The sequence below is a fragment of the Pelodiscus sinensis genome, chromosome 2, assembly GCF_052426305.1.
Source record: "Pelodiscus sinensis isolate ZL-2025 chromosome 2, ASM5242630v1, whole genome shotgun sequence".
Lineage (NCBI taxonomy): Eukaryota > Metazoa > Chordata > Testudines > Trionychidae > Pelodiscus > Pelodiscus sinensis.
This window is the reverse complement of record NC_143053.1, coordinates 201,423,629-201,540,925: the sequence shown is the minus strand read 5'-3', so window position 1 is coordinate 201,540,925 and position 117,297 is coordinate 201,423,629. Positions and strand designations below refer to the sequence as shown.

At 43.6% G+C, this 117,297-nt stretch overlaps 3 protein-coding genes and 1 long non-coding RNA gene across 14 annotated transcripts; 2 read left to right on the top strand and 2 right to left on the bottom strand.

The window, feature by feature from the left end:
* Positions 1–21,677: 21,677 nt before the first annotated feature.
* TRA2A (transformer 2 alpha homolog) lies at positions 21,678–66,939 on the bottom strand. 3 transcript variants are annotated; one of them, XM_075922207.2, is made up of 9 exons: positions 66,763–66,931; positions 50,990–51,123; positions 42,804–42,969; positions 39,198–39,389; positions 37,187–37,375; positions 23,760–23,875; positions 23,166–23,282; positions 22,473–22,540; positions 21,678–22,258 (listed from the first exon to the last, which is right to left on the bottom strand). In XM_075922207.2, the coding sequence occupies exons 1-9, from the start codon at positions 66,796–66,798 to the stop codon at positions 22,248–22,250; spliced, it is 1,029 nt and encodes a 342-aa protein (XP_075778322.1). In that variant the 5' UTR covers positions 66,799–66,931; the 3' UTR covers positions 21,678–22,247. The 3 variants fall into 3 exon arrangements, with proteins under 3 accessions (XP_075778322.1, XP_075778323.1, XP_075778324.1); XM_075922208.2 differs by lacking the exon at positions 39,198–39,389 and having other exon boundaries at positions 66,763–66,927; XM_075922209.2 differs by lacking the exons at positions 21,678–22,258; positions 22,473–22,540; positions 23,166–23,282; positions 23,760–23,875 and adding an exon at positions 31,513–31,693 and having other exon boundaries at positions 66,763–66,939.
* Positions 66,940–78,702: 11,763 nt separating this feature from the next.
* CCDC126 (coiled-coil domain containing 126) lies at positions 78,703–96,258 on the top strand. 8 transcript variants are annotated; one of them, XM_075922203.2, is made up of 5 exons: positions 78,703–78,822; positions 79,575–79,681; positions 85,941–86,081; positions 86,626–87,020; positions 89,536–96,258. In XM_075922203.2, exons 4-5 carry the CDS (start codon positions 86,783–86,785, stop codon positions 89,715–89,717), a joined length of 420 nt encoding a protein of 139 aa, XP_075778318.1. In that variant the 5' UTR covers positions 78,703–78,822; positions 79,575–79,681; positions 85,941–86,081; positions 86,626–86,782; the 3' UTR covers positions 89,718–96,258. The 8 variants fall into 8 exon arrangements, with proteins under 8 accessions (XP_075778318.1, XP_006138424.1, XP_075778319.1 ...); XM_075922204.2 differs by lacking the exon at positions 79,575–79,681 and adding an exon at positions 79,383–79,505 and having other exon boundaries at positions 78,707–78,822; XM_006138362.5 differs by lacking the exon at positions 85,941–86,081.
* On the top strand, positions 78,732–115,090 carry FAM221A (family with sequence similarity 221 member A). Of its 2 annotated transcripts, none has more exons than XM_089776657.1 (7): positions 78,732–78,822; positions 107,077–107,250; positions 108,176–108,366; positions 110,603–110,809; positions 112,426–112,536; positions 113,266–113,354; positions 114,843–115,090. In XM_089776657.1, exons 1-7 carry the CDS (start codon positions 78,743–78,745, stop codon positions 114,903–114,905), a joined length of 915 nt encoding a protein of 304 aa, XP_089632783.1. In that variant the 5' UTR covers positions 78,732–78,742; the 3' UTR covers positions 114,906–115,090. The 2 variants fall into 2 exon arrangements, with proteins under 2 accessions (XP_089632783.1, XP_075778317.1); XM_075922202.2 differs by lacking the exon at positions 78,732–78,822 and adding an exon at positions 99,272–99,542.
* LOC102452292 (uncharacterized) lies at positions 89,466–99,801 on the bottom strand. Its single transcript, XR_012901997.2, has 4 exons — positions 99,529–99,801; positions 99,086–99,177; positions 91,713–91,814; positions 89,466–89,594 (listed from the first exon to the last, which is right to left on the bottom strand). It is a non-coding gene; the product is annotated as an uncharacterized LOC102452292 (long non-coding RNA).
* Positions 115,091–117,297: the final 2,207 nt, after the last annotated feature.

Below are 117,297 nucleotides of genomic sequence, written 5' to 3'. Positions count from 1 at the left end.
AGGGGGCACCAGCCCCTATCTAACCCCATGTGGGCAGTATAGAATCACAGAACACAAGCACTGGAAGGGACCTCGAGAGGCCATCGAGTCCAGTCCCCTGCCCTCACGGCAGGACCAAGCACCCAGGGTACTCAACACACAACCCATTGGCTGCATGCTGCCCACGGCCCGTTTGTTTGCAGCCCGCGATGCGGTTTGGGTTCATGTGGGGATCAACACACAGCCTGCAGGTGGGATCCAAAACAAAAAAGGAGTCAATATAATGGTCTTCTGTTGAGATGCGTTTTAGTAGTTAAATTCCTGGACTATCATTGCTCATTAAAAGTGCTGTCATATGAGTAGAAATCAGGTAAATGTTGCGTTTTGTTAATATCAGCAGAACTGACTTAAATGGGGCCTGTGTGTTGTGTAGTCTTGCCTTAATCTTTGTATTCATGCCTGTCAGTGTGAATCTATTTGCATATATATTTGTATGTATATGCAACCACACTTAAGTTGCAGCCTTTGGCATGTGCTGTATGTGTGTGTCCTCCAGAGCTTCCAAAGTTGAGTTGCCCTACCTCATCCCTGACAGGTGTCTGTCTAACCTGCTCTTAAATATCTTCCACAACCTCCCTAGGCAATTTATCCCAGTGTTTAATCACCCTGAAAGTTAGGAAGTTTTTCCTAATGCCCAACCCAAACCTTCCTGGCTGCAATTTAAGCCCATTGCTTCTCGTCCTATCCTCAAAGGCCAAGGAGAATCATTTTTCTCCTGCCTCCTTGTGACACTCTTTTAGATACTTGAAAGTTGCTCTCATGTCCCCTCTCAGTCTTCTCCTCTCCAGATTAAACAAGCCCAAATACTTCAGCCTTACTTCATAGCTCATGTTCTCTAGACCTTTCATCATTTGTGTTGCTCTTTTCTGGACTTTCTCCAGTTTGTCCACATCTTTCCTGAAATGTGGCACCTAGAACTGGACACGATACTCCAGCTAGGACCTATGTGGATGACTCATTCCCTGCTTAGGGGACGTGAGATTGGGTGGGTTAATTTCCAATTCTCCTGTTTATTCTCCTCCTGGCCTAGCAGGTCTGATAGGGGCTCTGCAGGAAGGCAGCCTGCGCTGCCCCCTGCCCGAAACCCCTTGTGCAGGTGTTAACAGTTGTCCTATCCCACCCCAGAGGTGACTGCATTTCAGCATGCCTGAAGTAACACAGCACCAGAAATGGACAGGGGAATGGTTCCTGGGCATGGCTTGCTCATGACTGCTCCAGTCTCTTTGGATGGGCCTCAGGCCCTTTATTTCCTCTCCCCCGCTTTGCAATAGGGCTGTAGACTTGGAGGGCGTGGGGGTGGAGGTAGGCAGGGGTGTCTTCCTGCAGCAGATGTAGACACGTCTCTGTATTAATAGTTCTCTCATTGAAGTTTTTAGCTTTGTATTGAGTCCTTTTATATGGAAACTTTGTATAACATCTTGGTAGAATAGTCCCTAAAACAAGTAAGGTAGAGATTGCCCTTTGGCGTAGGAATGAATAAGGCGGAAGGCGAGACCTCTGGGCAGTTGCAAGGGTTGGAGAGGGGATGGAAGCCAGATCCAAGACTAATGAGCCCTGGGAAGCGGGTCCATTGAAGGAGACTGGATCTGTGGACGCCTTGGAGGTCAGCAGGAAGGGCCTGCTTTGGGAAGTCCCCTCTTTGGAGGGGAATGTGGCAGCATCGAGACACCCCCCCAGAAGCAGGCACCACAGACACTAACTGCAGATGCATGGGATGGCTCTCACAGATCTTGCACATGCAGAAGATGCTAGATCTGCAGGAGTGGGGAGCAGTTACCCCCGGGCGCTATGCTAGAGAGGTGCCAATTTAGTCCCCCTCTGCTTCCCCTGTCATCCCTGGCTTCCCTGCTCCTTCTCCACCTGCCACCGCCGGCTGGAGCCTCCTCCCCACCTCTGACCCCAGCCCAACCCTCCTCCATCTCCACTGGCAAGTTAGTGCGTGCGGGGCTTGGCCCCAAACTGTAGGGGGTAGGGGAAGACGAGGTACAAGCTCCTCCCCTCTCCTTCTAGGGTCGGGCTCAGCCATGTGCCAGGTTCGGGGCCCTGCCACGCGGCAGCAGGGGAGGGAGGGGCATAAATTTTTCCTTTGCTCCCAGGTGCATAATGCCCTTGCTACGCCTCTGCCTGGAGACCTCTTTAAAAAAAAATCCTCTTCCCCATCCACACACGCCTTTTTCCGAAAAAGGCTTCTTCTCGTAGAAAGAGGTTTACCGCTGTTGGAAAACCCCCTGCATTCTTTCAACTTCCTGTCAAAAGAATGCAATTGCAGTGTAGATGGAAGTGTAGTTTTTCCAGAAAAACTCTGCAGTATAGACATATCCTGTGACGCTGGGAACTGCCGAGGACATAGTGGCTAGCTTTGCTGAAATGGGCTTTCCATGCTGTGGTGGGGGCAATCAATGGCACACATATTCCCATTACAGTGCCACTCCACCTTGCCACAGAGTATATCAGTTATAAAGGGTAGTTCTCCATGGTGCTTCAGGTGCTTGTAGATCACTATGGGTGTTTCACAAACAATGCAGGGTGGTCTGGAAAGGTGCATGATGCACACAACTTCAGGAACACTGGCCAGTACAGAAGGCTGCAGGCAGGGACTTTCTTTCTAAATCAGAAAATTACAGTGGGGGATGTGGAAATACCCATAGTGACCCTGGGAGACCCAGTGTATCCCTTACAGCCCTGGCTCATGAAGCCTTACATCAGGCACCTAGACAGCAGTAAGGAGCAGTTCAACAACAGGCTAAGCCAATGCCTTTGGAGGAATGAAAGATAGAGGGAGGTGTCTGTGTGGCAGGTTGGACCTTTTGGAGGACCATATCTTCAAGGCAGTGGCCACATGCTGTTGCTCACATACTTTGTGTGCGAGTAAGAGTGAAGTGTTTGGCCATGGGTGGAACAATGAGACCTAGAGCCTGGGCACATACTTTGAACAGGCACTTGTGCTGTCAGGCTGTGTCTAGACTACATGGCTCCATCGACGGTGCCATGTAGATGAGAGTTGCAGGCAAAGGGAAATGAAGCTGCGATTTAAATAATCGCCGCTTCATTGAAATTTACATGGCTGCCGTGCTGAAACGACAAACAGCTGATCAGCTGTTTGTCGGCTCAGCGCGCTAGTCTGGACGCTCCCCTGCCAACATCAAAGCCCTTTGTCAGCAGCCCCGTTATTCCTCGTGGGATGAGATTTACCGGGGCTGCTGACAAAGGGCTTTGATGTTGGCAGGGGAACGTCCAGACTAGCGCGCTGAGCCGACAAACAGCTGATCAGCCGTTTGTCGGCTCAGCGCGGCAGCCATGTAAATTTAAATGAAGCGGCGATTATTTAAATCGCCGCTTCATTTCCCTTTGCCCAATAAACAAATCTACATGGCTCCATCGACAGAGCCATGTAGGATAGACGTACCCTCAGAGTCACCCATGCAATGGTCATCACTATCAGGGAGGCTCTGAGGACCACTTTGACAACGTGGGGCATTGACTTTTCTGTATTTTGAAGGTTGCTTCCCTGCCTCATCCTCCTGCTCATCCTGAGTGAGGCATTCCCACGAAAAAAACAGTTACTTACCTCGTAACTTTTGTTCTTCAAAATGTGTTGCTCGTGTCCATTCCAATTAGATGTGTACATGCCATGTGCACGGATTCCGGAGCTTTCTCCCTTACCAGTATCCTTTGGGAGCCCCCTGGAGTGGCGCTGGTACAGTGGCGCATATATACCCCTGCTGGCCCCTCACCCACTCAGTTCCTTCTTGCCTCAGTCCTCCATTGAAGGGGAGGTGGGTGGGATTTGGAATGGATATGAGCAACACATCTCAAAGAACAACAGTTACAAGGTAAGTAACCGTTTTTGAGTGCTTGCTCATGTCCATTCCAATTAGGTGACTCTCTAGCAGTGCCCTAGGAGGTGGGGTTGGAGCCTAACACTATATACATTGACACAGACTGCAGCACAGCCCTGCCCACGATCAGATCTATCTTGGCTTGATGAGTAATCGCATAGTGCTCCGAGAAGGTATGCACGGAGGACCATGTGGCTGCCCTACATACGTCAAGGATAGGCACCTGTGCGAGGAACGCCGTGGATGTTGCCTGCACCCTCGTAGAGTGCGCCGTCAGATGGGGCGCTGGCTACCCATGCTGTCATGGCACTCCTTAATGCATGAGATAATCCTGGAGGACAGGCATTGGGCTGAAACTAGTGAGCCCTTCATCCTCTCGGCTGCTGAAATAAAAAATTGTGGAGATTTACAAAAATCTTTCATCCTCTCTCTATAGAACATTAGGGCCCTTTCTAATGTCCAGGCCATGCAGGGCCTGTTCCCTAGGTGAGACATGAGACTTTGGGAAGAATACTGGCAAGTAAATGTCTTGTGACATATGAAATTGAGAGACCACCTTAGGGAGGAAAGTCGGATGGAGACGTAATCGAACCTTGTCCTTAAAGAAAACTGTGCATGGGGGCTCCGAAGTGAGGGCCCTCGGTTCTGCAACCCTCCTTGCCAAGGTGATAGCAACCAAGATGCCACTTTCCACGACAGGTGTTTCAGAGAGCAAGTGGCTAGTGGCTCAAAAGGTGCCCACATGAGACCCATGAGGACCAGATTAAGATCCCAGAGTGGCACTGGGGGGCGTGTATAGGGAAACAACCTGTCCACCCCTTTCATAAAGCGTTTTACCATTGTATTGGCGAACACGGACTTGTGACCCGCCCCAGAGTGAAAGGCTGCAATCGCTGCTAAATGCACCTTCAGCGAGGAAGTCATGAGTCCCTGGTGTCTGAGGTGTAGCATACAGTCAGGGGCTATTTAACTTGGCGCCCAAGGCGACCGCCTAATTCACCTATATGGACAGGCCGCCTTCCTTCACGTAGCGAACAGGTCCAGATGGGGATAACCCCACCTCCGGAAGATTTCCCCTGTAATATCTGTCCAGATGGTCCACTCGTGGGCCCGAAAGGACTGACTGAGCTTGTCCACCAGAACATTGCTGGGCCCCAGAAGATAAGTTGCCTCCAGGTGGCTGTTCTGGGCAATGCACAACTCCCACAGTTCTAGGGCTTCTTTGCAAAGGGGAGAGGAATGAGGTCCACCCTGTTTGTTGATATAATACATGGTGGTCGTGCTGTCTGTCAACACCGTGACCACTCTGTTTTCCAGCTGAGAAAGGAAGGCCTGGCACACCAACCTGAACGCCATGAGCTCTTCGACATTTATGTGTAGGAAATGCTCCCCCGGGGACCATATACCTTGAGTCCTGAGAGTTCCCGTGTGGGCCCCCCAGCCTATGTCTGATGCGTCTGTATACAGCTACACCGATGGGCTCCGCTTAACAAATGGGACCCCCGCACAGACCTCTCCCTCCTGCAGTCACCAGTCCAAGGAGTGGAGCACCGTCTCTGGCAGTGTAACCACTGCATCCAGAGGTGACCGTGCTGGGTTGTGGACACTCCTCAGCCATCTCTGTAAGGGTCAGAGCTTCAACCTGGTGTAGCTTACCATGTAGGTGCACGCTGCCATGTGGCCCAGTGATCTCCTACATGTCCTTGCTGTGATGATGGAGGACCTCTAGAGGTCTGTGATCATCAAGCCCATGGTCATAAACTAGCCCCTGGGCAGGGACGCCCTTTCAATGGTGGAGTCCAGGCGGGCCCCCATGAACTCTATTATTTGCATAGGGTCCAGTGTAGACTTCTCCTCGTTTATAAGGAGGCCTAGCTCAGAGAACAACCTCCTGGTTATCGCAATATGGGTTATCACTTGCTCTTAGGAATACCCTCTTAATCAATCATCCAGGTAGGGAAAGACCTAGATCCTGAGGCACCTCATAAAGGCTGCTACCATGGCCATACTTTTAGTAAAGACTCTTGGGGCTGTGGAGAGGCCAAACAGCAGGACCGTGAACTGAAAGTGATCCTGACCTACTGTGAATCTGAGAAACTTTCCCGTGGTGGGGATCACTGCAATAAGAAAATATTCGTCCTTTAGATTGAGGGCAGCATACTAGCCTCCTTTCTGTAGGGAAGGGATGATGGAGGCTAGGATGACCATCCTGAACTTTGTTTTCTTTACAAATGAGTTTAGGTTTCGCAAGTCCAAAATAGGGTGTAGTCCCCCTTTTGCCTTGGGAATAAGAAAGTAGTGGGAGTAGAAACCCCTTCCCCTGAATTCTTTGTGTACGGGCTCAACCACACCCAGCTGAAGGAGTGTAGACACTTCCTGTCTTAGCAGAATCTCGTGAGGGGGTCCCTGAAGAGGGACGGGAAGGGAGGATGGGAAGGAGGGAGGGAAAGGAAAGGGATAATGTAACCCTTTACTACTAAGTCCAAAACCGATTGGTCGGATGTTATCTGGGACCAGGCCCAGTAGAAAAGGGACAAACGGCAAGCAAGAGAGGGTGATGGAGGTGCAACTGCTGTGCTGTCCTCAAGCATACCCTCAAAATAAAGGTTTGGGTTGTTGACTTGGAGGCGGGGCAGGTCCCTTATCTGAGTCGGATCTCGAGACCCTATGCCTGCTCCTAACTGGGTTGTTCCGACCATTATTATGGCCCCTCCTCCTTCCTCGGTCCAAACTGAATCCATGTTGGAAGGGCCTAGCGTTTGACCTGGGATTAAGAGGCCTTCTTTGAGAGGCTGGGGTGTGGATCCCCAGAGACTTTAAAGTCGCTCTGGAATCCTTAAGACTGTGCCGCTTTGAGTCTGTCTGGTCTGAGAACAGGCCCACCCCCTTGAAGCGAAGGTCCTGTAGTGTATTCTGCACCTCCAGAGGGATGCCCGACACTTGCAGACACACACTTCTCCTCATTACTGTAGCCGTGGCCATCGTTCGGGTTGCTGAATCAGTGGTGTCCAGGGCTGCCTGTAGCGCTGTTCACGCAACTGTTCTGACCTCCTCTGTTATAGCCCCAAATTCTATAGCTGTGACTGCTGTGGGAGACGGTCTTTAAATCTGTCCATGGCTGCCCCAGGTATTGTATGCGTTATCTACCCAGCATCACCTGCTGATTGGTGATGCAGTGCTGAAGACCCCCCATGGCCTAGGTTTTCCTTCCAAGGAGGTCAAGCTTCTTGGGCTCCTTAGATTTGGGTGTGGGCCCTGGGGATCCCTGACACTCAATCTGCCCAGCAGTTTGGACTACTAGTGAGCCAGGGGGACGGTGTGTGAAGAAGTGTTCGTGACCCGCCTGGGGGACAAAATAGCGCCTTTCCACCCCCTTTTGTGTGTGAGGGATTGTGGTCAGGGTCTGCCACAAGGTATTAGATAATTTGTCAACAGTTTCGTTGAGTGGTAATGCCACTCTGCCTGGAGTGGCCTCCGAGAGGATAACAACCATAGGGTCAGACTCCTCCTGGACCTCCTCTACTTGGACCCCCAGGTTAGCTGCCAATCTCCTAAGCAGATCCTGGTGTGCCCTAGCATCCATTGATGGAAGAGGCGGGACAGGGTCCACTAAGGCCTCATCCGGTGAAGACAATGACTCTCTAACTCCCAGTTGCTCCTCTCCCAATTCTGCAGCCTGTGATACTGCTGTCACTGGGGATGCCATCTGGCCTACCTCTGATGGAGGCTCCATGGCTCCAGGACCTTCCCCTATTACTGGGGGGGTCTTACTAGGTCCTTGTCCCCAGATGCATGGCCTCCAATGGGGGAGCTCTGTGAAGGGGAGTTGCTGGGGGGATGTTCCCTGACGTGATGACCCCGACACTGACGCCAGGGGAGGTGGACCTTGAGCCTGGTGGTATGCCCAGGGAGTCCAGAATGGCCACTGGGGATGTGATGCCAATGGGGTAGCCAAGTGCGTGTATCTGAAGGGCTCCTGCATCACAATCTATGATTGGAGCAGGAGCGATGCTGGGACCTTGACCTATCTGAGGATCTCACCGACCATACAGATTCGGCTTTTGACTCCGATGAGTCATCAGAGGCTGATCATGGGGGAGCTGTTGACATGTGCTCCCACTGGTGTTGGGCAATGGCTGTTGGCTTCCCTCTGTGCACCGGGCCTGGTGCCAGTGGAGGCATTAGCAGTATTGGATGCATTTGTTTCATTGGTACCAGACAGTGTGGCATTGCCAGGGTTGAGCACACCGATGGCAAAGATGGCAGTTGGGAGGACGCATACGCTGGTGCTACCAGAGCAGTCTGCAGTGCCGAGCCTCCCAATGCTGTCTACAGAAGCATGGGCATTGGCAGTGCCAGTACCAGTGCTGGTATTGGCACCAATGTTGGTATCAGTGCTGGTATCGGTGCCTCCCATTGACTTAGTGCTCGTGTCGATGTCGGTTCAGACAATCCCAGGCTACTTGTGGTGCTGGAGATAACGGTCTTGTCACCTGCAGTGCTGAGGCCTCTGCCTCTGGGGAGGTCAGTTCGATGAGCTCCCATGCCACATCGAAGGTCTCTGGGGTCGATGGCTTTCTCTCTGTGTAGGGCAATGTCTTTGTCTTGGCAGTATCGGGACATCCTGGAGCACCCTCGAGGCCGAGTGCCCCTCTTAGGGCACACCTTGTGGCCACACCTCTCCAGGGATCTTCCCCTGGCATCCTTAGCTCTACTTAGTGCCTCCAGGGCTTCAAGGAGGTGGTCTGGTGCCTGAACGGCACCACCGAGGATGGTGCGCTGCACACTGATGGAACCCACTCTGGAGCCGGAGGCTGTAAAGTAAACTCTATGAAGATAAGCTTGAGCCTAGAGTCTCTCTCATGCTTAGTCCTCGGTTTAAAACTCTTGCAGATGTTGCAGCTTTCAGTATGGGGGGCCTCTCCCAGACACTTAAAGCAAGAGTCATGCGGATCCCTGAAGGGCATAGGCTTCAAGCTTAAGGCACACAGCTTGAATCCCTGCGGCCCTGGCATTCCCTCTCCAGCCGGGGAGAGTCCAGAGAGGAGAAGCCCTCCTTATCTAAAACTATTTACAGCAACTAATGAACTACTAACAAACTAATAAGTAGAACTATATACAGGCTAAGGGTAAGGACTATCAGTCTTAACAGTGCTCCAGGTACCATCTGGGTGGTAAGAAGGAACTGAGAGTGTGAGGGGCCAGCAGGGGGCTCCTTGGTATATCGGCGCCACTCCAGGGGGCTCTCTGGCTGGCCCAATGGATACTGCTAAGGGAAAAAGCTGCAAAATCCGTGCATGTGGCACACGCACACCTAATTGGAATGGACATGAACAAGCACTCGAAGAAGCAAACAATATTACAGGCTTCCACAGGGGCCGGAGCGACTGGCGTGGGCTGTCACACAAAACAAGCTAATGGAAACCTGCATCACTTTTGTCTGATGCTGATCAGTTAATGGTGTTGGTTACACTCAGGCTACGTCTACACTGGCCCCTTTTCCGGAAGGGGCATGTAAATTTCAGCAGTCGTCGTAGGGAAATCCGCGGGGGATTTAAATATCCCCCGCGGCATTTAAAGAAAAATGTCCGCCGCTTTTTTCCGGCTTTTAAAAAAGCCGGAAAAGAGCGTCTAGACTGGCCCCGATCCTCCGGAAAAAGCGCCCTTTTCCGGAGGCTCTTATTCCTACTTTGAAGTAAGAATAAGAGCCTCCGGAAAAGGGCACTTTTTCCGGAGGATCGGGGCCAGTCTAGACGCTCTTTTCCGGCTTTTTTAAAAGCCGGAAAAAGCGGCGGACGTTTTTATTTAAATGCCGCGGGGGATATTTAAATCCCCCGCGGATTTCCCTACGACGACTAGTGAAATTTACATGCCCCTTCTGGAAAAGGGGCCAGTGTAGACGTAGCCTCAGTGTCTCCTGGGGAGGTGGCTTTGCTGCAATAGCAGAGCTTCTTCCCTGGGAGTTAGGCAGGCAAGAGCTGCCCACTCTTCTTCCAGGCAGGCAGCCTCACTCCTAGGGAAGTTTTGCTGCAGGCTCTGCAGTATAAAGCTTATATACATTATACTGCAGAACCCTTAGTGTGACTTGCAGCAGTTACATGGTTACCTGATTAACCGAATTTTAACATTCTGAGCTATGGGACATAGCTACACTCTCCTTGGGGATGAATATGGTGTCCTCCCCCCTACCCCGGGCTGTGTCCAGTTCTTCATAAAAATGGCATATTGTGGGCACCAGACCAGCTGTTCGCCTCCTTTGCCTTCTGCTACGCCTGCTGTAGCTCCTTTATCCTGGCTTTGCATTCTAAGGTGTCTTGTTCATATCCCTTCTCACACAGGACTCAGAAATATGACCATACGTCACATTTGGGACCATACAACACAATTCCTATGGGTCACTTGCAGCTGTGATTGCACTAGCTCTTCACCCCACACACTGATAAGATTCAAAAGCTCTGGGATGCTCCAAGCAGAAGAGTGTCTTGAGCGATAGCCACCCCCGTTTCCCAAGACGACGCTCTGAGGACTACACTACACAATGAATTTTAAAGTTCCCAGGATTTGCAGGTGGGAGGGACACATCTTTATGCAACTGCAGAGCAGTGGTGTTCAAAGTGCTGGTCAGAATGCTTAATCAGGCATTGGAGGAAATATGTTGGAATTCAATAAATTTGACAAAAAAAAACAACTACTGTAGTATACAGTGCATGACTATGTCTAGACTGCCACCTTTTTTTGGCAAAAGGTTCGTGTTACACTTTGGTACGGTGATGTGGTGGAAGCTTCAAGGGTTAAAGCCGATTACTCAGTGAAAACTACTGGATGATGGTGTAAAACAAATGATCTTTATTAAGTGGAATGATTCTTTTATCAAAACTAACAATTAGAAAATGGTCTTTTTAACTAACAATTGCCTAATGCTTTTACAGGGTAGAAAACTTGAACACAACTATACCTAACCGATTACAATTCCTAGATTACAATTTACTTATATTAAATCACTATCTCTAATTCGCTTAACAAAAATACAAAAACAAAGACAATATAATGATAATAAAAACTCCGTCTAAAGCCAGCCTCTCTATGGTTATTTTAGGGCAGCTGGTGGAGTTAGTCATAAATCTACTTTTACAACTTAACAACTCTTGGGCTTCTATTTCTAACACTTATACTTAACCTAAATACAACACTACTACGCAACACAAAATTATACAATTTACACAGTGTGGTTAACAGAGCTTAGATACACTTTACAGAAATACACAGTGAAATTAACACAATATAACTATTAATTAAACCAATAACTAATACATTTAAACAATACTTACAAATCCAGCAACGATAACAACACAAAGATACGTTAGAACTCGGAGCATGCTCAGGACTCGTGCACCTCTATATTTGACTCGAAGGGTGGAGAAGCAGCCTCAGGGTGATCAATCCTTTAGCCGGGCAAAAAAAGATATGTGCCCTCAATACACGGAACCTCTGTCGAACAAAGGGGTTGAGGGTCTTTTATAACATAACCTGATATCCGGTACCTTATTAGGGTTAGTTCCTTGGCTGGCCTGATAGGCTGGTAATGAGGTAACATGAAATACTGCCCTATAGGATTTTTCATGATGCCCGCCTGATGGCCCCGTGGACAGTGCTGGGTGTGGGCATGGTTAGTGTGCATGGCAGTTGCGTCTTATCTCCCTATGCCTACCTCCCTGCCTTCAAGGACTGGTCAAGAGAGTCTTATTTATCTCTTGCAGCTTGTGTTCTATTTTTTCATGCTCACCTCCCTGTTCTATGATGCCTACAAGGCCAAATTCCGTTTTACAGAAAGCTGCATTGTGCTTCCTATGCTTCTCTGAATATCTCACAGTCTGAGGGGCCTTGTGTGGCAGGATGGGCTATACGCGAAGGCCATGGACAGAAAAAGCCTGCTTTACAACAGTTCGCAAATTGTGCTTCGCAATTTGTGATCCTTTTTCTGATAGTTTTGTTGGAAGAGGCTTTTCCAAAATTCGGCCTGTCTATACTGGGCCAAATTTTAGAAAAACCTCCTCTCTCGGAAGAGCCCTTCTTCCTCGTGGCACGAGGAAGACAGTTCCGAAAGAGTGCGTCTGCTTTTCTGCAAAAACTGTTGGAAGAGCAGACGCAGTCCCTGGACGCAAAGAAGTTTTTCCGGGATACCTGTGGAAAAACTTCATAGTCTAGACATAGCCTATGACTGTTGGCAATAAAGGGAGGGGAAGAGACAAAAGAACCTTGCAGGGCTATAAGTTTTTTGTAGCCAAAACTGTGCACTTATGACTTTTGTCATGTTGTAATGTGAACACTCTCTAGGGTTTGTTTCCAAAAAGGATTACTGTCTTCCCAGGTCTGTTATACCACTATATGGTACTCTGGGGAGAGTACACACCATCTTCCCTGTTTATTCTTCTTGCATCAGCAACTGCCAGCTGGATGAGGTCAATGAAGGAATGGAGTGAAGTAAAAGGGCGGACAAATCACCCATTCCTCAAAGCTGTGTGAAACTGCTTTTACACAAACTGAGGCAAAAGGCCAGTTAATGAGTGTACCCAATTTGTTAGTTATTTGTATTACTTTAGCAGCACATAGGAGGCCCAGTCATGGATCAGGACCCAGTTACATTAGCTGCTGTACAAACACTAACCCAATAGTGATACATTTCATTTGCATTGCTATTCAAACTACAAATACCATGTTTCAAGTGGGGAGGAGAAGGATTCTGGTTGGCAGAATGTTGGCACTGACATTCTGGAAGGTTCTGGCCATGTGGGATGGAAAGAGAAGCAGAATGAAGGCAGCAGATTTCCTCTCCCCTCCCCCTACCCATGGAGCAGACATAGGAAACAGGCAGTGAAAGAAGGCTCAAAGGAAGTAGCGTAGTGTGTGTAGAGCAGCTGCATAAGGGGAAGTTACAAGTGTGTTGTAGGAGGGGGAAAATGAGAGGGACTACAAAAGAACCAACAAACGGAACTAAGGAGGAAAGGACACAGAAAGGAAACCAAACTGCCCTACCTCCTCCCCCACCTCCAGATAAGTGATCTGCTCTTTGTTACTGCTGGTTCCTTGAGCATATGAAAGGGTTGAACTGCTGCATAACCACTGTTACTTAAATATGAAGAGTCAGCCTTAACTGCAGCGTTAAGCGATTGCAGATACTATTATAAAAACCTCACTGTTTTTTCACACTTGAACAGTCTTGAAGGCAATCATTTATTTTGTGAGGGATAAACAGGTTTAGTGGTTATTACTACATATTCTGAGGTATTTATGGATTGTGCTGTGGTTATTTGGTGCTGCAGCAATGACTCCTAGAAAAAGGGACTCTGCATAATCTGTTCTTTAATTATCAGCCCTGCTTAATTAAATACATGTGGAATTCTTAAATGCAAGCAGGCAGCTTTTCCAGAAGGTAGTAAATAATCGTTGTTATCGGGACTAAGTTTTTGAGCTGCCAGGCAGTAGTCTACTTCTATGCCACGCCTATCCAAAATATAGATTTATCTCCTCATCATATAGTCCACTTGGTATTTAAAGGAAAGAGAGAATGTCCACAGCAGACTGAAACATGTTTGTAATTTGCACTCCACTCCATGATTTGACCCTATCCCCAGGCAAAATGAAGTATTATTTGGAGTATGGTCCCTCCTCAGCCTGGATATGAGAAAGCCAATCAGGACAAGACATAGGTTAAGCAATTGCTGGAAGGCACAGGGCTCTGGTGACAGGGCTATGCTGTTTGTGACCTGTCAACTAGTCTTCCCCTGCTAAGAACCCATTGGTCTTGAGAAAGAGGAACTACTGAAAATAGTCCCAAGGAGTCACACAAATATGTGTATGTCTACACTGCAAAGTTAATTTGAAATAACAGCTGTTATTTTGAATTAACTTTAATAGCATCTATACATACAAACCGCTATTTCGAAATTAATTCGAAATAGAGAGGCGCTTAATTTGAATTTGGTAAACCTCATTCTATGAGAAGTAACGCCAAATTTGAAATAGCTATTTCGAATTAAGTGCTGTGTAGACACTTAATTCGAAATAGGGGGCCTCCAGCCCTTCCCACCACTTTGGGTACAACCAGGAAAACTTACTCTCCTCTCCTCCAGCCCCGGAGCCAAAAAAGGGGTAGACCCTGCCAGCCCAGAGCCAGCAGTTGCCACCAGGACGCCCCTGATCCAGTGGACCCAAAACATGAGCCTGCAAGCCACTCGCAGCCAGCCCTCCACAACTCCCCAGTAGCAGTCTGCCAGCTCTCAGGAGACCGACAGGGGCTGGAAAAGACGGGCACCGTCCTGGTCCAGGGTGGAGATCATGGACCTTATTCAGGTGTGGGGATGCCCCACAACGTCCATGATCTCCACACTAGATGGAGGAATGCGGCCGTCTATGGCAGGATAGCTGCCAGCCTGGCCACCAAAGGCCACATGTGAACCCAGGAGCAGGTTTGCATGAAAATCAAGGAGGTCTGGCAAGACCCCCAACCCTGGGCCTCCCCTCCCCCTTCTTCCCCTTGCTTCCCCCTTCCAGTTCCCTAGAAGCTTTTGCGCAAAAGGGCCAGTGTAGACAGCTCAGATATGCTTTGTGCCAAAAAGCCCCCATCGCAAAAATGGCGATCGGGGCTTTCTTGTGCAAAAGCACGTCTAGATTGGCACGGACGCTTTTCTGCAAAAAGTGCTTTTGTGGAAAAGCATCCATGCCAATCTAGATGCTCTTTTCTGCAAATGTTTTTAACTGAAAACTTTTCCGTTAAAAGCATTTGCGGAAAATCATGTCAGTCTAGATGTAGCCCTCATGTGTAGTGCCTTCATAGAACCATGCAGTAGGATTGTATGCCTGGTCCCACACATCTTTTATAACTGGACAGCTAGATACTCAAATTCATGAAGCTTAAGATTTCATTGACCACAGATATATCATGAATGCCTTCTAATCAGCCTTCAATCCCTCTCTCCCAATTCAGGACCTCTAGGGGTGTAAGAAAGAAGCAAAGACAATCAGTGTGGCTCTGTGGAGGTGATGTTGTTGAAAAATGCATGATGTGATAGACAATCCTTTTTTGTTTTCATAACAGTGCCTCAACAGCACTATGCCAGAGAACTATCTGGCAGTGACAGTCATTAGGAGATGGGCTGAGACTATCACTTGTTAAACAGTAGCTAAAGCCCTGACCTTTTTGAAACTAGCATGTTGTTATTTGTGAAGGTGTGAACCACACTCCATAGAGTAGCCCTACAGACTTATGATAAGGGCATACTGAGAATGAATATTATTGAAGCAGCCATCCTCCAGATTGTTGATTCCTTCCTGATTTAGAGGAGAATGGCCACTAACTAAAAAGAATAACCAAACTGTAGATAAGTCAGCTCTTCAGAATCTGAGCATTTAACTTGAACATTGCAGGGCTCTTGGCATAACATAGGGCCCCATCTCAGAACTTATGTGCAGGCTTGAACTATCCAAGGTGCGTATACAGATATATCCATGAAGTAAAAGAATCACGTGGTACCATAAGAACACAAGGCAATAAAAATCTTTTAGCTCAGTCTGCTCTTCTGAGCTACTCATGCCAACAACAGACATACACCAAATACAGTAAAACTCCAATAGTCCGGCATCCAATAGTCCTGCACTCCTGGTAGTCTGGCATCAAAATGGCAAGAGCCTAGTGAGTGAGCTTTGGCAAAAAATGAGTCACAAGGTAACAGCGGCAGCAGCTGAACTGAGCAAAAAGGGTAAAAAAGACTTAAAAAACTAAAACATTACAGTATACTGTATACAGTATGTACAATAAAAAGGGTTAAGAACACTTTATATACAGTATATAATGTATACAGTATATATATATAACCATCTTACACTACCTCCTGATAGTCCGGCATATCTGATAATCTGGCACCACCTAGGTCCCATAGGTTCCGGATTATCGGAAGTCTACTGTAGTATATTTGATTGAGCATGTGACTCTCTGTGGTCGCTGTATCTTAGAACCTCAGTCAAGAAAAATGCAGTTTGATAACTGTTTGAGACAAGTAAGTTGGTCTGATGGGCTTCTCCCATCCGCACTGTATATTTGAACTCCAGCTCTCTTGTGGAGAGAGTTTGGTAACTCTGCAAGCCAATGTGACAGCTGACCTAGTACTAGACACGGGTATCCAACACAAATTTTCCCTCACAGAGAGGCTACATCTAGACTGGCATGATTTTCCGCAAATACTTTTAACGGAAAAGTTTTCCATTAAAAGCATTTGCAGAAAAGAGCGTCTAGATTGGCAATCTAGCCAATCTAGACGCGCTTTTCCGCAAAAAAGTCCCGGTCGCCATTTTCACGATCGGGGCTTTTTTGCACAAAACAATTCTGAGCTGTCTACACTGGCCCTTTTGCGCAAAAGGACTCTTGCCCGAACAGGAGCAAGAAGCACTGATTTTAGACAGTAGGAAGTCAGTGTTCTTGCGGAAATTCAAGCGGCCAGTGTAGACAGCTGGCAAGTTTTTCCGCAAAAGCAATTGCTTTTGCGGGAAAAACTTGCCAGTCTAGACACAGCCAGAGGGTTTGAAGAGAATAAAATATGAAGGATTAAGCTGGCTGAGTTGTTGACCTGAAGCAGAATAGTTAAATTTCATTTGAGGGTAAAGAGTCTCCTACAGCACTGACCACTGTCTCAACTCCAATTTTTAATCATGCTGTTTCTTCCTGGGCCACTTACCATGATGTGTCGAGACCCATGGAGGTACCTCACTGCAACACTGGTACATCCACAGTTATCTTTGTAGGGAGCACCTCTTGCCAGCACTTCCCCCTGGGAGAAGTTTAACTTGTTCCAACATATCAAGGATTATAGTTATTTGTGAAGAGCATTACTTTCTGCCATGGCTTCCTCTCAGCAATCCATTTGATTAGGATGGATTGCTCATCTGATGAACAATGCTAATTGAATTGTGTCTGCATGCATTGTGTCCAGAAATGTCAGCAGCTGACAAACTGGGGCAGTTGGGATTTTGTAGCACATCTGCAGCCTACTTCTTAATAGCCTGCTAAGAGGGACACAAGAGCTCAATCACTAGGGCTGTGTCTAGACTGGCCAGTTTTTCCGGAAAATCAGCCGCTTTTTCGGAAAAACTTGCCACCTGTCTACACTGGCTGCTTGAATTTCCGCAAAAGCACTGACTTCCTACTGTAAGAAATCAGTGCTTTTTGTGGAAATACTATGCTGCTCCCATTCGGGGAAAAGTCCCTTTTGTGCAAAAGGGCCAGTGTAGACAGCTGATTTGTTTTGCGCAAAAAAGCCCTGATCGCGAAAATGGCGATCGGGGCTTTTTTGCGGAAAAGCGCGTCTAGATTGGCCATGGACGCTTTTCCGCAAAAAGTGCTTTTGCGGAAAAGCGTCCGTGCCAATCTAGATGCTCTTTTCCGAAAATGCTTTTAACGGAAAACTTTTCCGTTAAAAGCATTTGTGGAAAATCATGCCAGTCTAGACGTAGCCTTGAAGTATTGTAAATCCACCTTTAACTTGTACTTAACGTTGTAGCCTCTTATATACTTTATAGGCTTTAGTAACATTTTCTATTTTCTTTCATTTTAGCTGTCACCTTCCTTAGTTTTTCCCCATAGAAGAATGTTCATTTGGATGTGCAGATATTGGGCATCACTGCCAACTATCTGTGATACAGCTCTATAGCTTCCAACCACATGGCTAAGAAGCAATCATTTTGCAGAGGGTACAGCTGTTTATCTACCTTACATCTGCAACTTACACATTTTAGAAATTGTGTGTTTTTGTTCAACCATTATGTTATTCTAAGTGTGAATTTAGATCTCAAAGTTGTGGAGAAATCTGCAACAATCCTAGCTTGCATAATAGGAGACTTACCCTTGCTTTTGAGACCTTTCCTCTATTACTAATTAATGTATCAAAATAACTGGATGGAAAGAATCTGACCTGAGTATTTGGTTCTGATTTGATGTCTGATTTAGGTAACTTGACCTGCACATGGGCAGAGTGTATGTGTGTGTAAGAATGACTGCCCACTTTTGACTCTTTCAGTACCATTGCCTTTTAGTCTGTTTCAGCAACTATTACTCTGTCTAAAAAAGCTTGTGGGGAAATGCAAGAGTGGTATATTATGTACAGACATGATTTTCTTAATTGTTCTTCCATGGGGCAACTGTGTGTTGCACATCCTCAACTGGGAGCAGACTAATCCAACAGGCATGTGGTAGCATTCCTTTGTTGTCAGAAAGAATTGTAAGGAAGTCCTGGAATCTGAGTCTACTTTCCTAAGTTAGTTAAGCTCCCCGTTAGGAGGGACCCTTGGATCTTTCCCAAGTAATCTGCTTTTCTTGAGTGTCCTGGGATGAAAGCTAGTTCTTTATGTATCTGTTTTTCTGGACACAGGCAGCCCTGAACACTCCCTGTGTCATGTGAAAATGGGGGGAGGGAAGGAAAGACTCCTCTCTAGCCTTTGAGCCCTTTTGCCAGCTTGAGAATAAAACAGGTATAGACCCCACCCCACTTCGCAGATGAAGAATGGCTTGACTCTAAGCTTCTTTATACTGTCTCAGAAGGGTAGCTGTGTTAGCCTGTTACTTTGCAAACAGGTAACCTTGAAGCATCTTAGAGACTAACAAAAATGTATATACAGTATCCTGACTCACTTTGCTCATCTGAGAAAGTGGGTTTACATATAGTATCATACAAGTTTACATAATCTGAGGATGTAAGTTTTGCCTACAAAAGCTCATGATACGAGACATAAATTATTAGTCTCTAAGGTACTCCAAGACTACTCCTTTATATTTGAAGCCAACATTATTGCATAGAGGATTGTGTGCCTGAAGAGAAGTTGACTCCTGCCATGTCACTTAAGACTTCAAGTTAACTGTGACCAAACACTTCAAGTTAACTGTGACCAAACAAAGTAATTATTAAGTAACAGTTGGAGCCTTCCTCTACAGTGAGACCACAGGCCAGTATGAAGACTAACGGTGGCTGGAAACAGACATACTTGAACTACTGATCCCCTTAGTAAAACGTAACATGAATAACAAAGAACTTAATAAACAGAAGAGGAGATGGACATACCAAGTCAGTCCCTTTGGTGATCTCAGAAACAGAAGATCTTAGCCAAACATTTTTGAAAACGTTGAACAGCTGAACACTTAAGACTATTTCATAACTTGCATGTTGCTTGTTAAAATTAACGGGTGCATCTAGACTACCAAGATTTTGCGCAAAAGTGTCTGCTTTTGTGCAAAAACTTGCCAGCTGTCTACAGTGGCCGCTTGAATTTGTGCAAGAGCACTGACATTCTAATGTAAGAATTCAGTGCTTCTTGCGCAAATACTCTGACGCTCCCACTCAGGGATAAGCCCTCTTGTGCAAGAATATTTGCGCAAGAGGGCCAGTGTAGACAGGCACCTTAATTTTTTGCGCAAGAAAGCCAGATGGCTAAAATGGTTATCAGAGCTTTCTTGCACAAAAGCACGTCTATACTAGGCACGGATGCTTTTGCGCAAAAGCACTTTTTGCACAAAAGCATCCGTGCCAATCTAGACGCTCTTTTGCGGAAATACTTTTAGCGGAAAATCTTTTTCGTTAAAAGTATTTCCGCAAAATCATGCCAGTCTAGACGCAGCCAACAAGTTTAAGAAATATAATTTACATGCTTCACATGTGGTGAGACTCAAATTTTCAAGCATAAAGTATGGATCTACTATGTAAGGCATTTTCAAAATGGTAGTTTTAGTAAAGCTATTTCCCTTGATAGCAAACATTTAGACACAACCACCACCATTTTTCTGAGAACTTGGTCCTGCCTCAAAGTCACAGATTAATGATCAAGAACTCCTCATGCAATGACTGGTAATGCATAAGCATTATACCCAGAAAAACTTCCAATCAATACTCTATGAAAGCATCCACTCCTTCATTAGTGTCATGTCTGCTTACTTTATAACAATTCTTACGTTTTACTCTTGTTAGCCCTGTAGGACTAGCCATAGCTATTGGAAATGGATTTGATTCCTTGCACATCAGAATTATTCCACTATTACAGCAATGTAAGTGCAATGAGAGTTTCACAGGTGTCACTAAACTCTAATCTCACTTCCTTTTCTTGCAGGCAACCTCCACCCCCCATCAGTAAAATGGCTTATTACTTCATTTCTTCACAGCAGTGTTTGAGGTTTAATTCAATTTGTTAACATTCTTTTGATAACCTCAGTTAAGGCACTGTGCACATAAAAGTAATTATTGTGGAAGTTTCTGACAGTTTTGGAATTAAAAGGAGAGTTAATTTCAGCCCAAAATTTAGACAAGTCAAAACTCCAAAAAATGAAGTAAATTAATTTCCTGTGTTAATTAGTAATTGTAAGTTTTTAATTACTTGAATGGGGAAAAAATTAGCCAGGTAACACTTCTTTCAGAAATACCAAGTCAATGCAAATAAAGTGAAATCTAAATCTAGTCATGAGAGCTTAATGATTCTGCTGATTCTTGGCATATGGATCTTCCCCATCTCTAGCTCACTGATTAGAATTTAGCCAATAGTAGCTGAAAGCTGCTTCAGTGGCCCGACTGTCCAAAGCCTGGTTTTAAAGAGAAAGGTATCCAAACAGCATATATGGCATCCTTCTGTGTGAAAATGGGAGACTGAATTCTCCTCCTCTCTGATTACTCTTCCAAGTTAACAATGGGGTCAAACTTGAATTGCAATTCACTAATTTATCTGACCTGCAGACTGAGCAACATTTTTTTTTGACCAACACAACACTTTTCAGAAATAGAATACCAGCTCTTTCCATTTCACAGGCATCGTAGATAGGGAAACTCATGGATATTGGAGGAAGCTATATGCACAAGGGGACATCACCGAATAACTGTTTTATGCATAATGTGAAAACAACTTTATTCATAAAGTTAAGGCCAGAGAAGACTACCTAACTGAGCTCCTGTAAAACAGTCCAAATCTCAAAAGAATTTCACACAGTTGCTCCTGTACTGAAATTGGTAACTTGTTTGACTACAGCATGTTTTCCAAAAGATCAAATCTTGATTTGACAATTTTAAGAAGAAAATTCCATTAGACTTCCCTGGTACTGTAATTTGTTGCAATGGTTAATTATCCTGTTAAAAATCTGTGTTTCCTAATCTGAATTTGTATTGCTTCATCTTCCAGCCATGGCTTTTGATGCATTTCCCTGCCAAATTAAAAATCTAATCTAATTCACCACTCTTTGATAAATTAAATCTCTTAGCATAACAGTAGGTTTCCAATTCTCACGCAAGACAATGCAACGTAAGATTCTGAAAATGCACATGAAAGCAAATTATAATATCCTTTATCAAATGGTAACTTGTCTGATTATCTTTTTATATCCGGACAAAATGTAAATGCAGAACAGAAGACATGGAAATCCATTTAGGTGTAATTAACTTTATTCTGAGGAAGAGGAGCTTTATATGTGTAACTGTAATTTTTCTATCCTTAATGGCAACTCCAGAAGGGCTGAAAACTAGAACTTCTTTAACCATCATTGCAATACCAACCTGAGTTTCACTGAACAGCAAATTATAGAACTAATTGCTATGTTCAATAAATATTTTTTCTGCACTGATTAAGGGGAAATATTACTTTGAGTTAAACAAAAAAAATCAGAGTTATAGATCTTAACTTCAAAAATTATCTACTAAATAGAAGTCTAGAAACTTTCATCTATAAAACACAACTTTATCTTCAATGTACACGAATCTGTTTTGAAAGAAGTTGAACCAAATATGGAATTTTACTATAGTTTTAATATTGTACACTCAAAGCAATTTAACCAAAACCTGTTGGGTTCATGACTATCTAGAAAAATTTGTCATTACAGAAGAGGTTCAGAGTGTTGCTGTTTTTCAAAAATTAACCACCAAACATTAACAGAAAAATTAACAAGTTATTTGGAAACACAGGTTTATATTCAAGTATCTAAGTGTGTATATTACACACCACACGCACGCTTTAAAAACAATCAGTGTTTTCTTCTCCTCATTAGATTAACCAAGAGTACAATAGTTTTAAAAACAAAAACAAAATGACTTTACAAAATGTAGTAACACTTTCGGATTTCTATTTAATTTTGTTTAAAGATATTTCACTACACAAATCTACAACCATTACGACTTTAAGAATATTACAATAAAAAGGGGTGGAAAACAGCAATATTTCAACTGAAAATATGTATCTTCTAAATGAACCAAAGATCTTATGAAAGAGACTTGAGGGGAAAAGAAGGAGAGACCAAAGGGAAGCTAAGGGAAGAACTTTATTTAAAAATCAAGTCCACAATTGTAATTCTTCCTTTCTTCAGTAACGTCCTAAAAAATAATAAAAAAAGACAGTATTAGTATAAAAATAATTTTACCATATAAAAACATTTTAACTTGCAATAGCCCAACTTATACGAAGGTGAATATTCTGTTGCCGTATTCAAGATTTCTCAATGATCACAAATCTATTTTCCATTAAAACTAACATATCAAGTCCAGATGCACTAGAATGGTTCATTACAGATTAATTTCATATACTTACTTGGGCTATAGGAGCGGGATCTTGACCGTGATCTATATCGGCTATAATAAGGTGAAGGTGATCGTCTCCTTTAAAGAGAAAAAGTTTTAACTTTGTTAGGACACCTTATTTGCAATCACTTCTATAGGATACACTTGTTCCCCATGATGCTGGAATACTTGAACTGTATAGTTGATTTAAATCTGATTTGGTAGTGATTCGCAATGAAATATATACGGCACTCCTAGCTTTAGTCTCAGTATTATATTTAAACGTATTCATTTATTGAGACAATGCTTATTATCTTCTATGATGCTCCAAGTGTTTATTGAACTTCTGCAGACATGTAAAAACAAGTCCTTATCTCCACAGAATTCAGTTTAACTAAACAACTCGACGAAAGAGAAAGACAATATTTTTAAATGGATTTAACCTCATACTTAACCATCCCCTTTGGTGGCTTTTATTTTCAATAGGACATTTCCCATTTTGTTTTAATCCCCATTTGACTTTTATTTACACCCTTATGATTTACATCCATTCATGTTACCTCACCTATATTAGCCTATTCTCCAGCTGCCTAATGACATTGTTTTCTTTTCTCCCCCACTTATTTCTCTAGAAATTAGTGAGTTGGAAGACTCCCCATGGCAACTTACTTTTATTAAAACTTTAATAAATTGCAAGAATCAAATGATGAGCCAAACTGGTTACCTGTACCGGTAGTCATATTCTTCATATCTATCATACCCTCTATCATATCCCCGATCATAATAGGAATCACGACGTCGACCTGCTCCTCCACCACCGCCGCCACCTCCACCTCCACTGCTATTTAAAAAAATAAAAAGGAAGCATCAAGTCTGAATTTGTCTTAGTTTTAAATTCTAAAATTATCTTCAGCATCCTCTCAAGTGACAACTATTCCCTTTGTAACTCAGATGCACTAGATTCTACATTTAAAGAAAATCACTAAGTGCATTAATTGAACAGAGAGGGGTGTGGTTTAGACATTAAAGAACCTTGGAACAAATTTTCCCCCATTCTGTTTGCTTTTAATATATTCTTCAATCAGTAAGCTATTTGTCTCTCAAAGATATGTTAATCTTGAGTAAAAATCTAATAAACCAGGATTTAGTAGAGTACTTCAAGAGCAACTGCAACAAACCCATCCGGAGTGCATGCAAATATATCAGAGATAAGGAATAGCTTTAAAAAAGGCAAACAAGATTTAAATCGTCACAATATAGTGCTGGTAGTTAGTTAAACAAGTTCTGAGGTCCGTTTACAGAGACAGAAATTGCTTACTGGGTTGGTCTGCCCATGTAGATTCCCGGGGTGGGAGTGTGCGCTCTTTTAGTGATGGAGTAATCCACTCGAATCCTCCTGCCGTCAAGTTCCATGCCATTTGCATGTTCCATCGCCTGCAGGGAAGACAGGGGCACGGCCATTAACTCGCGAGCTGCTACGCTAGTTAATGAACACGAGATAAAATGAGAGCGAAGCTCTCCAGTAAGCGGCGCAAGCCTGAACAAACGGGCTCTCATTGAGGCTAGTCACTACCGCCCCGCTGTGGCGAACAGCGGCTCCCGGCTGCGGACGCGCCCGTCACAGGCGGAGTGTTGCAGCGCTCTGCCTGCACTGGGGCGCTGGAGTTACGTGACACGCGATCCCTGTGCTAGCCATTAACACACTGACGCTTTCCTCAGACTTCGACATGTAGCCAACAAAAAAGTTAAAAAGCAACAAAGCAGCTCTCCCTACAAACTGCATCTTTCCCTGCTCCTGTCCCGAAGCGGAGGGGAAAGCTCATTCAGAAGCCGCGCGCGCATAGTGACTTCCTACGGGGTGCATATGGCCGGATTACTGTTAGTCGGCTGCCATTTCATGCTCTCTCTGCCTCCTGCCATCTCCCTTACAAGGACCTACTCCAGCATTGCTTAATAAAATGGCGGGTTCAGCCTACATGGATACCTAATTACAACCTGCCTCTCCACTCGCATTCTGCGTAGCTCGCTAAACGGGTACATGTCAGGGTCTGTTCAGGAAAGCTGCGCCCCCCTACAAAGGGCTTTGGAACCCGTGCACACAGGCATTGGCCCCCCTGCTACTCTGGGTTGAATCAATACAATGGCCCCTAACCCTACTCCCAATCACGCAAATTGGAATGCAAAATTGCACTTGAAAGAACTACGTGACTATAATCTGAATGCTTCAGTCAACACAAGATCAGAATTAACCACCACCGTTTAAATATATTTATTATGTTATACACTTAAATGTTATTTGCAGTAATTTATGTCCACTTACATCTAGGGGCGTTCTGAGATGCTATAAGTGGTTTTGGGCTATCAGTTCATAGTAACAACTAATTTACCTGAATTAGATTATATTTTCCTTCTCCTATGTGAGTTAAATAAATTAGCATGCCACACATTGTATGTACTTTAAGTTAAATACATGCCACACTTAAAACGATCTTAAATTATATACAAAAATTTTTACTGACCGAAGAGAACTAAAATTGTAACCATTAAAACAAAATTAGAATACAAAATGGTTCCCTTTCCATACAACTCCCCTCCCCCATTCTTGTTTTTTATAATTTAATGTTAAATCGGTGCAACAGGAATCTCCAAGAATCCACATGATTGCTGTTTATATCCCTACTAAACTGGAAATAAATATCCACTAACCTATTTAATTCCATTTAGCTAGCTCATTTATAATATGCTGTTTACATCTAGAGTATATCGCCACCTAGTGATATCTATTTGAGTTAAAAAAATAATAGCTAGATTTAATACACTAAACAGCAGAGTAAAACCAAGAGAGGAAAATGAGCAAGATCTCACTCTTTCAATATCAGATTTAAACATATAAACAGTTCGGCTACGTCTAGATTGGCATGATTTTCCGCAAATGCTTTTAACGGAAAAGTTTTTCTGTTAAAAGCATTTGCGCAAAAGAGCGTCTAGATTGGCACGGACACTTTTGCGCAAAAGCACTTTTTCTGGAAAAGTGTCCGTGCCAATCTAGACGTGGTTTTGCGCAAGAAAGCTCCGATTGCCATTTTCACCATCGGGGCTTTTTTGTGCAAAACACTTTTTAGCTGTTTACACTGGCCCTCTTGCGCAAATATATCTGCGCAAGAGGGCTTTTTCCCCCGAACGGGAGCAGCATAGTATTTGCACAAGAACGCTGACAATCTTACATTAGATCGTCAGTGTTCTTGCGCAAATTCAAGCGGCCAGTGTAGACAGCTGGCAAGTTTTTCTGCAAAAGCAGCTGCTTTTAGGGAAAAACTTGCAAGTCTAGACGCAGCCAAGGGTTTGAAGTGGGCACAAAGTCAATCTTTTAAATTACTCCTGTACAGACATAAAATCAAAATGCTGTTTACCAAAGATGCACAACCATACAAAAAAAGCAACACATTAGAACTCAACTGGTATACATTTTGATGGCGTATCTCAGACACTTGATTAAATTATAAACAGTGGGGTTATTTTATATTAAGATGGAAGACATTTTAAAAACCCAGGAAATATGCACCAGCAATTTTGGTCAACTCTTACAAAACAAATATGGTTGAAGTTACAGTTCACAAATACAGTACAGAGTTTTGATTGGGGTTTTTGTTTAACTGAAGAACTCTACAGAAAAAAGAACTTCTATTTCAAAATGGTGCCTCTCCTTTCTGGAACAGATCGGGAACTTTTTTGGATTGGGGGCTCCTGACTTACAGAAAAATAATTACAGTTTAATTTTTAATTCTACAGCTCTTCAGAAAACCTGAGTGGCCTGTGTAATGTTTGCAAAAAAAAGTTATCAAAAACAAAACAGACTCCTACCCAACACCTCCCTGAAAAATAACTACACAAAAATTATGGTTGAAAGAACTGTCAGCATCAACTGTCAGGATTTTAAATATAATTTTAAAGCAATTTCCTTTTTTAACTCTTCTTAAACACTATCAACAGCACAAAGCAATTAACAGAAAAACTCATGCAATGATAGTTCATGAAATGCTTTTGGCATGTAAGGATCTTTGCAAAATGAGTTAAAGCCCCTTTGAAAATCTGTTTCCAATCCCTGCTTCCTCATCCAAAGGTGAGTGTCTTAAATTTGCACAGGCATTACTACCAGGGACACACATTAGGAATACTAATATAATATTTGTTGATAGTTTTGCACTTCTGTATCTCAAACATCTATTTGTACTGTTATTTTGTATCTGTTCTCAAAATGTACGTTCATTTACTAGTTACTGTGAAGTATATAATAAAGTATGTTAATTTTACTTTCCCAAAGTTAATCATTCTTTAAAACACTTGGAGTAATAACATTTTCATACAGGACTGTACATCTATACAGTACGAAATCTCAAAAAACAAATCAGAAATTTGTTTTCACGTTTCTTGTCAAAAGGAGGGAAAACACTGATTTGAATGTTTGGAAAATCTTTAATAAGATGACCAAATTTAAGGAGGAATTTTGTTAAAAATGAATTTTGGATTTAAGCATCACTGTTTACTGCTCTTTTAGAAGGCGGTTTTCCCCTGCTGATTTTGTCCTTTATTTCAACACTGATTTCTCTCCAAAATGTTTCTAGAGGACCTGAAATCATCAAGGCTTTTAGAAGATAATGCAACAAACAGAGCACCATTCTACAGAAACAAGTTTTAGTAGTTTACTTGCGTAGATTCCATGGGAAAGTTTAATTTTGTAGATCACTATCTTCACCAAGGGAGAAAGAATGGAAGCACACAAACACTGGTAACCCGCACGTGAATCCTTCAATTCTAAACTACAGTAAAACTCCATTAGTCCAGCATCCAATGCTCCAGCACCATCAGGAACCTGGAAGTGCTCAGGGCAGCCGGACAAATGGAGCTGCTCTGTGCCTGGCTTCCCCGATTCAGCAGCTGCTGAAACTGACCAGCAGCAGCTGAATCGGGGATGCCTGGGGCAGAGCCAGACTATTAGAAGGGAGGGCATGAGGGGTCTGGTGTGGCATCCTCCCCACCCCACCTCACCCCAGACCCCTCATAGCCCCCCCTTCTAATAGTCCAGCCTATCTGATAATCCAGCACCCCATGGATCCTAAAGGTGCCGGATTATCGGAAGTTTACTGTACTACCTTAAATCTGGATCTGTTTAGTACAGAGGTGTGGACCCCCACTTGCCTGGAACTGGCCCCCAAGGCTCAGCTCTGCTCCTAAGTCCCCCCATTGGGGAACCTGTGCTGGTGTTCCAGCATACAAAGTCTATTAGGCTGGGCTTCCCTAGGCTCTGGGAGGGAATGAAGTTGTTTTTTTCTCCTCTCTTGTGTGCGGCTCCAGACTGATTTTTCTATTGGTCAGTGGCCCTTGGCCCAAAAAAGATTCCCCACCCCTGGTTTAATAGCTGTTCATATCCCTATGGTTATTCAGTCACCTACTGACTTCAAGTTGGTAGTTTGTGTAGATCCTCCTACGGGACTGGTATACACACCTTTACTCTAGGTTTGGTGTGGGCAATAATTTTTGGTGGGGGGCCACTCCAAGATTTTGGTAAATGGTCATAGGCCGCACTTTTCTGTAGAGCTGGTGCAGGGTCTAGGATGGAGGCTGGGTACCGAAGGGGGCACAGGATAAGGGACTGGGATACAGGAGACAGTGTGGGGTCTCAGAGGGTGTTTGGGTGAAGGAGGAGCTTGTGACATGGGGCAAGGGTGTGTGTGCAGACCGCTTGGATGGTAACCTGGGGGAGGGAGTTGGGGTGCAGGAGGGGCAGGGCTGCCAGATACAGGCTCTGGCTGGGAGGCACTTACCCAAGCATCTTCTGGCCTGTAAGCACCCCCAATACAGGCTGGGCTCCCTGCCTGCTGTAGCCCCAGACTGCTTGAAAACATAGGCTGTTCCCTTCATGTGGCTCTCAGTTGGGATGGGGGAAGAGGCTTACCAGGCCAATCTCTCAGCTCTGATTGGCTGGATGTTTCAGCCAATAGGAGCTGACAGACTAACTGAGGTCAGTTCTTATTGGCCAGTTATTTCTGGCCAATAGGAGCTAAGCATTGGGCTGGGGCAGGAAATCACACATGAAGTCCCCCCCCCAGCAGAGAAACATAGCACTTTAAACTGTGGTAGCTGTGTGCCTGAAGACCAGTGGGGTGCTCTGTGGGCCAGATCTGGTGGCTTGGCAGGCTGCATTCAGCCCCTGGGCCATATTTTGCCCAGCCCTGCGCTAGGTAATGATGACAAAGAATTCAACAGGCAAAAGAATCAACTACCCTTTCATCCCCTTAGAACAGGGATTGCCAAAATGTGATATTGCATACCCCTGGGGATACATGAGGGAAACAGTGCAATGATGGGATTTTATTTATTATTTTAAATATTGCATTTTCATAAGACTACCTGGACAAAGCTTTAAAACTCCATGGGAATTTGTTATATAAAATAGGTACATCTCAGAATAAATTAACTATTCTAACAGAACACAGGTACAAAGACTTTGTCCTAAAGATCCCTCATCTTCAATCATCATACAGCGCTGGTTCAGTTGCCCAGCAGCTCTCCATGCTGACCTCAGAACTTAATGACAGGTTTTCAGTTGTATATTGTCACACTATAAACTGTATCTGTATTTAGCAGTGAAATATGGACAGATGGCTAAAGACCAGTAGTGTTAAGAACACAAAATAGTGATGAGAAGATTAGACGTAAACAGGCAGTTAGTCAATCTGGAAAGGGATAGGTAATAGAAGTTTGGAAACTTCTGCCCTAGAAAAAAAAAATCTAGGGAGGATTGAGGCATGTGTTGCACTTATTCAGCAAATACAGGATTTCACTTTGTAGAGCTGTCATCACCTTTCATGAGACCTAAAGGCACTAAAAATAGTTGTGGCAATTACATGATGGGTTTTAAATAAAAGATACCCAAAATACAAAAAAGATCACACATTAGAGACCTTTATTTGTCAGTCTCTCATGAACTGCTATGTACACCATTAAGAACTAAAAACCATAATTACTATTTTGAAATTACAAAACAAATATTTCTACATATTTATTTCTGTTATTTCTTTAATAAAATTGTGATTACTTACATGGAAAGGATTTCTACTAAATCACCGGCTTCTGTTGCCTATTTCTTAAGTCTTTCCTAGGTCAGTCACATTAACAACAAAAAATTGTGATACAATGGACAATTAAAATGTGATAGAACTAGATAGTCACAATGTCTGAATTAATCTAAACCTTTTACGAAACCAATATAATGTTTAATATCTAATACCAATCAAAATAAAAATGTAAGCAAATTAAGCATATAAAATAGCTCTTTTTACTTACTGTTATCTGTCAAGTCTTACATTTGGGACTACATCCCTATAAGAGTGAGCCCATTTCCTGTTCTGGTGTATGTATTTGCAATGTTAAATGTTAGAAATTACAAGCAAGTCTGCATTTTACATAGTTAAACATTCTGCGAAGACTATAGAATACGGTTTTTTAAAAAGCTTTGTATTTATCTACCTCAAATTCTTTAGAATATAAACTGACATTGCTAGATGGAATTCTATTCTAATGGGCTACGAGTGTCAGCAGTGTCAGGTCATTTTCCAATCTGCAAACATGTTTTTTAATCGTAATTCCATAGGTGCAACATTCTCTTTTGATATCTGCTCGTGTACTTTGTTCTCAAGAGTTTCTTCCTTAGGACTTAAACATGTGAACATATCTTTAAAGCAATTACTGTATAATTTATATGAGAATTTTTGCAATGTATAATATACTATATAAATTTATTTCTGAACACAGCCATAGGAAAGCACTGATGGGAGTAATCAGCACTGTTAACTATGAATTAATTAAGTAAATATTTGATCAGAATATCTGTGATCTTTTTGCATTTGAGTTAGTGTTTTAGTGCTCGGAAAAGGTGACTGACCATCCTAAAGTTCTCTATTTGCAGAAAAACCACAAAGCACATCTAGAAAATGTAAAGTTCATGCTTTATTAATAAATTATGCTGAACTAGGGATGTAATATAGGTCAATTAAGGTTAATATTATAGATTACATGCATTTACCCTCCTCCCCTGCCAGTAAATTTTTTAGCAGCCTGGTTCAGTCTCGGCTTCTGCTGGATCCAGTACCTACTCCTGCTGCAGCTCTGCACTTAAAGTGTATTAGGCAGCCTGGCTCAGTGTTGGTTCGCGCCAGGTTCAGAAGCTCAGACACACCCCCGGACATGGTGCTGCTGCCACCCCACACTGATGCCTCTGTATCAGAGGCAGTAGTGCAAGGTGACAGGCAGGCAGTCTGCGAAGAGAACTGGTTTTTAAGCTGGCTCCCCTCATGGACCAGCTCCCACATGGCACCCCAGCATGCTGGCCCCACCTCTGGGGACTATAGAATAACTGAGTAACCGATAAGAATTAATGAGGTTAATCAACTGTTCAATTAACAGATATTTAACACCCCTATGCTGAACCAGGAAAATTAATTTATAAAGGTAAAAAAACAGTGCAATTTTTATTCCTACACTACCTACCTAGTCCTTGGTGCCTTTACAACCTCTTCTAAAAGTAGTTTTGAAAATGAAGAAAACTAGAAATTTCACAGCACTGGTAAAATTTAAAATTCCATATCATTACAATAACCTGAATTGTCCAGTCTCTCATAGCTACAACAATTTCCCCGATAATATTACTAACAAATACACAATGTATTTTAAAGAAAAGCAGGTCGGAGGTTGGCAAGTGAATCAACTCTGCCATGTATAACAGCATGTTAGTACAGGCCTCCTAAAAGCTTACAGCAACAAGAAATGTACTCAACACAGTCTCTGTACTAATAGCAACATCTATTCAGTTACTGTAGAATACAAAAAGCTGGGTGGATTAAGGCTATTCAATGGCTTATCTGTTGGAAACATTGCCACATCTGTTGAAAACAAAGATGGGTTTTGTCAGTTGACCTCACGGTGTCTTGTAAGCTTAGCAAGTAGACGACCTTTTACAGTACTCCACATAAGCTTTTGGGAAGAAACTACCGGTACTTACTTTGTGAACTCTCTGAGGTTCTTTGAGATGTCTCCCTCTTCACGTGCACATGCACCCTTCAACCTCTTCATCAGAGGTAGTTCACGTCCATTCAGCCCACAGAAGTACCCCACACCTCCTTGCGCACAGTACCAAGGCTAAGGGACATGCAGGTAAAATACCCTTACTGTCTTCTCCACCCGAACAGGAATAGTCTGAAGCAAAGGGGAAAGAGGGCAGGTAGAGGAGCAAGCACAGAGACATACATCTCAAAGAACCTTGGGGTGCTGGAACAGGAGGGGTCAGGTGACCATGTTGGTCCCATCACTTAGTGAGAGGGCATACCAGGCATAAAAGTGATCAACAGGGTAGTGGGTGGGGCATGGAGGAAGGGATCAAAGTTAAGGTGCTAGTGACCCTTCTCCCCTCACTTTTAGGGAGATTTTGACGCTCCTGAAATAATCACAGTTGCTGCATAAAGTAACTTTCTTCTTCTTTGAGAAGTGTCCCTATGAGTGCTCCATGTAGTGAGGAAACTTCAGAACAGAGTCCAGAACTGAAGTTGGTACTGCACTGGATCCAACAGCATGTGGCAAGGCATATTACAGTGGAGTCCAGATTAACTGACACCCAGTAATCCGACACTGCAGCAAGTCCCCGGGAGCTGCAGAGTTGGATACAGCGCGGGGCAGGGAGAACGGCCCCGCTTGCTGCCCCGTTGTTCTTTAGTAGCAACTGCTGCTGCTCGTGCTGGGGACGAAGTGGCTCCGGCAGGAGCGGCATCAGCTGTTCCCTTGCTCTCTAGGAGAAGCTGCCGGTGCTGCTGCCGGGACACTTCCAGGCAGGAGCAGCAGCAGCTTCTCCTAGAGAACAAAGGAACAGCTGATGCCGCTCTTGCCGGGACGTCCCCGGCAGGAGCGGCATCAGCTGTTACGCTGCTCTCTACAGTAGAGTCAGTATCATCCGACATATTCTGTAATCTGATCATGTATCGGTCCCATTTAGGTCGGATGATAGGGACTCAACTGTATTTTGAAAATGTATGTAGAACTGTTACCTGGGCTTCAATATAATATTTGAGATACTACATTAATCAGTGATGCTGTAGATGATGCCTGTGATCTGGCTGAAAATGCTATTACCTCTGGGGTGGGGATAATGGATAAACACTCTCAGCACTGTAACAAATGGCAAATACATCTAGAGATATCAATCTTGATAGCCTGTGATAGAGATTGAGAACAACATGGATGGCTCTGTCTGCAAAGGAAATTGTTTGGTCCCAACAAAATAGAAGGCCAATGCCCTTTTGACATCCAGAATACATAAACAAAAATCCTTTAGGGAACTATGTAGATTTGGAAAAAAAAACACTGGCAACTTATGTTTTCGGAATAAGGAAGAGCTCTGATAAAGAACCACAGGTAAGAGTTAAGGAAGTTGAATATGAGCAAATATGGAGAATTTTTCTAGCAGAGGATCAGAAGATATACTAGGGCAAAATCAACCTAATTCTTGTGGTACCAAACAGATCAGTAATGACATGGCAGATGAAGCCAATGGTGAGAATATTGGTATAAAATCCAATGGTGGGTGTGATGCTGCTGCTTGTGGGAGCCAAATGCTCCCATGGGCACTGACAGCTGGAGCTGAACTTGATGTTTCCAGTTCTGAGTGTTTATGCTTGCCTTCTTACTGGTAAAAATCTACCAAATCCCTATTGGACCTCTCTTTCTCCTTGGTGCTCCAGCACTGCTGGTACTGGACAAGGACTCCTTTGACTCAATGATACAGTCTGAACCTCTCTGATCCAGAATTCTCTTGTCCGTTAACGTCCAAAATGATTTTAGTTAGCTGGTTGTCCACTTTTCATGGGTGGGGACACAGTCATGTACCAAGACCCCGCTGCAACATGCGCAGCATAAACAAAACAAAAAAGGAAGTTCCTGCCTCAAGGAGCTTGCCATCTAATTATACAAGAAGCAGAAGTTTACAACATGTTGTACAAGGAAGCCATGAGACAATATTGGCCAGCCTCACTGGCTACAAGTGACCATAGCCCAACTATTAAGTATTTTTGGGGGCATGATGGCAAAAGAATTTTGAGGAGGAATCTGAAAGGGAACAATGAAGCTGTTTTGCACATGGCTAAAAGAAGTTCCTCTCAAGTGTAAGGGGCAACATGGGAGAAAGTACAAAGGCTCTTTGTTTGAAAATCTAGTAAGTGGGTATGAACCAGAAGTGGGAGTTGACGTCTTGACATTTGGAGCAATGATAAGTGGGCCTATTAAGTGATGTTGAGTTTGGTTGTATTCTCTTATGATGTTTTTACTTAGAGAGAAACTGAGTAGCGTATGAAGAAATGACAGTTTTATGTTCTATGACATGCTGGATAGACCTACATTTTACCGTAATAGAAATTTAGCACTCAGGTGAAAACTGGAAGTTTTGTAGCATCTTCACACTAAAGAATTTCACTGAATTAAATAAATGCACGTTAATGAAAATTAAATATTGCACCATAAATATCAGTTTTTAATCTGTTGCAGAATTTTGTACTGAAAATGCATAATCACGCTGTGGAAGCTGGAGATGGTTAAGAGATAGCTGGGTGTTTTGGAAACTGGGAAACAATTTATGACTGAGAAAAGCATATTATCCAGATGTTTTTGCTAATGTGGTCAGCAGTGTAATAGTTAACAAGGCTGACAAACCATCATAATTAGGTTCTAGAATTAACATTCTATCAATCATGAGGATAATTCACAGCTCCTAGATATACTCTGCCCACACACTTTGAAAGACAACACACTTTATACTAAAAAATTTACATTCATGTCATGTTGTCTTCATAACCATGAGCAGGGCTTGACAATCTATGTAATCTACTCACCCATGGCAAGTAGATTACATCCCGGAATAGCCGGGTTCGGGCAACCTGCGCATGTACAGAACACTGGACAGAGCGGCTGGCGAGTGGGGCTTGCTGCGGCTCGGTGAGCCCTGACCATGAGGGCTAGAAATTTTTATATCTTAAATTTTGCTTAAGGTGGGATCACTGTAGTCAGTTAAGCAGCAGCAGAAACATAGGTACTGAAAACTCAATGAACTAATCAGCTCTGCCAGGGTCACATTAAAACTCAAATGACACTTACACCACATCTCCACTTACCAGAAGTTCAATGCTTGGGTGATCATCTTCCAGGGTTCAATTTAGCAGGTCTAAAAGACCCGCTAAATCGAACGTCTACTGAGGTACTCTCGCAGTTGCGAGGAATAAAGGAAGTTGATAGAAGAGTTTCTCTCATCAACCTCCTGTTTGTGGGGCCACCCTAGACAAATTGGTGTAAGGTATATCGACTCCAGCTATGCAGTTGTCATAGCTAGAATTATTTAGAATAGCTAGAATTATTTCTTCCGCTAGCACAGACCTGGCCATAGTGAAGTTTCAGATATGTCTGAATGCCTGTGAATCTGACAAATGATCCGAAGAGACTCGTGTCTATTTTGGACTAATTAATAAACTAAAGCATATTTCCATATTGAACATGATATAAAGTTCAGCTATTTACATGGATCACTTTATGGGTAATTCTTAAAGGTATGCAAAATAGCGCTCTTCTTCCAGTTACTTCAGCTTAATGTGCCAAAAGAGGGAGCATGATCTAGTACTCTGGACTAGGGATGTTAGCTATCAGTTAATTGAACAGCTGACTAGCAGCATGAATTCTTAGTGATTAGTCTACTATTCTATAGTCCCCGGGGACAGGGCTGGCAGCCAGTGCGCTCTGGCCCTACTCCCTTGGATCCCCCCCTGCCTCCTCTGAATCAGAGGCAGCAGCGGCATGGGATATAGCAGGTAGGACCTGGTCCGTGAAGGGAGCCAGTTTTAAAAACAGCTCCCCTCAGACAGAGGTTGCTGGGAGGGGGCAGGGGAAGCAGCTCCAGCAGCAGCTCCTGTCTGCGGGGAGGTTCCAGCGTCCCTTGGACAGGGGCTGCTGTCGGAGCAGTCTCTGTCCATGGCCAGCACCAGCACGGGGTGGGGAAACCAGACTAGTTGACTAGATTAACTGACAAACCTAGGCTAATCAGTTAATTGACTAGTCGACTACTCATTCACATCCCTACTGCGGATAAGAACTGTTCCCACAAAGAAGCCAATCACTGGTCACACTTGCCATTACAATCCAAAATCCCACAAAAATTTGTGGCCACAAGAAAGTACAAACATAGGTTCCACAACAAGAAACTGGGGCTCACTTTGGAGATCGGGGGCAGGGTGCTGAGTAAGGTGCTTATAATAACTGTATGCTTCCCCATATAAGCCAACCTCCTTACATCCTATTGTTTCAAGTTATGGTGGAACAAAAGAGTGAAGAACTGTAACTTTAAGAAAAAGACTGTTTCTCCTTTCCTCTCTCCTAAAAGCTGCAGCCTTTGGTAGCTTTCTTCCTATCTCCCATTCTTGTCACATGGGCTCTTAATAAACCATTAATAAACTGATGTTCTACACCCATGAGGTATTTCCCATTTTACTGCAACTCCTAAATCTATTATTCCCATTTTACAGTCAGAAAAGTTAACCTGCAAATTATTCATCCATGGTTACACAAAAAACCTGTGGTAGAACCACATCTCTTAAGTCCCAGTCCAATGATAACCACTAACTCATCCTACCTCTTTAAATTAAATTTCCTTCTACCTTAGCATAGGAAACTTTGTTTCTCAGCCTCTAGAGTGCAGTCAATCTGGTAGCTACTCAGAGAGAAGATCCCTGCATGTGAGAAGCATTAGTTTAATGAAGGGATCATTGACTGCAAACCTGAAATTGCTGATGTAAAACTGAAATTGCTGAAGTGGCATCTATTTTATTTTCACAGAATGTTTATAAAAATCCTAGAAATACAGAATCTGCAACTGAGGTGGCCAGAGCCCATAGAAGTTTCAATATAATTTGATATCTAGGAAGTAACAATACACCTTTCTAATTTTTTTTTAAATAGACACTATTTTTCTATAGTGTTCTGAACCCCTTGTGCAAAAAATTCATTTAGATTCTTGAATTCCATTCTTTCTTCCTCAACTGACCATATCATGGATAGAGAATGATTAGTCCCGGGAGCAAAGTGCATCAAATATTTTGAATTGATTAGTAACCCACTGAACACTAATGGCACACTGACAAGTCAAAGTAAGCTGTTCAAATCTGGTTTCTTAAAATAATGAGCGACAAAGTTCAAGACTAAGAAGGGAAAGCAATGGTATTTTTCATTATTTTAAGAAATTAATAGGGCCCACTCAGGGAAAATAGTAGTGACTATTTAAAGACAGATGTTTTAAAACTTTCCATAAAGTTTTTTAAAAAAATCAATATATCTCTTAAGAGTTTATTTACTTTTGCCTCCATAGATATATTACAAAAACAGGACTTGCATTAGTGGATAGTTATAGTTGTGTAAATGGATGTATACTGACTGCACTTGATAGCTATCAAGTCCAATAATGTTTGCACCTCATATACCATTGCTTAAATACCATATTAATAATTACTTTTCATTAATTTAGCCAACATACTTTTTAAAACGTTGATTCTCAGCATTTACAAGTCACAACATTTAAATTCTTCAGTTTATAAAAATACTTGTAAAGACAGATTAGGAATTTTAATAAGAGTAAACTATAGGCAAGAGTCATAAACAAGCATTTACCTCTTTAGAATCGTCTATTCTCTCAAAATAAACAAAAGCGAATCCTCTTGAACGTCCAGTCCGCTGATCATAGACTACATTGACACCACTCAGAGGGCCATAACGGGAAAAGACTTCACGCAGGTCTCGCTCTGTGGTATATAAACTGAGGCCAAACACTCCAAGGCATGTGTTAGGATCTGGATTAGCCTGTTAAAACAAAAGTTCGAAATATATTCCATTAAAATGCTATTACTATCTATAAACTCATACTACTCATTTTGCTCAATTACAAAACATGGTCATTCAAAGCTTAGCATTTCAACCTTGATGAGCTAAAAATATTTTCAGAAATTCAACTTATATTTTTTGATAAAATCAATCATATCAAGTTAGGGATTTAAATTTTTATAATAGATTAACATGGAATCTTGGTTAACTAATTTGCTGTAGGGATATAAAATCCCATTTAAAAAGCTACTTTAATCAAATATAGAAAATGAGGCTGAATTCACAATACTCAAAACTGAAGCCATTTATTTACCTACAAAATAAATACAATGTAGGCAGCTGCACTAGAAACTTGACCTCTCTGCAGACACTAGACTGTCATTCAATATCGGTAAACATTTAGCACAGGGATGTCAGAATTCCTAATTTATCTTTTCCTAGAAATGGACATCTCAACTATTGCTAAACCTGTAATCTTCTCATAAGATTAAATATTTCTGTCACTTTCCCACCCACAATAATTCTCTATCTGTAAATATAAGGCTTAATTTAGTTTTCTATGGTGTATCTCTGCCCTATCCCTCTAAATCAGGAATGGGAAATAAGCGGCTTGTGGGCTTAATGAAGCCTGCCTTGGTTAGCATGTTTCTTTGGGTTTTTTTTTTTTTTTACCTGCATATCATACCAACAGGCTAAGATTTATCAGGTCACTCCCCTCACTTAAAGATAGGCACTCCATCTGCAATTCTCCAATCATACGGTATATGAGTTTACAGATTAATTAAAAATCCTTCTTACTGGCAATTTCACGAACCAGTTCCTATAATATTTTTGTATAGAAATTATCTTGGCCCCTCAATTTGATCTCACTAAACTGTTTTGAGTTTGGCTTCGACCTATAATGTGGTAATATCCTTGTTCACACCAGCAACTGTAGCATTGCCATCAAGTGCCTCATTCTTATTAAAAACTGAGGCAAAGTATTTGTTTAGGTATTCTGTCATACTTATTTTTTAATCTTCACCCTGTCCTCAAGGCTTATCAATCCCACTTCCTTTTCTTTTCTTTTTATTTGTATATGGTTAAAATAGCCTCTCACTATTGGTCTTAGTTTTCTTTATAAGGCCCTGGTCTGCTTGACTTTTGACACTTCTCATTTTATCCCTACCCTTTCTGACCTATGTTCACAATGTTGGGTCAAGGAAAATAGTTAATTCTTACAAATACCAAAACAAGTCCATTCAAAGTATTTAAAAAGGGGAGATTATATGATGAAAAACTTAGTGCTACTCAAAGTTAAACAAAAAGAGAAATGTGTAAAAATACATAATGTCATATACTATTACAGAGGGAAATTATGGTAATCTATATTTAGACTTAGGCTTTCCAGTATATCCAATTCTTATAACACCCTCCTCCCCACCCCGAAGTTTGTAACACCTACACTGTTCACAGTAGGCTTGGCAATTTGGCAACCAGAAAGCCTTCAAATAAAGTGCCCGTAATCCCATGAAATTACTCTCAGATTCAGCAAAGTTATAAATAGTTAAAATAATTTCCCTTCCCTCACTTCTATTCCTCAAGAAAATGTTGTCTGCATGCCAAAATATTAAAACACAGACATTCTAATGAACCAAGCCTGCTACAGCACTCTGTATAGCCGTGCTCACCAACCCGTTGATCGCGATCCACTGGTCGATTGGGAGGGCTCAATCAGTCGATCGTGAGGGCTCAACCAGTCGATCGTGAGGCTTTCGGGGCCCCCCAATTCCCCCCACCCCCAAGAAGCCCCACTACCTACCTCCAGCGACAATGGAGGTAGTGCCGGCTTCCCGCGGGGTGGACGGAAGTCCGGCAGCTGTGCGCCACTTCTGGGGTTTCCGGAAGTGCGCTGCCTGCTCCCCTCCTTCAGGTCTGAGGCACGCCAGGGACTTGCTGCGTGGGAGGAGGAGGTAGAAGTCCCGGGGAAGAGGCACGCCGGGGCTTCCCTCCTCTGGAGGGGGAGGGGAGAGGAGTTAGGAGTCCCCAGAGGAGGCGCGCGCCCCGGAGCTTCCCTCCTCTGCGAGGGAGGGGGAAGGAGTCACAGTGGGAGGCATGTGCTGGGGCTTCCCTCCTCTGCAGGGGATGGGGGAGGAATCCTGGGGGGGGGGGGGGGGAACGCAACGGGGCTTCCTTCCTCCGCATGGGGAAGGGGGGTGCTTTTCTGCTCTGTGGGAGGGGGGAGTCAGGCCCGGAGGATGTGTGCAACAGGGCTTCCCTCCTTCTTTCTGTTGGGGGGAGGAATCCTGGGAGGAGGCTGGTGCAGGGGAGACTCTGCCCCCACTGGCACCCTGCTCCCTGCCACAGAACCCTGTCCCCTGCCCTCCCAGCACCCTGTTCTCTCTCTCCCCTGCCCCCACTGGCACCCTGTCCTCACTGGCAGGTAGCATCAGGCTGGCCCCAGTTCCGCAGGTAGAGTGCAGTCAGAAGGGCCAGGTGCAAGCACCCCTGGCCATCCTCTCAAGTCCGGTGCTTACAGGCACCCGCTGGCATGCATTGCCACCAGGGCCCAGACTCCCCAGCTGGCGCACACTGATGACTCCTCTTTGACACGCCTGACCAGACTGCTACAGCCAGGCTGTCCTGAGGATGTCAGCTGGTGCCTGGCAAGGGCAGGAGCTGCTAACAGTGAGATTGGGCCTGGCAGTAGGGGAGCCTGAGGCCAGCATCCAGCTGCTTGGCTGGGGTTGGCAGCCCAGCCGGGCCAGAGGCAGGGGGTCAGTCAGGTTGGAAGTGGAGCTGGCAGTAGGCTGGAGGCAAGGTGTTGCTAACACCCTCATTCAGAATAGGGATGTGAACGGGTAACTGGTTAATTGGTAAGCATCATCTTTACCAGGTAATTGGTTAACAGGCAGAGATGAGAGCCTCTTGGGTTAGGGCTGCTCCAGCCTTGCTAGGGTCCTGTTTAATCAGTTAACTGGTTAAATGTTAGGTTAAACCAGTTAACTCATTAAATAGGATTTTACATCCTTATTTTGGGACTGGTCAGGTCCCAAAGGTGCCAGACAAGGAGGTCTAATCTGTATTAGGAACAGCGGGGCCCTACCAGAAATTCCAGTAATACTGCTTAGGCAAAGAGCTAGAAAAGCACCTTGATTCTCCTGCCATATCACATTGGTTGAACCATGAAAATCTGTAGATATCTGCAGACAATGTTTGCTGATTGGACACACAAAATATTGTATTTGTTCAGGGATCTATACATAGGACTCAGGAGGCCAGATTCTGGTTCTACCTCCATTTGCCTGCTCTTAGGGGCATCACCGGGGTAGGCACTCCGTCAACTCAGGGGGCAATTGGGAAGGGAGTGAAGATAATCAAGACAGGATCTCCACTTATCCGACTGACTCTTCACATGGCACCTGCAAGCCATGTGCTACTCTAGGGCAACTGCCTTCTGTGGCTGATAAGTTAATATGGGCAGTTCTCAAGGAGCAGAAATGGCATTGCTGAGGGGGTTGAGGTCTCTAATCAAAATCAAACTTCATGGGCAAGTCCTCTATACCAACTGCTATCTGTACTGCCCTTCTAAGTATCTCCTATTTGCATACAGCAGTGGTTCCCAACCTTTTCGAGCATATGACCCTTTTAAAATCTATAAACTTTTCATGAATCCCCTCCCCCCGCCCCGGGAGAGAGAGAGAGAGAGAGAGAGAGAGAGAAAAAAAGAAAAATAAGGATCAGGTTTGATCCTTATTTTTAAACTTTCCATGGACCCCCTGAAGTACTGACGTGGACCACTAGCGGTCCACAGACCACAAGTTAGGAAACACTGGCAGACAGTATGCCAAAGACAGCTAAATCTTTACTACTGTATTATCTTTCTAATGTGGCACAGAGAGCTAAGCATAACAGTAACTATGCAACCTTATCACACTGTAACCATATGTAATAGGTTACAATCCCTGTTATAGGAGATGAATAATGCCTCACCACCACTGCATGTGAGAATCCTTCATGTAAAACCAACAGGAATAGTGCAGTCCCTAAAGGTTTGTGTGTCATCTTTGGCACTCCCTTCCATGGATAGGATAAAAAAGTCTACTTGGGTATTATGTTTTAGATTTTATAAATTACCTTCTGGAGAGTCTAAAGGGTTTAACTAGGTTGAAAGGGGGAATTAGTGTTACAAATGTCTCTCTCTGTGAAAAGACCTTTTCAAGAGGAATTATTTGCAGTGTCTTTTCTAAAGTGGTAGCAGAATTTATTCTTGCATCTTCCTTCAGCCCTCATTTAAAATAACTAGTATACTTTATAAATTTCATTATTAATTACAGCCATTTTTTCTAAGTGTTATATTAATTCATATTCTCAACATTTTAATGTAAATAATTACATTTGGCACTGTCATCTGCCAATTTAACTAATTCTTCCATAGATAATTGATAAAATACTTGAAAATCAATTCCTACACTGACATTCCAAGAAGTCTTGCTAAAAGTTAATTCAGGCAAGATGTTCAAGTCAAACAAGGTGCAGAATTATTTCTTAGGTTACAAATTTAAAAGGATTAAAAGATGACAGGATGTATTTGTCCAACAGTGAAATTACATTAAATAAAATTAATCTGCAGCATACTCAAGTGTTTTAGAGAAGTCTAGATATCTTTCATAAAACCAGGAGTCATGATCCTATCCTACCAAGGTAAAGTCTAATCTTGGGTAAATTTTAATCCCTCCATCAATCCCATGTCTTGGCTTTGAGTAAGTAAGGGTTTTTTGTTTGTTTGTGAAGTGCTTTGAGATACTTAAGATACCACCATTCTGAAATATACATAAAGAACTGGTTTATACTGTAGCTAAATACAAGTGTAATTTATTTTAAAAACTAAAAATCCATGCCACTTTGAATCATTAGATCCCAACAGATTTGTTACCCCTTACATGCTATTGAGTTGCAGATGAGATTCTGGGGCTAGATTCTTTACTCCTCTGGCTAGAACTTTCATACAGGCAGATTTCTGCATTATATTCCCACATCCTATCCACCAGATGCACATAGCAGAACTGATTAAATTCCAAATGTACCAAGATGTGAAATCACAAAGCACCTTCTTCACCAAGGCGGCAAAAAGAAATGCACTTTAATAGCTAAAGGGCTATGGTTACCAGACTTAAAAGCGTCTGGAAAACAACACATTACAAGATAGGTATGGATAACTAGTCCGGAAATCTCTTATTCCTTCAGTCAGTCTTAAAGGCAGACATCTGGAGTTTCTCTTAACTTACTCATCTGCATACACAAAGAAGTGACTGTAAATTATTAATCTTTTTTTTAAACTAGCCGCCCTTATAATATAAATGTCTGCAGGCAGCTATATCTTAAGACATTTAAAAAAAAAAACTCAGCCATGATTAATACCACATACTCTGCTGCCAGTGTGCCTTCTTCGATTAGACATTGGAGAATGGCTGCGGCTCCTTCGGCGACGATATTCTGGTGTATACGATCTGCTTCGAGATCGTCTCCTATGGGAATGAGAATGGGATCTGGAGCGCGTGTAACGTCTGTGAGAATGTCTTCTTGATCTGGACCTTCAATGAAGAAAAAAGTTTTCAGGTATATCGTAGAATACTAGGACTAGAAGGGACCTCAAGAGGTCATCGAGTCCAGTCCCCTGCCCTCATGGCAGGACCAAATACTGTCTAGACCATCCCTGATAGACATTTATCTAACCTACTCTTAAATATCTCCAGACACGGAGATTCTACAACCTCCCTGGGCAATTTATTCCAGTGTTTGACTACACTGACAGTTAGGAACTTTTTCCTAATGTCCAACCTAAACCTCCCTTGCTGCAGTTTAACCCCATTACTTCTTGTCCTATCATCAATGGTCAAGATGAACAAGTTTTCTCCCTCCTCCTTATGACACCCTTTTAGATTTCTGAAAACTGCTATCATGTCCCCCTTTAATCTTCTCTTTTCTATACTAAACAAACCAAATTCTATTAGCCTTCCTTCATAGGTCATGTTCTCTAGACCTTTAATCATTCTTGTTGCTCTTATCTGGACCCTCTCCAATTTCTCCACATCTTTCTTGATATGTGGTGCCCAGAACTAGACACAATACTCCAACTGAGGCCTAACCAGCACAAAGTAGAGTGGAAGAATGACTTTTCGTGTCTTGCTCACAACACACCTGTTAATGCATCCCAGAATCATGTTTGCTTTTTTTGCAACAGTATCACACTGCTGACTCATATTCAGCTTGTGGTCCACTATAACCCCTAGATCCCTTTCTGCAGTACTCCTTCCCAGACAGTTGCTTCCCATTCTGTGTGTGTGAAACTGATTGTTCCTTCCTAAGTGGAGCACTTTGCATTTCTCTTTATTAAACTTCATCCTGTTTACCTCAGACCATTTCTTCAATTTGTCCAGATCATTTTGAATTATGACCCTCTCCTCCAGAGCAGTCGCAACCCCTCCCAGTTTGGTATCATCTGCAAACTTAATAAGTGTACTTTCTTTGCCAATATCTAAATCGTTGATGAAGATATTGAACAGAGCCGGTTAAAACAGACCCCTGAGGAACCCCACTTGTTATACCTTTCCAGCAGGATTATGAACCATTAATAACTACTCTGAGTACGGTTATCCAGCCAGTTATGCACCCACCTAATAGTAGCACCATCTAAGTCCATGGTCCCCAACGCGGTGCCCGCGGGTGCCATGGCGCCCGCTGGGGGATTTCTGGACGCCCGCTGGAACATCTGGGTTGGCCCTGCCCTCGGCGCGCGGCACACGCATGGTGCCGGCTCCAGGCCCAGGACGCATGGGCGGCCCCTCCCCTGGGCGCGCAGCACATGCGCAGGGCCGGCCCGGGGTGCGTGGGCGGCCCCAGCCCCAGGGCACACGTGCGGTGCCGGCCTGGGGCGCGCGGCCCATGTGCGGTGCCGGCCCGGGGTGCGTTGCCGGCCCCTGCCCCGGGCGCACGTCACATACGCAGTGCCGCCCCCGGGCGCCCGGCAGCCACGCAACATTGGGGACCACTGATCTAAGTTGTATTTGTCTAGTTTATTGATAAGAATATCATGCGAGACCGTATCAAACACCTTGCTAAAGTCTAGGTATATCACATCTACCGCTTCTCCCTTATCCACAAGACTCGTTATACTATCAAAGAAAGCTATCAGATTGGTTTGACATGATTTGTTCTTTATAAATCCATGCTGGCTGTTCCCTATCACCTTGCCAGCTTCCAAGTGTTTACAGATTATTTCCTTAAATACTTGCTCCATTATCTTCCCTGGCACACAAGTTAAACTAACTGGTCTGTAGTTTCCTGGGTTGTTCTTATTTTCCTTTTTAAAAAAGGGCACTATATTTGCCCGTTTCCAGTCTTCTGGAATCTCTCCTGTCTCCCATGATTTTCCAAACATGATAGCTAGAGGCTCAGATACCTCCTCTATCAGGTCCTTGAGTACTCTGAGATGCATTTCATCAGGCCCTGGTGACTTGCAGGCATCTAACTTTTCTAGGTGATTTTAACTTATTCTTTTTTTATATTATCTTCTAAAACTACCCCCTTCCCACTAGCATTCACTATATTAGGCATTCCTGCAGAGTTCTCGGTGGAGACTGAAACTAAGAAGTCATTAAGCATCTCTGCCATTTCCAAGTTTCCTACTGTTTCTCCCTCCTCACTGACCAGTGGGCCTATCCTGTCCTTGGTCTTCCTCTTGCTTCTAATGTATTTATAAAAAGTAGTCTTGTTTCCCTTGATTCCCATGGCTAGTTTGAGTTCATTTTGTGCCTTTGCCTTTCTAATCTTGCCCCTGCATTCCTGTGTTGTTTGCCTATATTCATCCTTTGTCATTTGTCCTAGCTTCCTTTTTTATATTACTCCTTTTTAATTTTTAGATCATGCAAGATCTCGTGGTTAAGCCACACTCATATGTATGTGTACGCTTATATATATATATATATAAAAGCAAAATACATGAAAGTAAGTTTAAGTTACAGGTATCAAAAAATTTCACAAATTCACTACCACCACACACAATTTAAAATGGTTTAAATTCTACTTAGTGTACCTATAGATTTGAGAATTGCAGATTCCTAATAGTTTACATTTGCACTGTGTTTGATCAGTAACTCACATGGCAAAATAAACTTTTGGCATGTGAACTAGAATGTATTTTAAATTAGAGAAGAGGTTTTACAACTTACACATGCAGCATGTTAATATAAAGTGATTAGCATATATAATGATACGGAAGCTCAATATATTATGTTTTAAGAAGCAGTCTTGCACCAGCAGGGAGATCGACAGATCAAACAAGGCATTTCTATCAATCTACGACTGATATAAACTTGAGTGTACCAACAATCCAAAACTAAGGCCAAAGGACCATGCTAGTTTCTCAGTCAGGAAGGTAATTCTTTACATCATTCATGTATGTCCAGCTCTTCTCAATAAGATGGTACAAAATTGTACAAATGTGGTTTCACACACAAGTATCATAGTCACAGGTAAGGTACAAACCTCCTGGCCTAACAGTACAAGAAAAACATACTGCAACAGTCAAAGAATGCCTGACCGTTGACAGTTCAATTCATGGTCTTTTGGCAGTCATAACAGACTTGCAGCTTAACAACACCAATAAAAACTAAGCCATATTCCTTGAAAAATTTGTATAGTAATAAGGGCTACTGTTCAGACCCCAAGACAAACTGCACAGCAGACATAGATTAATGAAGTATCATAACATGGAAAAAACGTTCTTTACAACAGGTTTGGAATTATAGCTCCCCTGAAAGCATTTCATCTGGAGGATTACAGTCACCAGTTTTTGTTTAAGACAAGGGATGTCAAAAATGCATTTATATTGGTCAATATGTAACCACTGAAACTTTCAGAAGTTGCATGTTTACACTAGGAGGTGGGGGACAGGCAGGAGCCAGTGCTCACGGGGAACTGCTCCCCCCTCCCCCACTCACACTTCCGCCTGCGCAGCACAAGGGGGCGGCATGTGGCTCTGTGGGGGCAGGCTCCTTGCGAGTACTGGCTCCCACTAGGGATGTGAAGGATTAGTTGACTATCCGATAAACAGTCGATAGGATAGTCAACTAGTCACTTCCCCCACCCTTGCTGTCTATCAGATAGAGCAGTGGTCTCCAACCTTTTTACACCCAAGATCACGTTTTAAATGTCAGGACAAGCCAAGATTCTTCGATTCTTCAAGGTATTTTTGTTCTACTGAATGCAGGGATGCATGTTGCTTCTCTAAGCAACATACATCCTCCTATCAGTAAAACAAAAATAACAGCAAAAAAGCAATTTAAAAAAAATCCCACTTTTTGTGTAATACCTTGTAGGGCAAATACACTACTTAATGCATCTTCCTAACAGGGCATGAAAGATGGTCTAAGTACAGAAGGGTCGTATTCAGTTTAGGGATGTAATAGTGCAGTGGTCCCCAACCTTTAGAGGCTCTCGGGCGCCCAGGGATGGGGCCACGCGTCGTGGGGCACGCCCAGGGCCGGCACTGCCGCCCGAGTGGGCACCGTGTTGGGGACCACTGTAATAGTGTAAGCAATTAACCCATTAGCTGATAAGCAAAAGCTTATAAATTAATGCTATAAACCAGTGGTCTCCAACCTTTTTACACCCAAGATCACTTTTTAAATCTCAGAACAGGCAACGATCTACTGCCCCACCCCTTCCTTGAAGCCCCTCCCCTTCCTTGAAGCTCCGCCCTCTCTATTCTCCTCCTGTCCGTCACTTGCTATCCCCAGCCCTTACTTACACCACTCTGATAAACAGTTTATTTTTAAATTATACAATACATACTATTAAAATCACGTGTTTATAGTTATGAAATAAATAGTCTGTTTTTTATTCATGCTATTTAAATCTGAAATGAAGCATTTATAATTATACATTTTGTGGGGACAGAGTACTGTGGCTGGGGGCAGGGGAGAGGGAACAGGGTGCTGGGAAGGCAGAGGACAGGATTCTGCAGCAGGGGACAGAGTGCCAGTGGGGACAGAGTTCGGGGAGTGGGGACAGAATTCAGGGAGTGGGGACGGCATTCTGTAGTTGGGGACAGGGGAGTGGGGACAGTTCTGTAGCTGGGGACAGAGTTCGGGGAGTGGGGACAGGAATGGGGACAGCATTCTGTAGTTGAGGACAGGGGAGTGGGATGCCAGTGGAGGCAGAGAGTCCCCTGCATCCCCCTCCTCCCAGCATCCCCCTCTCCCCGGAAACCAGCGTGTGCCTGCCCCGGGGCCGACCCCCAGTGAAGCCCTGCGCATGCGCCTGCCCAGGGGGCCGACCCCCCCACCCGTGCAGGGAAGCCCCACGCGCGCGCGCGCACCTGCTCTGGGGCCAACCCACCCCCCCCCCCCCAGTGCAGGAAAGCCTTGCATGCGCCTGCCCAGGGGGCCGACCCCTCCACCCGTGCAGGGAAGCCCTGTGGGCGCTTGTCCAGGCGCCAACCCCCTCCCCGCGCCGGGAAGCCCCGGGGCCAAACCCCTGTGCACCGGAAGCCGACACTACCTCCGTCTTCTCTTGAGGTAAGTAGTGGGGTTTCTGGGGGGTGGGAGGGAAATGGGGGCTGGGCTGACAGGACGCCTCGCGAGCAACTGGTCGAGGCCTCGAGATCGACCAGTAGCTCGCGAGCGACGGGTTGGTGACCACGGCTATAGACTAAACACATTTCCCCTTCTCCCCGCACCAATAAATTTTTTAGCAGGCTGGCCAGCTGCCCAGCTCAGTTCTGGCTTGTGCTGGGTCCGGGACCTACCCCCATTGCGGCTCTGCATTTAAAGCGTATTTGGAGCCAGGTAGGTAGGCAGCCCAGCTCAGTTCCGGCTTGTGCTTGGTCCAGGAGCTCAATCTACTCCCCTTCCCCACTCCAGACGGGCTGGTTTTTAAAAAGGCTCCCCTTGTGGACCAGTTCCCACCTGGCACCCTGCACTGTTGCCTCTGATATGGAGGCAGAAGCAGACTGGCAGGAGGCTCCTCAGGCTGCTTGGCCTTGCCTCTGGGGCCCATAGAATAGTTGAGTAACCAATGAGAATTCATGAGGCTAACTGACTATTGAATTAACCAATATTTAACATCCTTAATTCAGTTCAGTTTTGTAAATACCCAACGTCTCAAAAAAAAAAAAAAAAAAAAAAAAAAAACCCACCACGTCATCTAAACAAAAATCTTCATTCCTTACAATAATTAAACTAATTTCAGAACCAATTTTCTTTGGAACCAAGCATTTTCTCTGGCTTGATTATCCCAAGATTTTTGGGGGGAAATGGCATGAAAATTAACTTTGAGCAACTGTTCTACTTAAGTTAACATTACTTGAACTACAATAGCACTTTAAGACCTCAAATGAGACTAGAGTGCCCTTTCCCTTTAGATCAGGGGTGAGTAGTGACATGAGGTGAGAATATTCTCCGAGAATGAGAATATTCTGAGAATATTCTCCAAACATTATTTCCCAAGAATTGTTGAGATTTTTCTAACGCTTTAATTCCTCTTGAAATAATATACTGAATTAAACTTTTAGAACACCCTGAATGTTAAAGAGCTTTCTTGATCATTCAAGATAGTTTGAGAACATTATAGAACGTTCCAGAATGTTATGGAACTTTCTAGAACATTCATGAGTCAGGAATTCTGACTGTTATGGAACTTTCTGGAAGCACCACAAAAAGTATATAAAGAGGCAATAACACATTTATTCTCTTTTGTGAAAGATGTAATTGTGTTTTCATCAGTATGAAAAGAAGAACTAAGCCTAAAAGTGATGTGTGGGATTATTTCCTTCATAGAACAGTTGAAGACAAAGTGTTATATGAAAGTAAGTACTGAAAGGCTGAATACATCAGAAATGCGACAAGGATGAGAAAGCATATTTCCAACTGTTTGAAGACTCCTGCTTACATCAAGGAAAAGGAAACAAAATTCTCAGAGTCCAGAAGCACATCACCTCAACCATCAACATCTAAACACTGTGATAGTGGTAGTGAACTTACATAACCACCTTCCACATCTAGTTCAGCCAAGGTGTGTCACTCTGTAAGTCGCAACTTTGATTCTATGAACGAAACTGAACACAAAGTTTTGGATGAATTTTTTGCACAAACTATATTCTCATTGAGATCGCCTCTTTCACTAGTTGAAAATGAAGACTGGATTACTTTCATGCAAAAATTAAGAACATCTTACAAGATCCCATCCAGGTACACACTTTCTAAAACTTTTGGGAGCTGAATATCAACGTATTGATGTGCTTATAAAATAAAAAATTGCTGAAGTCTCTTCTCTTGAACTGCAGTGTGATACTTGGAGCAACCGAAGAAATGAATCTGTTATAAATTTTATTATAACACCCCAACCAGTGTTTTACAAGACAGTGGCAACCGATGTTGAACGCCATATTGCTGAATATATGGCATTCTGTATGGAAGAAATAATGACAGAAACAGGCACTGAAAAATTTGGTGCCATTGTCACTGATAATGCCACAGCAATGGTGAAATCCTTATCAATGCTTACCAAAAAATACAATCACATTGCTATGTACACTTGTGCTACTCATATACTAAATTTGTTAATTGGTGACATCAGTAACTTAAAATCTGTTCAAGAAACTGAAGCTACCTGTAAAACTACTGTGAAGGAAATTAACAAATTGCAAGTTTTACAGGCTCATTTTACTGCATTTCAAAAAGAGAAAAATCAAACTTGTGCACTTAAATTGCCAGTTAAAACTAGGTGGAGTTCCATTTTATATTGTTTGAAAAGCTTATTAAAATAAAATAATGTCTTAAAATGCCTTGCTGTCCATGAAGATTTAGAGACTAAATTGAGCAAACGTACCAGGAATTCACTCCTGGATGAAGATGTATTTTGGGTACGGGTCCAAAATCTGCATGCACTGGTAAGTCCTGTTAAATGGATTACGCTGCTTGAATCTGACCAGCCAAAAATGAGCAAAGTTCCTGAATGTTTCAGGGAATTAAGCAATCATTTTGATAGGCTACTTTGCAAAAGTCCACTTACCAAACAAGAAAAACAGGATGTGATGACCTTTTCTGATCTTTTAAAAAACCCTAATATTTAAGCATTTATGAATTTTATTGAAAACAATTTTCATTTGTGTTTGCCAAGATAAGTGTCCCTGTGTATGCCAGCTAATCCAGAGAGTGAGGACCATGTCACTACTCAACGCTGCATGTGCAATCAGTAGTGCGATCGCCTGCTATATACCACTGTAAATCCTCGTACTCACTCTCAGTGGTCTACTTTTTCAACTCCATATATAAGACTGTTATTAGGGGTTCTACAAAATTCTTTCAAGTTTAAAAGATTTCCGTGGCCAAGTAAAATTGGGAACAATGGTCTACATTACTGCTTTCTGTAGCCAAGGCTTCAGATAAATTTCTGGTGTTTTTCTGCTATTTATTGGGTGTAAAAAATTTCAGTATTGCGATGTTTTAATGCGTTTCTTGGTCAAAAGTGAAAATCAGAAGCTCTAGCTTTCTTACATCATACCCACGGATACACGATACAGAATTAATGTTTATCAAATTCAGTACATACCTGGATTTTGATCTTGACCGGGAGTGCGATTCAGAATGTTTGGAAGCCCTCGACGGACTACGAGATCCTGACCTGCTCTCCGATTTTACACGAGCAGGACTCCCAGCTGGAGATTTTGACTGGGAGCGAGACTCCTAACAAAAAAGATAGTATTACAAATGGTACTGGTCACATAAATGCCTAGCTCCTAACATTTAAAGTACCGTAATTATATTATTTGATTGCTCCTGAAAGACAAATGGTTAGACGACTCCCTCCAGAACAATTTTCAGTCTGTTAACCCACTGTTAATACTGTATGCTTTCCTCAAATAATTCCCTACTTGAACCAGATCACCAATTCTCTATTAACTAAGTAATCATGCAAATTCATCTACAACTTGATCATACAGACACTGGAACATAAACCATACATTTACTTAACCTAGGACCCATTCATTCTTCCAGATTCTTTTAATTCTACTTCACTCTTGCTTTCTACTTTTCTTCATTCTTCATTGAGTTTTTCATTTTTCATACTTCGTGTATTCTTCCCCAATTCAAACAATTCATTATAGCCTTAAAAAAAACATTCAAGTGCTTCTATCTGACCAATCTTCTGTTCAATTTTTTCCCCCATTCAATTTTAATTTTCTGATCTTTAATACTTTTCATTAGCCTTCTTTTATCTTGATTTATCTTCCACATTCTTGGAAAAAACTCTTCAATCTCTTCACGAACATTAACCTTAATGGAAAAAGAACATTTAGTATATTTAAGCACTAGGGATTATAAAACTCTGCTGGAGTTCAGAATGTTATCTACCAAAATTGAAAAGCCAGCAGGTAAAGTGCAAGTAACTATGTTATAAAAACAATTAAAAAAAATCTTTAAAGTTGTATTATTTCTAGGTTCTGACAATGAGTTTACTGATTTTCTCTAAAAGTTTCAAAGCTGCCCTCCTCCCCTTTCAAATTCTATAATTATCCTTAGTTTTAGAACTTCTACAATATACAGGCATGTACTAAAAAGTAATTTGCACAAATATTAAGATGTTCTGGTGCAAAATGCGGATTTTTCATAAATATGAAATTTGCACTTTGATATTAAATCTCTCAAATGCTAGTCTTATAAGCTTTCTTAAGCCATATTAGTTCACTAGAACATTAAAGTAGAGCTTTCCCACTCAAAAAAATATCTGTCATGTACATAGATATGTACAGGGCCCAAACGAAACCTCAAGTTAGAGATTCTCTAATTATTTTCTTCTCCTTACTGTTATTCTATTTTCCTTGAACACTAATCTCATACTTAAAGTAAAATGACTATTCTAGTACAAAGCAACCCAATAAGGGCCATTTTTACTTATATAAACACACACATGAGAAATAATCAGGAAAACAAGCAAACAGAGCAGGCTAGGACTTTTTTTCTACAATATTGGGGAGCTTGGCAACATGGGTTAAATTTGCTAACTATAAATGTTTACATCTGGAAATGTATTAAATATGCACAAATAAAATTTAAACATGAAAGCATAGCAAGCCTTCCCCCACCTTCAATATTGTTTTCCTTTTGTTACATTTTGCTTTACTAACTCTGTTTCTTCATCTTCTAATCTTACGGCCCATTTACAAATCCATCTCTCATTCTGCAGAGAACACTATGAAGTTCTTAGTGCCTTTTCTCCTTTAAGGAGAGTTTCCCTTGTTTTTTCATAAGTACTAAAATGACAAGATTAGTAGAAATAGATGTTAAAATTATCTACTGAGCCTCATAAGATGCAACCTTAGCAAGCTTCCCCAATACCTCTACAAGAAGAGAAGGAAGGGTCAGCTACATTCAGACTGCTATTTATTTATGACCTATGGAACATAGTATAAATTAAGGACTACATACTCCCCACAATATGCAACACAATGTCCTCTGATGCCCATGTGAAGCTTTTACAGAGATCAAGAGAAGATGGTAGATTTATGTATTAGCAAACCTTATGCTATTCCATGCTTTATTCATACATCCAGAGAGCCCTCTGGAAACACACTCCCTTTTAGGCTCACAACTATTCTTCCTTTCCTATTCTCTCTACTCTATTTCTCTGTCCTTTCATTGTCTTTGAGACTCCTTCTATTCATTCCTCTATAACTTTATTCCCTGAAGCAATTCCTAAACCTTACAGAAATCATTCCCACTGCCTTACTCATTAAAAGTGACCAGCAATTAAACTGACATATCAATCAAATTAAAAAGGGGAAGGAAGTTCTTCCTTTGAGTCCCTGTTTCAGACTATCCACACACTCAGGAAAGCACCACTGCATTAATTACACTGTTCACATTTTAAAGGTTTTCTCTACAGGTATGATTATGCAGAATCAATTAGAAAACTTAAAAGCTACCTCAATGTGTCCTATGGGTCACAGTTTCTTGGGGGCCAGGTGTGACCCATAGGCAATATATTATGACACCTCTGGCATAAGAGGTTTTAATTCAGTATTCCTACCAATTCTAACTTAAAAATTCTGCTGACATTGCCAGCAAGTTTTCTAATTAGTGCCAAATTAACATCAATGTGTCTGCTGAATATTTTAAAGGAAACACCACCTCATTTCATGTCAAATTGTCATCCATTTGTTTTACTTTTTTATAAATTATTTGTGTGCAGCTAGAACAGGTTAAACTAACAAGACAGTTAAACTGTTTCAATTTTCAAGTGGCAGAGAGAAACTGGTCCTTACAAGTCTCAAATCTCTTCAAATTAATAACAACTTGAGATATGGATTGCAGCTGGGGAGACAGCTATGATCTGTTGCATATTGGATGTCAGTGACAGGCATTAGAACGTAAGAACAGCCATACTGGGTGAGACTAAAGGTTCATCTAGCCCTACATCCTGTCTGACAGTGGCCAATGCCAGATGCCCCAGAAGGAGTGAACAAAACAAGGAATCATCAAGTAATCCCTTCTCCTGTCACCCATTCCTAGCCTCTGACAGAAGCTAGGGACACCATTCCTACCCATCCTAGTTAATAGCTATTGATGGACCCAACCTCCATGAATGTATCTAGTTCTTCCTTGAACCCTGTTAATGTCCTTGTCTTTAGTTTTGTATTCATCTGCTCCCTATTCATTTCATTTGGTGACCCCTAGAGTTCTTAATATTATGGGACAAATAACTTTTCCTTATTCACTTTTTCCATACCAGTCATGATTGTATAGAACTCCATCACATCTCCACACTAGTCTCATCTTTTCTAAACTGAAAAGTCCCAGTCTTTTTAATCTCTCTTCATATGGGACCCGTTCAAAACCCCTAATAATTTCTGTTGCCCTTTTCTGAACCTTTTCCAACACCAATATATCTTTTTTGAGATGAGGAAACCACATCTGTATGCAGTATTCAAGATGTGGGAATAACATGGTTTTATATAGAGGCAATAAGATGTTTTCTGTCTTATTCTCTATCCCTTTTTAAATGATTCCTAACAATCAGTTTGTTTTGACTGTTGCTGCACGAGTGGATGTTTTCAGAGAAGTATCCACAACGACTCCCAAGATCTCTCTACTTAGTTATAGCTAAATTAGTCCCCATCATTTTGTATGTATAGTTGAGATTAATGCACATTGGGGAAAAATACTTTACATTTATCAACATGAAATTTCATTCACAGTCAGTTTTCTGATGCAACATAGAACATCACTCCCACAGAACTTCGAAAAAAGTATTGAAAGAATCTGTATAATGGATTTAAGATAAATTCTTCCTACCTGCGGCCTTTTGCTGAACTAGATCAGATTTTCAATCCCTGGTGAGCTACATAATATGGAATGAAATCTTCTGTTGGGAAGGATTTCTTCCCAGAGATCTCACCATTGTTATCCTCTTTCCCTAACCACTCTTTTTCATCCCCCAAAACCAATGTGGTATCTTTAAAGTTTTGCCATATACAACACAAACAGAACATAGTGATTTCTTACACAAGCATTTTATAGGATGGATATAAGCCACAAGCCCCATTCTGTGTTGTCCTACAATATAATCCCTGTCCTGGAAAGTAAGACTTTTTCCTTAACACACAATTTTTAATAGACAGGAAAAAAGTCTCCCAGCATGATCTGAATTGTCTATGCAGCTACTAGGTCATAATTATAAAAAGCACACCAAAAACAAGGACTTGTTTACATTTAAGCAATCAATTATTCAACTGGTCATACAGAAGTGATGGAAACACCAACATGTCCATTCTCACCTCCCTAACTTGGTTTACATTTTCCCCTTTCATCCACATTCATGACAACAAATCCTAATTTCATGTCGCCACCTTGCAGAGCCAACACTACCGACACTAGCGACAAGGAGTCCTGTAGCACCTTATAGACTAACAGACGTATTGGAGCATAAACTTTCGTGGGCCAAGAACCACTTCGTCAGATTCATGTAGTGGAAATTTCCAGAGGCAGGTATAAATATGCAGGCAAGAATCAGGCTAGAGATAATGAGGTAAATTCAATCAGGAAGGATGAGGCCCACTTCTAGCAGTTGATCTGGAGGTGTGAACACCAAGAGAGGAGAAACTGCTTTTGTAGTTGGCCAGCCATTCACAGTCTTTGTTTAATCCTGAGCTGACGGTGTCAAATTTGCAGGTGAACTGCAGCTCAGCAGTTTCTCTCTGAAGTCTGGTCCTGAAGTTTTTTTGCTGCAGGATAGCTACTTTTAAATCTGCTATTAAGTGTCCAGGGAGATTGAAGTGTTCTCCCACAGGTTTTTGTATATTGCCATTCCTAATATCTGATTTGTGTCAGTTTATTCTTTTGCATAGGGACTGTCTAGTTTGGCCAATGTATATAGCAGAGGGGCACTGCTGTTACACGATGGCGTATATTACATTGGTAGATGTGCAGGTGAATGAACCAGTGATGGTGTGACTGATCTGGTGAGAACTTGCTTCAGGTTGGCGGGCTGTCTGTGAGAGAGGACTCCCAAGGCCTGAGAAAATGAGGGATCATTGTCCAGGATGGGCTGTAGATCACTGACGATGCGTTGAGAGATTTTAGATGAGAACTGTAGGTGATGGCCAATGGTGTTCTGTTGGTTTCTTTGTTGGGCTTGTACCGCAGCATGAGGCTACTGGGTACACGTCTGACTCTGTCGATCTGTTTCCTTATTTCCTTGTGTGCGTATAGTAGTTTCAAGAATGCTTGTTGAAGACCTTGTAGCTGTTGGTCTCTGTCTGAGGGGTTGGAGCAAATGCGGTTGTACCTCAGTGCTTGGCTGTAGACAATGGATCGTGTGGTGTGTCCGGGATGGAAGCTGGAGACATAGCGGTCAGTAGGTTTTCGGCATAGGGTGGTGTTTATGTGACCGTCACTTATTTGTACCATGGTGTCCAGGAAATGGACCTCCCGTGTAGACTGGTCCAGGCTGAGGTTGATGGTGAGGTGGAAGCTGTTGAAATCATGGTGGAATTCTTCCAGAGTTTCCTTCCGATGGGTCCAGATGATGAAGATGTCATCAATGTAGCATAGGTGGAGAAGGGGTGTGAGTGGACAAGAGCTGAGGAAGCGTTCCAGGTCAGCCATAAAGATATTGGCATATTGTGGGGCCATGTGGGTGCCCATAGCGGTACATCTGACGAAGTGGGTCTTTGCCCACGAAAGCTTATGCTCCAATACATCTGTTAGTCTGTAAGGTGCTACAGGACTCTGTCGCTTTTGCAGATCCAGACTAACACGGATACCCCTTTGATACTTGACTGCCTACACTGATTTCTATTTACACTAAGGATTGATAGACTTTAAGGTCAGAAGGGACCATTATGATCATCTAGTCTGACCCCCTGCACAGTGCAGGCCACAGAATCTCACCTACCCCTCCCAGAATAATCCTCTCACTTACATATCAGATATTGAAGCCTTCAAATACTTTGAAGACCCCAAGATGCAGAGAATCCTCTAGCTGTGATCTGTACCCCTTTATTTCCTTAAAATAAAGATGTGGACTCATATCTGACTGCTGCTTAAGCCAGTACATATCCAAGTCTTGAGAAAAGTGTACTTACACCCCCTCACTTTCCACCCAAACATCTCCAAAGTGTGTTGGATATTCGTTTGACAAGCTCATTCTAAGAACCCCACTTCTGAGATACGACATTAAAAAAGATAAAACCAGAAATAGTAGTGTGTGCATGAAGAGAAGAATAGGGGAGGAAAATTAATTCTATGAAACTTCGTTATGGCTAGGTCTCAGAATAGCCCCATAACAAATTTCAGTATGTTTGCCTTGATTAACCCCCCCCTCACCCCCAGATATTATATGTAGAACAAAGAAAAAAAATCAGACTTCTATGTAGTCACTTTACTTATAAGAGTTTCATATACATTAGGATTTTAATTTGATGAAAAGTCTTGTAAATTCTACCTTCACCATCCCAACCACACTTAAAACTTCCACTGAACCAGTCTTACACATGTTACTATTCTCAAAAGTCTTTTCCTAGTACAAGCATAAGTAGCAAAGACTGACAGTTCTGATAATACACAATGCTGTTCTTACTTAGCCAGGAAAAAGGAGTACCACAGCCTGGAGTAGTATCGTGAGAGGATTTTTTTTGTTATTGCTGGGGAGTAGCAACATGCTCAGTGCTAGACAAAAGACAGGGGTAAATACAAGGGTGTAGCTTGCATCACTTGCTGGATATCACCCCAAATCAGTTGAGGGATAAACATCAAGGGTCTGGTTAGGGATGTAAGCGACTCTCGACCATCTGATAAGCATACGCTTATCAAATAGTCAATTAATGACTCAACTAGTTGCATTCCCCCCCTCCACACACACTTGCTGCCTCTATCAGAGAGAGGCGGGGGGAGGGGGGGGGAGAGGGGGAATCTTAAAAGCCAGTTTCCCCCAGCAACATGCTTGACGGGAATGGGCAGGGGCATAGCGGGGAACTGGTGGGGCTTCTGCCTTTGAAATGCGAGAACGGGAAAGGAAAAATAAAAAGCGACATGACCAGAAAAGGGGTTTTGTGGATTTTGACAGCAGCCTGAGCCTGTAGAGTTAGATAAAACTTCTACAGCAGGCATGTCCAAAGTCCGGCCCGCGGGCCAATTGCGGCCCGTGTTCCGGTTTAATACGGCCCCACAGGTAATTTGGCAATATCTATCTTTTATGGCCCCCAACAAATCCATATGTATTGAGATGAATACATTGTAAAATCTCAGTTAATGTCAGTTGGTCTAAATCAGTTATAAATATATTTGGACACAACATGTATACTTGGTGTTATGTTCCTGTTCATATTTTTTGAACTTAAAAGTTGACAGACAACCTTTATTACCAATAATATGTACTATACTTTACAATGTTCCTGACATATATTTCAGCTTCCTGGATTTTTTTTTCGTCTGGCCTTCAGATATGAAAGGCAGAGTGATTTAACACCAGTTTAGATTTGTCATCCATGTGACGAAATGAAAAGTATGCCGTTTGCAATAAGCTTTGCATAGTTAATTTGCATTTAATTTTAATGGTTCAAAGAATGTCAGGCAAAATGGTCGGCCCTCACGCATGTTCACTTAATCAAATCTGGCCCTCTTTGAAAAAAGTTTGGACACCCCTGTTCTACAGGATAACATCAGTTAGAAAAGTCCCTTCAGTCACAATTATTAACTCAGGGATCAACTGGAATGCCTTGCTACAGAATATGGATAACTTTGCTCTAAACGAAGCCCATTTCTTAAAGGCTATTTACCCCATATTCTATGAAGAGCTTAAAAAATATCAAAATATAAGAATGCAAATCCTATAATAATGATATGGGTAAATCAAGTTGTTTACATACAAGTATTTCAACATATTTAAAAATCTCAGAGGGATAGCTGTGTTAGTCTTTAACTTAAAAAACCCACAAGTAATTCTGTGACACCTTAGAGACTAAAAATATATGTATAGTATCATGAGCTTTTGTGGGCAAAACCCACTTCAGAGATCATCTCATCTGAAGAAGTGTGCTCATGAAAGCTTATGATACTATATATATTTTTTTAGTCTCTAAGGTGCCACAGGACTACTCTTTTTTTAAATGAAAATGCAACATATACAGGAGCAAGATGAACAGCTGCCAACAAAGGAAATTTGCCAATTATATGGTAAAAAAATACTGAAACATTCAACTCACATTGTTCAAGAGTTACTTGATTATCAATAGAAAGCCCTTACTACCTAGTGTTCAAAAAAATTAACTGGAGCTAAATGAGTACTCCTCTATCAGGTAAAAAAGGTAGGAACAAATCTAATTTTTGGAAACATCACAGTCCTACTGGCTACAGTGGCATGTATTAAAAGATGTTAAGAGGCGGGTAACTGAACAATCATGTTGTCAATACAAATTGTATCTACTACACAATTAGTTGATAAGGGAAGATGCTCTGTCTAGGCTCACACAGTCCAGGAACTACCCCTGCTGTGGCTCTGCAGTTTAAATGTAGGAGGAGCCGGGTGCACAGTCAGAGGTTGCTTTGCAGCAACCTCCTTTATCCCCCCCCCAAACACACACACACACACACACACACACACACACACACACTGCTGTGGAAGGACAAGCATTATTGCAGAGATGGTGCTTAGAGGAACTGGCTTTCAAGCCAGCTCCCATTTCACCTCACCTTGCTGCCTCTGATACAGAGGAATTTGCTTAAGCTTATTAGCCTTTAGCGTAAACTTATTGGGTAAGCTTATCCGGTAGTCAACTACTCGCTTACATTCCTAGCATGGATAGTCATCTAGGAACTACCAACATCAGGAACAAACAGAAAAACAATATGCAGACACCAAATTAATAAAAAATGTTATCTTCCTTTTTCATACTCAAACTCAGACCATGGGATTATCAGAGCATTTCTCAAAGAGCTGTGCGACTACCCATATGTGAAAACTGCCATTGCCAACGCCAAACGCTGCAACAGAGTATGTCCACATTGCCATGCCAACGCCAAACGCTGCAACAGAGTATGTCCACATTGCCATCCTCTAAAATTCTTGGAGGAGTATCTGGCATCTACTGAGACAGAACATTCTTCCAGGCAGTTTGCTGCGATTCCTTTCACAATTTATCTGATCCAGCATAGGGATGTTAATGAAATTATTTTTAAGTAAACATGTAACCACTGAAATTTTCAGCCGTTACACATTTACACGCCGGCAACAGGTGGCTCCCCACCACACACTGGTGTCTGCCTGTAACCATGCACAAAGGAGTCTGCCTGTAACCATGCACATTAACAGTTAACCGTGTAAATGGTTACACTTCCACTTCCCTAATCCAGGAAAGTACTTAAGCATGTAACTAACTACATTGACTTCAAATGACACTGCTCGTGAACTAAAAGCTACATACGCAATTAAGCACTTTATTGAATTGTGGCCAATATTAGGGTTTGTATCGAGTAGGGAGAGATGTCAATTAAAAATCCCAAGGCACTGACATGAAGATGAGAAAAGATTTGACTACTACTACTTTGACCTGGTGAAAAACTGAATACTAATTCTTACAACATACAATCTGTCGCTATTTGACTAGTAAGGTAAACAACTTCTGAAGATATCATTTTAGGAAAAGAATCCCAGTTATATATGTCTAAATGAATGGTTTTATTGGTTATGTATGAGAAGACTACAGGAGCTGAGTAAATGGTAGTAATGTGCTTTTAACGTATTCCCCCTGCTGAGTATAGGAAGTTTTCAGGGTGAAATAACAAATAGAAGTATATTCACCTCTTTGAAAACAAACAAAAAGTATATTAAAAGTTAAAAAAGGATTAGGAATTCTCGTGGAACCCTTACTTTCACTTGACAGAATCCCGGGGTTTGGCGGAGCACTATTTAGGAAACACTGATCTAGATCAGTGGTCCCCGACATGGTGCACGCGGGCGCCATGGCGCCCACGGGGGCATTCGTGTGCGCCTGCCAAGTGCTCAGGGCTGGCCTGGCCCTGGGCACGTAGCGCATGCATGGTGCCGCAGCTGGCCCCGGGCGCATGGTGCACAGTGAGCGCCTGCCCCGGGGAGCGCTGCGAATTGGCCGCCCGCGCTCTGGGCGCGCGGCGCTTGGAGGAGGCGCCGGCCCCGGGCGTGCGGCACTTGGGGGGGAGCTCCGGCCCCAGGCGTGCGGCGCTTGGGGGGGGGGGGGGGGGGGCGCCGGCCCCGGGCATGCGGCGCTTGGGGGGGGGGGCGCGCCGGCCCCGGGCATGCGGCGCTTGGGGGGGGGGGCGCCGGCCCCGGGCATGCGGCGCTTGGGGGGGGGGGCGCCGGCCCCGGGCATGCGGCGCTTGGGGGGGGGGGCGCGCCGGCCCCGGGCATGCGGCGCTTGGGGGGGGGGGGGCCGCCCTGGGCGCGCGGCGCTTGGAGGTGGCCCCACCCCCGGGCGTGCTGATATGGGGGGCCCTGCACCCTGGCGCCCAGCAGGTGAACAGCCACGCCCCCTGGTGCCCGGCAACCTCCAAAGTTTGGGGACCACTAATCTAGGTCAATGTTTCTCAGCCTCTGGGTTTCGACCCAGGAGAAGGAGGGGAAAGGATAGTCAAGAAATGAGTTATGAAGAGTCACAAGTGCAGGGACAGTAGTAGGGGGTGGCAATCAGGGCAACTGTCGGGACCCATGCCATGGGTAACATGCTTCAGCCCAAGGTGGCAGGGCTTGGGCTTCAGATAAGAGTTACAAGTGAAAAATAGTTTCAAGTATCACGCTAAAAGTGTAAGTACAATATTTATATTCCAATCTATTCTATAATTATACTGTAAAAATTAGAAAGTAAGCAATTTTTCAGCATTAGTGTGCTGTGACACTAATTTTGTAAGCAAGTAGTTTTCAAGTGAGGTGAAATGTGAGGTCTGCAAAACAAATCATATTCTTGAAAAGGATACAGTAGTCTGGAAAGGTTAAAAACACTGTCTTCGCATATAGTCTATACTAGGGATGTTAAATTTAGATTCATTTACTAATTGAATAGTCGATGGGATTTCCATTGACTATTTGATTAGTCTATAAGGGCACCTCCGCCTTTGAACGGTAGCAGTTCAAAGCAGAAGTCCTGCAGGGAGCACAGAGCTTCCTTTAGAAATGTAAAAGAGCCCCATTAGTGGGGGACTCCTCTGGCCCCAGCCTTTGAAAGGTACAAGAACCGCAGTGGGGCTCTTGTACATTTCAAAAGCAGAATCACAACAGAAGCAGTGCAAGCAGAGACTGCTTCAGTCCCTGCTCATGCGCTTTTCACTGTGCCTCTACCTCCCCTGCCACCCACAGAGACAGTGCTGTGGGGAACCGGCTTTTAAGCTGGCTCTCCCCAGCACCAGCTCCTGCTCTCCCTCCTTTGCTGCCTCTAGAGAAAGGTAGCAAGGGGAGGAAGCGACTAATAACATCCCTAGTCAACTATCTGATAAGCTTCTGCTTACTGATAGTCAACTAGTCTCTTCAATCCCTAGTCTATACACTGCTTTGGAAAACCTCACTATGAAGCTACATCACTGGATGCAGAGAACATGTTGGTAATGACAACAAGCTGAACACAAAGGAAACGAAGACTCAGAGTTTGTTTAAATTCTCTGTAATTTAGTACTAAATCACGCAAGTTTTGCATAAGATGATTAGGCCCATATTCTTTATTTCACACTGAAAACATCCCTTATGCAGTAGAAGGAATAGATTAAAACCACATCACTACAATTTGTTCACTCCGGTTGTCTTCTCATACATAATATATAAAACCATAGATATAGACATAGATAACTTTCTAGTGAAGTAGTACTCCCTGAAACAAGGAAGGCCTCTCTGCCTGAGACAGGGCAAACAATCTTACTTACAGTGTGAGGAACCAAAGGTAATCAAGGCCAAACTGGAGTTACCAGAATGAAATAGTCCTTTCCTGAATACATTAGCCTAGGGTATGAGTGGAAAGACGTATAAACCAGACTGAAATATTGGTTTATAAGGAATATGGCAACAAAAATCCACTTGACAATCTGGTATCACCTGGAAGATGGAAAAGGAAGGCTTCGTTTTAATATTGCAATTAGTAACCATCACCATATTCTCTTGGGAAGGTCTTTGTGTAGCTTGCAAGATCAATTAGCACCTTCACTGAAAAGGTGAGAATATTTACTCTTAATAAAGGCTGCCTTTATATATTTATCCAAAATATCAGGCATTCAACAGTTTTAGTCACTCTGATTAAAAATCCTTTTCAAATTGCTCAGCTTTCATCTCTTGGCTCTAGTAGGGTCACCATTTCACTAGCTCCCCAGTGTCTTTCAGAACAAAGGTGTACATCACTTTTAATTAAAAAAAAAAAAAAAAACCCAGGATTTCCCCCCTCCCCCAGGTCACCCTTTAAGAGAGGCATCAACTTGGAATCTATTCAACAAAATAATTTTAAATAGCTTCAATTGCAATAAATACAAAGAGATGGAAATTATTTTCCTAATAAGATATGTCACAACTCAGCTTCCATACAAGTATAAATACATTCCCCCCCCCCCCCCCCAACCAACACACATATTTTCTATCAGGAATGTTAAAACATGTTTTATTTTTGTAAACGTGTAATCAATGACATTTACAGCAGTTACACGTTTACACATCCGGGGTCAGGCAGAAGCAGGCTTTCAATTGGCATGGGCAAGCTCATACCTCCTTTCCCTACCCTGCCAGAGGCAGTGGGGGAAGGGGCAGGTGTGGCACAGGTGGCTCCTCAGAAGCTGGTACATGAGGGGATCCGGATTCCCACACACACCAGTTCCCACTTCCCCCAAGCCCGCCTCTGATACAGAGGCAGAGAGCTGCGTGTAACTGTTAGGATCGTTTGAGTACATGTTCACATACCTAATATATATGAACTATAATATTCTATATCCTATCAGTAATAATTATAAGCATTGGCCAACATGTTTACTAGTTCAAGCTCTGGAGACACATTCCCATCATAGTATGTCTCCAGAAGGCTAAAGAAAACTGTGACAAATGCTAGAAAATCTTATTTTTTATGCACTATAATATCACTGTTGGTTATTGGACCTTAGCTAAAATCAGCAGAAGCGGTTTAGGGCTGCACCATACTTTTTTATTTCACTTGGTCATATTTTTCCCTAACTACTTGACTTGATTAAGCATCTCTAACCTTTTTACAGCACCTCGTGCTCAATTAACCATTTTTAAAATTTCTATTACTTACCTAAGCGTTCAATAAGGTGACAGTGGTATTTCCATGACCATAACAATTTTAACACAGTCTCTCTCATGGTCTATTTTTTTTCTGATTGAATGCCTCAGACTTCATGTTGTTAAAATCCAATCAACATAAAAAATCAGTTTACTTCAGCTTAGATCTTATGTAGGCCTATATTCTTACCCCAAGATTTCCCAATTTTGTGGCTTTGCAAACCACATTTATCTTTAGTGGATGTGTTCCAGCCTACCATGTGTATAGGTAAGACACTCCCAGAAACAAAGTCTTACTGATTATACAGGGAGAGTAGTATTTAAACTGACTGTACATAAAATGCTGTCAAATGCAAAGTGATAAAGCTATCAAATTATTTTTCTAATCTAGTCCACAACATTTTTTAAACTACTGTAACTTTATTGTAGCCAGACTTATGACATCCACAACTGTGGTAATTCAGCTCAATTCACATAATTTTGTAACACAATAACATGTTCAGAAAAACATGCATCAAAGATACATGACAATTAAAGCATGGCTGGCTGGTTGGGCTGAAATACTGAAGAACACATACTTAACTAAGCAGCACCATACTTTAATGTTATTTTAATTAACTTTAACTGACTTTTGTTGGATTTGGGAAAGTGTTCAGCAGATGAATCTTCAAAATCATTCACAATCAAAAATGCAAGACACAGATAACAAGATATATAGATTTTATTTTGTATAAAAATATTTATACAAAAGAAAACCAGATAAAAATAGTGTAAAAAAGAATTAATGTTTGTGACTGTTCATGCATATCAGAACAGAAAACAAAGTAAACATATCACTAATTTTCTCTGCCATGTGTTCAGCTGCATGGAAAACCATAAAATGGAAAATACACTGCTGCTTAAGAAATTTCATCACTGAAAATAAAGTGGGTACTCCAAAAAGAACTAAAGTAAGACTAATGGCACACGCTGATGCTGACGAGTAAACTTTTCCCTCTAAAATAGAGGTGGGATCAACTGCAACAGCAGTCACAAGAAGCCCAGCTTCAAAAATGCTCAGGTTCTGAATACTGTAAGTTATTCTCCCCTTTTAACATCAGGCAGTGGAAAACAGTAAATCTAAAGCTCATCAATTTTACCATCTCCCCAAAAACAACGGATCTGTCCAGGAAACTTAACAAGAATATTAAACCAAAGAAACTGATGTGAAGATATATTTCACATAATAAAAATTCATGGTTAAGCTCCTACTCCAAGAATGTAATAAACTGTAAAGAATTACTGACAAGTAAGCATGTTTGTTGTAGCCCAAGTTGTGACTTTCACCAGAATAATCCACACCAGAACTGTTTTTGTCTACCTCACCTGAGGAAATGGCAGCCAACTGTATAGCAGAGTATGGTGCTTCCAGCATAGGGATTATTTTTATTTAGTTACACAAGTAGCATTATTTCAGTAGACACACTTGTTGAAACAACAATGTACTGTCAGAATTTAACTGGTCATTTCTCTAGGCAGCATCACGCTGCTGCAAAGCTGCTCTTTCTGGTTCATCAGAAAAGGTCATACAAATCCTCTGAAGTTCTCTTCAAGAGCAACTCTTGAGAGGACTCCAAAGGTTTCCTACAATATAAAATAGGTAAACAGGGATGGAAAGAGGGCAGTAACCACTTGGACATGAACATCCGTCCCATATTTCAAATAGTTCCAGTTTCGAATTCTTGCCTTTGTTCATCACTAAAACGAATAGGGACCAGTCACACGTGTACATAAAGACTGCAGCAACCATTAGGGGTGATTGAAGCGCTCAGCCTAAACAGGCCAAGGGCCACCACACCCAGCATGTGGCACATGTGGGAGAGCAGGAATACAAACGATCATCGGTGAACTATACAAGAAAGTGAGAGACACCCCCCCGGTGACATCGGGAGTCTGGCTCATAGGAAATCCACGGCCTATCGGAAGAGAAAGGCTCGGCTTGCCAGGCGGGCTCGCCACTTACCCTCCCCTAGAAGTTATTCTCCACGCTCCTCAGACAGTGACACTGCCCGTCTCTCACACAGGCGGAGCCATTAACTGCCCGCCAAAGAAAGCGCAACTAGACCCGCCCTGACACGTCGGGATCCCCCGCGCCCCAAGGGCAGGCACAACCCCGCCTCCAACGCCCGGGTTCCGGGTAGAGGGGCTCCAGGGGCGGGCTCTCGTGTAGCGGGGGGCTCGCGGCGGGCAAACGGGGCTCGAAGCCACCGAAGGGCTCCGCGCTGCCAGGAAGAGAGACCGGCAGGCAGCGGGGCTCACCGCCCGCATCGAGGAGGGAGAGCGGCGGCGCCAGCTCCCCAGCGAAGGAACCGTGGCGAGGCGGCGAGGAGAGAGGGAAGGTGTTGGGCATGGGGGGGGGGGGGGGGGCTCGGAGAGCGGCTCAGCGCAGAGCCCGCCAGGCGGGGGAGAGTTAGCGGGAGCCATCTTAGTGAGACGCTGCTGCGCCACCCGGGCAGCCGACAAGACGCGCTCCTCCTTCCCCCCACTCACGCCCTGGAGGGCCGGGCCGGCCTCCCCCCCAGCACAGCCCGGGCGGGGTCGCCACTCACCCTCCCCTCGAAGTTATTCTCCTCCACGTCGCTCATGGTGGCGGTGGCTGCGGCTCAGCGAACTGGGACGTGAGCCCCGGGTAGCGGCCTCCCTCCCCGCACAGCCTCCGGAGCCGTCCAGCAGGCAGCGACAGCAGCGCAAAATGGCGCCTCGGCCGCCTCTGCGCCCGACACTGCGCGGGGGGCGGGACCGCCCCGCCAATCACAAAGGAGACGCCGCCGCCGGGACTGGGCCGCTGTGCGGGCGGGGGAGGAGAGGGCGCGGTCCCGGCCCGCTCTTCGGCGGGGGCGGGCTCTGTCCTCATTTACCCCGTCTCCTTAGCGGCGCGCAGCTCACAGTGTTTGCCACCAGGGGACTCGTGTGTGCAGTCCCCAAATACACACACACACACACACACACACCCGCTATAAACCGCCTCCCTCCACTACACGCACCCATGTGTAGGACCCCTCTACACACGTACACAGACAGAGCCCATAGCATCACGAGCCCCCTTCACACAGCACCCAACAGTGTGTATAATCCCCCCTCCGCCCACAGTGGTGTGTACAAGCCCCCCTGAACGTGCACTGGTGTGTATGAAACCAGAAGGGAGCACCATCTACTGAAAGGCATGGGATGCGTAGTCCTAGGGATGGGGGTTCCACGGCCACCACCCCCAAAAGGAAACGACGGGTGGTGGTGGTCGGGGACTCCCTCCTAAGAGGGACTGAGCCATCCCTCTGCCGTCCGGACCTGGAATCTCGAGAGGTGTGCTGCTTACCGGGAGCTCGCATTCGGGATGTCACTGAGAGGCTTAGCAAGCTGATCAAACCTTCAGATCGCTACCCCTTCCTGCTTCTCCATGTAGGAACGAATGATACGGCCAAGAATGACCTTGAGCGGGTTGCTGCGGATTATGTAGCACTGGGAAGAAGGATCCAAGACTTTGGAGCGCAAGTGGTGTTCTCGTCCATCCTCCCTGTTGAAGGGAAAGGACTGGGCAGGGATCGTCGAATTGAGGACGTAAATGCGTGGTTGCGCAGCTGGTGTCGCAGAGAGGGCTTTGGTTTCTTCGACCATGGGACTCTGTTCCGGGCGGAAGGATTGTTAGGAAGAGATGGGATCCACCTAACGAAGAGAGGAAGGAGCATCTTCGCGGGCAGGCTTGCGAACCTAGTGAGGAGGGCTTTAAACTAGGTTCGTCGGGGGACGGTGACCAAAACCCTGAGGGGAGTGGGAAAGTCAGATACCGGGAAGAAATGCATAGAGCAAGGAGCGAGAAAGGAGGACCCCAGTTTCGAATGGAGAAGATAGGGCAATCAACTGGTTACCTGAGGTGTTTGTACACTAATGCGAGAAGCCTGGGCAACAAGCAGGAAGAACTGGAGGCCCTGGCCCAGGCCAAGAAATATGATTTAATTGGGATAACAGAGACTTGGTGGGATGACTCGCATGACTGGAGCGCTGTCATGGAAGGGTATAGATTGTTCAGGAAGAATAGGCAGGGGAGAAAAGGAGGAGGAGTTGCACTATATGTAAGAGAGCACTATGATTGCTCTGAACTCCAGTATAAAGAGGGAGAAAAACTTGTTGAAAGTCTATGGGTCAGGTTTAAAGGAGCAAACAGCAGTGATGTTGTGGTTGGTGTCTGCTACAGGCCACCGAACCAGGTGGATGAGGTAGATGAGGCTTTCTTCGAACAACTGAGCGAAGCTTCCAGATCGCAGGCCCTGGTTCTCATGGGGGACTTTAATCACCCTGACATCTGTTGGGAAACCAATACGGCAGTACACAGGCAATCCAGGAAGTTTTTGGAGAATGTTGGGGATAACTTCTTGGTACAAGTGCTGAAGGATCCGACCAGGGGCCGTGCACAGCTTGACCTTCTCCTCACAAACAGGGAGGAACTAATAGGGGACGTAGAGGTGGGTGACAACCTGGGAAGCAGTGATCATGAGATGGTAGATTTCAGGATCCTGACCAAAGGAAGGAAAGAGAGTAGTAAAATACACACCTTGGACTTCAAAAAAGCAGACTTTGACTCCCTCAGAGATCTGATGGAAAGAATCCCCTGGGATGTTAACATGAAGGGGAAAGGAGTCCAGGACAGCTGGCAGTATTTTAAAGAAGCCTTATTGAAGGCACAGAAAGAAACCATCCCGACACGTAGCAAGAGAGGCAAACCTGGTAGGAGACCGGATTGGCTTACAGGGGAAATCCTTGGTGTACTTAAGCACAAAAAGGAAGCTTACAGAAAGTGGAAACTTGGACAAATGACTAGGGAGGAGCTTAAATGTATAGTTCGAGAATGTCGGGGGGTTATCAGGAAGGCGAAAGCGCAAATGGAGTTGCGACTGGCTAAGGATGTGAAGGATAACAAGAAAGGTTTCTACAGGCATGTCAACAAGAAGAAGGTGATCAGAGAGGGTGTGCAGTCCCTAATGGATGAAGGAGGTAACCTAGTGACAGAGGATGTGGGGAAAGCTGAAGTACTCAATGCTTTCTTTGCCTCTGTATTCACGGACAAGGTCGGCTCCTGGACTTCTGTGCTAAGCGACGCAAGATGGGAAGAAGATGGACAGCCCTTGGTGGGTAAAGAACAGGTTAGGAACTATTTAGAAAAACTAAACGTACACAAATCCATGGGTCCAGACTTAATGCACCCAAGGGTACTGAAGGAGTTGGCAAATGTCATTGAGGAGCCTTTGGCCATTATCTTTGAAAAGTCGTGGAGATCGGGCGAAATCCCAGATGATTGGAAAAAGGCAAATGTAGTGCCCATCTTCAAAAAAGGGAAGAAGGACGATCCAGGGAACTATAGGCCGGTCAGTCTTACCTCGGTTCCTGGAAAAATCATGGAAGGGATCATAAAGGAATCCATTTTGAGACACTTGAATGAGAGGAAAGTGATCAGGAATAGTCAGCATGGATTCACAAAGGGCAAGTCGTGCTTGACCAATCTGATTAGCTTCTATGATGAGGTAACTGGCTCAGTGGACATGGGAAAGTCAGTGGATGTTATATACCTTGACTTTAGCAAGGCTTTTGATACGGTCTCCCACAATATTCTTGCCAGCAAGTTAAGGGAATGCGGATTGGATAAATGGACGGTAAGATGGATAGAAAGATGGCTAGAAGGCTGGGCCCAGCGGGTAGTGATCAACGGTTCGATGTCAGGATGGAGGTCGGTTTCTAGTGGAGTGCCCCAAGGTTCGGTTCTAGGACCGGTTTTGTTCAATATCTTTATTAATGACCTGGATGAGGGGATAGATTGCACCCTCAGCAAGTTTGCAGATGACACTAAGCTAGGGGGAGAGGTAGATACGCTTAAGGGCAGAGAGAGGGTCCAGAGTGACTTGGACAAATTGGAGGATTGGGCCACTAGAAATCTCATGAGATTCAACAAAGACAAGTGTAGAGTCCTGCACTTGGGACGGAAGAATCCCAAGCATAGTTACAGGCTGGGGACCAACCAGTTAAGTAGTAGTTCTGCAGAAAAGGACCTGGGGGTTACAGTGGATGAGAAGCTAGATATGAGTCAACAGTGTGCCCTTGTAGCCAAGAAGGCTAATGGCATATTAGGATGCATTAAGAGGAGCATTGCCAGCAGATCCAGAGATGTCATTATTCCCCTTTATTCGGCTTTGGTGAGGCCACATCTGGAGTACTGTGTCCAGTTCTGGGCCCCCCACTACAAAAAGGATGCGGACGCATTGGAGAGGGTCCAGCGGAGGGCAACCAAAATGATTAGGGGTCTGGAGCATATGACCTACGAGGAGAGGCTGAGGGACTTGGGTCTGTTTAGTCTGCAGAAGCGAAGAGTGAGGGGGGACTTGATAGCAGCCTTCAACTTCCTGAAGGGAGGTTCCAAAGAGGATGGAGAGAGGCTGTTCTCAGTAGTGACAGATGGCAGAACAAGGAGCAATGGTCTCAAGTTGTGGTGGGAGAGGTCCAGATTGGATATTAGGAAAAACTATTTTACTAGGAGGGTAGTGAAGCATTGGAATGGGTTACCTAGGGAAGTAGTGGAGTCTCCATCCCTAGAGGTGTTTAAGTCTCGGCTTGACAAAGCCCTGGCCGGGTTGATTTAGATGGGATTGGTCCTGCCTAGAGCGGAGGGCTGGACTTGACGACCTTCTGAGGTCTCTTCCAGTTCTGATTCTATGATAAGGGGATGGTTGGATGAAATAACATGATCTTGGTAACTAATTGACCATTCATTTCCAGTTGGAAATGGGTCAATGGAGGGATGATAGGAGTTGCTATAGGGAACTTTCTGGGTGTCTGGCTGGTGAGTCTTGCCCACATGCTCAGGGTTTAGCTGATCGCCATATTTGGGGTCAGGAAGGAATTTTCCTCCAGGGTAGATTGGCAGAGGCCCTGGAGGTTTTTCGCCTTCCTCTGTAGCATTGGGCACAGATCACAGCTGAAGGACTCTCTGCATGTTGGGGCCTTCAAAGTATTGGAAGGCTTCAATATCTGAGACATAGGTGAGAGGATTATTCTAAGAGGGGTGGGCGAGATTCTGTGGCCTGCACGGTGCAGGGGGTCAGACTAGATGATCATAATGGTCCCTTCTGACCTTAAAGTCTATGAGTCTATGAGTCTATGAGTATGCCCCCAAAATAAAGTGGTGTGAGGAGGTGCCCGCTGGCACATGATACCTGTTACTTTACATCAGTGGTTCTTAATCTTACAGCAGCCGACACTCCTTTGGTTCTCAAAATATGTTCTCACACCCCTTATTAAAAATCGTTGAAGAAGGTCAGTTTTAAACCTAAGATATATAATAAAAAACTGACATGTCTCGCACCCCCAGGGGATGTGTGCACCCCAGGTTAAGAACCACTCACTGCCTTACATGAAAGGTGTTTCAAGAAGCAAGTGGCCAAGGGCTCAAATGGGGCTTGTGAGCACCAGACTAAGATTCCAGGGGGTAAGGGCTGATGAACATGTGGGTACAACAATCCACCCCTTTGGGGAATTGCTTAACCAGCACATTCACAAACACCATCCTGCCCCCTTTGACTGGGTGCAATGGCTGCTAGGTGAACCTGCAAGGAGGACGTGGAAAGGCCATGCTGCCTGAGGTGTAGGTAATTCGGGATGAGAGGGATGGGGGCCTGGATGGGTTTCACACACCCCTGGGAGATCCCCAAGGAGAAGTGTCTGCACTTTCCCAGGTATGCAGTCCTAGTGGAAGGCTTCCAGCTTTCCAATAAGATCTTCCTTGCTGCTTCTGAACAGAGGCATTCCACCCTCGCTAACCATGAAGCTTCCATACTGGAGGAAGAACAGGCTTGGGTGGCATAACCATCCTTCCCCCAGGTCATGAGTGATTAGGTCTGATACCATGGGCAGCACCACTGGTTCCTCTACCGCTAGGTCCAGGAGGGTGGGAAATCAGTGCTGCTGAGGCCATGCCAGTGCCAACAGGATCACTGAAGTTCTGAACCTCTTGACCCTGAGGAGGACCTTCTGTATTAAAGGGAATGGGTGAAATGTGTATAAGAGTTGAGGAGGCCATTCCACACATGGAGCATCCTCCTTGGACTCTGGTCCCTGACCTAGGTAAGTGCAGTAGTCGTTTGTTGTTCTTGTGGGAAGCAAACAGGTCCAAATGGGCATAATGCCACTTCTGGAAAACATCCCACATTCCCCCCAGGGACCACTCTGGGCGCTGAATGACCTGCTGAGCCTGTTTGCTAAGAGATTCCAATTTACCAGAAGGTATGCTGCCTCCCAGTGGATATTGTGGGCGATGCAGAAATCCCAAAGAAGCAAAGCTTTCTGACACAGGAGCTACGTCTACACTGGCCCCTTTTTCGGAAGGGGCATGCTAATTTTGAAAGTGGAAATAGGGAAATCCGCGGGGGATTTAAATATCCCCCGCGGATTTAAATAAACATGTCCGCCACTTTTTTTCCGGCTTGGGGAAAAGCCGGAAAAAAAGCGTCTAGACTGGCCCGATCCTCCGGAATAAAGCCCTATTCCGGAGGATCTCTTATTCCTTCAAAGTAGGAATAAGAGATCCTCCGGAATAGGGCTTTATTCCGGAGGATCGGGCCAGTCTAGACGCTTTTTTTCCGGCTTTTCCCCAAGCCGGAAAAAAAGCGGCGGACATGTTTATTTAAATCCCCCGCGGATTTCCCTATTCCCACTTTCAAAATTAGCATGCCCCTTCCGAAAAAGGGGCAGTGTAGACGTAGCCAGGGAGAAAAACAAGCTTCACCCTGTTTCTTGATATAGTACATTGTCGCCGAGTTGTCTATCAGTATCAAGACCACTGTGTGACCCAGGTGAGACAGAAACACTTGACAGGCCAGCCTGACTGCCCTGAGCTCTCTAACATTTATATGAAGGGAGCGCTTTGCCAGTGACCACATACCTTACCCTCTGAGATTTGAAAGAAGGATGTTCCAACCTGCATCCGATGCGTTTGTGACCAGTTGCACTGATGGGCTCTGTCTGATAAATGGAACACACTCACGGAGTACTGGCTCCTGCAGCCACCAGTCAAGAGTGAAGGACATCATCTGGGACTGAGTGTACCGCATCTAGCGGGGCATGTGTTGGATTGTGCACTCTTACTAGCCACTCTTGCAGAAGCTGGAATCACAGCCTGGCATGTTGCACCATATAGGCAGAGGCTGCCAAGTAGCCCAGCAGTCTCATGCAGTTCCTTGCTATTGTGGGGGATGCAGTCTTGAGTCCCTTGATTAGAGCCCTCACAGCTTTGAACGTGGCCTTGGGAAGAGAGGCCCTTGCTGTAGTGAAGTCCAAATGGGCCCCCACAACGTCTATTAATTGAGTAGGGCTGAGAATGGATTTCTCCTCATTTATGAGGAGATCCAACTTGTGGAATATAGCCTTGCTGAAATATATGTGTCACAGAACCTGATCCCTGGATGAACCCCTAATTAATCAATCATCCAGGTAGGGAAATACCTGCACCCTATGCCTCCTTAGGAAGGCCAATACAGCCACCATGCATTTTGTGAAGCCCTGAGACACCATAAAGAGGCCAAAGGGAGGAACAAGGACTGAATATGATCTGGCTCTATGATGAATCTCAGGAGGGCAGCATACTAGCCTCTTTTCTCTAGAGAGAGAATAATGGAAGCCACCATGACCATTCTGAACCTTGTCTTTTTTTTATGAACGCATTGAGGTTCCTGAGGTCCAGAATGGGTTGAAGATCTCCCTTGGATTTTGGAATGAGGAAATACCGAGAATAAAAACCTTTCCCCCGAACACCTCAAACATGGCTTTCATTGCCCCCAGTTTTAAGAGTGATGACACCTGTCTTAACAGGTGCTCATGAGAGGGGTCCCTGAAGAGGGATGGAGAAGGAGGGTGGGGGAGGGGAGGAAAGGAAGGGGATAGTATACACCCTTTTCACCATGTCCAGCACCCACTAGTCTGAAGTGATCTGGGTTCAGGCATGGTAGAAATGGGAGAGTTGGCACCCAAAGGGAGGAGTTATTGCAGAGACTAGGACTTAAGCGTAACTTCAAAACAAAGACTTTGCTGATTAGGAGGCAGGCCGGAACCCCTTTGAGTCCAGCCATGACCTCTGATGCCTGTTCCTCCTATTATTGCTATGATTATTTCTACCCCTCCTTCCTCCTGACCTCAGGGCTGTTGCTACAATCCAAGGCTATGTCTAGACTGGCATGATTTTCCAGAAATGTTTTTAACGGAAAAGTTTTCCGTTAAAAGCATTTTCGGAACAGAGCATCTAGATTGGCACGGACGCTTTTCCATAAAAGCACTTTTTGCGGAAAAGTGTCTGTGGCCAATCTAGACGCGCTTTTTCGCAAAAAAGCCCCAATCGCCATTTTCGTGACTGGGGCTTTTTTGCAGAAAACAAAACTGAGCTGTCTACACTGGCCCTTTTGCGCAAAACTTTTGTGCAAAAGGGACTTTTGGCCGAACAGGAGCACCACAGTATTTCCGCAAAAAGCACTGATTTCTTACAGTAGGAAGTCAGTGCTTTTGCGGAAATTCAAGCGGCCAGTGTAGACAGCTGGCAAGTTTTTCTGGAAAAACTGGCCAGTCTAGACACAGCCCAAAGGCAAAAGTGCTGGAGGGAGCACAGGGCCAGTGGGAGACACAAGCAGTCACCCACTGGCTCTGGGCTCCCTGTGGCATTTAAAAGTAGCAGTGCCGCGTGGAGCCCGGGGTCAGTGAGAGAGTCCTCAGCTGATTCCGGGCTCCACTCGATGCTGCTGCTTTGAAATGTCATGTGCAGCCCAGGCCAGCTGAGGACTCCTAGCTGGCCCTGGGCTGCAAGCAGCATTTCAAAGTGGTAGTGTCACGTGAAGCCTGGCTACTGGCTCCACACAGCACTGCCGCTTTGAAGCGCCTGCTCCTCTCTCTCCCATTGCTGCCTCTTTCTGATAGAGGAAGCAAGCAGCCGGGAGGAGAGGGGGGAAAGAGCATGACTAGTCGATTGTTTGGTCCCTGACAGGGCATTGATTGCCTGGTCCGCTGACTCCAGACACACATTTCCTCATGTGGGGCCAGCTAGTAGCCACCGACTGATTCCCCACCCTGCAGGGTCGGGTGGCAGCCCGACTCTGGAGTTTTGTGGGGGTGGGCAACAGCCTCGGATCCCCATCCCTGTGGAGCCAGATGACAGCCCCTGACCCCCAACTAGCCCAGACCCCTCACTGTGCAGGGCTAGGGAGTAGCCCCAGAGCTCATTGGGCTGGGCAGCAGCCCCCAACACCCAAACCCATGGGGTGGACTCTTGGCTGCAGGAAGCTGGATAACTGCCCCAGAGCTTGTGAGGCTGGCTAGCATCCCAGTGCTGAGACTGCCCCAGACTCCCTGCCATATGGAGCCAGGTGGTAGCCCTAGAATTTGCGAGGTGGGGCAGCAGTCCTAGATCTCCAGCTTGCCATGGGTCCTACACCCCAGCTATGCATTTGTCTTGACCCATATGGAGCTCATGTGGCTGATTCTGGACCCGAATGGGAATCTCAAACTCTACAGCCCATAGCCCTGAGGTCTTTAGCATACAATGGTATGACTACCTTTACTTCTGCACTGCTTCTGGCAACAGCGCTGCCTTCAGAGCTCGGCAGCTGGAGGGTGGTGGCTGCTGGCCAGAAATCCAGCTCTGAAGGCACAGCCTCTGCCAGCAGCAGCACAGAAGGATAGCATGATATGTTATTGCCACTCTCACTTCTGCCCTCTTAGCTGCAGAGCAGTGCCCTCAGTCAGCACTATCCAGCAGCTCAGCTTCAAAGAAAGCAGCACAGAAGTAATTGGTGGCAGTAACATACCATGCCACCCTTCTATGCTGCTGCTGGTGGCGTCCGGCCTCCAAAGCTGAGTGCCCAACCAACAGCCATCATTCTCCAGCTACCCAGCTCTTAAGGCAGCAGAGAAGGATGGCAATAGTGCAACCCTCCTAAAATAACTTCGGAACCCCACTACAACTCCCTTTTGAGTCAGGATCCTCAGACTGAGGGCCACTAGTCTTCCCCAGGAAATCAGTATAGCACAGGGTTTAAAAAAAAAAAAATCACACACAAACCCTCCCCCTCCCCCCCGAATTTCAGAAGAGGCAGGAACCAGATTTCACAGTCTGTGACATTTTTATGTCTGTGAATTTGGTAGTATCTTAATCATGTCCCTTGTGACAAATGTTAATCTGCATACTGCTTTTAATAAAAAGTTAGTATTACAAAAATAGTGATTCTTTGTGACCTGTACAGAGTGGCTGCAACAGAAATTCATACAGAATGGCAATTGGCACCTTTGCAGACCACAGTTAACACTCAGGCAGGCATCACTGGGGTCATTCAATGTGGCACATAAGCAATTCTTGTCTCAGTTCAGAAGCCCGTGAATGGTATAGATAAAACTGCATCATGGGGTGGATCTGCATTCCATTTCCAGAACTTCAAGCAGGAGGTCACCATTTGCATGGTGCACTGCTTTCTCTGTCCCTGATAAAGCACCAACTAACGATGTATTTTGCTGGCATAAGGAGCATTGTGTGAACATAAACAAGCAATGTACTTTCAGTGTTTTATGATCATTGACATAATTTGACAACTCTGGAGTGTACACACAGCCTTAGATTTACTAACACTGCGCTCCAACTCTGCGTGCCAGAAAAAAATTGGCTTGGGTGCCACTTGTGGTACTCGTGCCAGAGATTGCCAACCCGATTTAGGCTCAATGGCGGAGACTGTTTCTTTTCTATTTTTCTATAGTTTCAGAACAACAGGGTCTCAATCTTCATTTGGCCTCTTGGATACTTTCATAATATAAATATTTACTATTAACTTTTTACTAATATCCCCTGGGGTATAAATACAGGGCTGCACACTACCCTCACTTCACAGTAGAAATAAATTTGAAAAAAAATATAACTATATGTCAACTGGAAAACTAAAGTTGCAGTTATAATTTATTAATTTCCAATTGACTAATGTTTTTGTATCCAGTTTCACTGGGAAAATATGCTTACTGGTAGGACATCTACTTTTTCTACCATGTGCAGACAAACCCAATGAGAATAGCTGTCCCTGAACACCTCCAACTGCAGCAGCTGTCTCAAAATGCCCCATTCCCTGTAACAGTGACTATTATGATCACAATTTTACACTCACTGCCCAGAAGTCAAAGAGACCAGCACTCCACCCCAGACATACTCCAAGCCTCACCATATTTGAAATGCTTTTTCCTACAGCCAACCAGGCAATTCACCCTTGTTGTGTTAAGCCATATAGATACATAATAGGAATGTTATCAATTGGTTATTTTACTAGTTGAGTAGTCAATGGAATTTCCATCGACTAGTGGCTAGATACTTCCACATTCCTCCTTTGAAATATACAAGAGCCTCCACTGAGCTGGGTTTTCAAAGGAGCAGCCACAGCTGATCCCTGGCTCAGTTGTACAAGCCTTACTGCCCCTTTGAAGAACTTCCCTTCCCCTCTTTGCAGCCTCTGATAGAAGCACCAAGGGAGGGGGGGGGGGGGAAATTGATTAGTCAACTAACTATCCGATAAGCATTTGCTTATCGGATAGTCAACTAGTCCTTAACATCCCTAACACAGGCATCTACTAACAGATGGCACAAGCAATGCAGCAAAAGAATACAACAGGTATTGGCCACAGTAAAGGCAAAGAACTGCAGCAGGAATACCACAAGATTGGGAGGCAGACACTAGATCTGATGTAGCCTCATAGATGTAGTGCTTTCACAATCAACTCCATGCTACACTTACATGGGCCCCCTGCCAGCACCCCACCCTCAGGTCAGCTGCTGAGTAAGCCCAGCCACAAGCTCAGCTTTATTCACACACTCAAGCAAAGGTGAAAGTAAGCTGGTGCACCCCAGTGTGGCACAAAGGTAAGACAATGATCGGCTGGAAGAAGGGCTTAACTCTGTCTGCTCCCAAAGTTGAAGCCAGCAGCTGTGTCCCCAGGGTGCTTCCTGTACCCCAAACTTCTGCCCTGAGCCCTCAGGCATGCACCCAACTCTGACCGCTGCACCCGATCTCTCTGCCCTGAGCCCCCCCCAAATTTCTTAACGGCACTGTCATATCACAACCCCCCATTTCTCCTCTTCAGAGCGAAAGGGATTTACAGCTTAGGGCGCTGCCCAGCCTGCAGCGCACTCACAGGGGAACCGAACTCGGGCTGCGCCACCATTGCAGGCTCAGCCCTGCACAGGAACCAGCGGGAAGCGCTCGCCCCGCCTCTGAAGCTCAGATACAGGGCGGGCTGCTTAGCAAGCCTAGGCGACAGAACAAATTTTCCCGCAACCAAACTCACACAACCGAAGAACCAGAAAACCCTACGCCACCAAGCTGCGGCCCGGACTTATTGCGATACGGTAACTAAGCCCCGCCCCCCCAAATCTCCTCCCGCGCACGCGCACCACGCCGCGAGACACGGGACTCTGGAGCGCGCGCAGTGGAGCAAACGTGGGGACACGCATGCGCTTGGTTGGGGAGTCCGTTTCCCAGCATGCGCGCGGGCTCGGGGGCGGGGCTGGAGCTGTGGGATGTGCGGAAGCGGTGTTGGGAATGTGCCTGCCTGTCAGCCAGGTAGGGAAGGGCGGCCCCGGGAGTCGGGCGGCTCGGTGCCCGGGCGGGGCGGGGACGGTCTGTCTACCCAGGGTGTGTGTGAGTGGCCGGGCGATGAGAGCGGCGCTGCCCTGTGCGCGCAGTTGGGACCTGGGGGGGTCTGACACGGGGGCTCAGGGAATTGCAGCGGGGGCTGGGATACTGTGTGAGCTCTGTGCACTGGGACAGCTGTAAGTGCGCGTCGGAGATTGCCATGTGGGATGGGTTCTGTGATAGATGAGGTGCTGGGGCATGGCACTCGTTGAGTAACGTGAGGCTGTTATCAGCTTCTTATTTTGAGTCTTCCCTAAAGATGACTTTCTGGTCCAGGTGGTGCCCTTTTCTCTTCCATTTTCTCCCCTCCCTGCTCCTGCCCACTCTGTGCATGCAGTGATCAGCATTTGCTCTGATATGTCCTGTTTGCAGCATTTCTTGGTGCTGGATTGTGTGAGCAGTGGGATTCTGATGGCAGGAGAAATCCCTTTCCTCCTCTCAACTCCCTGTTGTTAATACTAATGTAACGTTCCCTATGTACTTGTAAGGGCGGTTGTTTCCCGTGCCTAAGTGCCGTGTTCCATGGTAGCGAGCTTCTGTGACTCAGCCTTATTCTAGCTTGGATCCCTCCCCTGCATGTCTGTGCTGCAATGACCCTGCGTTGTCTTGGAGTGAGTCGGAGTTTTACTATTTCTTTTGTATTGTTAAAATATATATACTTTCCTAAATTGTCCTTTTAGGGGCAACAAAATCTGCTGATTATGAATTTTAGATAGAGCCCCCACTTTCATCTTATATGAGACCATCACCGTCTTTAATGTATTTGTCCTTACCACATCTCCGTGAGGTAAGGACTATCACTCTTCTGTGTCTACGCACAAATATAACAATAAGATGTATAAATTATTGTTTAACTTGATTTGTTTTGCAGCAGAACGAGGGATGTATTGAGGAAATAAGGCATCAAAGTCTTCTCTTACTACCAGGGTTCCCTCCAAGCTGGGTGCTTGTGTGGCCAGGTGCAGGAGAGATTCATGTGCCGCCCAGATGATTAGCAAAGCATCCACAGCCAGATTTTTGTTTCTACTGGTGGTGCACATTCATCCATGCCTCAGTGCACGTAACAAAATGTATTCTACCCATGAATGGAAAAAAATCCACACATGGATAGAAAAGATTAGAGGGAAAATTGCTTACTATTCAAATCTAGAATTCATTCAGTATTCATAGACTGATGCTTCCTTAAAATATTGTTGTGTTTTTCTTCCATGTTTGTTACCAGAATCACAATTTGTAATATATATAATTCCTAAGAATTGAGAACTAACTATAGCTGCTGTGCCTTTGAAAAACTAAGGTACTTGCTGTACTTAAGGACCCAATCATTCATAGGATCCAGAAAATCATGGAAATCATTTATAAGTGATGATAATTCTGTTGCTGTTAGTATGCTAGTCCACAGCCTACACTGTCCATAAACTCACACTTATAAAATATAATTTTGTTAATTACCACTGTATTTTCTGTTTAACCCAGTTATTAAACTTTCTCTATAAATCAATCATTCACTTCAACTTCTTATTCGATTTTGCTAATTTTCTAAACTAGGAAGTTAAAATAAGTTTATTTTTGTAAATGTGTGACTGCTGAAATTTTCAGCAGTTACATTTTTACACACGGGGGGTGCAGGCAAGCACCAGCTCCTGCCTCTTATACGGGTATGTGTGTGCATGTAACCGTGAGATTTAACCAATGAGCCAAGGCTTATTGGTTAACCGTGTACATGGGTACACATTAACATCCCTACCCTAAACTCCTTTTTGTAAACCTCATTATTGAAAAGATACAGATAACTATAATGGAATATACTTTCCAAGTTGTGATATAAAGAAGGATGTTCTCTCTGTTTTGTGACATGACCTGAGGTTTACTTGAGCAAGTTTGAAGTACAGGCAGTCCCCGGGTTACATGGATCCGACTTACATCGGATCCCTACTTACAAACGGGGTGAGGCAACCCCGCACTAGCTGCTTCCCCCCAGCAGACCAAGGAGACGCGAAGCTAGCGCCTCCCCCCCCGCCCCTCCCAGCAGACCAGGCAGATGTGGAGCGGCTTTTCTCAGCAGACACCTCAGCTTGAGAATAAAGGACTGAGGGAAGTGAGGTGTGGGAGAATAAAACTGAGCTCTGGAGAAATGTTTGGCTAGAGTTTCCCCTACAATATGCACCAGTTCCGACTTACATACAAATTCAACTTAAGAACAAACCTACAGTCCCTATCTTGTACGTAACCTGGGGACTGCCTGTAGTTTTGTAATCTAATGCTTTTTCTTGTTGGCACCAATATTTCTCTCCATAATCCAGGTTTCACTTTTAAAAATAAAGCTGATGGGTGTTATATTTACCAACACCACTTTCAGAATCTGAACAGACTGTAAATTGATTGCGTTTTAGTATACAGTTCGGAGACGTGAGAGTTGTTCTAGTTAATGTCAGTGTAGTATTTACCTCTGGAGCTAAAATATGGTTTAAATACCACTTTTGGTTACTACTTAAGAAACAAGAGGAACAATATGAAGATGTGCAAAATCCACTTGATGTGTTATCTCATCTTGGTGTAATGAGTGTGGGGTTTGGTTTATAGATAGAACGTGGAAAATTATGACTATTGTTGGCCCATGTTAATCGTCATGATGTGATTCCCCTGTGTTAAATATTGGGATTGGCCTCATGACTTTTTAATTTTGCATTTTGTATTAATGTTTAATTTGTTAATGTATTTGCTGTTATTTTACAGCTTCTATTAATTATGCAAATGTTAGTTCTCTGGTCTACTAAATATGGATATTTCCCCAAAAATGTGAACAGGTAGTATATTTCAACTGCCTTTGTGTTCCCTTTGCTCTAAGACAACTCATCCTGTATTTCAACTGTTGAGTAAGTGAGAGGCTGAGATATTTCTTCTGAGCCAATTCTGACACAGTAAGGTATTGAAGGTCATTCTGCTGCTAGAAGTGACATCTTTCACTGAAGAGAGATACTGGGGTCATCATCACTTATATTAAAAATCCCAATATTTTCATAAGATTTAATAGTGATAATCCTTGTAACCTAAGTTATAACTTGAATAATTATATATTGTCTACTTTACTTGCTACAAGTTTGGTCTACAACAGTGGCCTCCAACCTTTTTACACCCAACATCACTTTTTCAATGTCAGGGCAAGCCAGGATCTATCCCATCCTTTCACCGAGACACCACCCCTTTCTTGAGGCCCTGCCCTCTCCAAACCTTTCCTCAGACTATTTGTTGCTAATGGAAACTCACATAAATATACCTGATCTATTTTGCTAGTGCTGCAGTTGGGGAGAATGGTTTAATTTAAATTAGAAAACAGATTAAGCATTTTAACTTTCTCATGTTAGTTGATCAAATTTGTTTTTAAATAAAGTAAAACATTATGTCCAACACAAAAGGTTTCAATGTTTTCTTTATTTAGGGCAGGAGTGGGGAACCTTTTTTTGGAAAAATCAATTGGGAACCACACAAGTGAGAAGCAAAAAAACCCCCCCAACCTTCACTGATGTGGCCCTCAACTGAGACACCTCACTCCTCTGGTGCTCAAGCCCCCAAAGGGCGAGGGGAAGGGGCAGGGAGGACTGAGGTTCAGGGCTTCCCCTAGGCCAGATTTACTTTTCTAGGGTTCCAGAGTTAGTGGATTTTGTGGACCCCCTTAGGCTCTAGGATGGGAACAAAAAGGAGGAGCTCAATGTGTGGGATAGGGATGCAGGATCTGGGTGGGAGATGGGGTGCAAGGTCTGGAAGGGAGTTTAGCAGCAGGAGAGGGTGTGGGTGGGGGGGTATGAGAGGAAATTTGGCGATGGGAGGAGGTTGGGGCAGTAAAGCAGAAAAAGGTGAGAGGGTGAGAATGCAGTCAAATAGATAATGTGGGGAGTAAAAGAAAGTACAGCTTCTGCAAAGTACAATTGTATGTCCCTCACATCTTCCTTCTGCTCCACCCTTGCTCCCCTCAGCCCCATGTTCCCCCGTAGCCTGATCCCCTGCATCACCCCATGCTCCTCAGTGCAACCCCTGCCCCTGTCCATCCTGCCCTTGCATCCTCCTTTGCCCCCACATCCCTGTGCTCCCCGCGCACACACTGGCAAGACAGCAGCGCTGGGACTCACAGCCTTTAGGGAGCAGCACTGGGGTGAGGAAGGAGAGGGTGCAGAGTCTCTTCCCTGCCCAGCCTTTTGCCTGCAGGCAGCGACGCTGGGGCTGGGGCTGGGGCTGGGGCAGGCAGAGCCCAGAGCTGCCCAGGCCTGGCTTCAGCTGGACCAGGTGCAGCGGGGCACTGGGGAGGGTGGCTCTCCAAACCCACACACACAGCCCATGGGGAACAGCATAGGGTAGCCCTGTCCCCAGTGCACCACATGTGCCAGCAGTCCAGCCCCCTCTGAGAGCAGGAGGCAAGAGCGGAGACATACCGCATGTTCTTTTTCCCCCCTTTCAGCCAGCAACTTAACAAAGAGGGGCAATCTAGCCCAGCTGAAACACGGTGCAGCCTCATGGGCCACAGTTTTCACCCTGCTGAAGCTACACCATACTCCAGCTGGGCTGGATCAAAGAAGGGCAGCCGCCTGGCTGGCAGCCACATGGTCAGATGGCCGGGTGGGTGCCCCGCTTTGATCCAGCCCAGCTGGAGCGCAGCGCAGCTTTCAGCCTGCCAAGGCCACTGCAGTTGACCCCTATGGGCGCAGTGATCGACTGGTCAATTGCAATTGATAGGTTGGTGACCACAGGTCTACAATATCTTAAGACTAATTGTGCTGGAGATAGCAAAGATTTTACAGCAGAATTTATTAGGGCTTCTCAGGGTTTAATAGTTAGCTGACAATGTTGAATGCAATTTGTTCTGGTCTAAACAGACTAGTAAAATATGTTCAGCATTGTGTAAGTTATTAACAAACACAAAATAATACCGAAATTATCTATTTAAGTTTCCAAACTTTGTGCCATTTAAACTATCTCTTTTGCCCTTATGATCACGGGGGGCAAGCAGACTTTTCTTGATTATACTCCTGAACCTTGAATAAACTGTTACGAACAACAAAATGCATTGTCACTCAAACCACTATAGTTCCCATGTTTACAATGTGATGTTGGCTTTAAGATAAATTGACCATTTCACCGTGTCAGGCTAGCAAGGGTAGTTCCAGAAGAACAACAAGCACTGTCTTTAAAGCCAACTATGTGATTTTATTTAAAAAACAAAAAAACCGCACACTTCTGTTGGGCCAGTATGCTGTATCACAAGTAAAACACATTTGAAAAAAGGAAATTTTAACTACTTTGACACTTTAGAGCAGGGGTGGGGAACCTTATTTAGGTCTGCGGCCACTGACCCACAGAAAAATCAGTTAGGGGCCGCACACAAGTGAGAAGCAACAAACCCCCAAATCAAAACACAAATTGTGTCCCCTGGGTGAGAAGGAAAGAGACTCCCCACATTCTCTTTGCATACCAGAGCCTGGAGGAGGCGGAGGGGGGCTTACCCTAGTAGAGTTTGTGTGCTCTAGCCCAGCAGTGAGGCAGCGGAAGGCAGGGGGAGTTGCACCTACACAGGCTCCCCAGTGCTGGGAGAGGGGAGGCTCGAGCCTAAGGGGCTGGGTCCAGGCAAGCTGGGGGCCACATCCAGCCCCCAGGCCTGAGGTTCCCTACCCCTGCTTTAGAGGATTCTAAATTAACTGTGTAATCTTACGAAAGGTACCTGAACATTGTTGTCGGAAACTCAATGAAGACCTCAACTCATTGTGTAGCTATGGTCCAGCAGCCAAGATTTTAGAAGGCCTAAAGAATGTGATGGAGAATATGCCATTATGTAAAGTAATGCTGAGGGCTCACCTAGAGTATTATGTGCTGTACTAGTTACTTAATCTCAAATGGGATATTGCAGGCTTGGAAGGGGTACAGCAAAAGATAACATGATTTAGGCATGAAGAAAAACTCACTTAAAGAGACTCAGAAAGATAGCAGTGCTGGTCTGTAATTTTAAAAACGAGTAGTCCTGTGGCATCTTGAAGACTAACAAAAATACGGTAAAACCCACTTGATCAGATGAGTCATTCATCCGATTAAGTGGGTTTTTCCTATGAAAGCTCACAATAATATATATATTTGTTAGTCTTTAAGGTGCCACAGGACTACTTGGCATTTTAAAAGCAACTGAAAAAATTGGGTTTGTCTGCTTTTGAAAGGCAACAAGAGGGGATGTGATAAAAAGATATCAAAGGTAGATACAGGTAAAGATTTTGTTGTTCTTGTCATGTCACAAAAGAAGGGGATGTTTTCATGAAGTTAAAGGATGGCAGATTCAAAACTTATACAAAGGATGTTTTCACACATTATTAAGCTGTGGAAGTCATTGCCACAGGATATTGTAGAGGCTAAACACTAAAGGTACGGCTACACTGTAGAGTTTTTTTCCCCAGAAGAAGGTATGCAAATTGCTCTCTCATTTGCATATCTTCATCTGTTGTTTTTTTCCAGAAGAGGACTTTCCAATATTTGGCCTGTCTACACAGCGACAAAAGTCAGAAAAAAACCCTCTTTCGGAAGCCCTCTGTGTATCTCATTTTATGAGGAATAAGGGGGCTTCTGAAAAAGAGTTTTTTTCTGACATTTGGCTCTGAGTAGACAGGCCAAATATCGGAAAATGCTCTTCTGGAAAAAAAAACAGGAGAAGATATGCAACTGCGAGAGCAATTTGCATACCTCTGTTTAAGTACCCCCTCCATCCCACACACAGTGTAGCCCTACCCTTAGATTCTAAACAAGGATTTTAAAAGGTAAAGTACTGCTTAAAGGCAAAATCTTTGCTTGCCTTTCAAACAGAGTGATTTTATTTATGTGAATTGTATTATTTTGTGTCTGTCTGTATAAGAAGACATGATATTCAGTTTCCATCATTTTAATAATTTTGGGTTTTCAGACATAGTTCCTTACAATTAGGCAATACAGTACTCAACTTTAGGCTCCTCCTTGAAAATGTTGGTTTTTGCCTAGTATGTAGAACTTAATCTGAATAAACTTTGCTTGACCTCCAGAGTTCTCTTTAAAGATGTATGGCTGGTACTGCTTCACATCCTCAAAAGCTGAATATTTGATTTCTAATAACTGATATGTTCCTGCTGGTCTCTTTCTTCCTGAAGTCCTAATCTGTAGTGGGTCCAAAATTGATAGCTACGGTAAGGATTATTTACAAACGGATAATTATTAGCCAAAGTGCTATAAGCAGGTGTAACTTAATTATTTTTTATTAAGACAGTCACAATGTGTTTGATGCAGTACAAAAGCAAATGAGGATCTTGTTTAATAAACTTGGGAAATAAGCAAAAGCTGCAGATGAATTTGCAAGAATGTTTGTATGACTATATGGTATTATAAACAAAAATCCAGAAAATATAGCTTACAAACTGAATAGTTTCTAAAGGGAAGAGTTTCACAAGTTTATATTTGGTGACACTTGCATCCTGGGATTGAACGCAAATGCACTTTACAAATTTAATGACAATTACACTAATTTAAAACTGAAACAATGATGGAGGCACTGAAGCAAAAAATCTAAAAGACAGAGCTGTAAAGTGAGAGGGATAGGTATGTTTTTTGCATAGATATGAATCCACAAAGAATTTCTAGCATATTTAATATTACTAAACTTGGAACTTTTTGTTCTTTTTTTTTTTTTGATGAATGAACTTTTTGGCTAATCATGTAATACTTCAAATTTAGCAATCAAGAGACATGGAGAAAATGCGTTTAAGATGGTCCAGCCAGAAGAATTGTTACTTTGTGAAGATTTTGTTTTGACTAATCTGTAAATACCTTGACAACTTCAAATTGAATTATTTTTCTTGAAATCGAGACTTATCTGTTGCCTTCATCAGAAATGTTTTTAACATTTTCAAGAAAAAATATGTCCCAGAAACTGAGTTTGTTGTTGCTGATATTTGGATTCATTTGGGGCTTGATGTTGCTGCGCTACACTTTTCAGCATCCAAGGCACCAAAGCAGTACTGAATTGCGTGAACAGATATTGGACTTAAGCAAAAGATACGTGAAAGCACTGGCAGAAGAAAATAAGAACATAATGAACGGTGGTAATGGAGCCTCAATGGCAGGATATGGTAAGATTAAATAAACCTGGTTACACAAACTTTTTTGTTCTAAACTGCCTTTGGTACAATTTTTAAGTGGGTTGGAGCAGCGGGTGGGGAGCTTGCCAGTTAACCATTCACATCCCTAAAGCGAACATGATGGTGGAATTGGGGAGGTGGGGACTTGATTAAGTATGTAGCAGAATCTGACCCTTATTTTACAGTTGGCTATAAGTGCTTCAAATTTAAGCCTCATTGTGTTGGTATTACCATATTTCCCTCTGACATCACTATGGTCTGTTATTTGTGCATTTGCTATATGACTACTGTCCAGGGTCGGGCAAAATATGGCCCGTGGGCCAGATCCAGTCCATGGGAGCCTCAGCCAGGCTTCCTGCCTGCCCAGCTGCCACATAGCACTCCTGTGGGGACATGTGCTTCTGTGAATGCTGCAAACCATACGAGTGGGGAAGAGGCTTCTCACTTAGCCTCTGCCTACAGCACAGTTTTGCAGTTCCCATTGGCTGGTTTCTGGTCAATATGAACTAAGGATGTTGGCTCATAGAGGTTTAAATGATTAACCGATAAGCCTGGGGTGCCAGAGCAACCTCTGTCTGCAGGGACCTCGGGCCCCCGTGGACAGGGGCTGCTACCATCCTGTGCTGCTGCCTCTGTATCCGAGGCAGCAATGTGGGCTAGGAGGGGCTCCCTGAAAGCAGGGCTGGGAGCGCACTGGCTGCTGGCCCTGCCCCTGGGAACCATTTTAATAAACATGTAACCGATGATAAAATTGTTGTGGCTACATGATTACTAAAATACACAAAACCTAACATCCTTAATATTAACTGCCTTTTTGTAGGACAGGCAGTATGTGAAGTACTTCTGCCCCCCTTCTCCCAGGCTTGTAGCATTCAGAGCAGCACACATGGCCCCTGAAGCTTCTCTGAGCACATGTAGGGGCATGAAAGGCAGGGTCTTTGGCTAAGGAACATGCTCCTGACAAGAGCCTGCCTCTGGCACCCCAGCCCCTCCCTGCCTCCAAACCTCTGCTCCCCCTTCCTGTAGCTCTATTCTAGGTAACCCAAACCCTATGTACCCATGCCCATTCCCAGACCCTGTGCCCCCTGCTACACATCACTACCCCCACCCTTATCCTACCCCTGGTCACCACCCAAATCCCTGCACTCCCTCCTGCACTTCAGCTCCAGGTTACAACTCTGTCAGACCCTATACCCCCTGCTGCACTCCTACCCCAGGTCACAACACTTTCCTTTGCCTAAGCTCCCTCCCAGATACCATACCCTCTCCTACACCTCAGTCCCTTACCCCAACCTCCCTACTGCACCCAACCTCCGTCCCAGACCCTGCACCTCCTCTGTTAATATCATGGAAGAGTGCGGCATTTTACTGCTTACCAAATTTTGAGTGGTCCCCTCCATCAAAAATTATTGCCCACCCCATAACTGTAGACCATGTTCATCTAGAATGCAAGAGAGATGTGTGTAGAGCTTAGTTATTAAGACTTATTTAATGTAAACATTGGAAAAAATTCACTTAAAAGAACATAATACTTTAAATTCTGCATTCCCCAGCTCATGATTTGTCTAGATGTTCTATCCTCCAAATTGACACACATACTTAAATTTTCTATACTCTTCTCCAGTGTTTTGTTCAGCCTTACATTTCTGAAAACTAGATAGAAGAAACTAGTTGTGTTTCTGTATTCTGATAGGCAGAACAAAAGCTTCTGTGAGGATACATGTAATATAGACTTAAATAGGAATTGGTTTTCCAAGAAGATAAATTAGGATTTTACATGCAAAGAAACTCAGTACTATTCTTATTGCTCCTTCTTAGAAGGAACCTCTCTTTCCATAGGCCAAATCCAATATTTTTGTGTGTCAAAATCTTTAACAAGGCATTTTAAGGAGTGTGTGTGGTAGAGAGGTTAAATTTAAATTAAGCAGCTAATTAAGTAGTCATTGGAATTTTCATTGATAAAGGGTGAGAGGAGCACTTGCTATCCCCGCTGCACCTCTGCTTTTGAAATATAACAAGAGCCATGAGCAGCCCTTGCTACATTCCAAAGGCAGAGGCCCAGCGGGGAACCCAAACAAGGGAAGCAGAGGTGCAGTGTGGGACCAGGAGCAAGCCGGGAATCAGCTATCTCAGTTCGCACCCAGTCCCATAACCTGTCTCTCTGCTTTTAAATGTAGATAAACAGTCACTTAACCAAAAAAATAGGGAGAAAGGAAGAGACTGTTATTTTATACTTTGTGATTCAGTGGGCCAGTTCTCAGTTTGCTATTGTGGCAGCATTGTCTAGTATGGGAAAAAAATGTATTACAAAATATAGACAGCTAGAATCCATATGTAGAAGGAAAATTGAAGCACACTATGTCTTCTCTATTCTCTCCAAACAAATCCAGGAAAAAAAGAAAATGAAGATGTACATTAGATGTCCAAATCTGCAATTTTCTCACACATTGCTGATAATATAAATGAACAGTACTCAATGCTACTTTCTTTGTTTTGTCTTCTTCAGCTGACCTCAAAAGAACAATTGCTGTTCTTCTGGATGACATCTTACAACGTCTGGGGAAACTGGAAAACAAAGTTGACTACATTGTTGTGAATGGCTCAGCAACAAATACTACCAATGGGACTAGTAGTAACCTGGTTCCAGTAACTACAAGTAAACGTGTAAATGCAGCAAACATTAGATAGCATAGAAGATAACCTTAAGCTGATTCATCTATCATAGATTTGATTCAAAAAAAGCTTTTTACCTCTGGCTAGGGCAAAGCAATAGTTGACACATATCTGTACACTGTTCGCTATAGAATGTGCTGAGTACATGCAGTCTCAACTTCTATACATAAGGTTCTCAAAGGCTTAATTTGTTGCTTTCAGACAACTCAGTTAAAGCAATGCTGTACAATATTTAAAGATTGGTTGATGTAGTATGCCAAATGAGTAATACACTAATGTTTGAAATTAAACTAAAATGGAAAAATATATATTCACTTCTAAAATATATTTATTTAAATAAAAACCTAAGATCATTTTGGATAAACTGATAATATAGCTTAATCATTTTTGTGATGTTTTAAACATGTAATTAAGGATAATGTAATGTTAAGTTAGTGTATAACAGTACAATATTTTGTTACTCATTAATTTGCTAGTGGTACGTTGAGGATAACGAGGATAACACTGAGAACGTTTTAAAATAGCAACCCAAAGAATGTCTTTATTTGCACTACCTGTTAGAATAGAGAGAATTTCCTGTATATAAAAATATCATTTATAATGAATATCTTAGGTAGCAACACTGTCCAGATATCTTTGCTCCAGAACGAGGTCAGTTAGATTATCAAAGGCAAAAGAGCCTGATACATAGTTATTTTGTACAAAAATATTTAAGTGTGTGTATTTTATAACTTCAGGTAAATTATTTAAGTGATGGAAGTCTAGTTTTCAGATGTGAATATTTTTATTCATTGCTGTTTCTTTAAATATTTTAGTATCTTGCAGCGTGACAAATATAACACATCATCTCCTTAACTTACTTTTTTAAACAGGAGGGAATAAGTAAATTAAGTCGAAGGGAAGCAGAGCATCTTGGCAAATACTAAAGAGATGCATATGCTAATGGTGTTTTATGAGGGACACGGGAATGAGCTAAGGTTAAATTGCCTTATATCCATGTTAGCCTTACAGCAATGAGAATTGCAGTGAGGGTGCCCTATACTTCAAAATGGGCTTTCTGCATTATAAATGCTAAAATGAAAGTGCCATTCAGACCTATGTTTTTTAAAAATATACTGAAGTTGGGGTATTTTTAGAATTATGTTCTGGAATTTTTGCTTGAAATATGCTGTATAATAGCTTTTTACTATTTTGCTTAGAAAAAACTGATTCAGACCAGAAGTGCTGGATGATCTCAAGGTTTTCTGCTTTTCTCCCTGATAGTCCAGACTGGTCTAGAGGAAAGTAGACTATATAAATAAAAACTTGAGTTAGTGTCCTAATGTTTCTTATTTTGTGTTTGACATACTGAGTGTAAATTTTTTTCAGGAAGAAAAAAATAAAATTGTATTTATATTTGGGAAAGGTTTTTTTTTTTTTTTTTTTTTTAACTAGAAAATTTACCTGTCATTGCTTGGGTCCTTAACTCAAATATGCTTTTTTTTCTTCTTCATTTAAATGACTTATCTTTTCCTGTTTTCTGTATGTGCTCTCCATGTACTTTGAGATTTTAAACTGTTGATCTTCATAGTTTATCACTAATCATAAAGTTTGCTATTTAATTCATAGGTTACATAAGTAGAACAGTACAGCCGCTCCCCGAGTTACGACCATCTCCACTTATGACCATCCGCACTTACGACCAAAGTGGTCGTAAATGCAGATCCAAGTTACAAATGGCGATCCACGCTTACAAACAGTGCAGTCGCCATGTAATTCTATGGGATCCGAGTTACGAACACTTCGAGTTACAGTGTTGGTCCGTAACTTGTTCATAACTCGGAGAGCGGCTGTAGATATAACTTACTTGGTTTTGAAATCCCAATATTCTTCTTTCAGAGGAGTCTTTGTGGGGGCTTCACACTTGATCTTGGTGCCATCCTGACACCTGGATCAGAGATTTCTCTAGCAGTCCTGAATGGGCTTCCATACCCCGTACTTTTAAGAGGGCTGATAGGAAGTACTATGTACCATCCAGGGGTTCAGAATTCCTTTTCACCCATTCCACTCCAGATTCCTTGCTGGTGGAAGCAGCACATCAGAGAGATAGGCAGCAACATTTCCGATCGACCTCTGGTGACAATGATAATAAAAGGTTAGATCTCTTTGGATGTAAAGTCTACGTCTTCTCCATCTTACAGTTAAGAATTTTTAACTATTCTATGCTTCTGGCCAAATACTCTGAACTATTCAATACTAGGAACTATACAAAGCTCATGGACTTTGTAAAGGACATACCTGAGGCCAAAAGGCCACAGTTTAAGGCTATAGGCTTAGAGGGCCAGACTATTGCCCGTGCAGCCTTGCAGGCAGCAGCCCTCCATGCGGAAGACACTGCAGAAAGATCCACTGCAACTGTGATAAGGATGCACAAAGCCTTAGTTTATCTTGACCATATACCCAAGAGAGATACAGTCTACCGTGGAGGATCTTCCCTTCAATGGGGAGAAACTTTGTGGGCAAGAACAACAAAGTCTTGCACATCATAAAGGACTCACATGCCATACTGTGTTGCCTACGAATCCACACTGACACATTCAGAAAGAAGCAATATCATTATCAGCCCTATCAACAGTCCCGATATCCTCCCTACACACAGGAGAGACCTTTCGATCAACCAAACCAGCAAAGCCATAGACTGAGACCAGAACACTGACATCAACCACCAGGATCAGCACCTCACTCTCTGGCACCCAATAAGCAAATTTGAAGGTTTGGTCAAGGGCCTCGAAGACATCTCATCTTTTTCAGCACTGTCCTATGTTTGTGGATCGACTGCACTCATTTTATCATCAATGGACATCCATACCTGCTATCATGGGTATGGGTATATGGGTTTTAGAGGTTATCTTTTCTGGATATATTATTATTTTCCTCTCCTTCCCCACTGCCCATCTACCTACCTCATCACTTTCCAGGGATCCTTCCCATGAAATGCAACTTCATCAAGAGCTATAACATCATCTACAATTATGGGCAGTGAAAGCTGTCCCTCCTCAACACAAAGGGAAAGGGTTTTACTCCCACTACTTTTTAATTCGAAAGAAAACCGAGGTTAGTATCCTATTCTTGATCTTTGCAGACTCAATGAGTATGTTCCACATGATTACTCTCACCACCCTCATTCTGGTTTTGCAGTGGGGGGATTGGTTTTCAGCCTTTGACCTACAGGATGCTTACTTCCCTCACATAGACAATTCCTAAGTTTCACAGTGGAAACAGATCATTACCAATATTGGGTCCTGCCCTTTGGGCTTTACATGGCCCTTTGTGTCTTTTCCAAGGTACTAGCTGTTGTAACAGCAAACCTCCACAAATTAGGATTAATTACATTCCCCTATCTTGACGACTGCCTCCTCAAGACTCACACATATGATAATGCAATATTAACCACACAAATGACAATTCATTGTTTTCAATGCCTAGTTCTACAAATAAACTGGGAAAAATCCTCTACAGCCCACACAAATCGTACAATTCATTGGCGCACACCTAGACTCCACAGTAATTCGAGCATCACTTCTGGATAAGAAATTTCACAGCATACACACTCTAGTGACTCATCATTAAACCATGGCCCTGGAATATCTACAGCTCACTTCATGGTGACACACGCTCTCCAAACGGATTGCAGATTATACCCTATTGTGGTACCAATTTAAGGAATCTCAGTCTTTTGTAACCTGACAGTCCATTCTACAAGATCTATTTCTATTTGAACCACATACCTACATAATGTCCCTCTACTAAAAATCTGCAAAGCTGCCAAGTGAGCTTTTCAGCATACATTCGCAAACCATTACGCCCTCACATATGGTCCTAGAGCTGATACTCATTTGGACAGAATGGTGCTTTCTTCAGCATTCTGACACACTCCAAAGCCCCTACCACCATAGGGGGAAACTGCTCTTTAGTGGCCAAGTGTGGAGCACTCAAAGGGAAAACTCTCTCTTGAAGACTTATGCAATAACTAGAGTTCTTTAAGAAGAGTGTCCCTGTGGGTGCTCCACTACCCATCCTCCTCTCCTCTGCTTTGGAGCTAGTGGCCTCTGATGTAGAGATGGAAATGGAGCGCTTGGACTGCGCACACATTATTCCAACCACCCAAGTTGGACTGCTAGTGAAATCTCTAATCCAGGCACTGGGATGGCACCAAGACTAAATGTGGAGCATCCACAGGGATGCTCATCTCGAAGAACTCCAATTATTGCACAAGGTGAGTAATCTTTGCTTTCTCATTAACTTTGCCTAGGTTGGAGAGGAGAGAAAAAAATATGATTATGCAATAGTTTTAGCAGAGGAAAGCTTTCAAAAGCACAGAAGACAGCTTGGCACGTTATCCAGATTTTTCAAATGCATCAACAGAAGTTATCTGAAGGCACACTAATTTTCTGGATACTGGTTAATTTCTCCAGGCACGCTATAGTAATATTTAGTAATGTGTATATAGAATCCTAGAACACTAGAACTGGAAGAGACCTTGAAAGGTCATTGAGTCCAGTCCCCTGCCCACATGGCAGGACCCAGTACCATCTAGATCATCCCTGATAGATGTTTATCTAACCTGCTCTTAAATATCTCCAGAGGTGGAGATTCCACAACCTCCCTAGGCAATTTATTCCAGTGTTTAACCACCCTGACAGTTAGGCAGTTTTTCCAAATGTCCACCCTAAGCTTCCCTTGCTGCAGTTTAAGCCCATTGCTGTCATCAGAGGCCAAGGAGAACAATTTTACTCCTTCCTCCTTGTGACACCCTTTTAGATACCTGAAAACCACTATCATGGCCCCTCTCAGTCTTCCCCTATCCAAACTAAACAAGCTCAGTTCTTTCAGCCTTCCTTCATAGGTCATGTTTTCTAGACCTTTAATCGTTCTTGTTTCTCTTTTCTGGACCTTCTCCAGTTTCTCTTCATCTTTCTTGAAACGTGGTGCCCAGAACTGGACACACTATTCCAATTGAGGCCTTATCAGTGCAGAGTAAAGCGGAAGAATGACTTTTAATGTCTTGCTCACAACATTGCTATTAATGCATCTCAAAATCATGTTTGCTTTTTTTGCAACAGCGTCGCACTGTTGATTCATATTTAGCTTGTGGTCCACTATGACCCCTAGATCGCTTTCTGCAGTATTCCTTCCTAGACAGTTGCTTCCCATTCTGTATGTGTGAAACAGACTGTTCCTTCCTAACTAGAGTACTTTGCATTTGTCCTTATATATATACTGGTGATTGATTGCTCCTCTTGAAGAGCATGAAATCCAAAAGAAAATTGTCAAGGACTATTAGACAATGGTGCATGGTGAAAATGTTGAAAGTAGGCAGATGGATTTGCCCAGGCATTGTGTGTGAGGATTTTGATGACTGATGAGCTTGTGTACATGTGTGCAATCATACTATTACAAAACAGTTCTGTAGTGCAACTGAGTGTTTACTATTTTTCAGCTTTGTGTAATACACAACATACTCACTGGATATAGTTTATAAAATGCTAAATATTTAAGAACTTGGAGTTAAATTTATAAGAAATTATTTTTATGGATGGAACAAATATCTCACATTGGGCTTACTATTTTAACAATACCATGTTATACTTTTCATTTAAAGTTGTCAGAAACCACAACAAAATGGGACTGTTTCAAGCTGGTACAACACTGTTTATTTACTTTTTTAAGATGGTTACCACTCTGACACCAAAAATTTCCTGTGATTTTTTTCTAATGGACCTGAATTTTATTGAGGCCAATACCTAAAATAAAAGGTAATTGTTTGCTAAGTAAGAATAGATGAGGAGAAAAAAAGTAGTCGTGGCAACTGCTACCTGGACAGCCAGAAGCACCTGGGAATCCAACACAACTCCCAAGAAGTTCCTGACCTGATTACTCTAACATGCACACATGTCCAATTAAAGCAACTGAAATAATCACTTCTTTTTCTCAGCTGTCTTCTGTCTTTGTATAACTTCAGTTTTATCCTGTTTGAGTCCAAGCCTGCATCTAAACTCCAATCTCAGTGAGTCCATGGGTAACTTTGGCAATTGGACTGTCCGTCATCTGAACTGGACACTAACAAACCGCAGTCCCAATGTGACCAACTCCAACAGCTTTATGTAGATGTGCATATAGTACCCAACATAATGGAGCCCTGACCAAAATTTGGGACATCTAGTGTTATAGGGATGTTAAAGAGTAACTGGTTAAATGGTTAGTTGGTCAGCATCATCCTTAACTGGTGATGCTTACTGGGTAAAGGTTAACTGGTACCTGGGAGCAGCCCCGCCCTGCATGTGGCCCACCTGAGGGCTGCTCCAGCTCTGCGGAGCCCCCCATGCTGTTACCTGCACAAAATTCTCTGTTTCTTATACATTGTAGGGCACCTACCCATATCCCTTTCTAGGGCCTAGGCATAACTCTCATAACATGATTTGGCGTAACCTTTTCAATATAGGCACCCACTGTTGCCCTTCTGCAGGTTAAGGTATTAGGGGCAGGTTTGCAGGGTTTTTTTTTTTTTTTTTTTTTTTTTTACCAATGAAAGAGCCTTACACAGTAATATCCTACTTAATCTTTCTTTATTAATCATCTAAACTAGAATGCACATGCTAGACATACAGTGCTCACTACTCCCAATGTGAATAAGATGAACTTGACTTGGTGGCCAGACAGGATCAGATTAATCTGGGGGACTTCAATTTCAACATGGTGTCATTGACACAGAGTTGAGGTCTGGCCGCTCTGATCTTGGAGCTGTGTCCTGGAGTTGATTCCCAAAGAACTTCCTTTTAGGTCCCAGCTTACATAGTGAAACCTGAGTTCTGCTTAGTGTTACTATAATCAATTGTTTTACTAACCAATCATAACCTATTGTAACAGAATTTACCTAGCCTATCAGCCCCCATCACCTTAGTTGATTAACACCTAGCAAAATTAATTATGCAGCAAACAGAAATAATTAAAACCAGACAGAGATCATATAGACAAACAACAGGAAAGGGAGGACCATAATCATAGAATGAGGATTACACAACTCCAACTATTGATAAGGAGTTTCTAAGTTTTCTTTACTCATCTTGAGATGTGTTTCTTTATCAGGTGATAGTGAATGCCAGTGGGAGAGGATCTCCTTAACAACTGGGTATTATACTATTTTAACTCAAGTTAGATGGAATGTGAATATGTGACTCCAAGAGCTAGTGCTATTCACTCTGGCTGCAGAGGAAGGTTTTAGGCCTTCCAATATGGCTACAGAAAAAGGTTGTATTCTTACAGTGCAGGGCTGCTGGGTTCCAGCTTGCATGGGGGCCAGCAGGGGTGGCCTATGGGGAGAGGGCCAAGAACCACAGAGGCAGCCCCTGCAGGGGCTGAAAGAACTGCCAAGCTGGGGCAGCCCCTGCCTGTGGGTGGGGGAAGAGGCACTCTAGCCCTGTTGGAGTAGCTCCCCATTTTTAATTGGTTAATCTGTTAAATGCAGTGTCAGCACTGCATTTAACAGTTTAACCAATTAAAGAGGATTTTTAAATTCCTAATTATAATCCAATTAACATATGTTAAAAAAGGAGCAGTGGCAGAGCTTTGTGCAGCCCCCTGTTAGAAAAAAAATTAATGGAGCATAGAAAATGCCCTTTCACCTCTAGGGTTACTATGTGGCTGTGTCTAGACTGGCAAGTTTTTCTGCAAAATCATCTGCTTTTGCAGAAAAACTTGCCAGCTGTCTACACTGTCCGTTTGAATTTCCGCAAAAGCACTGATGATCTCATGTAAGATTGTCAGTGCTTTTGCGGAAATACTATGCTGCTCCCGTTCGGGCAAAAGTCTTTTTCCGAAAAACTTTTGCGCAAAAGGGCCAGTGTAGACAGCAGAGATTTGTTTTCCGCAAAAAAGCCCTGATCGCGAAAATGGCGATTGGGGCTTTTTTGAGGAAAAGCACGTCTAGATTGGCCACGGACGCTTTTCTGCAAAAAGTGCTTTTGCGGAAAAGCGTCCTGCCAATCTAGACGCGCTTTTCTGAAAATGCTTTTAACGGAAAACTTTTCCATTAAAAGCATTTCTGGAAAATCATGCCAGTGTAGACGTAGCCTATAGGTTTAGAAAAAATACCGGACACACTTGATGGTGAGGGCGAACTGGCGGGGATGGGGTGTGGGGGCAGCGCAGCTGTCCTGGGGAGATGTGGGGGGGAGCTGGCCGGAGGAGATGGGGGGGTCGGGGCAGTGCAACTGGCAGGGGAAGATGGGGGGGCAGGGCTGGAGGGCGGGGGTAACGTGGCTGGCCCGGGGAGATGGGGAGGGGTTGGGGACAGCAGAGCTGGTCGGGAAGGGTTGGGGGAAGTGGGGTGGGAGTGACCTGGTCACATGCAGATCCCGGGGCGCTGTCAGTCCCACACACGGTCCGGAGAAGCGGAAGTGAGTCCGGCTGTGGGTCCACCACGTGCTCAGAAGCAGGGACAGGGCTTCTCCTCCTCCCCAAGGCGTCAGACGCAGCCAGGGCTCCCAGTGCCGATTGCACACCACCTCCCAGCCAATCCCCCAGCCCCCGCCAGGCTTCCGTCCGGCACCCAGCCAGTAATCCACGAAATACCGGACATTGCACATGTCTGGTATTTTCTGGATTTTTTTACCAGACAGAGGGCCCAAAAACCAGACTGTCCGGTAGAATACCGGACACCTGGCAACCCTATTCACCTCAAATCCTCTGGAACCTCTCCTAAAAAATCATATCCATTGCTACTTGGTCACAGAATCATGCTGATCTAGTTTTATTTTTTCTTAAATAAACAAGGGTGTAGACCTAAAAGTAAAACTGGCAGAACATCAGTCTCTGGGGCATTCAGTCATGTGCTTTAACCACGATGGTAGGTCTCCCTTTTTAATTGCCTCATTATTTCTTGCTTAGAGCCTTCTTATTCTTAAAACTTTTGTTTGCCAGATTCTTTCTGTAAAACTAAGTTAACAGGGAAAATATACTAGTTTATTCTGAAAATACTTGCTAATGGGGAAAACAAGGATTATTTTGAAATAAATGATGTTTGCATTGTATTGCATAACAAAACCTGTCACAATACCCAATCCTGCAATATGCAGATAAACTGAATAAATGAGATAATTAACATATGAAGTCATTTAAACCACATTTTAAATAAACATATGGCCGTAGTGCAGTTTTCAGCCTACATCTTTAGGTGCCTAAATCTTTGAAAAAAATCTGGTCCCATGTTCTTCATCACTCTTATTCGTTTCCTCCTCGTTTTTAGTCATAGATCAGTAAAGCTTAAACTGCTGACAGCAGAGGGGCCAGGATGGGTGGGCACTGTGAGCGACATAATGCACAATGAATGCACTGTCTACACTTACCCTTTGTCAATATAACGTTACTGCAAAAACTTCTACCCCTCTCATCTCAGTAAGGTGGTGTTAGTAGGTTGGCGCTGCAGGACAGGTGCATCCTAGAGAGGAGCATTTCAGTGACTTGTAGACAACACACTTTAGCGTAGCTGCCCCCCACCCCCAGGCTCGCTACAGCTCTACGCCGGCGGGGGTGCAGGCGGCAGCGCCAGTGAAGCGGCGCGGGGAGGAAAGCCCCGTGAGGCGCCGGTGGAGAATCGGCGCCGAGCCGGCAGCGGCCCGCGAGCGCGAAGGGCGGGAGTAACCGCCAGAGCCGCTCTCCCACCTCTGCGGAGGGAGGCGCGTTTGAGCCGGAAGCCGCCGGCGCTGCCAGGCGCCCGGGGCCGGGGAGAGCCGCGCCGATGGAGCGGCTGCGGCTGCAGGCGGGGGGCGCGGCGGCGGTGGACGAGTACCTGGAGTATCGGAGGTGAGGGGCCGCCTGTCCCGAGGGGCCGATCGCGCTGAGCTGGTTCAGGGGCTGCGGGTTATGGTAAGGCCCGTCCTGCGGCGTGTGGCTCAGACTCAGCCGGCCCAGTGCAGCAGCGGGGGGGTGGGTTTGTGTGTGTCGGTGTCTCCCCCCCCCGCCCTTGTTGGAGAGTGAGTGTGCGTGTGTCAGTGTCTCTGTCCCCCTCCCCCTCGTTGTGGGAGACACAGTGAATGTGTCAGTGTGTCTCGTTCCCCCTTGTTGTTGGAGACAGAGAGTGAGAGTATGTGTCTCAGTCTCACCCCCCCATTGGAATAAACATGAATCCCTGGCATGGATGCTTTGCGGCATCCTGGTAGGAGCCTCTAAATTAAAAAGTGTTGGACACTGTGTAATCTCGCAGCCCCTGTGCTTAAACTCCTGGGAACCTGCTGCCACATAGCACAATTATTATGCCAGCACATTTCATCTGGAAAGGTTTTCTTCTTGTGCAAATCTGTGTCATCCAAATAGTCACCAGGATTCTTTTTGTTGATGTTGAGACCAAGGGGAAGAAAGTTTTTTTCCATCCAGCAAGACTTCCCAAAACTAAAGCAACAGAGTTTCTTGTTTAGCAGAAGGGAGGAGTTCTTTGCAAAAGAAATGTACAGCACCTGAGGTTATAACCCTTACGTTATCTGCCTTTTGTTGTTGGTCTTTCTTTTTCCACTGAGCAATATGCTGATACTGATTTTAAAGTTATCATTTGTTGAAATTCTGGCTGGGAGAGCTCAGCAAAGTTTAGGATTCACCAGTACTCTGGACTATTTTCAAGAGTTCTGTGGATATGTCAGAACACTTTAAAACTTCAAAAATGTTTTTTTTTCCAAAGGCAGGGAGAGGGAAATCTTCCAACTACCCCATGTAATGTCTTGGTCTCTGGTGCTATGACTTTATTAATATTTCATAGAATAATTGTCAAAGTTAGACAGGACTCACAGATTTGTCAGACCACTCTGTTTATTCAGCAAAGCTGCTCTGCCAAATTAACCCAGAAAATGTGAGTACCATACAAGGTTCAAACCCCTTGATTTATACAGTCAAAAGAAAGCCAAGTTAACAGGATTAAAAGGAGGGGCAAAACTTCACATGATTAGTGTGAGACTTAGTCAAGTATTTTCATTTCAACATCAAGCACACAGCAATCTCCGGTCCATATCTCCCTGGTTATCTCTAATTAACACTGCTTAACACTTAATGTTCCTTTTCCTGTTAACTCAGGCCCACCTGGCTAGCACATTGATCTGCATACCTACAAACAACATTAACATACTTTTCTTTTTCCTGTTCAGAGACAAACAGTATTCCTTCAACTTATTCAATTATTACAGCACAATTCATCTTTCTCTTACATTACAATTCTTTCTACTTCCACACATAGAACACTAGAACTGGAAGGGACCTCTAGAAGTCATTGAGTCCAGTCCCCTGGCCTCACGGTAGGACCAAAAGTACCATCTACACCTGGGGTACTCTCTACACCTGGGGTACTCAACATGTGGCCTGTGGACCATATGCGGCCCACGGTCAATATGTTTGAAGCCTGTGGTGCGGTTTGGGTTTATGCGATGCTCAACTTGCGGCCCACGGGTGGGATCCTTTGAACGTGGCCTCCACTGGGAACATGCTCCACAATGGCGAGTCAATGTAATGGTCTTCTGTTGATATGCATTTTAGTAGTTAAATTCCTGGATTGTCATTGCTCATTAAAAGTGCTGTCATATGGGTGGAAATCATGTCAATATTGCATTTTATTAATATCAACAGAACTGACTTAAATGGGGCCTGCATGTTGTGTAGTCTTGCCTTACTCTTCGTATTCATGCGTCAGTATTTTGCATGCATATATATTTGCATGTAACTTATACACTTAAGTTGCGGCCCTCGGCATGTGCTTTGAGTATCACTGTGGTCCCCAGGGCTTCCAAAGTTGATGAGCTCTGATCTAGATCATACCTGACAGATGTCTATCTAACCTCCTAAATATCTCCAGAGGTGGAGATTCCACAACCTCCCTAGGCAATATATTCCAGTGTTCAACCACCGTGACAGGAAGTTTTTCGTAATGTCCAGCTAAACCTCCCTTGCTGTAGTTTAAGCCCATTTTGCTCCTTGTCCTGTCATCAGAGGTCAAGGAGAACAATTTTTCTCCCTCCTCCTAACACCCTTTTAGATACCTGAAAACCACTATCATGTCCCCTCTCAGTCTTCTCCTCTCCAAACTAAACAAGCCCAATTCTTTCAGCCTTCCTTCATAGGTCATGTTCTCTAGACCTTTAATAATTCTTGTTGCTCTTTTCTGGACCTTCTCCAATTTCTCCACATCTTTCTTGAAATGTGGTACCCAGAACTGCACACAATATTCCAATTGAGGCCTCATCAGTGCAGAGTAAAGCAGAGTAAAAGTAAAGACTTTTAATGTCTTGCTCACAACACTCCTGTTAATGAATCCCAGAATCGTGTTTGCTTTTTTTGTAACAGCATCACACTGTTGACTCATATTTAGCTTGTGGTCCACTATGACCCCTAGATTGCTTTCTGCAGTACTCCTTCCTAGACAGTTGCTTCCCATTCTGTATGTGTGAAACAGATTGTTCCTTCCTAAGTGCAGTACTTGCATTTATTCTTATTAAACTTCGTCCTATTTATCTCAGACCATTTCTCCAGTTGGTCTAAATCATTTTGAATTACGACTTTATCCTCCAAAGCAGTTGCAACCCCTACCAGCTTGGTATTATCTGCAAACTTAATAAGCATACTCTCTATGCCAATATCTAAATCATTGATGAAGATATTGAACAGAACTGGTCCCAAAACTGACCCCTGCAAATCCCCACTTGTTATGCCCTTCCAGCATGATTGTGAACCATTTATAACTACTGTCTGAGAATAGTTATCCAGCCAGTTATGCACCCACCTTATAGTAGCCCCATCTAAGTTGTATTTGCCTAATTTATTGATAAGAAGATCATGTGATACTGTATCAAATGCCTTATTAAAGTCTAGGTATACCATGTCCACCACTTCTCCTTTATCCGCAAGACTTGTTATACTATCAAAGAAAGCTCTCAGATTGATTTGACATGATTTGTTCATTACAAATCCATGCTGGCTGTTACCTATCACCTTATTTTCTTCAAGATATTTGCAGATGAATTCCTTAATTACTTGCTATGTTATTTTTCCTGGCACAGAAGTTAAACTGACCGGTCTGTAGTTTCCTGGGTTGTTCTTATTTCCCTTTTTATTTTCTACCCCATGAAAGCTCATCACTGAATAAACTATCTTGTTAGTCTTTATAGTGCTACATAATTTTTTCCCCTTTGTTTTACCAAGATCAGACTAACACGGCTACCTCTGTATTACTTTTTATAGATGGGCACTATACTTGCTCTTTTCCAGTGTTCTGGAATCTCTCCTGTCTTCCATATTTTTCAAAGATGCTCAGATACCTCCTCTATCAGCTCCTTGGCTGTGTCTACACTGGCATGAATTTCCGGAAATGCTTAAAACGGAATACTATTCTGTTTTCAGTTTTTCCGGAAAAGGAGCGTCTACATTGGCAGGCTGCTTTTCCGGAAAAGCCCTTTTTTCCGGAAAAGCGTCCGTGGCCAATGTAGACGCGCTTTTCTGGAAAAGAGCCCCGATCGCCATTTTCGCGATCGGGGCTTTTTTCCGGAAAAGACTACTGGGCTGTCTACACTGGCCCTTTTCCGGTACAGTGTTCCGGAATAAGGACTTATGCCTGAGCGGGAGCAGAATAGTTTTTCCGGAATAGCGGCTGATTTTGTACAGTAGGGCATCGTTGCTATTCCGGAAATTCAAGGGCCAGTGTAGACAGCTCGCAGCTTATTCCGGAAAAGCGGCTGATTTTCCGGAATAAGTGGCCCAGTGTAGACACAGCCCTTGAGTATTCTAGAATGCATTTCAGCAGGCCCTTGTGACTTGTAGGCATCTAACTTTTCTATGTAATTTTAACTTGCTTTTTTTTCATTTTATCTTCTAAACCTACCCTGTTTCCACTACCATTCACTATGCTAGGCATTCCTTCATCATCAGACATCTTTGTGAAGACCAAAACAAAGAAGTCATTAAGCACCTCTGCCATTTCCAAGTTTCCTGTTATTATTTCTCCCTCTCACTGAGCAATGGGTGCAATTTGTCTCATCTAGCTTTGTGTCTGAATATTTTGACATTCAAGTACTTTTTGGTCGACATGTATGAACTCATCTTTTAGATATTTCTCAGTTGGAATATAAGTGTTTAAATTATGTTTCTGTTCCCAGTGTCTAGGCCTCCTCTTATACCTGCCATCTGCTCAAGAGTAAACATTTGTGAAATAGTGTGGGAGGACATTAAGCCAGTTCTACTATTATTTCAGGAAATACAAGTTGACACACAATTTATTTTGACAATTATAAAATCCCAGTTAATCAGTTAACTGGTTAAACCATTTTCTAAGCGTACATGATGCACTAGAATACACACTATATTTAGATTTAAAAATGTTCAGTAAAATATGAAAGATGCAGGTAATCATCATTTTTATCCATATATGTTCAAAATGTTTTACAAAGGAAGGTAAGTTTCAATAAATTATGACATCCAGAGGTTGATAAAATATATTAGCACATAGTATTGGGATATTGTACATTACGGAGATATTGTGAATTTGCATATGTACGGTATAGCTTACTGAAAAACAGGCCCCTATTATATCTGTTGTGAAAAGTATTAATATTTGTAACTTATGCTATACATTTTCATAGCATTTTATAAACATGAATGAATGAAGTTTCATAACTCCATGAGGGAGGTAAGTATTATTCCTGTTTTACAAATGAGGAAATTGAAGGCTTTTAGAGTTTGTCTTCACTGCAGAGTTAATTAGGATTGTAACTTGAGTGTTGCCCCTTGAGTTCTGTCCACATACACAAATCTGTAAGCTGGTTTGCCTCTTGGAATATAGGTTATTGCTCTGGTTAGCATGGCTCATCATCAGTTTATATCAGTGGTTCTTAACCAAGGGTTTTTGTGTCCCCCTTCTTAGTGTATGCACAGATTTTCTAGGGGGCACATCAGCTCATCTAGATATTTGCCTAGTTTTACAAGGCTGTATAAAAAGCCTGGCCAAGTCTGTACAAATTAAAATTTAATACAGAAATAGGACTGCTGACAGCAATTCTAGGCCTCAGGGCAAGTCAGTGGCCCCCACACATACACAAGCTGCACCTGCATGAATGTGGTCTGCCTGACATTTGGAGAGTGCTGTGCCTGTGCTGGCTGGTGCCTAGTAAACTGCTGGCTGCGCTTCTGAGCATGTTCTTCTGGCACGGTCAGGGCTTCCACATGCCCAACCATAAGGCTGACAACTGTCTAACTGTGCAAACCCAAAGACCCTTCCGTGCCTTGCCTCTACCCTGCCTCCTCTTAAGGACCTGCCCCTCCCCCACTCACTCCATTTCCCCTCTTTCCCTGTTGCTCACTCTCCCTCACTCTCTTTCATCAGAATAGTGATAGAAATGTAGCCCTGTTAGTCTGGGGTAGTTGAAGCAAAATGCAGGACAATGTAGCACTTTAAAGACTAACAAGATGGTTTATTAGGTGATGAGCTTTCGTGGGCCAGACCCACTTCCTCAGATCAAATAGTGGAAGAAGGTAGTCTCTTTCATCAAAACATGTAGATGGTGGTATGAGCTTTCATGGATACAACCTAATTCTTCAGATGACTGGAGTATTAGAAGTCCAGATCCAAGAATAAATAAGGGAAGGCGAGGAGGAGAAGGAGAGGGGAAAAGAAAAAAAAAGAAGAAAAAAATAGTGAATTGGATTGTTTAGGTTACAAGAGGCTGATTAAAATTTGCACCTCTATTAGTACCCATTATTTGGTTAAATCATTAGGATGTGGAAGATAGTGTGTGTGACAGCCGATATCTTTATTTATTCCTCACTGATAAAAATCAAACTTGTAAATTAAGTTAAGTTCCAACCCTTCCCTATGTATTTGGCTTGTGGAATTGGCCTGAAACAATACCGTAACATAGAGATCCATTAATGAGTGCCCCCGCAGGTTAAAGTGTTCCCTGGCTCCTGGGCAATTACCCCATAGCTTCCCACTTGTTTGTGGACCTGTACAGAAAAAATGAGAAAGTAAGCAATTTTTCAGTAATGTGCTCTGAAACTTTGTATTTTTAGGTCTGATTTTACACTCAAGTAGTTTTCAAGTGAGTTGAAATGGGATATGCAAGACAGAGTAGATTTCTGGAAGGAATACAGAGTCTGGAAAAGTTGAAATCCATTGGCTTACCCAATCACTTTGTGCTGCTAATGCAATCATTTGATACAACTTGAGTGTTATTTCATGGTGTGATTAGGGATGTGAAAGTGTAACTGTGTACATGGTTAATTGATGGGCCTGGGTTAATCAGTTAACCTTTACGGTTACATGCAGGCTGCTAGTAACTTCCCCTCCGTACCCTCCCGCGCACGCTGCTGCCTCTGTATCAGCTCCTGGGAAGCTGACTGCCCCACACATGTAGCTGCTGAAATGTTCAGCAGTTACACAATTACTTAATTATACACATTTTAACATCCCTAGGTGTGCCTGTTCTCACGCAAGCTGGAGTGAACTTCAGAATAGTTAATTCAATTAACTCTGCAGTGAACATGCATCCAAAGAGAAGTGGTCTCCAGATTTTTCAGGATCATGCCCATCTGTGCCCACGACCTTGTCTGAGCTAAGGAGGGGAGTGGGGTTGTGGCTTCTGGAGCTGGGACGGCAGGGTAGGGGGAAAGGAGACACGGACAGGGGCAAGGGGATAGGTCTGGTTGTGGGAGCAGAGCCAGGAAGGGGGCTGGGAATGAAGTCGCAACCAGAGGCAAAGGCTGGGCCAGGCTTGCAGCCAGGCACAGAGCTGTAGTGAGGCTGAGGCTGGGGCCAGGGCCAGGAGACAGGACTAGAGGCAGAGCCAGAGCACAGCTGAGGATGGAGTGGGGCTGGTTGGTGCTTCCCCTCCACCCCTTGCCCTATGTGTGGGCTGGCCTGGCCCCTCTGCACCCAAATGTTCCTCCTTACCCCCCGGGGGGTCATGTCCCACAGTCTGGGGATCTCTGCTATCCAGAGATGATGTGACTTGTTGGAGATCATGCAGGAAGTCTGAGTCAGAGGTAGGAAGAAACCAGAATTCCTGATCTGCAGTCAGTTTTCTTCAATATATAAAGAAACTTGATAGCTTGTCTGAAGAAGGGCTAAAAGAGAAGAAAGTATAGAGGCATGTTTCATACTACTAAAGCCAGTTTAAAAGAATTTATTTTGAGTACAGTTCCTTGCAAAGATAATCTCTAGGGTACTATTATTATGGAAGATAAAATAATCAGTGTTGTTTATTAGTGCATCATTATATATCATTTTCAGAATTGCAACCTACCTTTGCCTCCCTTCATTTTACCAAAAGTTAAATGTAATTAAAATATTATGAAACACAATTACATGTTACAGAATTGTAGGAGATGATGATGGAGGGAAACTCTTTACCCCGGAACAATATGAAGAGTACAAAAGAAAAGTGTTACCAGTTCGATTACAGAACAGATTGTATGTGAGCTGGAGATCACCAACTGGCATGGATTGTAAACTTGTGGGCCCAGAGACACTGTGTTTTTGTACCCATAGGTAAGATTATTTTTCTTGCTACTGAACTTTCGTTGTACTTAGAGAATGTAAAATGTTCATAAAAAACATTGTCATACCAGCAGTTAACTTGAAAATCCAGAGATGTAAAGTAGGGATGTAAAATCTCAGTTAATAAGTTAAACCTTTAACCGATTAAGCAGGAAGGCCGGTGTGCATGGGGCAGGAGGTTCCTGCTCTCAGCCCCCCTCATCCTCCTTCCTTCACACAGGCATCTGACTACTGTTCCTAAGGCTCTTGGTTGCCCCTGCCACTCGCTCCTATCTCCCACGTGGGATAGCTGGCTTCTGCTTCTGGACCCCCCTATGGGGCTGGAACAGCCCTCTGCCCAAGGCAGGCCGCCAGGCGGGGGGTTGCTCTGGGTACTGGTTAACCGGTACCCTGTAAGGGTGATGCTTACCAGGTAACTAGTTAACCGGTTACCTGTTCACATCCCTAATGTAAATATTGATGTAATTTAAGAAAGCATTTTTGAAACCGAAGAAATCATTCTGTAGTGTTCCATAAATAAAGTTTATGCTTGCGGACTATGACTGTGTCAGAGATGCCTGTGGCCAGAGCGTAAATTGAAGTATTTAGAGCTTTGAATCTACTAGTATGTATGCGTATTATGTAGGTTTATGAGCATGTGACTCCATTTCCATATAATGGTTTGAAAATATATACTTGAAACGGTGCCAAAATCAAATTTAAAGCTCTACAATATTTTTTCACTGGAGTACAAGTTAAAAAGCTCTTGAAACCCCACACAATATTGAAAACTGTGAGAATGAGCACATTTTTTGTTTATAAGAAAACGAAATGTACCTCTGCATTAAACTTGAAATCTAAATTATAAATTCCTTAAAGAAAACTTTAATATTAAATGCTGAATGTATAAGTACTCATTTTTTTCTTCTATTTTTAGGTATAAACAACACAAAACAGATTTAGAAGAGATTCCAAAAGATCGTCCTATTTGTCTACCCTGTCGAGTGAGCCGTTGTCAGTGCAAATCCTATCACTATGTTCCTTTAAATGGGACTCAGCCCATTCGTTGTAGATGCAAGCATTTTTCTGATCAGCACAGTGCAGCACCTGGATTTTCTTGCAACTCCTGTAAGTTAGTTTCCTATAAATACACATGCAGTATTCTTTACAACTAACTTAAGCAGCACAACTTTTAAATACAGGTATATTTTCTAAACTTAGCAGAAAATAGCACTTTGTTCCCCATATAAAATTATTGGTAACACTGATTTAACAAACCAATGGTTAAATCATGGTATATTAGAGGAAGTTTGGAATTGACTTGGATTTGTCCCTAAAACAGGAATTATTAATGTTAGTCATTATATTATGTACTGATTTTCTGTCTTTCATTTTTCTTTAAATGATATATTGATGGAGATTTTAGTTAGATTTCTAGATTGCTAGTAAATTACTTGTATGAAGTATATGAAATAATTTGTACAGAAGGACCTCATAAACCAGTTTTGCTCGCAGAAGAGGGAGTAATATCTAACCGAATAATACACAACATTGATGTAACATTTCAATTTTCCGTAAATCACATGTAGCAAATTATTTTAAGTGTAATTGGGTTAGTTTCATCCTGACTCAACTTGACAAGTTTATGTGGGGAATGGTATGATGACATTGCCTAAAATGGCACGTGTTCCATCAGTGATTACTAGTACCAAATATTCCCAGTGGCTGGAGTTAAGACACTAGATAAGGAAAACTGAGTTACAACAAAGAATTCTCTCTAAGGTATATGGCTAATGGATCTTGAGACATGCTCAGAGTCAAACTGCCATTTTAGAGGCTGGGAACAAATTTTCCTCCAGATCGGACTGGGAAAGACTGCAGGGGCTTTTCGCTTTCCTCAGCAGCATGGGCCATGGGCCACTTGCACATTTAAATTAGTGAAAGTCTAAACATGTACATGGTTAACTGATGAGCCTGGGCTTATTGGTTAACTTTCATGGTTACACGCAGCCCTCCTGCCCCCTGTGCTGCAGCTTGGAGGGGCAGGTGGGATCTTGGGCGTGTGGGGAGTTGGTTTTTAAGCTGGCTTCCTATGTGCACTGGCTCCTGTGGAACTGCCACCCATCTCCTCCACTTACTGCCGCTTCTAATACAGAGGCAGCAGTGTGTGAGGGGGTCAGGTGGCCCGATGGGAACTGCCTCTCATGGAACCGCCTCCGCCCCACAGGTACACGTGTAACTGCTGAAATTTTCAGTCTTTACACACTTACCTAAATAAACATATTTTAACATTCTTCGTTTAAACTAGAGTAAATAGTGGATTCTCTGTAAGTGGAATTTTTTAAATCATGATCTGAGGATGTCACTAACTCAGCCAGAGATTATGGGTCTATTACAGGAGTTGGTGTCTGTGGCTTGAAGTGTGCAAGAGGTTAAACTAAGGCATATCTATACTACGGGACAAAGTCGAATTAAGAAGCGCAACTTCAGCTACGTTAATTGCGCAGCGGAAGTCAAAGAACCTTAATTTGACTTTTGGCGCTGTCTACACTGCAGGAAGTTGAAGGAAGAACACTCTTCCTTCAACTTCCCTGACTCCTTGTGAAAGCAGGGTTACCAGCATCGACCGGAGTGCCCCTCTCACTTCGAATTAGCTGTCTTAACTAGACTGCTAATTTGAACTCTGGAAGATTGACAGCAGCAGCTTCAATCTTCCTCTGTAGTGTAGATGTACCCTAAGTTATCACAGTGGTCTCTTCTTGCCTTAAAATGTATGTGCATGTAAATTACTTTCCCAAGGTCACACAGGGAATCCATGGCAGACCTGGGAAGTGAACCTAGGTTGCCAGAGTCCCAGACCTTGGACTGATCAATTGGCCCATTCTGATTTGAATACATGAATTTTTGGCCCGGCATATTTTGGGCAGTATGCTGCTACTTCTGGGTTACTCTGTCCATTACACAGAACAGCTAAAGCCAATTGACAAGGGAGGTTAAGAATTCAGAGCTGTTGCTGCCCCTTAGGGGAGCATTACAGGAGTGGATCTTACCAGTTACCTTACCTGAAGCTACCTCCAAATTGTAATTGTTTGACAATTTGTAGAAGCACAGTCCACAATCAGTCCTTTGATTTTCCAAAGACTGATTCCAGGAGTAGAACTTAGATCTCCTGATTCCCATGATTTAACCACATGTTTATCCTTTCTCTTGTAGAGCTTCTAAATGGGAAGTGCGGCTGGGTATTTATGCAGGGAAGGCAATCAGCAGTGCTTGAGAAAGCAACAGGGAAATTCTCTCTTTCACTTTCTGTGCTAATGAATGGATTACGTTATTTAACTCTGAATACTTTTTATTTTTAATTTAGGTTCCAAATGTTCAGGATTTCACAGCTGTTTTACCTGTGGGTGTGGTCAGCCAACATATGCTCATGAAACAATTGTGGAAACTAAACAAGAGCGCTTAGCCCAGGGAAAACCTGTGGGGCAGGATGTTCCTTATGCTGCAATGGGAGGATTAACTGGCTTTAGTTCACTAGCAGAAGGCTACATGAGACTTGATGACAGTGGAATAGGTAAGTGCAGGAGACTTCAGATATCATTTTGATCTTTTATCTATTAAATGTTCATATTTAACAATCTGTTGAAATATTAAGTTTCAGGACAAACTGAACCTTCCCATAGCATGGAGACGCCAAATCACTGATTTTTAAAGGCCAGAAGAGATCATTATGATCATATTTTCAGAATTCTTGTAGAAAAGAAACTACAGAATTTAATTCAGTAATTTCTGTATCAAGACCAATATATTTTGGTTGACCGAGAACATACCTTCTAAAAAGACATTGAAAATGCCTACTTGTTAGTCCCCTGTTTATATATTCAAGAACTGAGTTGGTCTTTGTAGCCACAGTGTTATACTGGGCTCTCATGTACCAGTTGGTTTTCTAACTCCTTATCAGAATCAGTTTCAAAGGTACAGTCCCCCATCCTTCATGAGTGATCTAATTCTTTGTTCTTTAGATATATGATTTTGCATGTTATTTGAAAGAGCACAGTTTGCCAAATGATCCTGATTGCTCAGTATAACTGACTTACCACTATTTACCACTACACCAATTTTTGTTTCATCTGCCAAATTTACTTGCCATGATTTTGTATACTTTTTTCCTGGTCACCAGTAAAGAAGTTTCATCCAGGCACTCAAGAAACCCATGCAAGGAGGGTGGGGGGCCACTCTATCCCCAACCTGACCTTCAGCCTGGTAGCCTGGACCCCCCACCTACCCTGGCTGCAGCAGCCTGGACCCCCTCTACCTGCATTGGCTGGGTTAGCCCAGATCCCCCCTCTTGTGGCCAGAGTGGTCTGATCCTGGAGCTCTCCAGCCCTGGAGCCTACCTGCTGTAGCCTGGCCCCAGGCCCCACCTCCCACCACTGAAGTCCACCTGTTTCAACCTCACCCCAGAGTCCCCAGCCAGAGCCCTTGCATCCTAATCCTTTGTCCCAGTCCTGAGCCCCTCATCCCTGGCCCCACACGAGAACTTGCCCCCCCCCCCGACATAGCCCTTGCACCTAACCCTCTGTCCCAGCGCTGTGCCTCTTACCTCAGAGCCTGCACTCCGAAACAGAGCCCTCACACTTCTGCACTCCAACCCTTTGCCCCAGGCCTGAGCCTCTTACCACACTCCGAACCCCTTGACCTCACTCCCACACATTTATTATTTTGTTATGTGCACCAGTATGAAGGTAATGAGTTGCACATCACCTCCATATTGGTGTACGTTAAATTCATTACACTCAAGGATGGAAAAAAATACAGGGAGAACTGCTCCCATGTAATGTAGTTATGGATATTGGAGTCTTTTCAAATACTGTTGGCATATAATGGTATTTTTAAATCCTGGTCCAGTCTCCAGGATCTTTCTGCAGTATAGTTCCTATATAGTACATTCACGGCAATAGTGAGAGCAGAGTTTGGCCATTTCATTTTTTTACAAGCTCTACTTTAGCTCTTTTATCACGCCTATTTTCTTCTAGTGTGCTGGATGATACACAATGTGTAATTTCTTCATTCCGTATACTAAGTATCAGTATTATTTATTTTAACTGGTAGGTATGTTTGGTTTCCACCTTGGTGGACTCCTAATGCCGATTGTGAAGCTGATTTTTTGACCAATACATTTTCAACTAGGGACACCATCTGCTGAATTTCTAGAGTCACCTAGTAGTGGCATGGACCATCCATTTCTAAAAGCATTCCAAGGCCCATCCAGTTCTGCACAAGCCAACTTACAATTAACAGGTGAAATGAACTTACCATGCTTTTTTCCAAAGTGTATATTGTGTTATTAATATAAGATTAACTTTTTACTGGGTATGTTGTATTAAATTGACTGTTTAATGAATTAAGGAACACTTAAAGGTGTCCATTAGAGTTCAAAACTAATGACAGTGTTTAAGATTGTTTCTTCTAAGAGATGTATACATAATGAATATACAAACTTTTCTGTAATCTGGATTTTGAAAATAATAGGTTTTTCATTGTTGCATTATAAAATATTTCTCCTATTAGCTTATTATGAAATTAGATTTTCTTGCTTTTGATCCGTCCTCCTGCACCTCTTTCCTTCTTAAGAATGGAATTACATATCCCCTGGGGTACCATCTCTGTTTCCTAGTAAGAGATCATTTTCTGCGACTATATATTGCATATGCATTTACTCAGTGTAATAATGTGCAATTGTTTTCTCCCAGTGTGGCGAGAACTGCTTTATTTTATGTCCCTTGGCTAGTATGATGATAGTCATAATGTAGCTCCTCTGAGTCCTTTCATCAAAATACCAATCTTTTCATTCCAGATTCAGTTAATAGTGCTGCTTACTTGGCTGGAGGAATTGCTTTGAAATAAAATAGGGCATTTCTCCCTTGGGAAGGCTGAAATTTTCATTTGAAAATTTTTCCCAACTATAAAAAATTGAAATCAATAAAATAATAAGTACTTTTAATATACATTTGTTTTGGTTTATTTCAGGTGGCTCTAGTTCAGGAAAACAAGTTAGTAATTTAAGGAGTTCTGAAGAAGATGACATGGCTTATTTTGAAAAACAGTACCAGGAACGGGTAAGTTAGAGCTTAATACAAACAGGTTCCCTAAAAATAAAGAGGCTCAATTTAAGATGCACAAACTTACTTGAACTTATCTATAATGGTGCACATTGCTTTAACTGCTATTCTGATCCTGAGAACTATATTAGTATTTCAAAATGAAGGTAACCGAATAGTGTAGGCCCAAACTAAACAATCCTGGAAACAAAAACTCAGTAGATGTTTTGGAAAATTAGAAGAAATTTAAAAAAAAAAAGGAAAAACCAAAATCACAGACCTCTTTCTGACACCCCAGAAAGCATGCTTTGTTACTGTCAGGCACAAAACCGCTTAATACCCCATTAATTTATTAAATTATATATAGTCATTTAGATTCTGCTTTAACTTAGTAAAGGTTGAACCTCTCTAATCCAGCTCTCTGATCTGGCAGCAACTGTGGTCTGGCATGATTTTAGTTATCCGGATGTCCACTTATCATGGGTGTGGCCAAGTTTCCTGCAGTTGCATAAAGTTTGTTTACAGCCACTAGTTCTGGCTTCAGTGTTCTGGGCTGTTATTTTGCTCTAATTTACCCCTAAATATCTTCTAACATCCTAGTAAGTAATGGAAATTTTGGAATGCAGCTAGACAATATTGACTTCCTGTGGTTCAGCAAATTCTCTGGTTCAGCACCGGTCAAGTCCTGAGGTTGCTACAGTAGAGAAGTTCAACCTGTATTACTTAACTCCACCACTTTATCTGGAAGTGAATTCTACCCATTTACCAGCTCATCTGTCACACAACATTTTACTTAACTAGTTTTAATAAAGCCTTTTATGTACCTGATGTTATAATGTTTAATGTACCTGTATGTCACACTCCAGTGAGTGTGATAGACCAATTGCTGTCTCCCAAAGCCATGGTATATACATGCAAAATAATTGAAGGCATTACCACACTGAAATTGCAGTGAAATGAGTAAAAATCCACAGTAAAAATGGTAGACAGGTAAAGCACCGAAAACTCAAGAGAGGCTTTCTTTGTGACTTTGAGCATGTTAGTCTTTTGGTCTCTGTTCCACCTATAAAATAGTGTTAATAGATTTTCTCTTCATCTAATGGGTGTGAGGATAAACTCATATTTGTGATGTTTTGTGGTGTTGGGACCAGGTAAGTACTAGGGATGTTAAACTGTGGAATTTCCATCAACTACTTGATTAGTTGATAAGGGGGGAGTGCTCACTACCCCCTCTGCACCTCTGCCTTTTAAGCCGGCTCCCCTGCCCAGGACCGGCTCCTGCTTCCCCACCTTTGCTGCCTCTATTTTAGAGGCAGCTTTTAGAGGGTGGGGGGAAATGCGAGTAGTCGACTCAACTAGGCTTACTGGGTAGTCAACTACTTGACTCCTCTTTTACATCCCTAGTAAGTACAAAAATGTCTATTATAAAATAGTATTTTAATTAGTATTGCATTGTTTGTTGACATGTTAGTTCTTGAATCATTGCTATGTTTTTCTTTATTAAAGCTGAAAAAGGAGAAGAGTGATAAACTGAAAGTTAAAGGGCCTCTGCGGTCAAAGAATCCATGAAGATTAATGAAACACAGGAGATTTAGTTATACAGAATTGTTTTAAGTGTATTTTAATGGTGTTTATTGCACACATTTTCTAATGTCTCAGTACTAACACTTTTATCTTAAAGTACTTATGAAATTAATTTAAATATTTGATGGTTCTGTTTCTTTCAAATAAAAGTGTTATGTTTTATCATAGTAGCTTGGCATACCATCTAAGCTCTAAAATACTGCTGCACGGATCTCACGTTTTATTCATGTGTAATAGACCCTTTATGTTTTTTTAGAGATGTAATGAGATGTACCTGATGCACCACAACCCCTCCTGCTGGGCACACTAGGAATTAGCTCAATCCTTAGAAGGGCAACTCGCTTGCCCATATGATGAGGTGGGAATTTAAATGGGGATTTCATTCTCCTTGTTATGTTGCATGTGAGTTCTGTTGTCCTATAGTAACTTTGTGTGTGTGTGTGTGTGTGCTTCAGTTTTCCAGGGTACTGCACCAATATTTAGAGAATTTTAGGTGCAACTCTCACTGAGGGTGGGTGGGTACCCTAGCCTTTGCACATACACAATGGCCGATACCCTTCGTAACCTGAGCCCAGAAGTGAGTGAAGCCAGGTGACACCTTTAGCCTGGGCAGGACATAGGCCAGAGAAGGGACTAGGACCAGGCTGCTAGGTGTGAGGGTTAGTCTCGGCTGGTTTGGGGTGCAGGGAGAGGGTTAGGACCCTAGCTCTGGATCCCCCTCAATGGACTGTATTGACTACCTTGCTGACAAGTCTGTTCTGCCCTGTGTCCCTGTCAACCTTTTGTTCTACCTGCAGTCTGAGAGTCTCCTCTGACTGCAGATGGGGATGCAAGGACCAGGGATGACTCATGCCTCAGCGACAGCCAGTCATCACTCTGCAATCTCACCATGCTTTGATTTTGGACCTGCATTGCTCCTAGGAGCAGTGTTTTCTTTAGGGCCATACTGGTCCTCGACCTGCTTCTGGGGGTATCAGCAATCCTCAGTAAGTACACCTGCCACAGTGGCCAATTACAGCCCCAATGTCTAGTCTGTCACTTCAGGGGCAAGCCCTAGTCATCCAGGCCACTCTTCAATGTGGGTAGGTGTGAGGCAAGTGGGGGGACCCAGGCACATCCACTACTCTGGGTCCCAGCCCAGTGTCTTTCTGCTGGCAGTCTTGTCCTGGCCTTCTCTCCCAGTCTATTGCTTTGGGTTCCCTCAGCCACTTTTCCTGCAACCCCTGCACCTCCCTGTCCCTCGTGGCTGCAGCCCAGCAGGTATCAGGCTAGAGTCTCTATCTCCCCTGAGTTTGCACATCATCGCTGTCTCTGAGGTGCGTCCTCTTGCAAACTGGTCCTGCACCCTCCCTGGTCATGAACCAACTGCCCTCCACTCTGCTGAGCAGCTCCTTATAACCAGGGCTGCCTTGGCAAGCCACCTTCTCGTTGACTCCTTCTAAGCCCTTCCCTGATTGGCCAGGGCTCTGTGTAGGCTCCCGCCAACTTGCTCTAACCCCTTCTCATCCAGAGTGGGGCAGCTTCCCCGCTACAAGAGTCTTCTGGAATTTTTCATTTAGACTGATCCAACCAACCCATTCTTAAGTGCTTTGCTGAATCACAGCTTAGGACAGCAGGTAAAATATACATTCTACACTAGGGATGTAAGCAGCTAGTCGACTACATGATAAGCAAATGCTCATCACATATGTGACGGGGTGAGGTCATATATGACCCTTCAGGGGTGCCTCCTGGGGTGCTGACAAGGCCGCTGCCATTGCCACTTGCCTTCCCGCTCTCTGGGGCTCCTCACTGCCTGGTCCTGCTGGGCCAGCTCCGCTGGTCTCTCCGAGCTGAGGTCCCTGCCCCCACCGAGAAGCAGTACAGACACTGAACCACTTCAGGTCCAAAAAGAGTGTAGTTTAGGGCCCAGCCTCCTGAGAGAGCACTCCCCAGATGGGATCAAACCCCAAAGAATTAGGTAAGCCCCCTTTAACAATGAAAGGGGGAATGTGCACACTGGTTCCCCCCCCAGGTAACAATCGCTTACACTGGGTTTGATAGAAAATAAAAATGGTTCTATTAAATTGAAGCAGTAGGATTTAAGTAGTAATAAGTGAAAGTAGGCAGAGCAAATAGGTTACAAATGAAAAGAAACAAACCTGCTTGACTAATTCTACATTGAAACCTCAGTACAAACTTAAACTCACCCTAAAACCTCTTTTCCAGCTACCACTCTAAACCAGGGCTCTCCTCCCCACCCTGGGGTCTCAAGCTCCCTCCTTCAGGTGCAGCCCAGCCAAAAGACCCAGGCCTCTCCTCTCCTTTTTGTTGCAGGATTGAGGCCACCCCTACCAACCATTGCTCAGGCTGAAGGACAAAAGAGATAATTTAACAG

Excerpts from the sequence above, each read along its gene's own strand:
- TRA2A (XM_075922207.2), bottom strand. The coding sequence starts at position 66,798 with ATGAGCGACGTGGAGGAGAATAACTTCGAGGGGAGG. Across the intron at positions 23,283-23,759 it reads TACATGGGCAGACCAACCCA|CAGTGGAGGTGGAGGTGGCG; the intron begins GTAAGCAATTTC and ends TTTTTTAAATAG. Across the intron at positions 22,541-23,165 it reads GAATATGACTACCGGTACAG|GAGACGATCACCTTCACCTT; the intron begins GTAACCAGTTTG and ends TTCTCTTTAAAG.
- FAM221A (XM_089776657.1), top strand. The coding sequence starts at position 78,743 with ATGCGCGCGGGCTCGGGGGCGGGGCTGGAGCTGTGGGATGTGCGGAAG. Across the intron at positions 112,537-113,265 it reads AGCCAACTTACAATTAACAG|GTGGCTCTAGTTCAGGAAAA; the intron begins GTGAAATGAACT and ends GGTTTATTTCAG. Across the intron at positions 113,355-114,842 it reads AAAAACAGTACCAGGAACGG|CTGAAAAAGGAGAAGAGTGA; the intron begins GTAAGTTAGAGC and ends TCTTTATTAAAG.
- CCDC126 (XM_006138362.5), top strand. The coding sequence starts at position 86,783 with ATGTTTTTAACATTTTCAAGAAAAAATATGTCCCAGAAACTGAGTTTG. Across the intron at positions 87,021-89,535 it reads AGCCTCAATGGCAGGATATG|CTGACCTCAAAAGAACAATT; the intron begins GTAAGATTAAAT and ends TGTCTTCTTCAG.